Source organism: Lycorma delicatula, chromosome 1 (genome assembly GCF_047948215.1).
Source record: "Lycorma delicatula isolate Av1 chromosome 1, ASM4794821v1, whole genome shotgun sequence".
Classification (NCBI taxonomy): Eukaryota; Metazoa; Arthropoda; class Insecta; order Hemiptera; family Fulgoridae; genus Lycorma; species Lycorma delicatula.
Window position 1 is genome coordinate 189,404,490 of NC_134455.1, and position 141,899 is coordinate 189,546,388.

The following is a 141,899-nucleotide window of genomic DNA, read 5'->3' on the forward strand; positions in this document are numbered from 1 at the left end:
ACACACAACATATGAGTAGATATAGAAATTAATTAAATTTTTAAAAAGATCTCTGCTGCACACTGCATTGTTAATATTGGTACATTCATATTCTCATCTTCTAAATCCAGTTTGGGAAAGTTACCAAAACAATAAAATATTATTTAAGGGAAAAAAGAACAGATAAAATAGAAGCCGATCAAAGCAAATTAAAAGATCAAACTGTATATTTATAAACGATTAAAAAATGAAGGTAACTTAAAAAAAAAATGGACTTAAAATAAAAAAGTAATACTTTTCAAAATGTTTTCTGATTTTTTAAGTCAGTGCTGAAGTTAAAACAACTTTAGATTTTGCGAAAATTTGTACTGGCTGAATCAACAACCTAAAAGGACCAACAAATGGAGTTGTATCTTATTTATATAAATTACTTTTTTGTTTTGACAAGAAGAGGGTATTTAAAAAAATGTATTCTATGTAAATAATGAAAATTATTTTCATTTTGTTAACTATATTTATACAAAAAAACGTTTCATTCTGTTGAGGACAGATTTTGGGTGTCCTTTGTATATACAGAGTAGCCGGGAAGTCACCGTACCCCCAAAGTTAGAACTAAAAATTTGTAATGATTTATAAATGAAAAATGCATTATAATAATGAATTATTTTATTTATTCACTTGATGCGTAGTATTAATTTTAATGGTCTAGTGGGTCTGTGTATTCGCCCTCACGTTGCATGGACAATTCTATGCGTTGCAACGTCCTCTGTGACATACGACGGAGCACGTTGTTACGTTGTCTGGTGTTACGTTACGGAAGGCGCCCTCACAGCGTCACGCTATTCTTCATTTGTGGTGTAGCGACGTGCAGATACGTGTGCCTTGTTAATTCTACATATGAATTGTCTAGTGTGGTGAGATCAGGACTTCGTGGAGGTCATGATAACGGAGCTGGTGACTCTGGAGTACCGCGGCCAATCCAACGTCCTGGAAATTTTTCGTTCAGAAACGCACGGACTGATAGAACAAAATGTGCAGATGCTTCATCCTGCTACAACCATACTTATTCCATGAGGTCCTTCTCTTGAAGCTGTGGTGTTAAGCTTCCCGCCAACATCTCTAAATACGTTTGTTCATTCACTGGCCCGTCAAAAAATAAGGACGAAACAAATGACAAGCTGTCATTCCAACTCATATCGTGACATGCGATTGATTTCTTTCCAACTCTGTCGGGTAATAAAGATTTTCTTTCGCCCAAAATAACACAATTCTGGCACGCGAACTGCGATAGATTGTGCATTCGTCAGTAACAAGCACCTTTCCACGGTGCACTGGTTTTGCATTTTCGTCCGCTGTCTACGAAGTTCAGCTGACCATTTACGTGTTGATTTCATTGGGTATTGTTCAATGGAAACTGTAATAGCAGCACATGTTTCTAACTGCGTTAACTTTCATCCACTGAGCTGCCTATCTTTAACTCTACCTAATTCAAACGCACGTTTTTCCTAAGCCAACATTGTTGCTTTGTGTGGTGGCGACTTATTAAAGCGTTGCCGAAACGTATCACTAATTAGCTTTGTTGTTTGATTCGTATGTTGTCGTTGATGAACCCATATACTTGTCACTAATCGCTCCTCAACGATGTAACTACTCGTGTCAGCCATTTTAGCACAACTGTCTTTTACTCAGAGTGTGTAACGTCATAAAAAACTGTTGTCAACCGACCCCAACGAAAATACTGTATGTTCTAAACTCACACCCTAAATCATATTTTTCATTAACTAGGGATACAGTGAGCTTCCCAGCCACTCTGTACTTGAAAAACTCATTTTCCCAGTCTTTCAGTACCATCTTTTCTCCAGTTGCGTTAATTTAATTTTTTTACTCTTACCTTCATGTTATTTGTTTATTTACCATCACCATAACAATTTGACTCAAACCCATAGCAGTTTTATGGTTTTTTAATAGTTTTTATTTATATTAATGCTATGACTTTCTTTCATTACCAGAGGTTAGTTAGATTTGTTTAAAATAACTGAATAACCCTTTACTACTAGTTCACTATTTATTCAATCCCCTCTAGAATCAATGTCATGGCTTGCTATAACTGAAGTGGTAGAACAATTCAAATGAAATCATAGAGAGAAATGAACTAATTCCTTTTATGATTGTTGAACTTTCAGATAATATGTTGCTGGTAGACAACAAGGTTTGTAGGGAGGGAATCACTTAATTAATCATGTAAGTGATTGCTACTACTAAAACAAAGGGGTATTTAAAAAAGCAAAAGAGCAAATTGAGTATCCAAATTTACCTTCAGCACTAAGGCAATTTCTCATACCCAGGAATTACAGTGCCGATTGCACCTTTAAACTTGGACAACATATGTTTCCCAATGATTCTTATTTTTCATCAGGATCTGATTCACAACTTCCTGAGACCACTTGTAGTGACTCTACATTTTCCCAACCACCAGTGAGCCTCATTTAATAACTCAAAACAAATTAAATGATTTGCTATGTGACCTGGTTTTATCAAAACAAAAAGCAGAAATTCTTGATTCCAGAATTCAACAGTGTAACCTGTTAGATAAAAACACAGTTGTTTCACTTGGTTGTAAACAGAATATAACATTTTCAAGATTTTGTGAAATGGAAGGATCACTTTGTATGTGTTATGATATTAATGGTTTAATGAATGAACTTAATATGGAACATATACCTTCTGAGAGGTATATTTTTATAGATTCATCTAAATACAGCCTAAAAGCAGTCTTGCTTCATAATGGAAACAAAAAACCATCTATTCCTTAAGCTCATTCAGTGACAATGAAAGAAAACTATAATAACTTGGCTCTAAGTGAAGTTATATATGAATATATATAACTGTATCAGTGGGATATTTATGGAGATTTAAAATTGATAGGTATATTGATAGGGCTTCAAGGGGGTATTACAAAGTATTGCCTTTATGGGACAGTCGGGCAACACAATAACATTTCATCAAGAAAAATTGGCCTTATAGAACTTCTTTTGAACAAAGTACTTCAAATATAAAGTATGCTCCCCCCTGTTGATCCAAAAATGGTGCTTCTCCCGCCTCTCCATTATAGGCTTGGATTAATGAAAACCTTTGTTAAAGCTGTAGATAAAGAAGGTAGTGGATTCAAGTAATTAATAGAACAATTTTCCCAGTTACGTGATGCAAAACTAAAAGAAAGCATCTTTACTGAATCTCAAATAGAAAATTTTGAGTAGTACCCTTTTTAAAGAAAAATTAAATGACAAAGAATTGGCAGCTTGGAATTGTTTTGTAAGTACAGTGAAGAGATTTCTGGATATGAGAACTATAAAATGCTAATAGATGAACACTTAAAAGCCTATGAATTGTTAGGATGTCAGATTTCCTTTAAAATGCATTTTTACACTCTCATTTGAATTTTTCCAGAAACTTTAGGTACAGTAAGTGATAAACAAGGTACCAACCTTTATGTAACATTTTATATTTTTATTGCATATGGTCCCTAATAAAACATCTTTAATCAGATTTAACATGTATTAGATGTAAATATATTTTTTATTCGGTTTACGTTATACTGTAATAATATGTCTTATTCTGTTTTTAATCAAACTGAATAAGAACATGTTATTGTGAAGAATCCACTGTGAAGAACATGTCACAATTAAATATCTAGCCTGACAAGATCGTGTAACAAATGAACAAAACTTGTTGATAAAGACTACAGTCCAGGAATCAGAAATTAACTGCAATGATTCCAAATATTACATCAGACAATCTGGATGTGTATTCAACTGTAGATACCAAAAAAAAAAATAAACAAGCATAACATAAAACAATACAATCAGCTTTTGTAAATCAATGCACAGAAATTTGACTTATAAAGACAATATGTACACCTTTTCCACATAGCACATAAATCCCATGAATTCAATTTCCTTAAACAATAGATATTTATATACTAAAATGCAGTAAAATCAGAGACTAAACTCTGAACATTTTGATGACAGCAAAAATAAATAAAAATTAATTATTATACAATGCTATATATTTAGATGGGCATTAAAACTAATAAAGAAAAATCTAACTGAGAGAGAATTAATCAATGTAGTTAGCATACATTAACTCAGATTAAACATTTATTTTGACAAAACATTTATTTTGAAAGAGAAAAAATATCCATATAAATATGATTTCCAATAAGGAGATTCTTTATACTAGAATTGGCAACCTGGTCTATATAAACACTAAAAATAATTTTTTTAATCATTTCATCAAATATTCATAACATTTTGTTGCATGAATGGTTGTACTAAAATGTTTCATACCATACTTACGAGAGAGTGCAGTTATTTTAACATTACCTCTTATTTTTACACAAATATTTAAAACATTTTTCCACCTTACCGTACCCTTTTATCCCTTGTCAAATAAACACAGTTTCTTTATTATGCTGTAAGGCACATATGACTAAAAAGTAGCCAAATATAAGTCATATTTCTCTTTTTACAGAATTATTAGCAGAAATGCCTGCAGCACATTTTTGTAAAGAAATCATTTATCTAAAAAAAGCAAATTAATTTGAATAATAATTGTCATTTATTATTGCCTATGATGAAGAGGTAATAATATCTATCTTCCTTTCAGTCAGAGGTTCCAGGTTGAAGTCCTGCCAAAGAATAACATTTTTCACAAGCTACAAGATTAATTATTATTCTTCAGTAACAACTGTTATTGGGTGTCAGCCTGTTACTGTAAAAATAATTAAATAAGTAATTACATGTAACAGCACTGGGGAATAAAATTAGACTTTTTTGTCACAAGAAGGCTGATCCTAATAAAAACTTTCATATTAAATTCAAATATGTAAAACGTTTTTCTTTACCACCCACATTTCTTTTATTAAATACAGGTTTCATGTATGAAAGATATACGTGTATTTCAACATATAAAGCACTACTCATCTTATTTAAAATGTCATGGTCACTATTTTTCTTCTGTGTTTGACACGTGGAACATCCCTATTCAGTATCCAACAGTAATCTACAAGCATTATTGAACACTGATTTCTGATATCTTTTTCCATGGCAGTAATGTACTGGTGGAAATGTTGCTCATGTTCTTCACTGATGGCATCAAGATTATCTGCGAAGAAATCCATGGAGGTGTTCAAGGAATGAATTTGAAGGACATATATTATTTCCTTGTATAAAGTAAAGGATGTATTGCGATCGTGAAAAATTTTGGTTTTCAGATTTCAGTAGAATTATCTATTTTGACCATCCCTGAATTCATTTATATATCTCATATAACTCAAAAACAATTAGCTGTAGGATGTTGACATTTTGGATTTAGGACTGTTGTAACATGTAGTTGTGCACTTCCCCTTTTGATTGCAATCAACTGAACCAAAATATCCAAAAAACCCAAAATGCAAAAATAATTTGGATTTTGAACTTTTTCTTAACTGCAATAATAAGCCCTCATTGAGGGATGTTCAATGATATATCATATAGTACTTATTTTCATTGGTTCTAGAGTTATAGCCCAATAAAATTTTAATTAATGAATTATTTGGATCTTAGGGGAAAACACATCAGTTTGAATCGGACTTCATCTCCTTTTTTTTTAATTTTTTTTATTTTATTTAAATATATTGATTTATTGATAATCATTAACCTCTCGTCGTAAAAAAAAATTACAATGAATAATAATTCAAAAATAACAAAAAATAAATAAATATTTAAAAAAAATATCAGAAGTTTTTAATGAAATATTAATAAAATAAAATTTTACGTGCTTTTCATGTAAAAAAAAAAATGTGTTAATGTAATTTGATAGGCATACAAGTAAGTCATGTGTTGTCTACATCAGATTTTTAGGTAGATTTCATAAGAAAGCCACCTATTGTAACGGGTACCATCATTTGAATTCTGGAAAATTTCGACATATACCCCAGTTTCACATCCCCTAGACCCAAAAACCATCGTCAGTTCAAAAGTTTATATATATATATATATATATATATATATATATATATATTTCGTTTCCACTTTCTTGTGGACACGATAACTGGCACAATTTTGCATCAATCACTTTCAAATTGAACATAAAATATAACGACACAAAATCTCAGTTGAGTTCGTTAATAGGCCAAATCGAACTATGGGGCTGGAAATTGGGGCTCTTTTCCGAAAAAACAAAATTTTGCTATAAGTTTCTTATTAAGTAAAATATTGAATTTATTTAAACTTCCTACTATTCTTTGGGTAAGGACCTAAAACTTATCTAAGTAGAGTTTTTTGATATCACCAACCATTGGCCCAGGGGGTGGAAAAAATGGGGTTTTGAAGACAAAAAAAATCATACGTCCCTTAACAGGCACAGTATCGAATCAGTTTAAAGTGGTCTTTAGTCCCCTAAAAATTACCTAAAACTTTTGTCCGAAACAATTTTTGATATGACTAACCCTTATGGCAAGGGAAGGCCAAAATATTGCTGGAATTGTAAGAAGATGGGACTTGTCGTATACTAAACATATTAAACTTTTTTTCACATGCAACCATTGTCCTATTGAGCAAATTTGAAATTTTTCTTAACTTTAAGGTGGAAATCTTTTTTATTCCATACTTAACCAGTCTACCAAAGGGATTTTTCTATGATATAGAGATTAATATATAGAGACTCATATGTTTTTTTATGATTGTAACATCCCAAACTCAAGGTAATTTGGAGCATAACATTTTTTAATAACCCTTTTATCCCTTTAGATAAATACAAAAGTACAACATTTCTTTATTCAAGCATAAGTAACTCGTACTTGGCAATTCTTTTTTGATGAATTTACTCTTCTTGTTCTATTCACCCAAAAAACAACAAAATATATATATAGTCAAGTTGCAAACCTATTAACAATTCAGTGACTTGAATCGCAACATGTACTTATCATACTAACAATACTTATACTGATTTTTTCTTACAGGATTTAATATTTTTGTATTTTCCTTCATGTTAGTTGCAAAAGCTAATGACATGGAAGGAAATTTGCTTCTGTTATGCAAAAGGATGCCAGCAAAACTTGTTTTTAAAGAATCAATGAACACTCCATTCTGGTTCTTTTATGTATATGGCCAAGTAGACCCATCACACTAAATACTGTTGCAGTACACTAAATTATTTTCTTCAGAGAAGAAATCTTGAATGCTTCCTACTGGTTACAAAAGAAACACACATTAGTGTCATTCTGAAGGAGGTTCCAGCCTTTCAGCCTACAACCCAAAAGCTGCAGACTGTTTTTTTGAACACTTTCAAATCCCAAACAAGGAGGTTTAATTCTCCTTAAATCATCAGATGAAGTAATTCTTAGTGATTCTGTCAGATTTTTGACATATGTTTAAACAGATATGAGGGCCCCAGTTGTCATCTGGATATTCCACTTTACAGCCAAAATTTAATAACATTTTTTTAAGTAGTGAGTCAAACTTCAATGCTGATCTTTAAAACACAAAGTCAAACTCACACTTATAAAAGAAGTCATCCAGATAAGTTACAAATCCATTGGCATAGTTATTCTCTAACATAATATAGTCAAAAATGATGACTGTAAATCAATAAAAAAAAATTTTAAAACACTAAGTATGTACACAGCGAGTAGTTGAGCAACACTAATGGTATGTTTATGAAGTACCACTAAACAACTAAGCTGACTGCTGTCTAGCAACATGTTGTAATGTGTCAGTGAATGAATCATCGTTCATATGCAGATATTGCCTTCATAATGCTAAGTTTGCACCTTGCTCCCTGTACAAAATCATTTAAAATATTGTTTACCTACAATAATTATCATTAAAAAATAGCTAAAAAGTAATGTTTACAAATTGTTATTGTATAAAAACTATGTACAATAGAAAAGTACTGATAGCACTTTTGAGTTCAGCATAAAACATTACTTTAGAAATACAATAAATCTTTCATCTGCAAAAAACTGTTTTACCAATGTAATTTTCATTATGAATTACATTAATTATCAATTACATTATGTCTTATGATTTCAAAACTGTATAATGTGATTTGAACCAATTACACAGTTGTTACTTTAATAAGTTCCATCAGACTAATTTCATGATTTTGCTGAGAAATTGAACATTATGTAAAATTCTTATATAGTTATCTTAATGAAGATAATTGGTTAATTATACTGCCTATTGGAGCACTAATGATGCCTTATTGATAATTTGTTCATTTATTATTTTAATAGTTTTCTATTTAACAATTTGAATACATTTCATTTAGAACTATTATTTACTTGTGTTTTACTAAAGCAAATTATTTTACAGCAGTACTCTGAATATAAAATAATTTGCAAACACATATGTTTTGTCAATTGATACTTAATTTTTGATTCAACATGATTGCTAATGGTTGATTATTGACTTTTATTCTATTTTCTCTATCTTTTTTTTCTCTCAGTGTTACTTTCAATTTGGAATTGTTATGAAAATGATATATTTTAGGCTATCAATAACATGATACAAAATTTTCAATCTAGTTATAAAAAATTTCATAACACACAGACTGCTTTAACAAATATTCTGGATGATGTAAGAAGGGCAGGTGTGATAATGTTAGTTTTGATTTTAAATGGTCTTCAGTTCAATTTTAATATTTCTCTGGCCAAGCTTGTATACAACACAGATCAATTTTTTGTGGAAGAAAACATATGTTAAAGCTTCTGTTCTTACATTCTTCCTCTTTGGCTAATGTTTCCGAAGGAAGACTACGAAGATCTACATTTTCATCTCTGTTTTTTCTGTCATTATTTATTGACTCTATTGAAATCAGAAGTATATAGACCAAGTAAAACATATTTAATTTGCTGATGACTTCCAGATTCTCTACTTATTGATAATTTTTGTTTTGTATGTAACTTTTAATGCCATGAAGATTTACTTTTTTGTTACCACTCAAAAATAACTAGGCCTTATATAATTTATTTTTTGCTAGGTCAAGATACTTTATATCTATATATTATTTTTTTTATTTTTTAACTATATCTCTGTGAATACTGTGCACATACTATAGAAGCCTTTTTCCATATAAACGCATAGCTGCCTGCTATGAATGATGAGTCTTAGCATACCCTTCTATCTCTCTTTTCTATTATGATATGACCTCCCTCTTCATTACCTTCCAGCCATCAATTATAGTTTAATTTTGTTCAATTCATTTTCTGATGGCAAAATGAAAGCACTAATTTTTTTATCTTGTTATTCCAAATTATGAAAAAATCCACCAAAATTAAATATCACCTAACTGTTTTTCTCCAGAACTTAATAATCAGTCTTCTTGAAAAAAACAGGTTAATTAAAACACTATAATAAAGTTATAAATCACTTTTGAAATTACATTTCATTTTTCTAATGCGTACGTTGCAATCTGTTCAACTAGTGAACAATAAACAATCCTTCCATGGTCCAGTGAGATGAGGATGATATGATCATATGTAAATGAGTTGTAGACTTATACAGACTTGGGTCAATCATTCCTGACATGTGGTTAATTGAACACCAACCACCATAATACACACCAGTGTCCACCATTTAGTATTCAAATTTGTGTAAAAGCAACTAACATTTACTAGGATTTGAATTTCAGAACCTTTGACTTCGAAAATCAACTCTTTAACTACTGATTTACAAGTTAACCATTAGACCCGGTGGGTTTTACAAAAATATAGATTAATTTTTTTTTTATATGAGTAATAACTCCCTAATCTGGTCAATCAAATTCTTTATTTTTTTACATTTCACAATTTTGCAAGCTTTCTTTCTTTTGTCAATGATCTTAGAAGCTTTCTTGGAGAGGTTTTAAAATGATTGATTATGAATATATGATAATTTGGCTTTGTTGTACATTTATTTTTTATTGAGCAGGGTATGCTTTATCTTAATGTAATTGTTTTAAATAATGATATATAATTTTAATGCTTTTTTATTCATATTACATATTTTACCAATGTAAGTCCATTGGAATCTACTAGTGGCATTGTGAATAGACAGATAAATTTCAAATTTTTTTTAGCAATGTTTGAAAGAAATTAAAGTATAATTTAATACTACAATTATTATAAAATATTGTATTTATTGGATTAGTTTTTTCTTTCATTTATGTAAAAATTATATTCAAACCAATTTTGTATTTTATTAAAATTCGTAAAGATTAAAGTCATTATGCTTTTGGCAGATTCTTTACCAAAGATTTATCCCAATTTACACTAATAATATACAAACCAATTTTTTTTCTTTTTTACTTTTTTACTTTTTTCAATTGCTTTTTTCCCTCTGCATTACCACAAACATGATGACTAATGTGCACATGCTGCTTGTGTGTACTGGAAACACAATATGCCGTAATATACAATATGTCGTAAAATAATAGTGGGGGTTTTAGATGGTTATAGCTTTGGAACAAACCACTGTAGAAAGTTGAACTATATATTAAATGAAAGAAACACTTCAAGTTTCTTACCTGTTCAGTGGATTTTGAAGTGTGCTTCCTTAGTTACTCTGTAGACGTCAAGACCATATTCAGTTTCTTGTCATATGTGGCAGAGAACACCAGCATGATATAAGAAACAGCTTCAGTGATCCATTGTTTTAAATAGTTCAGATTTCAAACTTGAATGGCATACGCTTGTGTTTATACACAACTCCAAAAATAGAAATCCACTGGGGCAAGGTCTGGAGACCGTGAGGGCCAGGCAATCCACCCTTCTTGTCTGACCCATCACTGAGTAAACATTTCATTAAGAAAATTTTGCACAATTGCAGCAAAATCTGGAGGAGCTGTCTCTAACTAAAATAGGAATTAGAGTTCTTCGGTATTTGGGGCACTGCATACCACCCTTCTAAGATATCCAGGAAGATGTTCCCCGTTATTGTTTTCTCAGCAAAAAAGAAGGGGACAATAACTCTGTCTTGTCCAATAGTGCACTACACATTCACTTTTTCACCGTGATGCTGATGTTCAATAATGGCATGTGGAGTTTCAGTACCTCATATATGAACATTATGCTAATGCACTCATCCAGAATCATGAAATGTTGCTTCATCACTAAAAATGAACTTGTTTAAAAAATCATCTTCCTACTCTAAGCTATCCAGAATGTCTTCAGCAAAATTAAATTGTTTCACTTTGCCCTGTGAATAAAATTGTTGTAACACTGGAATTTTGTTCACATTTAAACACAACAGTCCTTTTTAAAATACTGTGAACATTTGATTTAGGAATGCCCAACTGTCTCGAACGATGTTGCTTGGATTTCTTCAGGCTTTGCAAGAAACTTGTCTTCACTGCTACAATCATTTCATCAAACACTGATGGGCATCCTGGACGTGTTTGCTTCAGTAGGCTACCTGTTTCTTTGAGTTGTTTGCCCCACTGTCGAATGTTATTTTCATGTGGGGAGGTTTTCATTGTACACACAACGGAATTCACAACTAACACTTGTAACTGACTCATATATAGCAAGCCATAACACACATTGAACCTTCCTCTGGATCACAAACATGACTAATGTGCATGTGCTGCTTGTGTGTACTGGAAACACAACGTGCATGTGGTAGCTTTTGCACACATAAACTTGGAGTATTTCATTTTCATTTAACATACAGTTCATCTCTTTACAATGCTTTGTTCTGAAGTTATAACCATTTAAAACCCCATTATTATTTTACAGACACGCTGTATTGTAAGTACTCATATCTTATCAGCTGCCTTTTAAAAATGGAACTGTCAAATTAATTATAATTAATACTTCACCAAAATATATTAAGTCACAAAAAAAAATTCTATTAAAAAACAGAAATATTCCAACATAAAAAATTGTTATCTCAGGTTCTGAAAATTCTTAAATCTTCTTTCAGTTGAAAATTTAAAAAAATTTAGATTCCAATACTTTCTTTTTTTTACCCTCTGGAACAACCAGAGGGTATTACTTCAGAGGATAAATGAAGATGAAATGTATGAATGTAAATGAAGTGTAGTCTTGTACAGTCATAGGTTGACCATTCCTGAGATGTGTGGTTAATTGAAACCCAACCAACAAAGAACACCAGTATCCATGATCTAGTATTCAAACCTGTATAAAAATAACCTTTACTAGGATTTGAAAATTAGAACTCTTGACTTTGAAGTCAGCTGATTTGCGATGACAAGTTTACCACTAGACTAGATCAACCTGGTGAGTAGATTCTAACTTTTTACTATTAAGAAATTTATATCACATCTAAAAATTTTCTATAATCCCTTGCTTGAGCAAAATTGAAATTAATCATACTGTGTTCTATAAATAATATTTTATACAAAGTTCTTTCATAGATAAGGAGATTACCCACCATACTGACCACCAGGTCAGTATTAAATTAATGTATGTGGTAGAATTTACGCTTCTGGTCAAGAAAATTATTTCAAGTTGTATTATAAAACTTTTAAAACAAATTTTTCAAAATATTATCAGTTGCAACCAGCAACATGTTAGGACTGGGGTTTTTTTTAAATTAAAAAGACATTTATTAAGAATATAGTCAAAAAGTGTGATATTTGAATTGTGTCTGTTCATTTTTTTGAAAATGAACATTATTACAGTGTGTTTTTATACATTTACATATTTCATAATGTTCAAATACGTTAAAATCTAATCCGTTTTGAGTATGTATGGAATATTAGCTTGTTATAATGTTGGTGGATTTCTGATTTGTGTCTTTGATGTGGTTAGCTAATGTAAACTCTATGATGATGTAGGTTTTTATGTGTCATTGTACCTTTATTTGAAACTGTCTCACTTTACCAATGTAGAACACTGTATAATTCAAACAGTTTAGGTTATGTATTCCAGGAGCATTGTGCATGTTTGATTATCATGTTCTATTGTTTTGTTTGCTTTGTTGTTGTTTTATCTATTATTTGCTTTCTTTTGAAGGCTATATAGTATCCAGATTTCTTACAATTTTTCAACTATTTTCTCTGAGTTTTTGTTTATGTCAGTTAATTTCATGTACTTTTTCTGTTTTTCTTCTCTTTTGTATACTTTGAGTACAAGTCTATCATTGAGTATGTTATATCCATTTATGTGAACTTGATATAATTTAGTGTTAAGATTTTCTGGTAACATGGATGAATTGAATAGTCTGTGGATTGTACATTTAAAAGTAGGTAGTTAAGTTGAATTCAGGTTGTTTGAAGCGTGTTTTTTTTGCATATCTTGAAAGAATGATTTTATTGTTTGTCTTTTGTGATGGTAAGGTCAAGAAAATTTATTTTCTTACGTCTCTGTACTCAGATATAAAATGTAATTTCCAGTATATTTAGTTAATGTATGATAATTGTTTACATTGTCTTGTTACTTTGGTACACTAAGACAGTGCCATCAATATATCTCTGCCAGTATATTATAACAATAGTATAATAACAAAGATGGACCACTGAATGTGAAAATAGGAGGAGAAAAGATTATGGAGGTAGAAGAATTTTGTTATTTGGGAAGTAGAATTACTAAAGATGGACGAAGCAGGAGCAATATAAAATGACGAATAGCACAAGCGAAACGAGCCTTCAGTAAGAAATATAATTTCTTTACATCAAAAATTAATTTAAATGTCAGGAAAAGATTTATGAAAGTATATGTTTGGAGTGTCGCTTTATATGGAAGTGAAACTTGGACAATCGGAGTATCTGAGAAGAAATGATTTGAAGCTTTTGAAATGTGGGGTGCTATAGGAGAATGTTAAAAATCAGATGGGTGGATAAAGTGACAAATGAAGAGGTATTGCGACAAATAGATGAAGAAAGAAGCATTTGGAAAAATATAGTTAAAAGAAGAGACAGACTTATAGGCGACATACTAAGGCATCCTGGAATAGTCGCTTTAATATTGGAAAGACAAGTAGAAGGAAAAAATTGTGTAGGCAGGCCACGTTTGGAATATGTAAAACAAATTGTTGGGGATGAAGGATGTAGAGGGTATACTGAAATGAAACAACTAGCACTAGATAGGGAATCTTGGAGAGCTGCATCAAACCAGTCAAATGACTGAAGACAAAAAAAAAAAAAAAGTATATTATTTTGTAATTATGTTTATTGTTGATGAGTATGTATTTATTCTATGCGATGTAGAGAGATTTTGGCTAGATGATGGAAAATTAGGCAATCAGAGGAAGACTATCAGGTTGTGTAGTATTTGTTCTGGAATATAAAGTAATACTGTTTGTACTAATGTTTAACATATGAATAGTTTTTGATATGTGTTTTTGTGGTACTTTGTTTTTAAGAATGTAAAATGTTTCTTTACTGGGTTCTTAGTGCACAGATTTGACATGTCAGATGAGGCCAATGTTAAGTTATTAGATATGTTGGTATTTTTTTTTTAGGTCTGTGCTGATTTTTACTTATGTGCCTGTATTCATGTTAATGTATTTTGTGATGACCTTCTTCATGTATCAAGAAAGTTTGTGGGCAGGAGTATTTAGGTAGGTCAAAAGAAAATTTATGATGGGATATATTGTGTTTGGGTACTTTTGTATGTTATTGAAGGGTAGGCCTGTATATAATGTTTTTTTTTTTATTAAACAAAATACATATTTAACGTCATTTTAAAATAAACTATAGCCAGTTGCCTGCATACTCTATCTTTCTATCTATCAATCTAGATAGAAAATACTATAAGAGGTTAAATATGTTCCACAAAGAAAGGTATGAAACATAAACACTCATAATAGAATGATATTACAAGGTAGAAAATAAAAAGGTTAGGCTTCATTAAAATAAAGGGACTGATTATAAGGTACCACTTTTCTAATGACTAATGTTATTAGTCAGAAATTGCAAAAAAAATTTTAACTTATCTTTCTTTGGTAATTCTTTTTATTTAAAATATTTGTGTTTAGTTATTTGACGAGAAAAATCACTGGTATCACTTACTTAGTCTTTTTTTTTTTTAATGAATGAAATTTTAAATATAGTCTTGACCGTACAGTTCTAAGTTTATCTAAAATTAACAAATGTAATTTTCCTTACCTTGATTGGATCATAATTCTGTTATTGTAACTCAGAATAATAATTCTGTTATTGTAACAGTTATTATCCTAATAACATAAATTATTTTTAACATTATTTTTTAAGTAAAATTTTTGTACAGAAATTGATTTAAGTATAGTTTGAAAAAAGTAAACTTATTTTTGTCCTGACTTATGTATGTATTGCTTAATAAGGTATTTGGTATAAAGTCAATTTCTCCTCCACTACGTTTTATTCATCTACAGGCTTAAGAATTTGGAATTTTTTCAGAATCTTTACTACATTTTATTGGAGGAATAAGTTGACAAAATATCAGATTTATCACAAGTCTCATATAAATATACATTATTCTACACACAGCTGCTGTTCTTTCCTCACATATTTTGTTGAAATAAAGCAGCAATCATCTATTTCTGTTTTCTAATCGTTCTGCTTCTTTTTTCATGAAATCATAGACATTACTGAAGCGCTCTAACCTATCCTATCTCTCTAGTTTCTCTAGCCTATACGGTAATATGGATTTGAGTTCTTTACTAAATAACTAAAATCCAAATTACTTAAAGTTACCAAGAGAATTACTATAGAGAATTTGAAATTGGGGGATGATAATAACTCACCAATTTATCCTATGTAAAAAATCATAAAGCAAACGAATGACACAAATAGTAACACATTATACATATCTGTGCACAAGCAAGTTAAACTAATAATTAAGATTTAGTGTATTGCTTTTACATTTGTTATAGTATGAGTGATGTATATATTCTGATTCTTAAATTAATGACTCATTTATAGAGTGTTTCATTGCTAACAAAAGTAAGGTATTGATATTTTTATGTATTTGATTCGCTTATTAAGTACTCCTTGAAAAATTACTTAAATTGGTTTTGAACTGTTCGTCTGTTAAATATTCAGTAGTAGATTTTATGATAAATGACTACTTTTGTCTACATTACCATTTCTCAACCTGGTGGCTGTGGTGATATGTAAGGGGATCATGAAATTAGACTAGAACACGTAAATAATAATGAAACCATTTTACAAGAAAAAATTCATTTATTATAAACTTCTTTTTTTTCTCTTTTTTTTTTGTTTAACCTCTGGAACCACAATTAGATATTGTTTCAGAAGATGAGATGGATGATTTGTAGCATGTGTGAAAATGCCAAATGCCATGCCTGATAGGGATTCAAACCCGGGACCTCCGGATGAAAGGCTGAGACGCTATCACTCGTGCCATGGAGGCCGGCATTATAAACATCTTACTTACATATAAGTAGACATGTAAAGAAAATACATTAATGAGATGATTGTGTTTGTTTTTAATTTAAAAGTTTCTCCATAAGTGGATCTATATTAGACAAAAGAAAATTGTTTTTAAGTGATAAAAGGTGATGCCTGTATTTTAGCACAACCATAGACAAAAACACTTTTCACAGAGATAAGATGTGACTAATGTTATTAGTCAGAAATTGCAAAAAAATTTTTAACTTATCTTTCTTTGGTAATTCTTTTTATTTAAAATATTTGTGTTTAAAATGTGTAGTACTAAATGTGTAGTACTAAAATGTGTAGTACTTCTGTGACTAAATTTCCATATTCACTTTGATGAGTAAGCCAAAACATATTTAAATCTTTAGGTGTTTGTTGTAGTTTTATGGCAGACATTTTGATGAGCTGGTTGTGAATCACAACTAGTAACTTAGCAGCTGCAACAATATTTTCACTAAATGGATTCAGTATCCATCTCTTTGAGAAATAATTTTTTATCTTCTGGTAAATACCCCGCCAACTGAATTTTTAGCTTCTTAATGTTAATTTAAATATTAACATATATAATACATATAAACACATGTAATAATTAACTTAAATCTTAACTTTTAGCTTCTTAAATTTAGCATCTTAATGCTATCCAAATTGTGGTGAATAATAATGACTTCTTCATCCAAATCTTTCTCAACATAATCAGAAGTGAAAGGAAACATATCAAAACTTTTGCTTTGAAGGTGAATAATCCAGATATCAAGCTTCTTAATGAAACAATGGATTTTACCTGTCATTAAAAAAAAATGTTTTTATCACATCCTTGTAAAATCCACTTTCAACTCATTAAAATGTGAAAATACATCAGCTATGTAAGGCGACAGCAACATTTACTCATTACTCTGTAAAAACATTGAGAATGGAGTTTGTTATCCTTGAAAAATATTGTTAATTTATTTTGCAATTCCAATAACACTTTCCCCCCTGTGATAACCATCTGACTTCTCTATAGAAAAGAAGAAATATTTTTCTTTTCGCCCATTTATCGCATAGTATAGCAAACAGCCTATTCTGTAATGGTCGACTTTAAATAAAATTAACCATTTTTACAACTTTACAAAGAATTTGAGATTTTCTGGCACAATTTTTGTGGCAAGAACATGTCTGTGAAGGAAGCAATATGTCCATTCTGCCCTTGGTATAAGACAATCTTTAATTTTTTGTAGAAATCCAGGTTCTTTTCTGTTACTGCCTTTGCACCATTACTATATACTGCAATACATTTTGTCCAATCTATGTTACACTTATTATTAGCCTCATAAAAAACATCAAAAAGACATTGTCCTTTGCATGACCAGGTATTGATTTGCAAAACAACATATTTTCTTTGATTGATCTGTCCCTATGGCATTCATATCTCACAAAACATAAGAAGTGAGAAATGTTTGCTACATCTGTTGATTCATCAAATTGATTACTAAATAATTCACTTGAACTCACTTGCTAAATTATCTGATCATGAACATCGGCAATCATGACATCAATTCGCATCAATACTGTGTCGTTAGAAAGCAGGATGTTTTTCAATTTTTTTACTTCTTCCAAACCTATTAAAACACTCAGCAAATCAATTGCTGTAAGCAATATGAGGTTTTCTGCAGTTGTATATTAGCTAGTCTTAATGTTGCAAGATCAGATGCTTCAAGTGTACTTTTATCAGTATGGCTTGATTTACAAATAGAAGCTTGATGATTTCTCAAAGTCTACAATTATCTTTCAAAAAATTCCAAGGGTTTGCTTTTTATGATCCAGATGTTTAGTTTCCTAGTGTCAAATTAATTTTAATGACTTCTTGCTTCATTGGAGAGGACTTGAAAGCAAACAAAGCACTGTGGCTTTCCATCCAATGAGGTAAAACCATAATTTAAATGACTGTCATTGTACAATCTTGTCTTTTTACCTATCAATTCACTGGATGTACATGGCTCACTTTGTTTTTTCACAAATTTATCCATTTCACATAAGAATCTGATTGAAAAAAATAAATAAACCATTTGACCACACACAAATTATTATTTTTAATGAAAATATACTTTTAAAATATTAAATAAAGGCACAAGACATACGCTTTGCATTCGGAACCAAACTGATGTTCTGCAATCCCTTATGCCTCTTTATGCTGCTGAGAGATTGATGTATTCAAATATATCATATACGTGTTCGAACATGACACCCTCACAGTGAATATTATGCAAGCAGACCAAATTACTAGGAGCATGTACACATCAATTCGGAACTTTTAAATTGCTCATATTTGTACTCTTCATACATGGATGTTTATACCCATTGCTATCAACACAGTTTTTATTTCTTTCTTTAAACACCCCAAGGCAATCGGTCCTCACTGTTAAGCAAAATACAGTCACCTCAGAGTGTCATGGCAGCAGTCTCTGTTCCCTCTAGATAGCTTCCTTCTGGGGCTCTCTCACTGGGGTCTCCCCAACTTCACTAGGACACACCGACTTCCTCTTCTGGATACCCCTTCTTCTGGAGGACCCATCCCGTCCTGACTCTAGCAGTTCCAGATGTGCAAAATGCACATCTGGAACTATCATCTGGAAGCTATCAATGCAGCTAAATAGCTTTCATTGGTTTGTGGTTGGGGGGGGGGGGTTCACGAAATATACATCATATAATTTTTTTTTAACTTTTTTGGGATCATAGAGCTAAAAAGGTAGAGAATAACTGGCCTAAATCATATCAATTACTTTTTGCTAAGAATCGAATAGAAATATATTGGTCATTAAAATTATAATTTCATTTAATTTGCAACAACAATTTCTGATGGTATGTAAATAGCAAAAGAGAATAATTCATAATTATATATTTCATGTACAGTAAATATCTAATGAAAAATCTTTAAGGTCTTTTTAAAAAAAGTGCTTTCGATAGCAGAAATGTTAGAATTTGTGGCAATAGGAAGAAATTTTTTATAAGAATATTTATTATAACCACATTTCCTCATTCTGATCAGTGGATTTTAATAAAATTATGAATAAATAATAAATTTTCCCTAAGAAATTATCTAATAAAGTAATTATGTCATGAATTAATTTAAAAAAAGAAATGAAAACCTTTAATTACATTAAGATTCTCATAACTTAAATTAATCCAAAATGAGGAATTTAATGAAAGTTTTTGTGAAAGTCTACAACAAACAGGAAATGATTTTACCCTATAAGTTGATTAAAACAAAATGTTTAAACATTTTATATTAAAAAAAGTACGTCTTTATTTAAAACAGAAAATAGTAAAAATCTATATTTAAAGAAATAACAACTATAGCACTAAAAAAATACTACAATAATTTACAACTTACTCATATAGGCTACAGTAGTATATGATAATATAACATCTTATAAATAAAACTCATTTAATACAGAACAAAACATTATTTACAAATATTTTACAAATTGTATTTTTATACAAATATCCACCAAATTAAATTTTTCTTCAGAACTATAATATGGGTAGTCTCAGAACTCAAGTGAATGAAATAAACTATATATGTTGTATTAGAGATTACCATGAACACAAAATAATGATTGTGCTTTATTTAAAATTAAAATTTTAACAAATTTCAATAATAATCCTTAGAAAGGAAAACTGATACGTACTAAAAATGGTAATTCTTATTGTAATAAAATAAGAAACCTGAAGAGAAAAAGCAACCACATCATTGATTTGGAATAAACAATTAAGTCGTGTTTTAGTTCTAAGTGCTCATAATATACTATTGCAGATGCTACTATTTCAGAAGTAATAGTACAAACATTTAGCAAAATATTTGGTTGCAGGATTTTATGAGCAGTAGTATCACTATAATAAAAAAAGGCTAGTTGCTAATAAAAAAATATTTCTTCACTTATTTTTTATAATTAATAATCTCAAGTTTAACAGTTTTCAATATAATTTTGATTGAATTGAACAAGTTGCCAAGATTAACTAAATTGTAAACTTTGATTTCTCCCTTCCTGAAGCCTAAGTTTTTTGTTTTTGTGTAAAAAATTATGACATATAATTTAATTTAAAATTTTTATGACACATAAATCTTCCTAGTACATAGTAACACTTCTTTATCAAAACTTATCAACATACATGAAAATCATTTACAAATAAAATAAAGTTATTGTTTGTTTATATTAATATATGTTTAGTAAAAATGTATTTATTTGTCATTTGTTTGTTTGTCATGTTGACCATTAAGGTATGTTTTCAAAAATGTTAACAAGTTCATTTTAAGTTAAGATCATATTCAGACTTAAGAGATATATTTTTTGAATTAGTAGATAACAATATAATTAATTTTAATAAATCTGTAGCACTATAAATCTTACACAAAAACTAACATGCTAACCAGTATGTTAAGACTGCTCATACAAGTCAGCCAAAAGATCTAGTATTTTATTATTAAGCACAGGTTAAAGTCTAACATTTTGCTCAGTAAACTTAAAATCTTTCAATTTTATACTGATCCTTCAGTATTATTATAAATTTTAATTTCTTTTTTTTGAACTCCTCAATTGTATTTTTTTATTGTTAACATAACAAGAAAAAATTAACAGCACTTACTGCCATAACCTACAGTCATTTTTTATGTCAGCAGCAATTCTGTTATTCATTTTTTACTGTTTACTGTTTAAATTTTATTAAAATCTGTGTAGGCACAAATATTAAAATCAGTTAAGGTAGAATTTGGTAGGGTTCCAACATGGGATGCTTAAAATCTTATTTCAGTACTTTGTATTGACTTTGTAATGAAGTTATTCATTGTGGATGTGTGTAAAGTGTATACTGAATATTTACTTAAAAGTAATTATCAGTAGAAACACTAAATTTATTTAGAAATAACTTTTATTGCAACTTGATTACATGACTACAGTTTTTAAACACAAATACTCATTACCACTAAATACTCACTGAAACCAACTTTTATAGCCTTTGCTCAACAATAAAAATTAGGCTTATTTGTTAATAACTGAATACTGCCTCCTCTCATTCCTTTTAGTTCTTATTGTTATACAAACTTAATATATTTTAATTTTTTTTATTGCTTATTATACTTAGTTTAAAGTAGAAAAACATTTAAATTAATAAGCAGAACTCCTTTTACTGAACATGAATCTCATTACACCAAAGAATCAACATCCAAGAATTACTACTGTGGAAGTTCGCTCATCCAGCCTTGACATATAATTATATAGAATAGTAGATGGTATATGTCTTAAGTTTTTATTCATTTGCTTAATAATTTTTATTAGTACAATAGGCTATGTTAAGTATCTAATTGTACTTGTGTGCTTCAAATTAAACTCTTGTGATTATTTCCATTTTTTTTTTCTAGCTCTTTTCAAAGATATTTAGTCATCTGATTTATATCTTGATTTAAAGAATATAAATTATGTTTTACAGTCCCATGGCCACAACTAGCATTACTTAGTTTACTACCAGCTTTCCAACAGTTGGTATGCATTAAAACCAGTAAATGTATTGCATTCAATATCACAGTGCCTAACAACATTAATGTAATAAACATACACAAAAACGAAATGGAGTTAGGCTTGCGGGGTCTTTGATCTTTCACAGGTAGGCAGTTAGTTTTAGCAGTTCCTAAGGGCTACATGGGGTAGTGTTGGGGGTACATAGGGTTAGTGTTACGGGTACATAGGGGTAGTGTTAGGTGTTCGATGTCTTCTAAGAAGGCAAATCTTGACTAGGGCAGAATTTACTGATATGAATGTCTTTCTAGGCATTTGCATCGATGTCATCTCATGAGGCCGACTGATGACTTGGAATGTGATCAGTTTGAGGGCAGAAGATGTCTTCCAATTAAGCCACTAATGGCTAGGAATGGAGGGAGTGATGTGGCAACCATACATGTCACGAAGCGGGTGTTCTTCTCCCTCAGGGGGAATTGAGATGAGACTGGTGCTTTATCCTACAATTATTTAAGCCTAAGTTTGTTTTGTCATTTTTATTTAATATGCATATTATGTACTTGTGCAGTTAGCTATGAGATTCTGAGCCCTGCTTTCTTGTCTGAAATGGTGATTTTCTCTGATGCACTAATTATAATATAGCTTATCTTTATCTTTCACTGCTTTAACTCTAATCATTTCTCTGAGATATGAGAATTAGGATTATAACTATTTTAACTGTTCAATGAAATAAGGCTTTGCAACTTATTCTACACATCAATGAGAGTGATTCTTCCAAGATAATCAGATCTACTACTTCTAAAACAATACCAGTTAGTGAACCCTTCGATCAAAGTACTTTGAAAACATGGAAACTTAAAAATCAAATTCACATTTACTATCAATATTAAGTAAACTGTGTACTTTTGCTTAATTTGAACTTCTGTCCCACAGCAATACTGCTTTAAGTAAGTGTCACGTCCTGTTTGGCCAGCTCAAATAATAAAAGATCTTTTTCTGGGATAGGTAGGAAAGCTGTAATAAATTAGAGTGAAAAATAAACAATTTTTGTTTTGTACTATTGTTGAAACAGACACTGCAGAACACTCAACCAACCTTCTATATATCTGCAATATAAGCCTTTGAACAGATCACCGTAACATTTAAATAATTTAAAAAAAGAATACTTTAAATAACTAAATGTCCCTTTGTTTTATGATAAAAATTGTCACAAATCTGGTTGAATCCCTTTAATTTATTTCCTGATAATTTTTAAGATAAAATTCACTGATGCTCTCTACTTTATTTTTCAAAGGTCAACTACAATTAAAAAATAAATCTAAAAATATATACGAGTACTCTTGAAGTATGTTATCTGGAAAATAGCAATTAAAAAAAAATATACATATCCCTCTAGCCATTAATCTGGTTGATGGATGATTGTTTACTAGAACAAGGTGAGTATTTTAATTCAATAGTGTAAATTTTTACATAGCTAATGCATCAATCATTATTTGTTACTATGTAATTCTGTCATTGATGTGACTAAGATGACAACAGCTGTTATTTCATGAAAAAATCTCACTATTTAAAGTTTATTTAACTTGTGTTCACTTTATTAAACAAAATATTATCTACTAACAGTTCTGCTAATGTTGTTCTCTTCTGGTGAGTTAACAGGCTCATACAGTTCATCCTGTATTAAGCTAGTATGTTTGGAGCTATTGCCTGCAGCTGCTGCTTCTATCTGTTGTATAATTTGTTGGATTCTCCCAGAAACAGGCACTGGTGACTGAACTATCTCTTCTTCTTGATCCCCTTGATCTCCTTGACCTGCCTCTCGTATTGTATCATATATACATTCAAGTTCTCCATTTTCTGTAGGTGCTAGATTGTAATAAAAATTCTCATCAAAATTTTCTTCTTTCTCTTTGGATAAAAGTGTCATTTCTTCTACATTTTTGTACAATCCCTTCTGCAAAAAGGAAAACCAGAATAGTATAATATTATAATTTTGTAATTTAATTAAGTGCTATAATGTTGTATACTATAAATATATTAGTCTATATACTTTTAAAAGATATACTTTAAGAAAAATGCATATTACTTAAAAATCTACACATGCCTTCTTGAAGAAAGGAATTACTACTATTTATTATAAATTATTAAATGATAGAAAAATTAATAAATTCATTTCAACTCTGTATCATATTCACATAATATAAAAATAAATATTTTATTATTCAAACAGGCTGATGTTCAGTTTTAATTACCCTAATTAAAATAACTATTATATATTATTTTAATGGGAATTTTTAAATATAACAGGCAAAAAAATAACATTAATGTCATGAGAGGGTTTATAAAATTCTACACAACAGTCATCAATCAATAGTGAAATTCTTCCATATAATAATTGATTTCAACTTTTCTTGGAATGACCATGTGGACTACACTCACAAAAAAGGTTAAAATCAAACTTTTTAGGAAAATATTAAAGTAATTTCTGATTGAAAAATGTTTTTACTCCACTGAATGTTTTTACTTTCCCTTCCTGATAATAAGTTAAAGATAAGTACAAGTAAGGTAGATATAGATTTAGGAATAGATTTATTTCAAGTTTTGATTCGCTCTACACTCAGTACTGAGTACTGGGATTGTATACAAAAAATAGTGGAAGTGTATATAAATGTATTGGTTGAATTGGTTTTAATTGAGATTCCTGTTTTGATGCTAACAGCAATACTTTTCATAAAATTCAGGCCCATTAAATATTGCATGGAATTCGGCAGCCCACTGTAGGTCCTACATTATTTTTAATTTATATAAATAATCTACTTGATCGACTGCAAAATTTTGGCTGTTGTTAATAATATATATCTCTCCTGGTAATGATTTACATGATCTTATAAAAAAAAAAGATTCAAACAATTTCTTGAATAATTACATAAAAATTGCCTTAATTATAGATACTAATAAGATAAAATGTTAAAATTTTATTAGGATTGACAGTAGGTTGGAAATAAAAATAAACAATAATAAAATCTAACTCACTTAATATATTCAATTTTATTAGGAATACTTGTAAATAATATGTTTTCATGATATTTTCGTCTGAGTAGAGAAAATTAATTTACTTGGTCAGATGTTTAAAATCTGACATTAGCTTGGAAGTGCTAAGTACAGAGTATTTCACAAATTTTCATTCTATAATTTTGTATAGTTTAATCTTTTTATTAATTCAAGCTGATCTTTAAATATCCAAATATCAAAAAAAAAAGATTACAAGAACTGTATAAAGATTTAAACCTATGCCATTCATGCATGGCATTTTTGAAAAAAATAATACCTCACAGTACCATATTTATAAAAAAAAACCACTGAAAAAAGTTAGCCAAAGATCAGAAAAGTTAGTCAAAGAATATAGGGAAACAAATTTAGCATTAACAGTCTACAGGTAAAATGTATGCCATAAGAGACCACTGTTTATTATTTATGTTAACCTAGAAAAAGGTTTTGATAATGAAAAATGGAACTTGCAACTGGAAATTACAAAATCCTAGATTTGGCATTAGATACATCAAAAGTATTTGAAATGTAATTTTGAAAGAGAATGAAAAAATTCCATGTGTGGCTAGAATGATATGCAATTGAATTTTTATAAAAGTAGATGAAAAAAGAATGCTTTTTTAATATTAGAAGAAGATAAGATCAGTTTATTCTTCTATTTATTTCTATGTTGTGGCTGCACTGCTTGACCACACTCATTAAATTGTCTGTCCAGTGTGAGGTTATTGTTCTTTGATCAATTTTCATGTTATAAGTGTTTTGTGAAAGTTTATTTCATTTTTTATTACAAAATCATATTTTCGTATTTTTGTTGTATGTGTCTTGAATATATAATAATGGACATAACTCCAGGAAAGAGTTCAAAAATTGTTCTCTTTCTGAGCATATCAGTACGATACATGACAAATAGCTTCTGAGTGTGGTGTTGGACTATGAACAGTGAATGCAATTTTAAAGCAATTTCAAGGAACTGGCTCCTTTTCATGGCAAAGGAAAGGCAAATTTGAATTTGAATTTAAATCAAGAATTAGCAGCCAGTGAAACAGATTTACATGTGCCAATTTCTTCCAAATGTACAGAAAGATCATCAGCCAGCTAAAAAGCAGCATTTAACACCAGCAATGTGCAAAAAAATGCTCTTGTGGGCCAAAGCGTATGCTGACTGGGTGAAAGAAGACTGGAAAAATGTTATGTTTTCTGACAAGTCATATTTTTATGTTCATGAGCTAAGGGTTCATGCATTAGAAAAGCATAAGATGAAAATACATCACTGGCTCATACACAACAATCAGCTAAACATCCCCAGGAAAAATCTTTTTGGGTTGTATCACATTTTAAGGCACTTGTTCATTTCTTCTGGTAGAAGGCTTGTTGAAAAGTGGTGGCTATATCAAGATTCTGAAGGAAAGGGTTGTGACATAACTTTGCGACAAGGCATCAGAGTGTTCCAACAAGATTTGGTGCTATACAATACTGAAAAAAAAAGTGGAAAAAAATCTGAAAAACAAAACGTTTAAGTGCTCCTGCGGCCAGGCACAACCCAGATTTAAACCCAATTGAACATTTTTGGGCAATAGCCAAAAAACGATTCTTAAAAATGAATTATTACACAAAAGTTGACCTCATTAAAGCAATATTATTGGTATGATTTCATAACGAAGAAACAAAAAACTGTGTAATACACTTGTTGAATTTACGCCAAATTGTGTAAGTGAAGTAATTAAGAATAAAGGAGGACAACTGCTAGATGTTCACAAATTGTACAGGTTTTTTCTATATAAAGATACTTTTTATTAAATATCATTTGTGTTGTGGATTAATTTACATGGTACTGCAATTCTTGAAAAAAATTAAAGAGGACGTAGAAGCAGATTCACATAGAGGAATCGACTCAAGAGACTGACTGACCCAGAACAAGGAAAGGTGGATATGGAAGAACACTGTCAGGCAATCTTTGGATTGAGTATTATGTATTCTTGTATACTCCTTCTACAAATGCACACAGTTTACAATGAAAAAGTTTCACACATTTACATAGTAAACAGTGAAAAAATAATATTTATGAAGAGTACAAAAGGAGTGGAGGAATTGGAAACTGTGTCTGCAGCACAGCTCTGTAATATTCTATAATACCCTTCCGCAATCATTAAAAATAATTTTGGATTATGGATTTTCTTTTAAAGAAAGCAAAGTAACAAGACTCTTCTAATACTTTTAATTAAATAGCACAGAATTTTTCCTTAATGAGGAGAAACCATGTCAATAAGGATTTTTATAGATGAGTTACATACAGGCAATAATTATTTATTTGGAAAATTTCATAACTAAGTATGGGGTATGTTCCAATGCGATTGTAAAGCATGCATGTTTCATATTTATCAAAATTATTTTTTAGGGAGGTGTGCTACAATTGAGTTTTTAAAACATTTTTACAGTCATGATGAGTGTATAAACATCAATAATTTAACAAGCCTTAGAAGTATAGTACAAATTGTAAATTTACAATCTATATCTGTAAATTGTAACAATTTAAGAAAACAAGTGAATTATCCACTATCCACAAACCTTGACATCACCCATTGTTTTAAGCCTTTTGAAATTCTACATGGGTTTGAAAACATATACATAGGCTTACATTTGTAGCCTATAAACAAACTTATTTTTGTAGTAATATTAAACTATATGTAATGTAATATGTAAACTAATCCAAGCTTGTTAACAGTTTCTAATATAAGCATCATCGGAACTAAAAATCAGCCTGATGATTACAAATGTATGTATTTTTTACTTGCGTGTGGTCATAAATTAAAATTTGAGTTAAAAAGATTATTCTCATTATCATGCTTCCTAAAATTAATGGATAAAAATAGTTAGTTAAATAAGATTAATTAAAAACGAGTATCATGTTGCTGTTCTTACTTTTATTCCCTTATTCCAAACAAATATCAGTAAATGTTAAGATTTTTTTCCTAAATTTATATATACATTTCACCTAAATTATCTTATAATCTAATAAAAAAAAAAATATATTTTGAAATAAAGAATTTATTTTTCCGTTTTTTAATGCTAAACAATCTTTTAATTTATAAAATTAAAACTTTTCTTGGTAAAGCTGTCTTCAAGTTATCAGTTATGAAAATAAAGTAAAATTTCTTGATCAGTGGCAAAATCCTGTATATTCCAAAACTCGTTTTAATTTTATTTGTTTATTCTTTAGGTAACTTAATGTTTTTGACACAAAAAATTAATTTTTTATTTTCAAATACATTCAGGATTTCTTAAAATTTATAATCACTCAAGACATCAACAAAAAAAAATTGGACGATACATTACCCGAGTAAAAAAATGTATGGAAATAGTAATAAAGCAAATAGTGGTATGTACAAATAATTGGATATATAGTGTACAAAATGATTAGATTCAGTCATTTACTGGACGATGATACTTTTTCCAATAACAGTCAAATTATATTCAAATAAATGAATTACCTCGTTTATTGGACATTGTTGATCATTGGAAATATAATAATAGAAATCATCAACATTCGAATTCATTATTTCATACTGTCCAGGTGATCGAGGGGTGACCGGCCGAATAACGCTATCCGGATGATCATACATCAATTCAGCAGGTAAAGACGGCAGCTGTCTATGAGCGGTTTGTTCTGTTTTCGTTGTGGTGGTGGTGATTGAGGTGGTAGTGTTACCGCTGTCTGGAACTTTGCCAGCTTGGCAGATGGTAGAGATCCATTGGTCCATCTCGGAGGCACACGAAGCGGTAAACTGAAATAAAAACAATAGTTGTTTATCATTAATCCGTATGTCATACATATATTTAAACATCTAAAAATAAAATAAAATTAATGTCCGTTAAATATGGGATTTTTATTTAGTTACGGTTAACTTTGTTGATTTATTTATAAAGAAACAAATGTAAATTTAAAAAACAAGATATGTATGAGATGTTATTAATTATTTCCTTCAGAAACAATGGACTGTTATCCAATTAATTAGTTAAATTTGTAATTTATTTTTAAACGATTTCATAAAACAAAGACGGTTCTCAATCGACCTGTTTTTACGTGTTAAACCACCTCCTATTTTTATGTGTTAAATCATCGAAATCGGTCTTTTTGTGAGGGAAGTTTCTCTAGTAGTCCTTTAGTGAGTTTTCTGAATATTTTACAAAAATGATATAACAAAAAAAATTATAATAAAAAAATTTTTATTTATTATAAGAGATAAGATTTTTTTCCTTTACCATCTTACCATCTGTGCTGAGTAATCAGCCACGACTAGCAACGGGAGGTTTTTAGGAAAGAAATACGGGCTGTCTAGAAGAAAATACTGTATAAAAGTTAAAATGTATTTTCATAACATGTCAAATGTTTTATAATGGTAATAAAAAATTACAAATATAATCGTCTTCTAACCCCGTTTACGATCATCGATCATGGTCTATACTTAATCCATAAATGCGGTTTAAAACTTACCATACGCTTACCAAACTTACACTACGCTACAGTTCCTCTAATACTGGAATGAAAACAGTCAAACGGTAAAGATTTGTAGCGAAGATTCCCAGAATCAGAAGCACTGCTCTCCAATCTTATCAGATGTAAAGGAAATTTGAAATTATGAATATGACTTTTCAGTTTTGAAACTATTAGAAATTTCTGTATTATGCATATAAAAAACTGATTTATTTATTATTTGTTCTTGTTTACGCTGTACCCGGAAAGAAATATAATGACGGACGATTAGTCAAAGAAAAAATACACGTAAAAACAATGTTATTGACTTACTACACTAAATTGCGAAAACCTCATTTATTTAAAAGTGTTATGTTGGTAATTTTTGTAGCACGAAGCGTTTGAAATTCCGACTGGCCTATTTGAAAATTTTGGAACTATTGACATTAGTTTCATTATAACGTAAAAATAGAGAGTGGTTTTATTTTACTTCCCGATCAATTTTCTGATATTTTTTGCAATTTAAAATCCTATTACTGAAACTTTTATTTAAAAAACAGAAGAAAGATTAAATAAAATTACCCCTTTTAACTACTTTTTAGCCGATATCAACAAAATCCCTTGTGAAAGCACAAAACAATTCTAGATAAGGAAGCTTGGACTATTAACTGTTTAATAATTTTTTCCTATTGTCTTTATCAAATTTGAACCTTTTCTGAGCAACAGTTATCCAGTTTTTAAGTAATTGAAATTTCAGTTAGGAATTCCTTTTTTTTTAATTGATAAAACTGGTATGATTAGGACACTTTTTCTTTTAACCTCCGGGACCACCGTTTTACATCAGAGGATGAGATGAATGACAATTTTTGTAGTGTGTGAAAATGCCATGCCTGACTAGGATTCGAACCCAGAAACTCCGGATGTAAGGCCGAGACGTTACCACTCGCGCCACGGAGGCCGGCGGTTAGGTATGACTTGGTATGATCAAACTTTGACATGAATTTTGTGGAATTCATGTCAAAGTGGTTGCGAAAGAAAAAAAGATTAAAAATTGAAAAATAGAGTTTTACCTGGTAGGTTTTTTTTCCTGGACAGAATATTTCGAAGCTACTATCTTTCTTTTGAGAATCTTTCAGTCCCACAGGTCGAGCTTGATAACCCTCAACATCCACTTCCAAAATCGGTTTAGAGTCTTTATCGCTACAATACACATAAAGAGTATGCCCGAGTAGTCCTACCCAATATTGTTTATAATGATCAAGAAAGAAGAACTTTTCTTTACGGCTAAGCAACCCGCATTTTGTGGCAGAATAACGTAGAGCTGAAGCACAAACAGTAAGAACTTCCGGTTGTGAGGTCGATAAACTGATGGTGGAATAACGCGGAGTCGAAGCGGAAACAGTGAGAACTTCCGGTTGCGAGGTCGGGGCACTCTTTGAAGAACAATTATTACTTGCCGAAGAACTGGCTTCGCTTAATGCGTCTGGTGAGTCTGAACCTGCCCTTTTGTTATTAGTCAGCGCTGCAGTCAAACTAGTTAAAGAATTTCTTATCGAGGCGGTTGCAGAATTGGAAAAGCTATGCCTTAATTCTTTTTGTGGTACCGGCAGCCTTTCGTCATTAACGTCTAACGAAGATGATGATGATCTAAATGCTTGTGCTATGTTACAATAAAGACTGCAACTGCTTCTAGCCGAAGAACTTCTGCTTCCTTTAATTTTATCACAGCAGTTGTCAATAGAACTTTTTGTTGAAGGAAACTCTTCATAGCACTCGTTCGTTTGAATTTTATCTCGTTCTATTTTCGAATCTGAAAAATACAATTGTCATACATTAAAAATATTTAATTTGTAAAAAAAATCGTTAAAAAACATTTATACATTTTTCACTCACTTATCCGAATATAATAATTACATTAACAATCAGAACTAAAATACAATAAATATAAAATATTATAATTAATATTAAGTTATAGAGCAACATTTGATCAGACATATATTTTTTCAATCGAGCTTAATTAATAATCGAAATAGCATATTATTTCAAAAGGAATGTTTACTATATTTTTATACGTATCATGTAAACAGTAAGCCAAAAACGGCTTTCCAAACATAACTTAAGCGGAAGAAATACGAAGTTCCGTAGAACATTTTTAGATACGATATACTCGTATATAAACTATTACAACGCGCAACACAAGATCAAAAAGAAACATAAGAATAAATGGAAAGAAAAAGTTGTGTGTAAATTAAAAAAATACATATTTTCATAAAAATAAGATAAACATAATGTTAATAATATGAATACAAACATGAAATTACAATGTTCAATTTTTGATAAGCAATATCAAAAACAATAACGACAAAAAATAATAATAGTAAAAAAATCCCTTCGGCACGCCGGAAGGCGGAGGTAGATTTCACTGGTGCTAACTAAGTGATAAAAAGATTTCCACCTTAAAGTTAAGAAAAACTTCAATTTACTGAATACGACAATGGTTGCATGTGAAAAAAGTTTCACTGTTTAGCATACGACAAGCCCCATCTTCTTACAATTCCAGCAAGATTTTGGTCATCCCTTGCCGTAAGGGTTGCTCATATCAAAACTTTTTTTAAAGAAAAGTTTTAGGCAATGTTTAGAGGATTAACGACAACTTTAAATCGATTCGATACTGTGCCTATTAAGAGAGGTATGTTTTTTTGTCTACGAAACCCCATTTTTTCCACCCCCTGGGCCAATAGTTGGTGATATAAAAAAGCTTTAATTAGAAAGGCTTTATGCTCTTATCCAATGACAGTAAGAACTTTAAACGAATTCGATATTTTACTTAATAGGAAAGCTATAGCGATATTTTGGTTTTTCAAAAAAGCTCTCCCGTTTCCACCCCGATGGTCCGATTTAGCCCATTAACGAACTCGACCGAGATTTTAGTCGGTATATTCTATGTATCACTTTGAACGTGATTGGCGCAAAATTACGGCAGTTATCGTGTCTACAAGAAAGTGAAATATTTATATATAAATGTATATATAAATTTTGAACTGACAATGGTTTTGGGTCTGGGAGATATGAATCGCGAAGATATTTCGAAATATTCCGGAAGTAGAATCATGGTACCCATTACAATAGGTAGCTTTCTTATGAAATCTACCTAATAAAGAACCAAAATTAATTAGTAGTAACACTTAAAAAAAAGGAATCAAACTTCCGAAAAGTGAAAATTAACCGAAATACTCTTTCCGAGTATAGAAAATTTAAATTTAAGGTTTCTAATACTGTACAGTGATATAGAATAGTACCATAAGCCTGATTTGTAATAAGTTTTGTATACATAATGGTAATTTAATTGTTTGCACAGTAACATTTTTATATTTCTATTCTTATTTGTTGAGTGGTTAGTAGAACAAAAATTTAAAATGGATATACTTAAAATATTTATGAAGAAAACGATAAACAGTAATGCTGTACGTTACGTATCATACCCTAATAATTACACTGATAACAATAATTTTTGTTTCCTAACATGCGATACATGATTTTAATCTGTTTTTTGATGCTGAAAACGAATATGAACTCAAATCTTTCTATCACCCTCCATCTTTGAAAGATTTTTTAATTTTAATTAAAGGATTTTTTCATTTTTAAATAAAATATAGGAGCTTCATATGTTTTCATTAGCATTTTAAGCTCTTATATTGATAGTATTTTGTTAGCTCATTTTTTATTATTTAACTTTGTTAACATAATTTGTAAATTATAAATAAACAATATTAGACAAAGAATTAAATCATATCATAGTCACATATTATACATCATATCTAATACTGAAGAGTGAGCCTTCATGGACAAGATTAATCATGTCTGTGCAGGTCAAAACATGTACCTGAAAACACAGCTGTGTTGTTTGTATTAAGCACTTGATTTAGAAATGAATTAATTTTGTTCAGTCTTATTGGTGTCTTAAGTTTGTTAACAGCACAGTATCATAATGCCTCGAAATTGCGTAAATGATGTGGATGCCTTTTGTTATGTATGTGGTGAGTTTACCGTAAAATCAAATAGTAAAAACATTACACCTTTAATTAAAAAAGTATATCATTTGTACTTTCAGTGTAAAATTGGTGATCAGGATAAGATGTGAGCTCCTCATATAGTATGCAATAATTGTTTTGTATATTTAATAGGATAGTTGAACCGGTACATGGAAGGCTTTGCCTCTTAGTGTACCTATGGCTTGGCGTGAACCAAAGGATAATGTAACCGATTGTTACTTTTGCTTAATAAGTGTGTCTGGAATTTCTAAAAAATCTAAACATGCTGTAAAATATCCTTCATTGTAATCTGCAATCAGGCATGTATCTCACAGTGAAATTATTCCAGTTCCACAGCTACCTGTGAATCTATGCTTTGAACGCAGCGATGAAGAATTAGGCAGTACTGAAAAAGACAACAATGATTTTGTTTTTTAATTATCTTTCAATAAGCCACATCTTATATCACAAGATGAATTAAATGACTTGGTTAGGGATTTAAATTTATCAAAAAAATCAAGCTGAACTGTTAGAATCAAGACTGCAAGGTTGGAATTTACTTAAAAAAAATACAAAAATTTCGGGCCTTCGAAGCCGACAAAAGAACTTTCTCAGTACTAATACAAATACTGATAAGCTTATGTCGCACTTAGGACAAGTTTATAAAACTGAGGACTGGCGAATTTTCATAAATTCGTCCAAGTATAGTTTAAAGAAGTGGTTCTACTACATAACGGTAACAAATATCCTTCGATATCAATCGCTTATGGTAATTATTTGAAAGAGACATACGATATGATGAAAGACGTTCTTGAAAAAATAACTTATAAAAAACATAGCTGGAACATATGTGGTGAATTGAAAGTTATAGCTATTTTGCTAGGCGTGCAGTTAGTAGGTACATGTACAGTTGGGTACATGTGTTTTCTTTGCAAATGGGACAGCCGAGCTAGGGATAAACATTATGTTACCAAAGAGTGGAAGAAACAAGACAAATTAACTCCAAATGGAAAAAATATTATTCATGAGCCCTTTGTTGAACCCAAAAGATATTTTTACCCCCTCTCCATATCAAGTTAGGACTAATAAAAAATTTTGTGAAAGCAATGGCGAAGGATAGTCCCGGATTTTTGTACATCAGGCAGAAATTTCCAAATGTAAGTGAAGGAAAAATTAAAGAAGGAATATTTGTTGGTCCTCAAATAAGAGAGTTGGTCAAAGATGATGTATTTAACTCAATGTTAAATAATGTAGAAAGTGCAGCTTGGGCTTCATTTAAAGATGTTTGCAAAACTTTTCTCGGTAAACAAAAATCCGGTAATTACCACGATATTGTTAATCAAATTCTTACTTCTACAGAGCTATGGGATGTAATATGTCTTTGAAAATACATTTCCTCCACTCACAACTGGATTTTTTCCCGGACAACCTAGGAGATGTAAGTGATGAACACGGTAAACGTTTCCACCAAGACATTTCGGTGATGGAAAGCCGCTATAAAGGGAAATGGAATACTAACATGCTAGCCGACATACTATTGGACATTAATTTGGGATGTGCCTGAGGCTATTTATAAACGAAAACCATCAGCGAAATCATTCTAACACGCTACGACAATGTAAAATTATAAATTTTACAAATTTTAACTATATTTTCCCTTAATTTTTTTTGAAGTGTAATTTATTTAAAACTAAGGGTGATAGAAATATTGTGTTTACAGATCTGTAATGTACGAAAAAAGCAATTCAAGAAATAGTATCACACTTAGAGAAGCATTAAAATTGTTTTTTTGTCTATCAGTGATTATCTGAAGTTAAAATAAAAATTAATGTATTGTGCACTAATTTTTAATAGTACTCAACATATTATCTTATAAAAATCAAACTAAGACCGTGCCGGATATTATGAAAAACAAAAACATAAAGAGTAAGGAAAAGTCATTGAAAAAATATAATAGAGCAAATAAGTCAAACTAAACAATCATAGTTTCTCTTTTGCTAGCCTTGAAGAAACCGTCCCTCCTCGCACATAAATCACAGCGACTAATGAAAGAAGGAAGACAGGAAAAGTGGATTGAATATTTCGAAAGTTAAGATGTGTATCCTTTCTAGTTAATCGATTATGTTAATTTCTTGATGATAGTTGAATCTAAACTTTAAGATAAGCTCCAAAAAATTCAAACTGTTATTGTTTTATTTAAGCGATTTAATTTATTTATAAATTTCCAAGTTAACGTGGATCGTTACTGAGGTATAAATGCAACTGAAAAGTTTACAATGTGCTGAAACAGTAACAGATTACAAAAAAAAAAACGACTGCAATTAATTATAGACTCGCAAGCTGAAACGGTGTTAATCCGCTGGGTATGTTATAACTATAGACACTTTTGTCTGAGTTGCCTGTTCGACAGAAGGAATACGTTCGAATACATAACGTACGAATACGTACATTCATTGAATAATCTTTGTATCCTATTTGCCGGAAAAAAAATAATACCTTTCACTTTTACATTTGACGAAAAATTTGAAAGATGAATAATAGCTGGTAATCAGTACCAACGTTTTACCTTAACACTAACCGCATAGTGGAATGTGAGAGAGATTAAATTTTGGATTTTTTTTCAATCGATTATGTCTTTGGAGGCTGAGGCTTGAACGTGGAGTTAATTGTTGCTTAATGTAAAAATCATCTTACAGCGTACACAACTATCATCGCCTTACGATCGTCTTTATATTTTAGGGTTCCATTATTCAGTAAATGAAATGTTCTCAAAGAATTTTAATCGCGGACTAAATGACAATTTAAAAATATGGTGGATGAGATCAGTTCAGTATATTTTAATGTTAATTTTCGGTTTCACAAATAATGCTTCAGTGCTAAAATTCTCTAAATGGTCTATTATAATCATACACAGAGTGAGCAACATACAACCGAACCCGTAATGAAACCGCTACCCAACACTATTTATGAAAGACTCTCACACAACTAGCGCGACTAGTGGATGTATATGTTACTACTAATTATTGCCGCCGTTTGTCAGGTGGTTACGTGTCAGTGCAGTATACGTTTTCTTGCAGTGCAGTTGTGTTTATGTAAAATGCCTTATCCAATCCAGGAAAGTATAGTTGAGGCCGTTGTTGATCGTTTGAAGAATCAAGTCAAGTATTCGTAGAAAAATTTCCGAATTCCTGTATCCCAGCGAAGAGTAGCATACACGATTTAGTTAAAAAATGGCGTACAACAGGTTCCGTTTCAAATGCAAATGAAGTAGGACACCTTCCGTTAGGAATTCACGTATTTCATGTCAGACGAGGCATGGTTTCATTAATCCGGCCATGTTAATTTGCAGAACACCAGATATTGGATGGCGAGGAATCTTCACGAGATATTCGAGCGTTCACTTCACGATGAGAAAATTGGTGTTTGGTGTGCCGTCGTATAGTGTGACCAGCATTTTTTGACCGGACCGTCAATACATAAGTTTACCTCACAATTTTCGAAGAATTCTTTGCGCAATTAACTGAATATGAAAAAGAATACAGCTTCTTCCAACAAGACGGAGCAACGTGTCACACATCAAACGTTTCACTGAATCGCGTTCATGAAGCTTTCACAAATGAACGAGCTGTCACCAGAGGACGGTGGCCTCCACGTTCCCCAGAGTCGTCTACTTGCGATTTTTTCCTTTGGGGCTACTTAAAGGAGAGAGTTTATGCATATAATCCCCACAATATCGATGAAAAGAAGGTGAACATTCAACGAGAAATCAACGTAACTGACAACAACGTTTTGCGCCAGACGACTCTCAATATGATCAGTGGAGCACAAAGGTGCATCGATACCCGGGTGGTAATTTTGAACATCTTTTGTAACAATAGGGTAAATAAATTCAACATTTAAATAATGTTTTATATTTTTCTTATTTAATTTATCGGTATCATTCATAAAATTTCTTTCCAACATAACCTATCGATTCTGCAGCGGTTACGTTATGGATTCGGTTTCATGTTGTTCTCCCTATATCTGTTATTACGTTATTTAAAGAGTACTAAGTAAATTAATTCATAAAAACTTATGACTTTTAAATTAAATTTTTTCCGGGAGTAGTGACTTTAAACGAGCAGTGATTTCCAGTAATTCTAATTTATAACTGAAAGTATAACAAAGTGGCTACATAAAAATTCTGGAGTAACCATTTATACTCGCAGATTACTTTTAAGATTTTTTTTTTGCCATGACTGAATAATTATCTAATACCTATCGTACTACGGAATATTAACCTGAACTAAGCATGATCATTAAAAAGCTGTTTTGCAAAATAATTCATGAGAATGTATTATTAGCGTTTCAGTCATATTGGAAAATCCTGTAATTCACAAAAGACATACATAATTTACAATAATATTATGAGTCAATATTTTGATAATTTTTATTTCATAAAAATTGTGTTTTCAGCTGTTTTATCGCAATTTATTTACAATTTTATCTCTTAAAATAATCAGTTCGACAGAATATATGTTGGGGAATTACGTTTTAAAGAATAAATTTTCATTCGTAAATATCCATTATCTTAAATGTAACATGATTTTTTTTAATGTAATTGCTTTATTCATTCAGAATAAGTGAACTTTTTACTCACTGCAAAGGTATTTACATCATAATTCTGATTTTTATTTCTAACATATTTTAAGTGAACATAACAAAAACGAAAATAATCCAAGTTGGAGAACAATTAAAATGGACAATGAAAGAAATTTTACATTTATGATAAGAAGTTGTAACATTTTAACAAATGAGAATGAAGCAGAATCAATAGCTTTTTAAATGAATAACTGTCACGTTCATAGTATTCAAAGCAACGTTACGAAATTTTGATGGAATCTGACTTCCAGTACATTGCTTGATATCAAAATAATTTTTAGATGCAAATAGGAACAACTTTACTAACTTACTAATGTATTTTTCATTTTCATTGTCCGACTAATTTATTAAAAACCAAATGTGATATAAAGTACAGCGTTTCTAAACACAATCAAGTTTTCTTAATTTTTTTATATGGAACGATACAATTTTTTAAAGCTAGTTTTAAAATAAAGAGTTGTATTTATATTATGTATCAAAACCTACTAACATATTTTTATCAAATGATTTCAAGAAAGAATATTCACTGCGAGATTTTTACTGATCAATTTTCGAGCTGTACAACTCAGGGATTTAAGATGTCTTAACATATTTCTCATTTGCATTCAGAATGATTTATTGAATCAGAAGATTTCTTCTTACACAAGCCTGCAAAATTTGGGTTGTGAGTGTTTTTTAACTTTTGATAATAATTGATTCCTAAGTATTGTTTAGCGTTGAATCCGAAAATAACCTTAAATTTTTTTCCATTACGTCAGGAGTGTTCTCAAATAGTAAAAATTTCAAAATTTATAAAAAATTTAAAAATTACGAAAATGTGGAACTATAAAATAGACATAAAACGTATTTTTTTTTTTTTTTTTTTTTTTTTAATAAATTAATATAATACATTCACTTTCTTGGCTTATAATATGTCTTATAGCAAAACACTTGAGTGGTCTGATGAGGGCGGGGGGAGTTTTGATTGAAGATGACGAGACGATGGGAGGTTGGCTCTCCATTGCTCGGTGAATGCATGAAGTCGACAGCTTGGCCGACAAGATGTAACATGTTTATTGGCAGCTACTCATGCACTGTGCAACTGCTATCAGTGCTCTTTTAACCATCAGCGTGCGGAAAATTGAGTTTTTTCCGACTTCCGTGATCAAACGCGTTTTTGTACGTGGAAAAGCTACTTTCAAGCCATAAGGCAAACTTTCCGTTTTCAAAATGGCTTCAAAAGGTTGCAAAAATTCTGCAGATTATTTTTGTTATATTTGTGTGAGTTTATGGTAAAAAGGCAAAAAAGAAATATAACAAGTTTCGTTTTGGGCACCTCACTACGTTTGCTATACATATATTGAAGGACTTAGACGGTGGTCAAAGAGTGAACAAGAAGCGTTCAGATTTTGAGTTTCAATGGTGTGGTGAGAGCCACGAAAACACATCAATGATTGTTACTTTTGTTAAACTGGTGTTTACAGATTAAAATTTAAGAATAAAAAAAGAGTTGTCGATCCAAATATGCCATCCGCTTTACGCTCGGTTCCTTATGGTCCAGAAGTACCAGTGCACAATTCCTTGAGAAAGTTTTCCTGAAATAGACGGTCCCACAAGTGATTTAATTGAAGATAACATCGAGGAGTACAAACCCGGAGATAGCTATGCACCAGAGCTTTATTCAGAGTCTGAACTAAATGATTTGGTTCGAAACTTACATGTGACCAAAGAAAATTCAGAATTGCTTGGTTCGAGGCTAAACGAGAATAACCTGCTAGCAGCTGGCACCTCATTTTCCTTGTCAGGTACAAAGAAAAGGATTTTCTTCCGTATTTTTTGAAAGAAGGAGAATTAATCTTCCGTACTGATGTACGTGAACGTTTGACTCGATTTAACATTCCGTACGAAACTACCGATTGGAGACTGTTCATAGATTTGTCCAAAAGAAGCTTCAAAGTTGTCCTTCTTCACAACGGGAATACGTATTCATCAATATCCGTCGGATATTCTGTACATTTAAAAGAGCGTTACGATAATTTGGAATTCGTTCTCGATAAAATTAAATACAACAATCAGAAGTGGATTACGTGCGGCGATCTCAAAATAATACCGATGCTCCTAGGACAGCAAGGAGAGTGGTCCAGACGCATCATCCTTATCTGGAAGAGGATTCCTTGTTTTTTGTGTAAATGGGATGACAGAGACAGAGAAAATCATTGGATAAGGATAGATTAGACAAAAAGAGCTCCATTAGAATCTGGAAACAAAAATGTGCTCTGAAAACCTCTCAGATCAGAAAAACGATCTTCCGCACATAACAAGTTAGGCTTGACGAAACAATTTGACAAAGCCTTACCAAAAGAAAGTAAATGTTTTATATACATCTGCGACAAATTTCCAGTCCTATCACCCTCCAGACTAAGTTTTACTGGTCCTAACATTAGAAAACTTCTCAAAGATGGTAATTTTGAGAAACAGTTGGAAGTTGCAGAAAAAGAAGCCTGGGGAGCCTTTAAAGACGTAGTAGCCAAGTTTCTGGGCAATAAGAAGGATCCAAACAGATCCTGCAGAAGTACAAAAATTTAGGCTGCTCTATGAGCTTGAAGGTTCTCTTCCTAAATACACATATGAACTATTTTCCTGTTTTCCTGAAAATCTAGTTGCCGTTAGTGAAGAGATGGATGAGAACCCATCTCTTCGCTAACATCAGAGATGTCATCAGGACATGAAAGAAATTGAAAGGAGATATCAAGGAAAATAGACTACTATGATAATGGTAAATTATTGCTGGATGTTACATCGAGATGAACCCTAAAGGGAATATAGATGGAAAATCCCGAAGCTAAGTACAAGCCGTCCAAAGAAACTTCGACACATGCAATAAAATTGTAAGTATTTTATATACTTCGTCATTATGGGTGGATGAAGAGGGGGAGTGGTTTCCGAAGGCATGACGAACCTTATAAAAATTAATCAAAAAAATAAAAATAAATTAATTTTAAAATTCACTGTAATAGAAATTACGCTTATTTTGTGGTAATTTTCATTAGGAATTATGGGGTCAATGACCCCCTCCACCATCCTCTTCAGACTACTCAACTGTTTAGCTATAAGAACAAATAGTATACGCCAAAAAAGTAAATATATCACATTAATTTATTACAAAAATAAAGTTTTATATCTATTTTATTGTATTACAATTTCGCAGTTTTTCAACTTTTAACAAAATTTTGAAATTTTCGATATGATGAAAAAAATGAAGGTTATTTTCGGAATCAACACTAAAAGATACGTAAGAATCAATTATCAAAAACTGAAAAACATAACCATCGCAGGCTTGTGTTATTTTCTAAAAGTTTGGTGGTACTGAAAATGTTTTCTTCTTCTATGACTGTTCATCGGTGAGCTGAACCTGTTTTTTTTTGCATCAAATAATAAACTACAATCAAAGTAGAAAATTTCATAGTTATTAAGGAAGCATGAAACCTAAGATTCAATTATCGTATCATTTTTAAGAACCTAATTATTTTGATACTTATTATAAAGTTTTATTCAGTTAAAAATAAGATTAACTATTATAATTTGTTAACAAAATGAACTGATTATGTAAGTAAAGAGATGGAAAGCTAGACAGTTAAAGAAGAGTGTTAATTTATCTTTATCCATTGTGAGAGTTAATTCTTTTCTTTCAACGACTGTTTCCTATAACCTCAAAAATATAAGAATTTTCCAACAAAGAGAGGTGCAACAAAAAAAGATAAAATAATATTGTAAACTAATCAAAAAGGGAAAGTTTAGTTATATTCGTCTAGTGGAACAAGTCGAAAAGAAGGGAAGGGATAACTGTTGGCCTTTTCAACTGTTCAATTCTACTATTCTCAGCTGTTCGAATAATTATTAATCTGTTGAGTACCCATCTGAAGGCGGGATGTTTGTGCTGAATAGGGTAGCTGGATGAGTTGTATATTTGAAAGTACTGGTAGTTTTTCCTTTATAGATTCTGAATGTATATTTTTTAAATACACTTATTTTCTGCAGAAGATATTTATGTTGATTCTATGTCTGCTTGGGTAGTTTTTCATTTATCAATTGTTCAATTATTTAGATTATATTTCAAAATATTTATCTTTTTGTGTATCAAGTGTTGCTACGTCCAAGTGTGAAGTAAAAGACAGTCGAATGTATTGTATATGTTTAGTAGTAGTGTATAAACTTATAATTTAAGGTCGTCTTTCTTTTGATTTATCTAATTTATCCTAGTTTTTCCGCTGTTCTTATTTGTGATTTAGAAGAACGATTCTTTCTTTAAAAAAAATGAAAATAGTAAATAATAAAGAAATTTTGGCTAATTGAATTGATTCATTAACTTATCAACAATAATAGTGTTGGAGTACGAAATTAAACCTATAAGTGTAATAAATTTATGTTTACGTTTCTTTTACTTATAGATGTGAGTATTTAACCAAAAAAATCTCGACATCTTGTGATGGTTAAAACCATTTGTGAAGGATCCTTTATAACCCACAAAAAGGTTTACAGTCAGCTCAGTGGTTTTCAACTTTTGTAGGGAAAAAATAAAAACTACAATGAAAATACAAAAAACTTAAAATACGGTGAAAGATGTAAAAAGTCGCAATAATATTAATAATAATAATTCGAGGCTCGGCTGATAAATTTTGCACATATTTGCGTAGCATGGGAATGAAAAGAGATATTGGAATGAAATAATAAATGAATAAAACTACAATACCTTAGCTACAAAATGCATTATTTATTTTTCAATATAATCCTCGTTTACATTGATATACTTTTTTTTCCCAACGTGTTACAAGTTTTATCATTCCGTCACTGAGAAATTCTGGCAGTCTTTCTCGGATCAAGTGGCAAAAGCTTCCTTCACCTCATCGTTGGTGATATAATGATTACGTTTGAGATCCCTCTTGAGATCAGGAAGAAGTGGAAATCACAAGGATCCAAATCCAGCGAGTATGACGGAGGCGAAATAGGCTGAAACTTCAGCTTGCGGAGAGCCATCAGAGAGTTTGCACGGTACCCATCGTGTACAGAATTTACGGTAACCCAATTGCTCGATAATGTGGCCTGCTTGTTCTTTAGATATGCCAGCGATGCGTTGCTGGGCGATTCACTGGTAACTTTGAAGAAAAGTGCACCTTTTTTGATGTTTTTCGTCACTTACAGAAACTGGTCGTCCGGTGCGAGGTGCGTCCTCAATTGTCGCTTTACCAACTTCACATTCGCGAAATTTCAACATCCGCCTATTCACGAGTATTACTGTCAACAGTTGAAAACAGTGGGATGTTGAAATTTTGGATTTGGGATTGTTTTAACATCTAGTTGAGCAGTTCCCCTTTTGATTGCAATCGACTTGACCAAAAATGTTCAAAAAAGCCCAAAATCGAAAACAACTGGATTTAGACTTTTTCGTAACTGCAGTAATAAATCCTCATTGAAAGCTTTTCAGCGGTATATCATAAGTGGTACTTATTTTCATTGGTTCCAGAGTTATAACCAAATAAAATTTTAATTAATGAAATATTTTCTTCTTACAAGGGAAAGGCAGATCGGTTCGAATTCAACTTCATTTCCTTTTTTTTCAACTTAATTCTTTTTTTTACTTTAAATATATTGATTTATTAATAATTAACCTGTGATTGTAAAAAAAAATTACAATAAACAATAGTTTAATAATAACAATTTAAAAAAAAATCAGAAGTTATTAGTGAAATAGAATTTTATGTACTTTTAGAAATGTGTATATGTAATTTAATAGGCGTACAAGGAAGTCATGTGGTGTCCACATCAGATTTTTCCCTTAAATTTCCAACAGATTAAACCCAAAAATATAAAAATAATCATTTAAGCATGGAATTTTTGTTGGATATAATTTAATTTATCTTAAATTAGAGAATCCGATTGAGGTAATCCTAGGAAAAATTAAATAGAAGAAAACATTTTAAATATTATCTGTAATTTTTACACATTAAAAAGATTTTATAACCATTTTTCTTTGTGTACAAAAAAAAATTCTTAGTTCAAACATAATAAATATTTTGCATACACTAAATATACCTAGACTATCTTACACGTGGACATGATTACAATAATAAAATCTAAGAACGTATGGTAGGACAGCGGGGAAAAAATATCTATACAATCAATGTCCTTGTACATTCAGAAAGGAAACTTTGATTATGATCTTGGCTGATATGCAGTCGAAAATAAATATTATACATGCGTTTTATAAAGGAATTATTTCTTAGAATCTTTTGACCGGAATTTAAATCCATAATTTTCTGGCATTATATGCTTCTGTGGGAAAAATATTTGGATTCTATCAATTTTAAAGTTCTTAACAAACAAACAAACAAACAAATCTGATCATCAGTACACGTGCTTTTTTAACCCTTCTTTTAATATTAAAGTTAAATTAGGTTCGGCCTGATAACCGTACCTAGTTTATATTATAAACATTCAAAGAAGAATGTTTAATTGTAAATTTGTCACGGATTACAATTAAGTATAGTTAATTTATTGTAAGTATATGTATATATAAACAACTGAAATTTGGAAACCACGTAGAAATTCAAATTGTCAGCGGAAATAATGGACAGAATGTCGGCTAGTTAAACTATGCAGAGGTATACTGAAGATGGAATTTTTAAAATTTTAATTCAAACACCCATTGAGATTCAGGAATTGTAACAGTCTGCCACTAAAAAGAGATAAATTCATTTAATATATTAAATAAATAAATACATACATTTATTATTAGGACTCATGTTAAGATAAGGAGGTGGAGAAATTTCTCTTGAATCCAGAAATCGAAGCAGTCTTAGTCTCTCTTTTTCGGCTGTGCATGATAGTTTCTCTTGAACCAAGATGTCTCTTAAAAACACTTTTACATCTGAAATAAATACAAAGATTTTAATAAGGAATAATTTTTTTTTCAAAGTTTTTAAAATATAAAACTGTTGTAATCATTCCATATATCTAAAATAATTAAAATTTTAAGATTCCAGAATGAACGATTTTCAAGTATTTCAAGCTCTTAAGAACATTAAATTAATGATCCAATTAAATCGTCTAATTTAATTTTCAAACTCCGTCCGTAAAAAAAAAAAAATATAATTTCTAATAAAATTCCAACTTTATTAAAATTAAAAAAATAAATATCATTTAAACTAAAAATATTTTCAAAACATCATCTTATAGACTTTCAATAAGACAGTGTTGCATGCAATAATCCGTGTAAATACTGGTGAATATAGTATTAATGGAATGGAATGGAATGCAAAGTTGGCAGGAGTTTATAGATTCTCCCTACGGATCGCAGAACCTGGACTGAGTCCCTTGACTCAAGCTGGATGATTCAATCGGGCGTGTTTTTAAAAGGTTTATTTTAAGTGACGGGTCTAATTTTTCAAGTTTTGTCTTATTTATTATTTAGTATTTTTAAGGACGGATTTAATTGCATTCCAATCCGTTGTTAAACCAGCGTTATCGAACCCATTTTATGGGCCGACCGCGGAAGGCTAGGCTTATGCAACCTGTCCTCCCGACGTAATTCCCCTTCAGACCGTCCACTGAAGTCCTTTCGGTGCTAACGCTTCATAGGCTAGCAGGAATACGCCACAACGGGGCACCTACTATATGGAGGAAGCAATGCGCCACCTTCTCCGGAGGAGTCGCAATTGCTGGTTTAAGTTAATTTACATGTAAGTTTTAAAGGAGGGGTTAGGTAGAAGTTCTATAGTATTAAAGATCAGTAGAATTAGTATCAATCGGACATAATTTTATGTCTGCTGTACAAACTATTTACCTGGCGTGAACATTTTTTTTTGGCGAAAAACATTTTTATGTTATCATCGCCCGGAAAACAAAAATATGGAATACAAATACAAAATAAAAAACATAATAAAACAAAAAAATCAAAATAAACTAAAATATTAAAAACAAAGACAAAATAAAAAACTTAAACTAAAGTGTTACACAAAAACATACAACTACTGTAAAAAAATGTAAAAAAAAAACACTATTAAAAAGTATATAAAATATCAACACCGCGGAGAAACAAAAACACCTGGTCCAAAACTTCTTTATTATTGCCCAGGATTTGACGATAATTTCTGGGCAATTTAAATTTGCGACGCAAGGCCGCATAACGTATGCATTCCACAAGAATGTGGCGAACAGTCAAGCGGCAGTTGCATCGTATGCATACTGGTGCGTTTACTGCTGACATCAGACACCCGTGAGTAGCTCTCGTATGTCCTATCCGCAATCGGCAGAGGACCAGTTTGAACATGATTGTACTAGCAGTTATATGGAGCTTCAACTCCGAGATAAATTATTAGTTTTTCGAAATAACGTAAAAATAATTGTAAAACTTTACAATAATGCAATATTGTACCGTAGGCCAAATTCGTAATTAACCAGCTACCACAGTATAATAATAAAAATTACAAGAAAGATTCATTATTGAATAATTACAGTGTAAAAATACGTAAATAGCATTTTATAGTTATTTACGAAACTTTTAAATATTTTTCTAGATTTTATTTTACGTAGGGATTAGTTTTGTAACAGTTGAAGATCCATAGTTTTTCTGTAACTCTTGAGATATATTTCTACCTTATCCAATCTTACATAAGAAGGAAATTCAGTCTTATAATAGGGTTGATGGGAAGTTATCTTTAAGAATATATCCCTAAAGTTTGAAAATGAAAATGAATTAATAAAACAGTTAGTGTTAAACGTTTTTGGGAATAGTTGTAATAAATATATATACAAATCGTCTACTGTTGATACTTATTAATAGAATAAACATTGAAATTGCAGTGAAATGAAATATGAAAAAGAAAACAGGAAATCTGTATTGAAAGATATTCTGCTACAGAAATATATGTATACTACGATCCTCTCCGCTAAGATCATTTTATAAACCCTCATTCTATTAATGTGCAATTCAGTTTTTCTTTTTCTTGAAAAGATCTGTAACAATACTTTTTTTCTAGTTTGTGAAGCACCTCGTCATTCCTAACTGCATCCACCACGTCACGATCAACATCCATTTTCCCGACCATTTTTCTAAAGCTAAAGTTTCTTTGCTGTCTTTCTATATAGTTCTTGGATCGGATTTATACGGTAGCACATTTTTAATTACATCTTGACATATAGGTCTTTGTTTTTACTGAATGTCATTTTAAAACTACACTTTCTCAATAAAAGTACTAATGCATTTCCATTGCCTCCAAATATTTTTAATTTTTCAGAACTCATTTTTCCATCATTTATCCTATATGATTTGTTTTCCTTTACTTTCAGTCCTCATTTTCTTATCATACTAACGCTTTATTTCACATTATTATTTAAGCCCACTAGCTTTTTCTACAAGTATTCCAATTATATTGCCATCAAAATTATATCACTGACAAATAACATATAGTAAATCGCACTTCTTCAAAAATTTAAGCTTCTGTTATGATCCCAATCTTTTTTAACACTTCAAAAAAGTCTACGTATTTAAAAAGTTGAAGTTAAATCGTTTCCTTGCTGGTTCCTTTTTCATTCGGAAACCAAAATCTCCAGTTAATTTGAGTGTTCATAATAGAAAAAATTGTACTGAAAAATCAACTATTTCAAGTGAATGTTGAACTATTTGAACTGAACAATTGTTAATCTGTTTTACAAATCTACAATTTCTGAATTAGCTTCCTGTTTTGAATATGTTCAACAAAAAACAGGAAACGCTAAAAGATTAAATACAAAAATTAATGTGTAATTATACTCGTATGGAAAAAGGAAGTTTTTGCGATAATTCTATTTCAACCAGAAAAATGATTGCATCAATAAAAATAGAAACATCGAAAAATGACAACATATTTTTTTAAATAGTTTTAGGAAATAAAAATCTTTAGTCGGATATATACCTTCAAGTACCTAAATTAGAAGCTTTAGTGAGTAATCAATTTCATTCCGATTACACCAGAAGAGAATGTGTATTGCGAAGTATGATTTATCTGTGTCTCTGATATTCATTAAACAGGTATTGATCGATTCGTCTGAAATGTGCAAGTTACACTACAAGCATAGCTGGTAAATTAACGAAATAGGGGACAGCATAGGCTATTTTTTTCAAAGTAATAAACCAAATATGATGAACAAAGTACAACAAGATTAGAGGATGGTTAATATTTTACGCATCCGATCGAACCCTATGAATAGTAGGTATAAAAATTTGCAACAGAGAGGAATATCCGTCAGTTTATTTTTTATTTTTTGGTTGAAATGATAATTACCGGATAAGTGGACAAAAGAAGTATTCAGAAGCATTCTGTGCAACAAATTGCAAAGATACTTTTAAGATTAATGCGATATTAAATGCATTTTCAACGCGTTGATAATACTGCTTCACTTCATTTAAACTTATTTCATTTGAAAGTGAGATACGACCCTCCAATTCTTTAATAAAAGTACACAGTTACACAATTGCTAAAATATTAATTTTTATTAACATCAAATATTTATACAATTATTAATTCAACAATTTTACCTAAAATATTAGGTCAGAGTAAAAGTTACTCTTTAAATAAATTGTTTACCAAATAACCCAATAATTAAAACTGATTCTTCTACACCGTATGGTCAAAATTAATATTTGTAACCAGTATACAGGAGAATAATTTAATTATTATTAATTTTTGTTTAGACGACACACCAGAAATCTGAAATACACATCAGAAATCTTGTGCATATTACGCACAAGTGAAAAAAAGTTCAACAATCACTAAATTGAATACAGTTAAAAAAATGTATTTTATTTTTCTGTCAAATAATTAAATAACATGATTCTTTTTAAAATAAATATACAATTTTTATAAGAATTTGCTAAGAAAATCTAAAAATAATAATAAAAATAATTCTAAAATACAATTTTCAATTAATATTAAATAATCAAATATTTCATTAAAACTATTACATATACACATATGTAATGTCTATTAAATTACATTTAAACGTTTTTAAAAGTACATACAATTTTATTTCACTAACAATTTTTTTCATTTTTTTTATTGTCATTATTATTATTATTATTTATTGTATTTTTTTTTTACAATCACGGGTTAATAATTATTAAATCAATACATTTAAATTAAAAAAAGAAAAGTTAAAAAAATAAATATAAAAAAGTTAAAAAACAAAAGGAAAGGAAGTCTGATTCGAACCGATGTGCCTCCTCTTTAGGATCCAAATTTTCATAAATTAAAATGTTAATTTTGATTGCAATCAAAAAGGGAGGTGCACAACTACATATTACAACAGTGCTAAATTCAAAATTTCAACATCCTGCGGCTAATCATTTTTGAGATACATAAATGCATATATGCCTACGTACAGATGTCATTAAACTAATCAAAATGGATTCAGGGAGGGTCAAAAAGGATATTTCCGTTGAAATATGAAAACCAAACTGTTTCGCATTCACAATACTTCGTACAAGGAAGTAAAGAAAATTTAAAAAAAGAAAAACGGAGATGAAATCTGAAGACCGAAATTTTTCGCGATTACAATACTTCCTTGTGCAAAGTTACTTCCTTTACTTCGTAAAAAAGGGAGAAGATTGTATTTATATTTCGTCATAAATGTAACAAAAAAAAATTGAATAATTAATTAAAAATTTAACAGTACTGAAAAAACTGTATTTTAATGAAAGTATTTTTCTTTTTTTAATTGTGTGATAATTTGTAGTCCTCCCTGACAATTTATAATGTCTGGGTAACAATTTATAAAAAAATTACGTATTTTTTTATAAGTGCGCGCGCGCACACACACACACACACACACATTTTAAGTTTCTAATAGACCCTCTGCAAAGAATATAAGTGATTTCACTAGGAAGATCTCATTTAAATTCCCAAGATTTTCTCATTTAATTGTAATAATCTGTAGTTTTATCGAATAGAAAAACAGCATAATTTTTTTTATAGTATCGAAAAATAAATAGTTCCACGATAAGTAAAGATTATTGAACTGTAAGGCCTCAAAACGAAGTGGTATACGAGCGTCTTAGGCTTGTAAAACTAGGGGATATTTACTTTTTTGTTTGTTTATTTACTTGAATGCATGGTTTCTAATACCTGCTTATTTGTGCAAAATATCATAAATAAAAACCTATTTATATGAGTTAAAAATAACAATTTTCACGCTTAAAAAGTTTTTTATTTCAAAACTGAAAACAATTAAAAACGAGTCGCCCACTTTAGTAACAGAAAATGTATACCGATAGAAATTATATTTAAGAAGGCTAGGTGTTAAGGCTTAAGGTGTTAAGTGTTTACAAACTACACGAAGAACATAGATGTATTTTATAGCAGAGAGTTTAACATGCATTCTTAGAAAATATAATTATAACAAAACCAAGCAGCATTTACATTAATCATTTAAATAAATCGTATTGGTTTTACAAAGCGATAATAGTTTTAAAAATATATATTGGTGTAAAAATACCAGGCCACAAAACATGCCACTAGTAGTAGTTAGTAGAACTAGAAGAATTTTTTTTGACAGTACAAGTATTACTGAACTCGTTTAACTTTCGAGGTCAAAGGACTAGTAACGTTAAGTTAATATGCTGGCCACATTGACACACCTAAATTTTCATTTATTAGTTATCAGCAATGAGATCTTTGTTAAAAATCGACTAAAGTTTAGTGTATTATGATGAGCGTCTAATAAGTTTCTATCAATAAATTCATTATAAGTCAGATCTGTGATAAAAATAGAATGAAATTTATTTAGTTCAAAACGTAGTTTACTTATTTTTTCAACTCTAAAGAATGAAATTATTTAAAATCGGTATTTTAATGTATTTTTAAATTATTTGAGGAATACTGAATAGATAAGTGTCCCTAACAACTGGTTATTCATTCATTGGCATCTAAAACTATATGATACGAATAATTCCTAACGTTATTAGAATAGAACTCATGGGCTAGGAAAAGAAGGTTTCGGGAGGTCAATAGGTGGCAAAATCAGTAGAAAATTGCGTGGTTTTTATTTTTTTAAATTAAGGAAAGAAACATTAAACAAAGACAAATTTACAAACCGACCCCTACATCAGCTTCTTTATTTCTTTTTTTTTCAGCATTCCATTAAATAACTCCATTAAAACGGTTCTAATAGGCTTTACGTATTAGGTTTCATTACAATAAGGACAAATACCGTATATGTTACACTTAACGCTCTTCTAACATAACATGTACTATTAATGTCTTCCTGTTTCCTTAACGCTAGCGGGTTTACTATTATTCAACAGCGTTACATTACACTTGGTGCAGTAAGTAAAGAATTGTTACCGTCGTAATGAGGTTACACTATGACAGGTATAACCCCTTAATCCACTTATTTTTAGTTCACGAATAAATTATAAGATGTTCCGTGCCGCTATGATTAACTTTAATAAAAAAAACGTCTTTTACACTTTCGACATTTCTATTAACTGAGATAAACTTTATGACTATCCAATATCACATCCAGTTTTTATAAAATTACTTACTTTACAAAAAAAAAAGAGGAAACGCGTCAGTTTTACCGAACGGAAATGCAACATGTCCGTTTTTTAAGTGGTTGTCTAACAACTTCTTAAAGAAATACAACTCTCCTAGAAACCAATAAATATATAAAACTGTAGGCTTATAAAGTAATTTACAAAGAAAATAGTTTAGTTAATTAAAAGTACTGATTATTAAAAATGTATAAAAGAAAACCAAGTTTCAGTAAACACGTAAACCCCGGGGTGCAATATTGTAATATTCACTACTGCAGTAGCTTGCGCATCCGTAAAAAAACAATTCATCAAGTGTTACTCTTATACAAAAACATGTTGACTGTCATTCGATGAGAGATAGAACATCTTATAATTTGTACAAGGTATTTCATAATTAAAAATTTTTAGTTACGAAATGAGAAGAGTTATGCGTTACAAAAAATCAATATTTTACTAAGGAACTGAATTAAAGTATTTTGTACCAAAAAAAAAGCCGGAAAAGAGTTGGATAAATTTCTCGGCTAAACCGGGAATTAAGTTATACAGTTACGAATATAAGGAATTACGTAAAAAAATAAGTCTACTCTGAGTAAAATTGTGATATACAAACCCATGACTAATTGTAACCAAAAGTAAATAACATAAATGTCTTTTATTCAGAAGTCATCTTATAAAATTTTATAAAAATCGGTTAATACAGTCTGAAGACATCACGAAAACGTTAACTAAAAAAATAAAAAATTACGATTTTTATCCTTCATCCCAGAATGAAATCCCATATAAATAACTAAAGTGAAATGTTAACAATGAAATCGGAACGGAATGGAACGCAAGGATAGCGGGAGATTTATGTATCTTCCTACTAATCGCAGAATCTGGACAAAAGTCCCTTGCTGCTCTATCTTTCATTTATCGGGTGGGTAATTATTTACTTAGTGATGGTTATATTTATTTTGTTTTATTTATGGACGGAATTATTTGCTGCGTTCCGATCTTTCAGAAAGAATTATTTGACCGGGGCTGACTTTGGGAGACTAGCCGCGTATGAGCTTCGTTCTCCCAGCGTGATTCCCCTTCAGTCCACATCCTTAAGTCGTTTCGGTGCTACAGCCTTCTGGCCTAGCGTGAATGCGCGTTTCGGAGACCACAATATTTGAAGGATGCAATGCGCTCCTTTTTCCGGAGGGAGTCGCATGTGCAGGCGGTGAAATAATTTAAGATTTAGGGAAGGAGGGTGGACGGTTGGTGAGATAAAGTTAGGAAACTTTCTCCACTCGAGCAGTCTTCATTACTGCATCTCGGCTGGATTCAGTAGGGTCGTATTCCAGTCCGTGGTAGAGGGCCGATCTTTATTCATCCTCCTTCTTTTCTTCTTTAGCCTTCCTTTCCGTAAACCGGCTATAAATAATTTACAAACGGTAAACCTTCAATTGTCCTGTGGCCCTGAACGGGGCCACAGGACACGGGGGAAAGTGCAAGCTTCTTCCGTCGATCGACTGCTGGGCTTTTTTCCACCACAATCTTCGCTATCCTTCGGCAGTCTTCTTCATCTTCTTAGATTAGAAGAATATGATTGATGGTTCTTATAACTAATAAAGCAATGTTTGCGAAGGGGGATGCGGCGATCGCCTTATTTAAATTATTTCATTTAGTAATAATTTTTCAACCCAAAAATCATTTTCTCATATTCTTCTAGGCGCATGTGCACCTAGGAAGGGTTTGGGGGAATCGCGAAGCCGAAAAAGGCGTCCTTCTAGGCTGTATCGCTTTTATCGGTCGGCATCAACTGTAACAGATCTTAAACAACACGTCCTTATACTAGAGGAGAGATACAAATATATCAACCCATAAAGTCACAGTGCGGTAAAAATACGACCGCCGCCGTCTATTGAAAAATTTCTGAAGGCCACGAATTCAGATTTTAAAAGGGCTGAAAAATGATTTCTGGAGGGAAACTGGCAAAAATGTTAACGATTTCCGGCTCTCTTTATGGTTCTCTATCCGATTAATTACGACGGTTCCATGAAATTAATTATTTTAAATTTTCAAAAATTACATGTTTGTAAATTTTTAAAGCCAAGGATTGAGTAGAGGATATCATATAATAAGTACAAAAATTTTAATCCAGAAATAACCGATAAAGGGGTTTCCCTCCAACTCTTTTTTACAGTTAGACGAAAATACCATCAGAAAATAACTATCTAAAGCGCATTAAATGGCGAAAAACATTTACCTACACTTCGAGTAAAATTTTGAGATACGGGACCATATATGGTCCCTTCTTACATATGTAATAAGGTAATCTTCTTACCTCTTGAGCGATTGTGGCCAAAATTAAATGGCATAAATGCTACGTATACAGAAATTATCGTTTCAAATTTCATCCAAATTGGTCCATCCAGACTAAAAATATCAAGAAAAAAATAGGGTGGACATACATACACATTCTTCTGGAAATTTTTAATGCTAAAATTCCGATTAGAGGCGATCATGAAACGTCAAAATCTGAACATCTCTGACAAACAAACTTTGATCTTATTGGCATACTCTTCCTTTTAAAGTAGATTGTATACCTATATAATATAACTAAAGAGCCGAGAAAGTAAAAGCATTGAGGAGAATTTTATTTCTTCAGAATAATTTTGAACTTCCGTCGTCCATCATCACAGTGATTTAACAGAAAATTTTATTTATTTAATGCAATCTTTATTATAACTTAGCGTCAAACTAGCGGTTGTAAACTAGCATCAAATAGGAACTATTTGTCACAAAAAAAAATTAAGGTGAGCTTACATCATTGTTTTATTATCATTCTACTAACTTCTTACTGCTAGAATATTCGAATAGGTCATACTCACACCCGTGCGTAAACTTTAAAAATGATTGGAAAACCAAATTATTGGGAATTGGATAATACAGTAGAAAACAAAATTGAACCTCTCATTGTACCTCTTAATACTGGCAGCACTATGGATTTCTCGCAATTAAATGACGAAAACTGAATTGAATTTATTATTTGTTTATTACAATAGAAATTTAATGTAAAATAGTGAACTTTTACTGTTAGTGGGCAATTGATAATTTCATAACTCTAAAAAAATTCAAGGCAACTACGTAACAATAAACGATTTTAATGACTAAAATATTCATGGGTTTTCAGAAGTGCCGAACAAGGTAAGAAATATTCTTAATTTATTTAAATTTAAAATATATGTATAATTTTTCTAAAATATAATAGTGCGTGGTTACTGAATATTAACGTCGTATAGTTTCTTTTATAAGCATCAGGATTTACAGATGATTGTGAATCGGTCGCCTGAACACACGTACACGCGGTCTATTTACTTGAACTCTACAAGCTAACTGAATTAGGTATAGATAATAAACAAGTTTTGAAACAACCGCATCGCATAGTTTTCTGTTAGTTTATCATAAATTCATTATCACTTATTCAATAGATTTACTAAGCGTGTAAAACCGTTATATTATAACAAGATGACTTTAAGGAAAACATATATAAACGGAGTTAATATTTATTGTTTGTAACATTAAATAATGCCGTAAGACAAATTGCCTAAAGATTATAAATGTAGGTGGAAATTGGGTTAATTTTATTTCCTGTTTCAATTATGTACGGCGTCAAAAGTGGAATATTATTCAGATTTTTAATATAACTTTTTTATGAAATTGAAATCTGAATAAACAGGGTAAATTTTAGATCTCATCTCTTTAAAACTTCGTCTATTATAGTTTATGAAAAAGTTAAAACTAATTCACTTTACGTGATAAACTGTAATTTTGTATTTTAAATCTGTAAATTAAATTACTCTTATTGAAGTATCATTTATATAATTATATACCCTTGTTTATTTTAAAATATTTATCTTGAAAATAAAAATGAAAAATATCTGGTTATTGTATTTTCTTTATGTTTTTAATTTAACATTTATTTTAAAAACCAAATAATTGCCTTTCAAAGAGTTCAGTAAAAACAAATGATTTAATATCAAACTGGGTCAAGCTTAAGTATTTAAAATAAACATAATGGAAGGAAGCAACTGAATAACAGTAATGTAATGTAATAAAAATACTAAAAATCTTGCTATGGAATGAATGGAACAAATATGTTTAACATTGAATGATAGATAACGATTAGGATTGTGAATCAGAATATGTTTTTTTAGATAATATTATGTCGTCAGTGAATTTTCTTTGATTTATATAATTCTTATACGTTTTGTTTATAAGCAAAAAAAATGTTATTGTAGAGCTGTATAAATAATATTAAAACTTTAGAGGAAATTAAGAAAAACATTAAATCAAATTAATGTTCGTTCATACTGTTTGTTAGATTCTAAAGCAAGTGTCTATTTTTGATATAAAAGTTAGTCGCCTGAAAGAACCCGGCATCTTTTAACCCTTTTCGCCACGTCCGCCTTATAATATAATTAATAAAAGCGAATGTAATAAAAATAATCTAATCGTTAATTTTCACTGAATGCGCTGTTTTCCAGATTTTTATGAGAACTAGTCTTGAAGATATCACGTTTTCATAACGAGTTTAAAAATGAAAAAGTATTAGTAACTTGAGTTGCGGCAGAAATGATCAAATTAAGTTTTGATGGAAACGATACCAAAATCAGAAGGCACATTTCCGCACATTTATTCAAAAACTCAGCCGCCCCAATATTAAATCGGATCGTTGACTGATTGCTGACGGTTAAACCTGAATATTAAATGCCGATTCGAATAGTTTATACTTTAAACCAGCATAACAATTATTTTGTTTTCAAGTTTACATGTCATTACTATCAATATCTATTGTTTTTTTAATATAATTCATTTCTGTAATACCGTTTATGACCATTTCAGAAAAATTAAAGGTTCAATAAACAATTTTACTCTGGAAAAAACAAACTCCATCTTTTAGAACCGACTGATAATATGAATCTATTTAATTACATTTTACTTTTCTTGTTCGATACTTATTTAAAATATAAAATCACAAAAATCTATACGAGAGTGGTCGAATGAGTGTGAGGTATCTTATCTGTGATCAGTGTGATCGTATACTGACACCGACGAGTTCTCAGGGAGAACAGCCCCACCGGTATGACCTGTTCCTGGATTGAAGTGGGAAAATCGGTCGGTGTGAAACAACACATTGACAGCACAAAGGTACAGTAAAAACTTTCTGTAAATTAGTAGCGCGAGAATCACTTGTAGCAGTTATAAAAAGCTTATTTTCGAAAGAAAAAGAAGTAAAACAAGGTTTATATAACACTGGTTTACAAAAACGGTTTTTCTGTTACGTGGATTCAATAAGGTATTTATTATAGTATTATTTTGCGCTGATTTCAAGTATCTAAAGAGTATGATACTATTTTACCTAATATATACTTTTGTTTAGTTTTCTCCTGTATTCAGCTTCTAGAATGTTCCTTTTCGATTTCCAGTAGTAATCGGCAAGCATATTCGAGCTCCATTTCCCCTGGTAACGTCTTTCCAACACAGACATATCCTGAAGAATGTGTTTACCGTGATCATCACTGTTAATTCGCCGAGATTAGGTGGAAGAAAGTCCAAATATGAATACAAAATGAGTATTTTAGCATCCCAGTTTTTGATCGTTCTCAAGAATACACTCACCAATTCAATAAAGTTCTCAGCTTCCTTTTTTCTAAGAAATGATTAAAAAATATTTTGAAATGATACCGTCTTCCGCTTTCTCAAATTCATTCAAAGTTCGATCCTTCGTTAGCTTATGTATCTGTGATCCAATAAATATTCCTTTGATTTTTGCCTCACTGAAATTGGAAAACTTGCTAGTAAGGTATAAGAAACGTTAGCAAAAACGTAGGCAACATTTTTCATCAAATCAATTTTTAATGTTTAATGGTGAAAGAAAAATACTCTTTTCTTTCAGGCTGAGTCCTCCTTCTTCTCTCTTCATCCAGCGTTTTTCAATATTATGGATTTTCTTATCTCTACTATCCCACTCACATAAGAAAAAAAAGTAATTAGTATAACCAAGCTACAGTTCTAATAAAATGGAAGTCACCTTTTAGTCTTCAGATATGTGCCAAGAATACTTTTCTTACTGCATCATCGCCACTAAAATTCGTATCGTCATACGACTCCACTTATCTTTTATTAAGCAACATGAATTGATTAGATAGTTTCACATTTACAATAAGAAGGAGAACGGCTTTTATACTTGTTTTAGAAATCTGTAAACAATCTCCATTCCATAGAATTTGATTCTGTTCTAGTAAATTCATAAAAAATTTAGTGCATACCTTGTAAGAAGAAAGCTTTGGAATTCATCCTGCCTAGTATCAAAAAACATATTTTACTGCCACTTTTGAGGAAGTTCCAATCTTGAGGAAGTTAAAGACCTTTAACCTTGAAGTCAGTCAATCCTGACTGCATTTTAGACAACTTAAGATCACGAACCAAATCATTAAATTTTTCTTGAGTAATTTTGTTAGGTTTAGTACCCTTACTTTGAAAATCTGAGTCCTCCTCTTCATTATTTCAAAATCACCCACCATAGATTTCTTCGACATTCTCTTTTAATTTCCATGTTTCTGACGGAACTAGAAAAGGTAACTCTCCACTGTGTGGCCTTATGGTTGAAGGAAGAATTGAATGGAACAAATTTTTTGAATTTATTTGGGATGCCTTCTATAATTACAATCTCTTGATTGGTTCTTAGGCTTTATCCATATTAGGAACAGCAAGAGCCATATGTCGCGGCTTCTGACTTAGTCAGCTGCTTAGTATAATTACATAAGATTACAGCAGATATGAGGGGCTTGTTCTGATCTTCTATTTTACACCCAAAATAATGTTTTATACGATTTTTTTAACCGAATGATTAATTCTTTTTTGAGATTTATAAGTTAATTCATCACACACGTAGTAAAAATTATTAGAATGATTTGTACAACCATGAGGCATTTTTATTTAAATGAATAACAATACAAAAAAAAATATATGAATGAACCACAGAAAAAACAATATATGTCTGAATCAGAAAAAATAGGAATAAAATAAAAGTCCAAATCCCGTTGGTGTTCGCATGAAAGTTAGACGAACTGATTGTCTGGTATAGATTATTCGATAGTAAAAATAGTGATTGAAATAATTAAATCAATTACAAGTATCATCAATAAAGGCTGTTGATTACATCAAGTTGCTCTGATAAATCTATTTTTCCTACAAAAAACAGATCATAGCAAACAATTGGTATCGATGTAACACCATATTAGTCACATGGTCACTCCTCCCAAATTATTCCACTCTCAACCGTTTATAAATATCTTCAGACACTTATATTTCATTATTAATACAAGAATAAACATTGACTCGAAACAAGTTTTTGCAAGTATTTAGTCTTTGTCTTTATAGAATATATTTAAGGTCATATTTGGATTTTGCATCAAAAATACATAAAAGTAAGGCAAAGTTGTCTGTGTAACAAAACTCTTGTAAAACAGTGATTAATTAATACAACTCGATTTAATTGCGAACTAAAACATTTTAATTTCAGTTTACTTTATTTAAAATTTAATTTAATATTCTTAAAACAAATTAAGCAGAATTATTACCATAGATATATGTTTACGTAAAAATATGTTTCAGTCTGGCCACTGATTATTTTTCCTGAGCGTAAGAATTTTGAAATTATTAATTTTTACACACTTCGAGGAATGTGAACGTGATCCAAAATAAAGATTTCTATCTATTTGGGCATTAACCAAGTAACAAGTATTTTTAATCGAGCTTTTAGAATCCTTCTAGAAAAATAAAAGTAAAAAAAAAAAAAATAATTACTGTTATATACAGAATTCCAATAAAAAAACCATAAATTTAGTTTAAAAACAGTATTTATATATATATATATATATACATTTTAATTACTTTTATATTTTATTCCTATTATAAAGTCTGGGCTAAAAATATTTTTTTATATTATTTTGTTAGTACTGTTTAGTTGTCAATTAATAATGTTTAAACAATTTAAATTTATCGTATTTTATTATTCCTGTGTTTTAATATCTACACTTTTTTTAAATATACACTTTATCTGCACGATCAACTGATAATGATGATTATTTAACAGTCAAAATAATCATCTAGGTTGACGGTTTTTGGAGTGAAATCTTGGTTCTCCAATTTATTTCTGTAACCGTTTAGTATAGCTTTTTATTTTGACCGAATAATTATTCTCAGTCATATAAATATTTTTTTTTATAATTCGTATAAATATAAAAATAATATTTAAATAAATTTGAAAATAAAAAAATAATTGAACTACATTTATCTGGTTATAATCCAAATACATATGCATCCAATCGTTCAACATAACGCTTATTTTTTAGCAACTCAGTATCTTTCGAAAAATTAAAAATATGAGCTTAAATTTAAAATTATGCAAAAAATATAGCTTACTTTCCGGCTTAATAAGATTAATATAAAATAATAATTTAAAGATATTTTTCTCTAACATTATTTCTTTACTTGCATGACTACTTATTAACTTCCGATCGGATGAGGAAATGTTTTACTCGTTAATAGTAAACAAATATTTAAATTGTTGTTTTTCAATATAGATTACGTACAAGTGTCTGTCAGGTTTTTTCTGACCGGCGTCCTTCACTCTCGTGTTTACTTTAGCTGGAAGGGATAAACGTAATACTGTCTACATGATCACGTGACGACATCGCTTTCACTACACATATTCGTTCACCTGTCGATACAGAACTCTCTACAATCAAGAATAAATGTAAACATTTTGTTGACAATCACAATATTATCAATTTTCACTTTCATGAAACGAATTAAGAAAAGATTCTATAATTGTATTTTTTCTGATTGCATTTATACAGTCGATCGGAAATTACGTTTCAATTAACTTTCACTTTCAACTTGATCTTTTTTGAACAATTAACTTGATCTTTGATAAAGCAGATATTACCGTAGTCAAAATTAATTTTACAATCTCATTACCCTTAAAAATTTTGAAGTTTGCTTTTTACAGTATTTGAAAGAAATACTGGTCTCAGGTAACGTAATTTTTATTTTAATGAAATCTGTTAATTTCTGGGTAAGTCATCGAAGAGTATTTTATTTATTAGGAATAATAAACTCAATTATTACGATTTTTTTATAAATCAGGTAATCAAAATAGACACACTCAACACAGCTGCAACTGTTGTTTGATTTCTTATGTTTGGTTTTCTTATTATGGTTTTTTTTTGGGGGATAACAATGAAAGTGTGTGCAATTTAATTCCTTAATTTTCTACCACTTATCACTGACAGAAGCAGTTTTTAAAGCCTCTTTAAGTAAATAATTAAAAAGAATAATAAAATAAATAATACGTTTTAAATGTATGCAGCTACTATACAAAAAAATTAAAACAAAAAATATATACATAGAACAGTGTAATGGAAAACCTTTAAAATAAAGATTTTTTTAGAATCTAATCAATTTTTTATGAGAAAATGATGAGCCTTCTAAAATCCCTACAAAATAATATAGAAGAAGAATGTGCACAATATAGTATATAATGTAATGTGAATGGGCACTTAATGTAAAAAATCGGATTTGGAAACCACATGACTTCCTTGTACGTCTGTTAAATTACATATACACATTTTTTTGTTGCACTACATTTAAACTTACTTCATTTGAAAGTGAGATACGTTCCTCCAATTCTTTAATAAAGTGAACAGTTACGCAATTGCTGAAATATTAGTTTTTAATAACATCAAATATTTATACAATTATTAATTCAACAATCTTACATGATACAAGAAAAAATCTCTTTCCCTCAAAATAGAGAAAAAATTCCTTTCTTACACGTGTTAGTAGAACAGAAAATATTAAAACCAAAGAAAGAATAAAAAGGAAGAAAATCTTGCAAATCAAAAAAAAAAATAAACAGGTAGAAAATGTTGCAAACAAAGAAATAATAAAAACATTAAGAGAAGATGATGAATATTAAGAGGAAGAAAATGTTAAAACCGGAGAAAGAATAAAAAGATAAAGAGAGGATGATGAATATAAAGATAGAGAAAATTTGAAACTAGTAAACGTGTACATAAATTAAGATCAGAAGAACTATATCAAACCAAAGAGAGATTAAATGATTGGCAATAAAAAAAAAAGATACTAAACGAAATGATAATCAACTCCGACTTAGGGAGAGTAATGTCCGACAATATCAGAGGAGTAATGATCTAAAAAATCATTTTTTGCAATTTATTAATTCGGGCATGTATGCCTCAGTGTATATGTTGTTCTTGTGAGAGTCTATTTTTCAGTCACTCTGTAGGTAACACTAATGTAGATAAAATTAAACAGAAATTCAAATCACTTCTGTTTTTTTTTTCAAATATATTTTGTTTATTGATATTACTTTATTATAATTTATTGTAAACATTTTTTTGTAATCACGGGTTAATAATTATGAATAAATCAATAATATATTTAAATTAAAATAACGAGTTAAAAAAAATAAATTAAAAAAAAAATGTTAAAAAAAAGGAGATAAGTCTGATTCGAGCCGATGTGCCTTCTCCTGTAAGATCTATTCATGTAATTTATTAATTCATTTTCATTAATTATTTCATTAATTCGCTATAATTCTAGAACCAATGAAAATAAGTACAACTTATGATATATTGTTGAAAAGCTGTCAACGAGGGTTTATTATGCAGCTAGGAAAAAGACCAAAATCTTTTGGGATTTTGGGCTTTTTTTGGACACTTTTGGTTCAGTCGATTACAACCAGAAAGGGAGCTGTACAACCAGATGTTACAACAGTCCTAAATCCAAATTGTCAATATCCTAAGGCTAATCGTTTTTGAGTTATGCGAGACACATACGGACGTACAGACGTCACGCCGAAACTAGTCAAACTAGATTCAGGGATGGTCAAAATGGATATAAATCTACATTCATTCATTACGCATCTCCATCATTTTATTTCGACTCCAAAATATTGTAGGTGAAAAATCGTGTTGCACTAACGATTCCAACAATGTCAAATTTATTGCAAATCCGGTCCTATGAAATAAAATTCTGTTTCATCGGCCTAGTTCTAAATTCTAACAATTAAATCTTTTATTCATGTAATATTTTTAAAATATGCAGCTAAACACACAATAATACTGTATTTAAAACATAACGATTACTAACAAAAATCTACAGTTTTAGAAGTTTTTAAAAATGTAACTATTTGGGTAAGATCGTAAAAATGGAAAATGTAATAACATGGTTTGTTTTGGAATTATTATTTTTATTAATTTACTGTTTAATGAGTACATAACCTTTTGTTTCAATTTTTAACCAACTAACTACTCGTTTGTTCAGATATTATTTGTTCCTCTCCGAAAAATATTGAACTATTAATACTACAGAAAAGTAAAGAATAAGTCTTATTAAATAATCAAATAAACCGGATGTATTTAGTAAACTTAAGTTTCGATAATAAAACATTTTCCGTAGCGTAGAGAAGGAATTATTTAGATTTCTGCAATAAAACCAACCGGGTTGGTCTAGTGGTGAACGCGTCTTCCCAAATCAGCTGATTTGGAAGTCGACAGTTCCAGCGTTCAAGTCCTAGTAAAGAAAGTTACTTTTATACGGATTTGAATACTAGATCGTGGATACCGGTGTTCTTTGGTGGTTGGGTTTCAATTAACCAAACATCTGAGGGAATGTTCGAACTGAGACTGTACAAGACTACACTTCATTTACACTCATACATATTATCCTCTGAAGTATTATTTGAACAGTAATTACCGGAGGCTAAACAGGAAAAAGGAAAAAGAGAGAGATTTCTGCAATAAAATGAAAAAAGGCCTACGTAAAAAATTCATTGCAAAGGATGCTAAATTTTACTATACTTTTAAGTACGCCTGTAATAACTCCTGTACTAGATTCTTTTTAAAATTTATTTCCATTTACAAAAAATGTGTTTTCTAAAAATTAAAACGATTTTTTTGTATTCAAAAACATTTTAGCAACCAAAAAAAGTCAAATATTTCTCTTTGAACGTTATAATGTTAATATGTTAAAGTTTCCATAATCTGTATATATATATATATATTTTTGGGGGGGGGGGGGTAAAATCCCTGAATTTTAAGTGAGAATTTAAGTTTACGTAAATCAATATAAACAAATTAATGATAAATAATGATACAAAGTCCACCAGAAATCAAAGTTCATTAGGTATTTTATGAAAACAAGAAAACATTATTGTACCTTATTCGTTTTACTTTAAATGCATTACGTGGCTTGTTAAGAGAAGTTTAAAAAACGTAATTTGACAAAATAACAGTTGTCACACTGGCCACGTACCAGTTAGTTTAGTCTTCTTCGACTTAATTGAATAAATTTATTCAGTTACCAAGTTCTCTATATTAAAGCCAATTTCTTAGCCTACATACGATACATGCATACAAACAAATCGTAACGTTCTCGTTTAAAATTAAAATAACAATCATTTTAAATATTATAAAAATTTTGAAATAATAAAAATTATTATTGAAAAATTTACTTTTTATCTAATTACTGATTTTTCCTAGTAATAATCAGAATTAAGGAATACGATTAAAGATAAATTACGGAATATTCGATTACAACATATTAAATGAAGTTTGTTGTTTGGATATTGTACACCGCATTGATTATGTATATAGGAATGAAGAAATTGATGATTTTAGTTATAAAATATTGAAGAAATATAGAAATATAGAAGAAAGCCGAGAGCAGGATATAGTTATTTAAAAAGAAATTCAACGAGCTTAATTTAGCAACGAACATTAATTAAATCCTAATGACGTTTACTAAGTAAGAATTGATTACATTCTTCGGAGTTAACAGCGCACTATATCTATTATCATTCTTTTAAATTAACGAATTGCAATTTTATGTAAAAAAACACAAAATCTTCAAAGTAATATCCGATGAAATATTGTACATCTTTAATTTGTCTACAGAAATATGAATGAACATTAAGCGGATGTGATTATTTAGATTACTTGCAGTGAATTTTGTCATCTCTTATTTATTTTCATGGTGTAAAAGATAACTAAACTAATGTATAAATAAATTCATTGACTTCTAACGGTCCTGGTTATTATTTTTTGATTCCAAAAATTATTTGCCTTCTTCAGGGGTATGTTTTGCATTTAATTAAAGAAATACAAATCCTAATATTTAAAAGAGCAGAATGGTCGATCATCTTTGTTATTTTAACTAACCGATCAAATGAGGTGCATAACGACTATAGTGAGAGAATCTATCATTAGCAAATGTAGAATATATGAACGATACGTGAGGGCTCTGAAAAAGGAAAAAAAACTGTTCAAACACGTAAACAGTTTATAAAGAAATTATCAAAACACTTTTAACAAACATCACTTTGTCATTCAGAGAGTTTTAAAAAACTTTCTCTTACTTTAATGCATTTTTTCTTTTTTATTCATTATCGTACCACACTCTACAATAATAGAAAGTCAGGTTTCCTAACAAGAAGAGAAGATTATATTACATTTGGAATAAAACATCTTAAGATGTATAACGGATTATAGCTATTGAATAATTTAGAGAATCTCTGGTACATTTATACTCCTACATATATATAAAACTTAAAATTAAGCTGTTATATATTTAAATTAATTTAAGTAATATCTGTTAAGGTAGTAGCATCTAAGTAATATCTAATTATTAATTAAGTAAGTGATATGTTACGTAAGTTATTTGTCTGTTAACAGTAAAAAACGAAGAAATATTTTAAGTGAACACAAGATTCATTAAACTTCATTAGGTAAAATTTAATTAAATTAATATATAAAATTACGTGATAAAATTGCACGTTACAGTAGTAGCGTGAAGGCCGTTATTCTTCCGTTAATGAAAAAGATGAAAAGTATTAAGCTTACAACTAACTACTTTATCATATTCTTTCTTTTCATGCATTTATTAGACGAAGTTATTACATACCTGTTAACTAATTGTAAATTTCAATTAATTACATATATTGCACTACAAAGCGGTTGTTTTGATTTAATAAAATGAAAAAGAATTTAGTTTGGGTTTTATATATAATCACTACAGAATTAAGAGAAGATTAAATTACATTTAAACACATCGTAAGATGTATAACGGATTATAGCTATTGATCAATTTAGAAAATTTCTCGCTATTAAGGTAATAGAATCAGAAATGACTTGCAGAGTAATGGAGGGTATATATGTTTTAATATTTAATTTCTAATATCAGAATAAAATCAGTAAAAAAGATATCAATTAAAAAATATAATTAATTAAAAATAAACGAGAAAACTAGTTAAATAACATTTATTTAATCATTGACGTCATTTTTAAAGGAAATAACTGGCTTCCTTTCGAACAAATGATAAAAAAAAGATACAACATTAACGACAAGAAATGAGATAGGCGTAAACTTGAAATAACAGTAATGTTCTGGAAATATTTTAATTTAAATAATTTTATGAATTGAAGACAAAACGTATTAGCAAATCCTTCATTTGGCACCCACATCAATATTTTGCGATTTAAAGAAAATAAAACTATTTTATACCTTTTTTACATTTTTAAATTTAATTTGTTTAGTTTTACTACACGGGTAAACCTACGGAGAATGCTATTAGCATGAAAACAAGTAAAATTCACAAGAAACACCAACGACAGAAACCTGCATATTGATGAAAATAAGAAAAAGAACGCAAAGAAAATACGTAAAGAGGATACTTCCGAGAGTGAGCTAAGGCTTTCTGGAATGGAGAGTATATGTTATAATATTTACTCTAAATTTTCCTACTAATTCTCTTAAATGTTAATGCAAAATTGCTTTTTAACATCAGAATAAAATCATTAATTTATCAAACACAATGCTAAACGCTGAATTAAGGGAATCTAACAAATATTTTCAAAACGTCAGTAATATAATGTAATTTACATTAAAAAACAATCGATCGATAAAGTTGTCTGGATAAACTTAAAACAAGGTTAGCAGAAAGACTTCCTCTATAGTAAAAAACTAGAATTATCGATATCGGATTACTTGGAAGAGAAAATGCGGTTAGAATTGAAAACCTCTTCTTTTTTCAAAGACTAATTAAATTAAAAATAAAATTTATTCAAATATATAAAATTACGTTTAAAGTCATTTTAAACGTAAAATGTTTTTAACTCCTTTTAAAAATTATTTCATAAAATCTAGTTCCCATTTCCAGGGCAAAGTTTATATCAAGGTAAAGTACCAAAATTCTGTGGTTTGATTTACGGCTGATATTTAATTTATAATTAATTATACAATTTTTTTTAATTTACTGAATGTAATCCATTTTTATCATTATTTACTTTTTATAATTATAATTTTTTATGCCCGTTTTTGGCATAATAGACTGATTAAAAATGCTTCATCATTGTTGTAAGTCTATGATTAAGTACAATCATCATTGTTATCCACTAATGCATTCTTTAAAAATGAAGAACTGGTCACTACTTTACATGGGATAAACTAGTGGACACGACGGCGTCACCTTCCCATTACCGTGTTACTGATCCTCCGAAAACCACTTTAAAGACTTCATCCCAAAATTTCTATCGAGTTGGAATATTTTTAATGTACATGTAAAAAAAGTAATATTTTAGTTAAGATTTCAATGAAAACCGAGACAAGAAGATAAAAAATAATAATTGAATTATTGTTTTTTAATTATATTACAAGTGTTGATCATTTTACGAATGTTGAGTTATCCAGAATTGCCATTTCAACGTTTCTATTAAATTAAAAACAAGTCAATGTTAAATGTTTATTTTCATGTTTCTGTTCATGTTAAGATACATTTAAAGAGGTTATCGTTGATGATGTTTCAGAAGTCAAAATTATAAACTAAGCCAGCGACTGGTTCGACGTATTCAGCATGTTTTATTTGGTTGAAATATAATTTGGTCGATAAAAGAAAATTAAAAATTTGATTACAAAAATAATTAATAAGGGCTGGAAAAACAGATTTTATGCATAAAAAAGCATTAAATCTACTTAAGCAACTGAAAATTTGGAAATAATCTTTTTATAAATCAGAATGCTTGTGTTTTTTTTTGTAAGCAATGGTTCTTCTAAAGCTTAGCAACCGATGGTCCGATTGGAGTAAACTTTTATCTATCATTATTTCTTTTTTAATTTTATAGACGGTTTTAAAAGATACTTACTTAGGCAACTTCAAATTACTGAATGAAAAGAGTAATTTAAACAGAGAGCATGTTTTACAGTGTCATCATCCTCCGTTAGTATTTTGAATCGTTGATTCAAAGTTTGAAATTGATATCTACATAGCTCTGGTAAGTAAAATTTAGAAAATAGACGATTCCATATTCGGATTTCCTTTATAAAAATCGCTTAAACTGTTCTCGAGGTATAAGCGATTTAATAAGAAATATATTTTGCAATAATATCACAAGGTAGACGAGGAACTTAATTTTCGCAGCGAGCGTTAAGAATTCTGAATATATGATTAATTTCTAAAAATTGGTAAAATGCGTTTCACTTATATATTACCTTCGTTTCGTACACAGCTAAAACCACAGTGTAGATCTATGCACCTATGGTTCAACGACTTTGTTTATTTTAATTTGTGACTTCTTCTTACATTTTGTGTTCGGGTAAAAAAATTACGTATTAATGGCATACACTGATGTTTGTAGAACAAAATTCGCTCTTATTTTTACAAACGACATTTATTCAATTTTAATTAGGTGCAGCGTTTACACAATTAAAATAATTGCAATATCTGCTATTTTATCACTAAAAGTTTACCTATCGGTCATCTCTCTTGAGTTAAAACATGTTATGACTTTGCGCAGTCAGGATGCGGACGATTTACCCTTCTTCTGATGAAATGTTTTTATAAGCAGTCCCAGGAATGGGGAAGCCAGAGGTGGATGTTTAGTGGGTAGTGCGCAGGTATACATACGTCCTTGGTTATACCTGGCGGAACCTGTTAGCGAGTCCGACACTGCTTAGGCGGCCGTAAATGGGGTTCCTCGACCTCTTTAAAAAGAAAAGGATGCAATTTAACAAAAATAAAATTTAATAAGCCAAAAAAACGTTAAGCTCATTTCTTTGTTTGCTAATAGATATTTTAATTTACACGCTTATGAAGTATTTTAACAAAAAAAATTCATCGGATGAAAATTAAATTTGAAACGCCCTTTCCAGGAAGTCTTTTTTTATTTCAAACGGGGAGAACAGGTGTATGTTCTATTGATGTTACTGATTTTGTAAACATTTTAAAAATATTTATTTATTTATAACTAATTAAGAATTTAATTTACTGAACAATTTCAATCGATGAAGATTAAATTAAGCAGAATATTAAACAATTTTTACAACAAATCTGTAAAATTTCAAAAGGGTTTCCTTCCTCATACTATAGAAGTTTTTTGTAATTTACTCGCTATGAATGAAACTTAGAAAAGAGTTCAGGGTATGCAATTTAAAATAAATAACATTTAAAAGAATTTTTTGGCAAAATATTTTATTTTCGAGTTTTGACTGATAGTTCCTTTCCGGTAAAAATTGGTTTCCTGAAATAAAGCGCTGATTCCGTTTGAATAAAATATTTCTGAGTTCCAGCTCATAATTATCATTTCGTGTACAAACACTATTCCCATATTCAAAAACGGTTAACTTATAGACCCATAATATTATTAGAAAATATGAGTGGCAAAATATATTTTTAATGCAGTCGTGTAAGACGTGTTTTATCAGATTAATGTATGCGTTCTATAAATTAGAAGCAAATATTATTATTACTATTATTTTTTTTTTTTTACTTAACGTTTAAATTGAAATTTATACACGTTATATTCAAAGAATACAAACACTTTCTACGTTTCAAAAATAAATGTTTAATCTAAAGAATCAATTAAGGGTTTATATTATAAGGAATAATATAAGGACGTTTACAAAGATCCACTTCTTCCATTTTCCTGAATAATCTGAAAGAAACCATTAAATAGACGAATAAAAAAAAAAATATATATGGAGCGGCTTAAAGAAAACTGTTAATTTTTAACTACTGATTAATCGGTAATCGGCAATTGCCAAATAAATCGTATTTTTGTGATGAAGGACTAGATGTAGGAAATAGAAATATACGTTTTGTTCAATATAATATCTGATGTAAATGTAAGAATATATTTTTTATATTCACTTTTTTCTCTAGCGTTCTGGTCTACTAGAAGGACTATAAAAATATTAATTGGAGGATTTTTGGGTTTCTTTTTTCGCTTTTGCCAGTAGACTTTCGTTTGTTCTGAGAAGTTATTTTTTCTTTCATCCGACCAGTGGGTTCCTCCTTGACGTTTTCTTCTTTCGCTTGCAAAGACTCTGATGTTGTGCAAGTGTTTTCTGCATTCTGGTCTGTTGTTGCATTATTCATTCGTGATGTGTTTATTTAGTAGTTCTTTCAATGTTTTGGTGAAGGTGTAGTTGGTTTTGGAGTCCATCATTTTGCATAGATTTGTTTCAGTCACCTTTTGTCTTTTACCCTTTTTATGTGTCGGAGGAATTTGAGTTTTTGTCGGATGATAGTTGAGTAAATAAATTCTATGTGTTCCTATATCTATTATGTGGGCCTTCTTCTGTTTTCAACAGCCCATATATTATGTGTATGAGTTATTGGTATTTTTTCTCCTTTTTTTATATCTTAAAGTAAGTTATAGAAATTATTTCACTACTGCCCAGAAGTTGAGACATTTTATATAATAAAACATATTCTTCGAAAGTAATTCTTGACAATTAAACCTCCATGTTCACAAAATTGTATCTTTTTATGAGAATCAAAGTTAAACTTTTTGAACTGACTTTTATTATCAAGTTAAACAAACTATCTCGAATCGGTTTCGAGATTGTGAAGCCAATGAATATTTCATACTGAAATTCAAACTGTATGAGTCATACCTTTTCAGAATTTCCAAATGTTTATTGTTAGATTATAACTGCTGTATGTCAGTGCTACCAACCTTTCTAATATTAAATAAAATAAATAATTAATATTTACAGCGTAAAAAAAATTGGTTGGCAACCTGTGGAATTCAAACTTTTCCGATCCAAGAGGAAGAGGGGAAAAAGAAAATTAATAAAAAATTCTAAGATGGCGGATTGCAACATTAGTGCTCCCTGTGGTAACAAGGGGGCACCACAGAGGCATCACTACTGCTATTGAAGCAGTATGCCAACCACTTTAGAGCATTTTTTGAGGTGGGAGTGCAATTTTTCAAATTTTTTTTACATTGTTATTTTTTAATTGTTAACAAGTGTGCTTAAGAAAAATATGACCTTAATTTGGCGAAATCTCGAGATACTAAGAGTGACCTTGTTCTACAGCCTTACCCCCTTTACCTTTAAGTTGAAAATTTAATGGCATCAATCCCCCATATATAGAAGTAATCTGACCAAATTTGGTCAAACTCGGTTCAGTAGTTCTGGAAGTATAAGGTGATTTAGAGGTCAAAACAGAACGAACGTGCACACACACACACACACACACACACACACACACACACACACACATACATACTAATATTAACATACGGAAAATTTCCGTCCGGTTTTTTAGGTTCTTTAGGTGTCAAAACATCAAGATCCGGTGTAAACCGCGTATTCCCAAATTGGATCGATTACAATACTTTCCCTTCTAGAACTATAGAGCTCTCTAGACGGGAAATTAAAATGTCTCAACTTCAAGCCAGTAGTGAAATTTCTATAACTAACTTTAAGATATAATGGTCAGACTATTTTACAGCCAATAGTATTTTAAATGATTTTTTTTTTAATTTTACTATCTTGGATTGCTATGAATGAGACGTTGCTGGAAAAAGGATAGATCTTTGATAGAAATTGTATCCGTTATTTCAAAGTAGATAATACAAAACTTCTAATACTAAATTTAAGCCCTCAATATTTTCAGGTAGGTTTGAATTCGTACTGTATGTTACCATTTGTACAATCGGAGCAAAAGTTATGATCTTTCATATCGAAGATCGGTTAATCTAAAACGAAATGGATTATTTTATCATAATCAGATGGCGTTATCTTGAGTTGGAACACGAGAACACAGGGTTGCTGCCTAAACTTCAAAGCGAACTAAGTACATTACATTTAAACATTTAATTTATCTTATAAACAAACCAAGTATAAAGGATTGGGAAGTCACACGTCAACATATTTCGTAAATAATCTTTACAAATATGAATTGGAAAATAGGACTTGATTTTGAGAAAAATAATTGTAATTAATTAGTGAGTTTTTAAAAATGTTGACGCAGTTTTAAATGGACAATATTTAAAAAAAAGGAATTAATTTCTTTCAGCCTAAATCTGAATCGTTCATCTATAAAAGAATAATAAAAATCCAACTTATTTTACTTTGAAAAGCAACAATATACCTGAAAGTAAAAGGGCGGATTCTTATTAAAATCTTCTTTTTTTTCATTAATGATTTTTGAATGAAAACGTTCACCTTAATAAATGTTTTTGTTTTACTGTACTAAAATCTTTCACATGCTCAAAAGTACAGCATTTAACTGAAATAATTATAGAATCTGACTGCTCATTAAGCATACAATATTCACATAGCAGATATTAAAATGAAATCAAAGTAACCTTCACATTGACCTTCAACCAAGTTTTTCATGTAAGTCTGCTTTTGTAATAAATTCTGTGTAGACCAACAATAACGTATATAAACAAATATAATATCTGTATATAATTATAATGTACGTGCAATGCAACATAATCGTACATACATTATTACAACTGAATCTATTTTTATAACTTATTAGAGTCGTATAAAAATTTTAACCGTTTACGCCAGACTTTTATCGTTCATTTGATTTTTAAATCTGAATGATAGATGATATGAATGTAAATAAATAAGTTAACAATAGTAACTATTATAGCTAATGTAGGAAACTATGCTCAAATATTACTTTTTAATAGTTTTAAAACATGAAGTGATAAATTTAAATAAGATGTCAAGAGGGCAATTTTAAAAAAAAAAAAACTTTATAAAAACTATAATTATGAATTATTAATAGCATAATATTCTTTGAGCAACTACAGTTCTGTATAAAGTAATGAAATATTATATATACTTTTCTTTAAAAGTACTTGCTGTATTGTATGCACTGCCAACACGTAGGCTATGGTTTCCTGTTAGTGTTTTACCATAGTATGGTATGCCAACAATTTCGACATCATCACAAAATGATCTTTCGCATGAAAAAGAAATGAATTCTGCAATCGGAAGGGGCGTGTTTTTATTTGTTTTTTTGCTTATAATATAAATTCCATAACCGAAAAAATAATATTATTTTATACCTACTGTGAATTACTATGAGTGAATGAGACTTATGATTTTCCGAAAATCTCTGGGATATCTACTGCGTCTTTATTTAGTTATAGTCTGTAGATAGCTTCAAAACTTCGTGAAGTTACAATTTATTTGTGAATGTGTTTGATAATAGATTAACTAGGGCAAGATATGATCCTAAGTAGAATTAAACAAAAGGTTATGGATGAGGAACAGAGGTGAAGTACTAACAAAGTAAATTTTAACTGGAATGGCAAAAAAGAAATCTTAGTATTTTCCTGATGTAGTATTTTCCTACATACTAAATACTATAAGAATAATATAATGTAATATTATATTATATATAATATAATAATACAAGAATATAATAGCTATATAAGAATAAATAACCAATGGGAAAGAATAACTTTTTTCATTTTTTTTCAGATATTATTTTACGTGTTACGTAACTATGAAAAAAATCTTTATTTGAAGTTCTAACTCTGAATGCTCTACTTTAGCTGATCATAACTCGCAAAATCCATCGTGAGAATGTTTCACGATGTTTTGTGACAATGTTTCAAGAACATTTTTCTTGAGATGGTCAAGAAAATAGATAGTGTTGGTCTGTTCATTTTCTTCGAACAAAGGTAAGCGATTAACCATCTGATACCATTATATAATTTTGGTATCTGTTAATGGTATAATAAATTTAATAATCGGCATTTATTTTATGTATAAATTGTTAAAACGCTGCATTAAAACTTTTGACCTCCTCAAAAACTCTGCACCTGTAATTATGACCTTTGCAATAACAGTTCATATTTCAGTATTTTTATTAAATTAAACAGAAAACAAACGAAAACTTTAATCGAGAAAGGAGATCAAAGTATGGAATTTTCGGGAATTTTTGCTTTGAGATACAAAAAACCCAAAAATCAGTAGGTCGATACTTCAACTTTGTTATCCTTTTTAGTAACTTCCTTTTTCCTCTAACATACAAATTGTACTTTTAAATTTTTTTAAGTGACTTCCTCTGACAAGTACATTTTCTTTTACTGATTCAGCAAGTAAAAATTCGTTAATGTTAAGTCAATAAGAAATCTGAAGATTATTTAAAGATATTTTTTCAAAGGAAAAGGATATAGAAAGCTATATTCATTTGAAATTAATTTAATTTTTATTTTTCATAATATTTTATTATTTAATGCAAATTCATACTAGTTAATTTCAACAGATCTAATATTCTGCATTTTCAACAAACCGTAATCTTTATACTTGAATGGAGACCGTAAATAGTGTTACTTCCTATTTAATGAAAAATATAAATGAATGTTTTAATATTAAAACTACAATATAAGATCTCTTTACTTATTAAAATATAACTTGTGTTAATAAAGAACGGTAAAATACTAAGGTTTACGTTTTATCTCGCCCTCTAACTAAAAATTATAACAAACTGTACAATGAAGATTTCTAGTACGATACTAATAATCCTGATATCTTAACTGATAGAAAAAGTGATTAAAATTAAAATGAGTGTATGGTAGTTTAAGCTACCATTTACGGTAGAAATACAATACGGTACGAAAATTACAACTCGCACCGATGACTGGAAAAATTAAATTTTAGCTACCAAAACGACAACGTTAAATATGTTAACGATCTCCGTACAACTCTACCCGGCAACTCTACTGTCTATTCATCCACTGATACAGTAATAAATACTGAACAAGCTGTTTATTACCCTATGGAATTTTTAAACTCTCTGGAACCCCCAGGAATGCCTACGCACAAGTTGACTTTAAAAAAAGGGTCCCCTATTATTATTTTACGTAACATCGACCCGCCCGAAGTATCTTCAAGCTTTACAGTAAAAGCTCTGAGATAAATAAAGCTGTTATCGGTATGCTATCTACTAACCCCCTTTTTTCCTCTTATATACACAAAAGAAACAAAAATATTTAAATAAAGCCTCCGTTCTGAACTCTGCGCAAAGCCAGAGCAACGCCGGGTAACAGAGCTAGTAAAATATTAAAGTATAACTTAATGTGTTTTCAGTAGGTAAAAATGAATATAATAATAGAACACTGTAAAATACTATTAAATTACGTGCTGAACGTTAACAAATTAAAAAATAAATTAAAAAATTGAGTTTCTGTACCTGAATTCAAGTCGGGTGTCTGTCTGTCTGTCTCTGTATGTGTGTTTCCCCCCTTCTATGTCTGTCTATCCTCTCTCTCTCTCTCTCTCTCTCTCTCTCTATATATATATATATATATATATATATATATATATATATATATATATATATATATATGTGTGTGTGTGTGTGTGTATGTATGTGTGAAATATATATTAAAAAATAAACGATATAATTAATTATTAAGCAAGTAAATATTATTTTTGACACTATAATACAAGTAAGATATTATCAAATAAATAATAGATGTATAAATATAGTTAAGTATTTTTAACATTGGGAATTGACGGTGACGGTTTCTTAAGAAATAAATTACTGCAATTTACGACAAAAACTGAATGTTTATAGATGATTTTGTACATTAATTTATTTCAATGTTTATTTTCAAATATCCGTCTGATTTTATACATATTTTTCTTAAAGAATTCTTATTATGAAACTGTTCACTACTGTCAAAAATTAATTTTTGTGCTATTACCGGAGATGACAGAAAATATTTTTTAAACCCTCTCAAAATAAACACCTAACGGCCTGAAATTTGACGAGGATAAAACTGAAGATAAGTTAAAGTTGCCTGACTTAATATTTTTTACCTGGTATATGTTATTTTAACATATTTTACAGAATAGTTTCGTCGAAATTTATTGCTTGGAATTATATATAGGAAAAATGATTGGTTAGAAAACGTGTTTTCCAAATTTAAATAATGCGTTTCTTAACAGATTTTAGTTTGGTAGGCCTACACCCAGTATTTTTTTCTGTTAGAAACAGAGTTATAACAGCTTAACTCAGATGTATTCCTTTGTTATCCCACAATATTTTTATTAAACAATATTCCTTTAATGGTGTCTGGCATTTCACGTATTATTTAGAGTATTTTTACTCTTCGCAAGAATATTGATACTCTGTAATACTTCTACTATTGTAGCAACAGTTAATGCAGCAGCTTTCGTAAATTAATTTTTTTCCCGTTCTCCTCCTTGAAATGGATCTTTTATATCGTAAAATATCTTTTTGCCGATAACTTGGAAATTTTTAATTAAAATTATCTAAATCTGACAAAACAAGATCAGTCATTAAGTGCAAATCAGTTAAATTAAAAAGTAATGAAAAAGTACTTTTGATGTTTTCTTTAAGTGTAAAAAAAAATTCATTAAGGAAATAAAACTGGGTAGGTAATCAGATAAGCAAAAACTGAATAAAATAGGCCACTCTCGATTTTTTACGTTATCTTAAGGCGAATTACTCAATGAAAAGTTGTACAGTTTAATTAATTAATTACCTGAAAAAATATTAACCACGAAATCGTACGATATCAAAGAAACATCAAACGTTACAACAAAAAACCACACAAATAGATAAGCACATATTCATAACTCGAGAACATCCTTGATTTAATACAATTTGAAAATTATTAGAAAAATCAGTCGAACGTTTTCTATCTATAATCTTGCACTTTTAATTAACACAACCATAAAACTATGTTTCAATTAATATGGGAAAATATGGAACTGCAAATAAAAGTTATTTTATTAAGCTAATTATTAATATTTATTAGGGTATTTTTAATGAATTTTAATTACTACTAATTAGGAAATTTATTTAGTTGGCGCTGAATTAATCAGGGTAAAAACACTGCGTATTTAACTAGCCACTTCTTAATGCAGGACACCGACATCCATTTACTGGACACAAGTCAGACAGTAAGTTTAACGACCTACTTAAGAAAAACACTAACCTAGTTGAATAAACTAATTCAAGAAATGTGAAAGCAACCAGTGAGATGTTATGCGATTATTCCCTCAATTGTAATGTTGTACTTATTTTAGCATAAAACAGTAATTTCCTACTCTTATTAAGTATTATGTTAATATCCCGCCATAAAGAAATGAATTTAACAACATTTTTCTACCAAATGGCCCTTCGCACATATGAGCTGTAAAGAAGGATGTCTCCAACACGACTTTTCACTTAATTTTAATAATAAAAACATGTAAAAAAACATGAAACATTAGAATACTCATTTTTCATTTATTATGTTTATTTATTATTACTTATATTTGTATTTTGTGTACGTATGGTATATTATTACTACCTTAAAAATCGCTGTAACACAAAACATAAGAATTTGTTCCATTTGGTATTAATATTTTACATAATTACAGAGTGATCTCCTCAACACGGTTTATATTTCAGTGTACCAAATTTTAAGCAAGATATTTTATTTTACTTTTTCCTTTTAAATTTGTAATTTAGAATTTCTTATTTTCTTGTAGATTTTAAATGTAGTACAGTTTATGAGAATATAAATTCTTTGAAAAACTGATTAAATATAACCCAAATAAAGTGTGAAGAAAAGATTAATATCATTGTTATTTATTTACTTTTCAATCAGTTTTTTAGAGCTATCTACTGCTGTCGTCATTAGTCATTAATAAAGTCTGAAGCATGTAGTAAAACTTCGCCCATTGTAGTTCAACTTCAGTGATCTATAATTCGGTTTAACTTCGATAATAATTTATTGAACATAACCTATACCACTGAATTTTCCCTACTTATACACTTCAACTTACAGATTCCTACTTCCTGAGAAATTCTAGCTATTACAGAACCACCAGGGTCTAAGGCTGCAGTTCACCGTCTAATCCAAGTCCAAGAAATTAATTCGATGTATTAATTTATTTTTTTACAGTTTTTTACAAAAATTGATAATAATATAATAGTAATATTACAAAAATTGTAATCATATCTTTTAATGTACATTTACAGTATATTATAGTAGTTCATTAACATTAACTAGTCATTTTAAGCACGCGCGCGCACACACACACACACACATATTTTATATATATATATAAAATCAAAAGGAGATTGATAAAAAAAACTTGTGTTAGAAGTTCATTTATTTATTCTTTTAAAATAAAATATTCGTACATTATAATGCATAAATAACAAAATATTTTCAGAATTAAGTCTCATTTTTTAACATTTCCTGCATGACTTAACCATTATGTAACATCTACAAATACGAGAGGAGTATTTGAATAAATTATTGCCTTTGTATTACCAAGGTTACGAATTCTGTAGCGTCTGACTACAAGAGATAAATTAAAAATTAAAAAACACGACTGCCAAAAAAAAAAAACATTGCTCATTAATATAGGATAATTAAAAAGCGTGGGGGTGACAGTTTTGTATATAGTATTTACACACAGTATAATCTTTTTTCCAAATTTTTAAAATTTATTTAAATATATATAGTCTATAACACTCCCGGTAACCTAAGGATTCCAACGCGGGGTCAGACACCAAATCGGTTCAGTCGTCGAGCCGCTACGGTGGAAAAAACATACATACATACACCCTAAATAAATTACACTTCTTTTTGGGGAGTGGTGTAAAAATACTGCATTTTTCATAATGTTTGCGTTACGTGCTATGTAAACGGTATATTTCATTCGTTACTCCGATTACTAATACGTAAATTTTTTTTTTCATTCAGTGAAAATTGTTTATCACAATAATGTAAATCTTATGCGATTGAATTAGTTCAATACTGTTAAAGAGCTGAACTAATGGAAAATTTGAGCTTAATAAAATAGAATTATTAATAAATTCTTCTATTATTGCTCACATACGAGTAGAGAAATATGATCGATTGCACTCAACATCTAACGACTAATAAAAATGAAATAAATTTTACACACCGCTAGAGTGTAAATATTCAGAAGATGATGACTGAAACAAAAATAATTGAACGAATAAATAGGAGAAGAAATAAATCGATGAGATTAAGGTGGGGGAAAGATTTTTCGAAGAAATATTATAATTTAAAGTTTCAAAAAGTATACATTACTGCTTAATGAATTATTTATTAGTAGCGTTTAAATCAGTATTTTCAATGAAAAATAATTTTAATAGCATTATAAATTCTTTATACGATCTTCCTTTGAGGTTAGTTATATTTTAATCAAACATATAAGCATAAACGACAAACACTGATCGAATCATGAATAATAACCAGTAAGAAAAATCAAAACGATAAAACAGGAAGAATGTGGGTTAACCAAAAAGATAAAAAGAAAACGTATTACATTTCCTGCTAAATAATGCCGTGCTTTTTATTAGTTTTGCTGTACATTATTCTTTTTGTAGATAAATAAGTTTCATTTACTCTGACTTTAATCCTAAAAATAAATAATAATATTTAAATTAAATGGTAGACTGTAAATTAAGGTAACTTTTATTAATAACTACTTCTTTAAAGCTATTTAAGAACAGTCGAAAGAAGCGAAGATGTTCATTGATAAGATATGTAAATATGGATTAAAAAAAATAATCATAAAAATGAGTAATCTTACTTAGCTCTCTGAAATATTGAAATTATATTAAGAGGAATAATCACGTCATTGAGGATTTTCGTTATTGGCCGTCAATCATCATGTCAATTGTATATTTGTATATTTTATATACATCAGTGTGTATTATTTATAAATAAGGACAAACGGTTAAAATCTTCATTCTGCACGATATTCATAATGTAGAACAGAGACAATACTGGATTTGGAGGTTACAGAAAAGAATACACACTGGCAATATTACAGACAGGTTATAATAAACTCAATTTCATATCTCCCGTGCCATCATGTTGGGGTCATTGAACTATAGTATTACTTTTCTCCTCCTTTCTTTGTGATTGGTTTTTATAGGTAAACTTTTCTTTCTTGTTAACAAAAGTAAACAAATATATATATACATATTTGTTTACTTTTAATGGCAGTTTTAAAATATTGTATTTTTTTAAACTTGATTAATTCTTTAATTAATTTAAAAATGAGATGTTTAATTTTGTATCACTTATTTTCCCTAATTTTCCAGCTTATTTTATTAAACCATTTTATATCATTGTACATTGGATCGATTTCAAAAGAGAGAGCCATCGTAAAAAACCGGTGGAATTTCTTTAGTTCATATCAAGATATTAGGGACGTGAGAGATTATTTTGGTAGCACTGAAAGGCTTCACTTGAAAAGTTTATGTAACAACCATTTTAACCGTTTATTGCATCGGTATTGATGCTAAGCTGTGTTTGTTTATTATGTCTGTTCATAGAAAAAGACAACGTATTTTGTGACATATCGAACTGAAGTCAATAATTTTATCTAGACGATTATTTAGATGTACTAAAAAAGGAAGCCACCGCATGAAAGCAACATAAGACGCCAATTCAATCGGTTAAAAAAGTAGGATAAATTTTCTAACAGAAATCGCTTGGAAGGCGAGTTTATCAACCGGATGAACTCGAAAATGTACATCGAATTTATTTTCAACAAGATGGCACACGTCCAAACAAATCAGTTCGTAAAACAGGTTCTGAATGAAAGATTTACAGATAGCTGGATTTCCAAAAAAAAACGTACATCCTGGCCTTCGAGAAGTCCAAATCTAACTCCTAATGATCTTTTCTTGTAAGGATATATTAAAAACATTGTTTCTGGAATACGAAAAAATCAGCCTGAATCAGTTAAAGGAAAAAATTTAGGAATCGATTATAACTATAACAGAATGTTTCATCGTGTGTGAGCAAAAACTTAATTTCGATTGGACATCTGCTGAATGACGAAGGAAGTGAATATTGAAACTTATTGATTATGTGATAAAATTATTTGTGGTGAAGAATTTGAAAGTAAAACAATATTAACTATTTTTTTTTAAATTTAATTTATGCCTTAAATCCAACCATTTTTTCATGATCAGTGAACTTCATATAATATATGTAAGTGAATGAATGAATTATTTTCTGTTGAAAAATTATTCCGTGATGTTACCAGAGTAAAAATTCAGCAATTCTAGTGTAAGAATATATAAATTAATTGAATACTGTTTTAGATTAAATTCAACCCTAAAGTATAAATAATTATACTTCCGTTTTAAAGATTTTATATTAAATAAATAAAAATTAATTTAAAACATAGAGCAGATAAAAATGTTCTCTCAATATGCTTCCTATAAAATATCTCATTGTTTCAACAATATCGTTGCAAAAAAAAGATGTATCTGTAATAACTACATACTCGTATGTTATAAGAATGTTTTGTTCATATCTTTAATTTAAAGTTCTGAAAACAATCTTATTTTAAATATATACCACTTCGCTACTGTATTTTACTTAATCATCCTGAAGAAGTAAAAATATGTAAGCTACATTTCCCATGATCTGAACATTTGATCATTGATCTGATCAATAAAACAAGAACAATTATTACGGTTTAGTTATAAGTAATATCATTTTTGCTCACGACATATTTATAACCTAGTATATTCGAGAATTATCTCACTGCATCCAGCCATTAGAAACCATCAAGTCAATTTGAACTGTTTTTTAACATTTCTTTTACACGGTAACCCACATTTCTCTTAACCCACAGAAGAAAGTGCTCCTGAGTTATTTAAGTTTACTATTATCTCCTGCAAATGTGAAATTATCTACCATCACTAACAAACCATTAAATGTTTTTGAGTAAAACACTAAAGCGTAAAGCAGTAATGAAAAACTAAGCCCACTTGTATTTTATTACCTTCTCTTCACAGTTTCAACAGCCTGAAATCGTTAATAAAATCTATAAACGTAAAATCAATAAAAAAATTTATGAATATTTAACACGGTTTGCTAACACTATTGCTTGCAATATATTGCTTACATTATTTGTCACAGTCTTTATTATGACTGCTGTATATCAAAGGTGTAAGGCATCAAACGTATGCTATTGAATGTTACTTTTTGTGAGAGAAAAATGTTCACCTGCCAACTTGTGATGAACAGAATGAAATTATAACTTGTATTAAAATAATTCCCAAACACCTTAGGTGATAATTGCATGCTCCACTGTCAAAAAAAAAAAAAAATAATAATATAATTTATAATTAAAGAACCCACTTACCAACAATTCTTTTACATATACGTTCAAGCGCTTCCAGAATAAAATTCATCATCAGCAAATTAAAAATGTATGTTATAATCTTAATAAAACTAAAACTTTTTCGTCATGTAAATTTGTTTATCTAACGTAATATAATATAATAGTGGTCGTCATATGTTAAAAATTATGTCGACTTAACGTCCTATCATTATAATAACGGTGGTGATATTCATAATGCCAAGACGTTAGGTCGACATAATTTTAAACATATAACGACCACTGTTATATTATATTACATTATTTAGGCAAATTTATATGCTGAAGAAGTTTTACTCTTATTAAGATTATAACATAAATTTTTAAGTTCCTGATGATGGAATTTTATTCTGAAAACGCTTGAACTTATATGTAAAAGAATTGTGGGTTCCTTAGTTATTAATTATATAATCATACCAATGGGCCATGTTTGATGAAATTATAATTACAAAGGTGATGTTTAGCAGAATAATTCAGAAATGTATTAAACTGCGAAACCCCCTCCCAAAAAAAAGTTAAATTTTGACTACAAAACCCCAAACCACGAAATGAAAATTCCATAACCACCAAATTTGGAAAAAATAAAAGAAATTATAAAATCTTTGAAAAATAATAAAGCTGCTGGTGAAGAAAACTTTCTAATGAAGAGTTTCTTTCGGAAACAGGAGAACGTTTTGAAAAAATTTTGTTGGAGGAAAGAATCTCTGCAGATTGGAGAACTGCAATTATCCATTTTCTTCACAAACAAAACTGATAAAAAAGATTTGAATAATTACAGAGAGATCTCTATCTTATCAGTAACATATAAAATTTTGTTTAAACTACTATGAAACAGATTAGAAATTCAAACTGATCCAAAATTAGATGAGTTTCAAGGAGGTATCAGAAGGGGTAGGTCATGTTCAGAACAGATTTTAAGTTTGAGATTAATCATTAAAAATCAGACGTTAAGATTAAAACCGATGTTCATAACATTTATTGATTTTAAAAAGCCTATGATTCTGTAGACAGGCAAACTCTTATTGATACGATGAAAGAATATAAGTCGATCAGAAAACCATGAATTTAATAATACTAACTCGTTATCAAAAATAAAATTTTTAGGTAAACTCAACGATCCTTTCGAAAGTAAAACAGGTCTGAGACAGGGTGATGACCACTTTTCCCTATACCTTTTAACCTAGTAGTAGGTAAAAAATGAAAACATTTTGGAATGTTAACAAAACTGCTTTTGGAATCGGGGCAGGGAAAGGAAAAATAAGAGTAAATTGTTTAGCTTTCGCAGATTATTTGGCTTTACTGACGAATTCAGAAAAAGAGACAATTCCTTTGTTGTGGATTTTAAAATAACTGCCAGAAAAGCTGGTTTACAGCTCTCCTTTTCTTAAAGAGAAATAATGACAAATTCTAAACAAAATAAGAAATATAAGCCAAATTTGGAATAATTAAATACACAGATAAATTTCAATACCTGGGCGGGATAATAACCTGAAATAGTTTGGATAAGAAGGCGTTTGAAAGTAGTAAAATAGTTTTTGGGAGACTTTTAACTAAAAATATCTATAAAAATAGATATTTATCCCTAAATGATAATACAGTATTATATAACACAGTATTAAACCAGTAATACAGTATTATAATAATCAGTATACATTATTATAATACAGTATTGAACGAGTAATCCTCTATGGGATGGAAATCGTTAATATAACAAATGTAGAATCACTTTTAAAAATTGAAAGGAACATTTTTAGAACGATCCATGGCTCAAGAAAAAAGGGATAAAGAATTAAGTAAAAGAGAAAATATAATAAAACTTTTGAAGACCTAGCAACCACAATCCGAAAGAGAAGATTAAATTTTGTAAGACATTACCAGTAACATAAAAAAATTTGTCTAAACTCCTATTAAACAGATTAGAAATTCAAATTAATCCAAAGTTAGGTGAGTTTCAAGGAGACTTCAAAAGAGGTAGGTCATCAGACAGATTTTAAGTTTGAAATAAATCATTAAAAACCAGATGTTAAGATCAAAACCGATGTTCATGACATTTGTTGATTTTTAAAAAGTCTATGATTCTGTAGACAGCAAATTCATTTGATACGATGAAAGAATATGAAGTCAATCAGAAAACTATGAAATTCAATAAAACTAACAGTACAAACGCATTATCAAAAATAAAATTTTTAGGCGAAATCAGCGATCCTCTCGAAATTTAGATTGTTCAATCTATCTGAATCGGATGAATTCAGATAATTGAACAAAAAGAACTTTTGATAGATTTTGGATACATAAAACTCCGTCCTCATACGCAAAACAAGTAAAGGAAGATCTAAATAAAGCAAATATAGAAGTAAAATATTGTCAAAATAGGAAAAAATTTCGAGAAAAAATCCGTATAATAGAGGTTCTTGTGAATGCAAAAAAGAAAAGAGAACAAATTTGCTGGACAGAAGACACAATGAAAGAGGGAAAATCAGAACAGAAGGAACTAAAATGATTTGCGCGATCCTCTGCAAGCCTGTTCGAAAAAAAAGGTGATTTATCTTTCTGGAACGTTCATAAAAATTTTTATATTGTGTTGTAAGAGTTATATGATTTTAAAAAAAGACCACCGAAAAAGAGTTAAAATTAAAATTTTAAAAACAGATATTTTGTTTTATAACATCGTTAAATTATTCAGTAAAACTTCAGTAGAATTTGATAATTTTAAAACTAATCAAGTTTTATTTTTTCTATTATTTCATAGATATTATGTTGAACAATTAAAAACCCCTAAAAGAAATCCTTGTCAGCGTAATTCTGTTTTGTTTCACAACTTTTTTCTCAAATCTGACATCTACACTCCCTCCCTCAAAAAACCCATTAGTTGTATTTCCTTTTCTCCATGCTACTAGCTGTATAAAAAACAGTATTTTCTAATTCTATATCCACAAGAAAATGAGTATAAGAATTATGTTTGGCTCACAAAAGAAAATAAACAAATTTAAATGATATAATTAATTTTGGAAAATAATTTTTCCTAAAAAAAATTATCAACAAACAAAACTAAATCCGTACTTTTCTGCATTATTCTACTGAGAATTCGCTTAGGTAATTACAAGTGAGTCATTTATACTCATTTTAGAAAAAAAACCAGACAATACGACTTTTAAACCTTTTTTCTAGTGTATATCAGTTTGAAGATTCACAACATCGATAAATCTGTTTTAATAAATTAGGAGATTTGTTAAAATAAGAAATTTAAATTTTAACTTCGTAAAATTTCAGGTCGTTATTTCAGCTCTTGGCAAACCTTTAAAAAGAATCTCTCTCGTTCCCAGGTATCGTATGAAAATTCGCAGTAAAAAACAACTTCCGACAAAAATCCAAAAATGCAGTCATTTGTATAATTACGATTATTTTATCATGAGACTGAAAAATATTACTTTAAATATTTTTGTAGAAATTGTTTATGAATGGTTTCTAAGGTTTATTTATGAGTAGGAAAGAATGAGCACACAACTTTACAAGGTTAACATGGAGATAAAATCCTCTTAAAATAAGCTAGTACGATTTATAAACAATCTACAATATTTTCATCACTGAGTAGCTATTAAAAATGCAAGAATACATCGTGGTGTTTGTATATAAATGACAATTAGATGAACGTTTTAGAGGATTAACTTGCTTTTAACAGTCGGAATTTATACATTTTTGAATTTTCATAAAAAAAGCAAACATTTTTTGTTTTGTTTTACCGTAGAAATAATATTACCTCGTATAATAATGGATGAAACAAGTTAAATTATTTATTTTAGTAAGGACAGAAGTCCACATTTTATCATATGTTACCTTCAATTTTTTTTTTTTTGGAATTGTTTTAAAAAGTAACACAGTTTGGAAATAGGATGGACAAAAGGGCGTAAAATAGTCTTTTCTGAGTTTATTAAATATAAAAATATTTTTTTTTTTTGTTTAAATAATTTATGAATAAAATAATTTAGTAAAGAATGTCTTTAATTTTCATAATTTCAGTTCTTTTTTTACAAAATCTCAACAATTCAAACTCAGATCTCTCTACTGTGTTTGACTGCAATTGAATTTGCGGCTTTCTCAAGGAGTTCGCTATCGGAAGTTGGCCATAGCGGATTTTGTACACGACTTCCTAATGTATCTGACGGGGATGTAATTATCTCTCGAAAACAAACATAGTTACTACAGACTAATTTAATTATTTTGATTATACCTGTTACATGCTGATGACATGAAGAACCACGTTGTACTTACAAACTAGAAATACATGGTTTAAATAGTTTATTAGTTTCATTATAACAAATTCATTACACTCAGTATATAATTAATTCAACTGATAAAAGTGATCTTTTTTTAAGGCTTTATTAGGAATTTGAAAATAACAATTGTAGGACGAGTCGGTCGTTGATCTTCCAGTTTTTTTTTTTTTTTACAAAAAATATTATTTTTTTTTTACAAAAATTTATATGTAATACATATAAATATGTAAATATATGTAAAAAATAAATATCTAAATATGTAAAACATATTTAGAATATGTTTAGAATAAACATATTCTAAAGTTTTTAAAATTATGGTGATTGAACACAAGCCAGTTTTTCCGAAATCATATTCATTCATAACTTCGTTTTACAGGAATTTTAACCCGTTAGAAAAAAAAAAAAAAATTCTTCTAGGCGTTTTTAAATTTCTTATAAATTTTTTCTTACTGCATTGAAATTTAATTCGGAATGTTTGAACTCTAATAACAGATTTCTTAAGGTGAAATTTAATCAATAATAAATAAAACAAAGATATAAAAACATCATAATTATCTAATCTAAAATACTAATAAAGTACAATTACTCGCTTAATTGAATCTACGAATGAAGGTCGGAAGCAGAAAGCCGTGAACGGTATTCAATCGCGGCTTTCTGTCTCACTTATTCACATATCATAAATCGATAAAACGAGAAAAAATTGTAGTTTGATCGATAGGAATGAGTTAGAAACAATAAACATGGAATCCCATTTCTTTGGAAAATTGATAATCTGTCGTAATGACGTAATAAATTTTTATTTTTTACGAAATGATAGTCTAACAAGGACACACTGTCAACAATTAATATATAAATGATTTGCTACAACTTTAATGAGAGAACCAACTATCAAAAAGGTGTTGTGGTTATGATTCATATCCTATATATCACGTTAAAAAAATGCTTATTATTTCTTCAATGACGACAGATGAATCTATTATTTCTATTAAGAAGATAATAATAAAACATAAAAATATCAATCAATGCATTTATAGAAAAAAGAAGATTAACCGACAGTACAGATATAACTTTTACCATTGATGAAACAGTATTAACAACACCTCATTAAAATCCGAACCTAATATAATCTTAGTACAAATCGAATTACATTTTTAGAATTTGGAGTCATTTTATCACAGATAAAATAAAAGATAAATTAAGGACGGTCAATTTCCTTGAATTTCAATTAATCGTGATGAACTGAACTAAATAACAAGAATTTTTTTAAGGATTACCTTACAAAAAATTCTGTTTGTAACCGTAAAATATCATGAGGCTTTAATGAGAGTATAATTTTTTTTTCTAAAAAATAAAAGAGATCTTGAATAAAGACAAATAAAAGGATATGCAATCACAAAAAAATAGTTCAGGCCAGTTAATTGTAAAAAACAAGAGATAAATATTAAGAATTAAAAAACACGACTACCAAAAAAAAACATTGATAACAAACATTGCTTTTTAATATAGGGTAATTAAAGCGCGTCCGGCTGACAACTTTGTGTATAGTATAACCTTTTTTCAATTTTTTAAAATTTATTTAAACATATATATATATATATATATATATATATATATATATAGCTGATGACACTCCCAGTAATGTAAGATTCCAACACGGGGTCATACAAAGAGAAGTAATACCAATCAGGCTAATCAGTAACAGAGTTGAAATTTTTTAATTTTTTTTATATAGCCTATGACACTTACGGTAACGTAAGAATTCCAACGCGGGGTCATACAACTAAATCGGTTCAGCCGTTGAGCTGACATACATACACCCTAAATACTTTACACTCCTTTTTTGGGAGTCGTGTAATAAAGAAGACAATAAATAGGAATCGATTCAGTCATTATTTATAAATTTGTGGAAAAAAATTGTATTACTGTGTTGTCTCGTTTACAGCTTTATTATGAAGCTTGGGGAGAACTTGTAGTAATCCAGTCGTTAGTGGCTTTTGAAATGCTAATGACCTTTCAAAATCTCAACAAATTCAAAATACTTGTAGTTTATATATACTTTTATTATTATTATTATTATTAATATTATTAAAAATTCAAACAAGGTTCTGTATGCATTTTAACGAGAAAAATGAGATGAATTAAACCATAGGTGAAAAAATTCCATACTTTTGTCGGGAATCAAATCCAAAATCAAATGATCTGGAATCCAGTATGCTAACCACTACACCGACTGGTTTTTTGAGTGGTTTGTCTCGTGTTTCACTACTGTGAACTGTGTGTTAGGTCTGGTGAATAAAAATAAGTTTACTATGTACTTGCTGTTTCCCACGAACAGACTGGAAAAAAATGAGAATAAAAAATAAGTATTTACTGATTTTAGAGAATGTACTTTACTTCCGGCAGTACTTATAGTCAAAACCAACAACTACTTGTAATGATAGTGGATACTGAAAATATAGAGTACTTACAATTACGAGAATAAAACAAATAAATTTCTCACTGTATTTTCCAGTAGATAATTTTTCATTTTTCAGTCTTATTGTACTACATTACAATTCATTAATGAAAGAGAATGCCAGCTTTTATGAATATTCGTGGACAAAAGGTATACTGAGAACTCTAGGAACTTAGTCTTGCTAAAGAAAAACAATTATTTCATTTTAAAAAACCAAAGTTATTGATTATAAAGCAAAATGTAACAAAGAAGAGCCGGTGTCTTGAGTTCTTAATTAAAAGTTTTAAGCAGATGTAAATGCTAAAAACTTCGGGGATGATAGAAAAACTGTTGGCAAGATTTTTAATTATGCGCTAAAAATAAAAAAGTTAATGAATTAACCGCAGAGTAGATACAATTAATAAAAGTCGTGACAAAATTAATGAAGCCAAAGAAAATTGGTTGTCACGTTTCAAAATTCTTTTACGTTTATAACTCTGTTAATTGTCTATACCTGCTCTATTGTCTGCAACTCTAGAATTATTATACGTTAACTTTCTTCAGTCTCAATATAATTGTTTTTCTCTCTTTTCGAAGAGTTGCTACCCGTTTCAGGAGAGTTGATAGCGATAGGTAGATCTTTGAATGTAGCAACAGCGGTTTTAGAGGTAATGACAATAATAATTAATGATAAATGATGAAACCATTTATTACGGCAGAAATGATTTCTGATGATCCTTTACTGATATTTCGCTGTCAATAATTAAAAACTGTTAAAGATTAAACATTTTTGAATACAGATTAAACCGTTAGTGTAATGAAATTTATTAAGTCTTAGTATGAAAAATTCGAGTAATTCATTCAGGTTTTCATATAGTTCGAGAGAAGTTTGAATTGTTCAAATCATGAACATCAGCTACTAGAAACATGATATTTTTACAACCGTGAGTTATTTAGAGTAAATAAAATATTGTTACTTATTTTAATACAATTTAAATTGTATTCACTACAAGGTGAATGATTACTAATTTCCATTGGTTGTTTTTATTTTTATTTCAGAGAGATAAAAAATAAAATTAATATAATAAATAGCTATTGTGAAAGATTTTAGATACTAAACTACCTAAAATATTCTGAGAAAGCATTTCATGATTTCGTACGTTTATGAGAAAGTTTGTAAATAATATATAACAGTTATTCTCTGGAAAGTTATAAAATTTTTCTGCATACCGTGTTAATAAGATGAAATTAAAAACTATAAAAAATAAAATTAATAATAAAAAAAGAAAAGATTATTAAAAATCATAAAATTATTACAGAATATCAGCGCACAGATTCAAATTAATGGTGTTATTTATTCATTTTTTTACGTAACTCTTTTGTTACATTTGCATAGAAATCATATTTTGTTATTTTGAATGACTGAAGTCCATCGTTCAAAAATGTATAAAATTACTTATAACATGCTCATGTATAGTATTTAAATTTCACAACCGGAAGGAAAATAACATGCAATGTTACAACATAACTATTACATGCACACTTTCACTGATAATCTGCCAATCAAAATAATACTTTCATTTCTATTTTTTTTTTTTTTTTGCTACCTAGTAAAAGAATTCTTAAAACTGTAGAATTTTTCTCATAAAAAGAGAAGGGTAAAAAATAATATTGAAATAACATATTTAAAAAATATTTAAAAGCAATAGGAAAGTAGTAATAGAAATAGGCGTGTAAAATATCACGTCGACGAAATAAAAAAAATTATATTCTGAATATACTTGTATATTAAAAAAACCAAATTTATCTCATACAGGTTAATTTCTAAACTTTCATCTCAGTCAAAAACGTAGTTGTTTATACGATACAGAATTATTACTATAAAAATCTGAATATTTTTCAACGATACTAGGTAAAGATTTTATACGTAAATTAAATAGTTTTTTGAACATCCATTCTTCTTCGACTATCTCAACCGTTACACGAAATTAAGCTCATACAGAGAAGATTTAATCTTTTTGAAGATGGAATGGAAAAGTTAATTTTATAAAAACCATTGAATAACGTGAACAGTATATATTTAAATTTAAAGTAATTTTATAAAAAGTATCACAATCTTACTAGGGACTTTCCAATTTTTTTAATTTTGAACAATTTTAATAGAGAGATTTATATCAAATTAATCAGCGGAAAAAGTAAATATAAATTTTACATTGTTATTAATTTATAAACTTTCATGGCAAAACCAATACGGAGGTAAAATTTATCTAAGTAAAAAATAATAATAGTACTTTTTTTAGATTTAAACACTATATATTGAAATAAGTAAAATAATTCACCAAAAATGGGTATTCTCCAAAAATTACGTTTGAAAGTTATTTAATTTATTTGTCAATCTAACCAAGGTCACTAAAGAACTATAACCGTTAATTTAGCAGTTTAGATCTAATTTTTATTACTTTGAAAAAGAGATAAAACAATAAAGAAACAAAAAAAATACTTATGAAAACTTAATGTCAAATGAACAATCAAGAATAAGTTCACCATCCTACAAGAAACGTATGACAATTAAGAACACGTGTACAAAGGACAAAAAGCATCCCTGGAAAAATTAAACCGGTACATCTGTCCGATATTAGACGTAGTATACCGAGCGATAATTAAAACCGAATTCATACTGGGCAAACGACACATAAATTGAGATAAAAGAAGTCACATAAATTGAGACAACTGAAGTATACTATAAAGATATATAAAAGAAGTCAAATATTAAATTTACATTGAAAAAAAAATTCTTAGAAAAGTAAGTCTAGTAACAGTAGTTAAGACATAAAGTTACTTAACTAAAAAGTTAAGTTGACTTAAATAAAGTTACTTAACTAAAGTTAAGTTACTTTTATATAAAATTAACTAGTTTATACATAACACATTGCACATAAAATATGTTAAAATTCAATAAAAAGTTGAAAAGATATCTTAAAAACAACAAAATACAGTTGTTTTCAAAAATATTAATTAAACTAAAATAATAACGCGGAAAAGAGTAAGAAAACTGTTAATATAATGAATGAGTGAAAAAAAGGAACCGATCTTTATTAAATAGATTGTCGAACAATTCTCAAGTGCGCCAGTTCTACTAGAGTTATGAGTATTAGAAAAAACAAAATTGCCGATAATAGATATTATTTCAAAATTAAGAAACAGTAGAAAAGTTTGAAATACCAAGTGGGAGTATCAATTAAAACTTCCCGAAAAAGATGATTTGGTTTTATATATATATAAAACCAAAGTTTTAATATTGTTCTCCCTTCGCTCGGTAGGCACCTTATTATTGGTTTTTCGTATGTTTAACTGATCTTATAATGCTGTGCTTACTGGTACATTTTTTCAATGCTAAAGAAACCTAAAACCCATATTTTTAACAAGAACGGACTATTTCAGAGCTAATGCTTTGGGTCAGTAACACTGTATCCCAACGTAACCTAAAAATCCACATTTTTAATCATAATTTCAATACCAGTGAATCTATTTTTATATTATTTGTACCAAATTACTTGTCATTTAAAGGGCCTTCATATGATCTGCCACAAGCTGCATCGTCTCATTTAAAAAAAATAGTTTTGAACCCTTGAAAATTTAGAAAACATTTTAAGAGCGAAATGTGCTGAAAATTTAAAAAATAATTTTCACAGTTTTAATCCACAGATTATGATTATTTTAAACGGTTTAATAAATAATATCACGTAATTTTACAGTTGTTTTTGTTGGACTGAAATTTAAAAAAGTACTATCCCAACTGAATTAATGAAATTAAATATTACTATTGCCATTGAAGATTTTTGAGTTATGGTAGGTGAGGCGGAGAGAGTGGGTTCCATCACTTTGAATATAATTTTAATGAAATTCCCCCGAGAATGGTGTACATGCCTACTAACAAAAATACGATGGACTGATAGCTGTTGAATAATAAATGTGGTAACTTTTTAAATGATCACCCGGTATATAAAATATGATTACGAAACAAAATTACCATGCAGATGTAACATCCAACAACAAAATTGTTACAAATTCTAACTAAACAAATGTCGTATGAGTTAATTAATTACAAAAAAGAAGAAGCAGTTTATGTGTAATATTCGTTCAGATATTTGCATTTTTATTTAAACATTAAAATAGTTAAAAACCTTTTTTTACTTCAACAGAGGAGCAAGATGTACTCCAATAATTAGATTTAAACAGCCTTCCTTGTAATTGATATGTAACTCGCTTAAATACTAAGTATTTCAGAAACATTACAAAGAAATGTAGTATAAGCAACTAATTAATTAGTTTTTTACCTTCATTAAATGTAATAAGAGTATAGTCGAGTGATTAGTGATTTTCAAAGAAGGGGTACTGAGGAAATGAAAATTTTGAATCATAACTTTTAGTTTACCCAGTAAAAGTAGAACAAAAATATGTCGGTCTAAGGGATGATTTTATTATTACAAAATGCAGAAGAATTTCTAAAATAAAAGTTATTTTTTTTATAAAAAAAAAATAATTTAAAAGTTGTTACTTAGAAATTGATTTGGGAAACGGCCTTATTATTCCACATTCCTTTAAAAACCATAGTGTGTGATAAAGTGCTGAAACAAGACCCCTTTTTTAAATATTCATTTTTAATTAAAATAAAACTAATTAAATCTTTACATTAGAATATTAAGTGAAATGATGTCAAGATAAATTTAAATACGTTAAAATTACGAATAATTTCATATTACTATTTATATATATGAATCATTACGTTAATTTATCAGTACTGCAGTTTAAGAAAATTTATTTAGTTCGTTTGAATCACATTTTTATTTATGTTACATTTTAAAATCTTAACAAACACAGTTACATCTCGCCAAGGCTCGTTTTTAAGAAATGATGCCGTATATACAATGGCCCACAGGGTGAAGTCCTCGGCTAAGATAGAACTAGAGATGTTACGCGACGCCCTCAGTGGGCGACCACTTAACCCTCATAAAAGGTCAGTTAGCTTTAACAGCCTGCCAACAAAGTTATATCTTGATATTTTATTTTTAACTTCTTTCCATTAATAACGAAATTCTTATAATTTTTTCTCTTTTCCAAAAGAAACTTATTCAGCTTTTTTTTTTAATAACTGTATCATATAAGCCAAATAATATATGTTTAATTAGCGAGTTTAATCCGCTATTTAAATAAATTCAATTAACAGAATTGTATAAATCTAATAGATGTAATTTTTAATCGACATTTACAGGAGAGATATACTACGCTGTTATTACATGTAAATAATCTATCAAATAAGTTAAAAAACTGATGATAAAATCTAGACGTCTGTTTTTAAATTATTATAATTAATAATAGTGACTAAAAATCTACGCCACCACTTATAAATTATTTACAGGTGTACAAATTACTAATTTATTTTTAATATTATTTTTTTTCTTTATACAAATGAGTATTTTTAATGAAACAAAGAAAACAATATTTACATATGATTTAGTTACGTCGTTGATTATTACAACATAACAGAAGTGTTATTTTAATTATAATAACTACGGAAATTGTTTTCAGTATTTGCTGACAACACATAAATAAAATATTTAATTCTTTAACTAACAAATAATGCTTTAGAATAAACTACATTTTTTTCAGTAGAATATCCCGTAAAAAATATATATGAATAAATTAAAATAGTAATCGTATATGTTTTTTACATAGCCTATACCAAATGCGGAAATTTCGTTGTTCACTTGCAATCTAAAAAAAAATTGTTGATTAATATAATATAATAATTTTTGTTTGTTAATAACTCTCGCTTAAATAATTAAATACCTTGATTATTATAATATGAAATGATGAAAATATATATTGACTAACATCTAACATTTTTTTAAAAGTGTACAACAAAGGGCTCTTTTCTAAATGATAAATCACAACTTTGAAATTAAATAAGTCGTCAGTAGAATAAAAATGAAAGTTAGTCGATTATTTGGGTTATAATCTTATATAAGTATGTCGACGAACGAACAATTCGTTATTGAATTCAATATGTATGTGTGAACAATTTTGTCTCGGATTTTGATTTTGATTTCAAGTTCGGATTAAGCATCACTAGAGGAATACAAAGCGTACGAATAACCGCGTTCTACCATTGGGTTCATCTCAAAATGGCTACCAAATTAAATTTTGTAATAATCATTATGCAATAACGGTGTAAGCTATCAACTTGAATCAAACGCATTAATGTAAAGTTTAATAAAATGCATAGATATCCATTTTGTAAATAAAGTGTAACAGTTCAAAATGGCTACCAAATTAAATTTTGTAATAATCATTATGCAATAACGGTGTAAGCTATCAACTTGAATCAAACGCATTAATGTAAAGTTTAATAAAATGCATAGATATCCATTTTGTAAATAAAGTGTAACAGTTCAAAATGGCTACCAAATTAAATTTTGTAATAATCATTATGCAATAACGGTGTAAGCTATTAAGTTGAATCAAACGCATTAATGTAAAGTTTAATAAAATGCATAGATATCCATTTTGTAAATAAAGTGTAACAGTTTAAAATGGCAGAAAAATTAACTTTTTAATAATTGAAAAATTGCCATAAAACCGCCAAACACGAGATAGATAGATTTTTTTATCTAACTTAACGTATGTGTAAGTTAGTGATAATAACTTGGTTAAAAATTAATAATTGAGAGAATAATAATAAAAAATTCGTTCGGGAAAGTCTTACTATACATTTCATTGACTGTTTTTTCAACTTTTTTTTTTGTTCTAAAATCGTTTATTTAGAACGGGCCAGTATATCACACAACGGTTGTTGTTTTTTAATCTAAATATTTTTTGTTTATGAAGAATTTTTTTTTTTTTTTACGTATGGTAAGAATTTTTCCACTTAATCGATTTCCATTTTTAAGTAATTAAAATATAGCACCAGTCAAATATCTGACAGTTTTCGATTATTTTATGATCAGACATCGAAAAAAATTCATTTAGTAATGTTAACCTAATTAATTAAAAAAAGAAGTTTGATTACAACTAATAAGATGGTGTTTGTAAACAATATTTATTTTATTTGTTGACATTAATATTTATTGCAATTCCTTATCACATCACTATCAACGAAAGAATGAATTTTATGACCTACTCCCTTTAATACAATTTTAAATTATTCATAACGAGATAAGAGTTTTACAAACACAATAACATCATCTTCAAAAAATACTTAGATAAAAAACTCATAAGAAATCTGAAGAAAACTCGTGCACCAAGACAAAAAGTAAAATAATAATTCTGACTTTAGAAATCGGTCAACAAAACATCTAAAATGTAACCCGTATTTATTTTTTTTTAAACTACCAATAAATAACTTTTAATAATTCTGGTTATATGTATCACAGTCATCAAATAAAAGGTAATCGATAAGAATAAAATTTACAATGATATTAAAAAGAAAGTATTAAATTCGTTGCGAAAACGTTTAACTGATGGTTTATTTAAGTATCGTACGATTCCGACAAAATAAGCCGTCTTTTCATTAAGGAATCTATTCGTATAGATAAAAATAATGCCTTTTCAAAAATTATAACTCTGTTTATTAATAGACGTGAAATCGAGCATAACCTTGAGAACCTGTTTCTAAATTTATTAAAACATAAATAATTGTTTCATATTGCCGTCTTAGCACTAGGTTCTAAAACATGTAACTCTTAACAAACTATTGTTTATACTCTCAAAATTTAATTGGATAGAAATAACAGAATGAGAATTTTTTTCGTTTAATGTTAAAACAATTTATCGTAAGGAATTAATTACATGTATAATCCTTCTCTTGGATTACAGGAGTATATATATATATATATATAAATTTGTCAGATTATTATAATCATCCCTTAAGAGGGTTAATCTGTGTTTAAAAATGCAAGAGAAGGATTCAAAACTGAATAAAAAAAATCTACTGGCTAAAAAAAAAAAAAAAAAAAATTGGGTTATAATTGTTTTTAACAAACTTTCTTAATTTTGAAAATATCTGATTGTTAAAGCAAATAATAAAAAATCTTTTTTAAAATAACGTAAAATATTATTAAAAAATATATATATAAATAAATATATTTATATTATTATTATTTTTTTAAACATAATGTTTCATTATTATAATATAAAAATATATGATATAAAATGAATTAACAAAAACAGAAATAAAAATGTTAACTTTTCACATTTGTATGAAGTTTTCGAAAATAGATTCATATTCATCACTTTATCTTTATTATTAAACAATCTGTTTTAAAATAAATTGCAAAAATACATTTTTCTAATTTATTCAAAGAGAATAAATTTATAACAAAAACTGTTCTAACGTGATACAAGCCACTTAATATTTATGATAACATAACAGCTTAACTAAAACTGTGAATGTACCGCTAAAAACGTTCTCGCGCTAATGTAAGATATAAAAAAATTATCTTTTTTATCTTTTCTTTGGTAGATTCACTTGATACAAAACATATTTATATATAATTACACAATTATAGTGGCAAAAGACTTTAATTAAAATCATTACTATTTTTACGAGTAATATGTTATTTCATTACTATAAGCTGATCAAAAACTTAAATAAAATAATAACCAATCGTTGGAAGTGAACGTTATAAAAGCTGTTTTCGATCTTCAGTGGTTATACAAAGTGATTCACGTAGTGTTACTGGCGTTTTCCGAGCTCATTCTACTAGAAAACTAATAAAAAAGTCATATAAACATGCGTTCGGAAAAGCTCCGTTAGCGAGTTAAGTATAGAAAAAGATTTCGCCCTGATTCCTGGGCAAGAAGTGAAATAAAACCATATTGAAATTCTAGGAACCCAAATTAAGGGGTAAACTTATGGTTTTTGACCTGACAAATTGTATACAAGTTTCAGAACCATATCTCCAGTAGTTTTCATAATATCCGACGTAAAACAGGAAAAAAACTGTATTACGTCGGATATTATGAAAACTATTGGAGATATAGTTCTGGAACTTGTTTTATTAATTTTTTTTTTCAGGTAAAAAACCATAGGAAACCATCAGTTATCAGTTTTCCATTAATTTAGGTTCCTAGAATTTCAGTATGGTTTAATTTCACTTTTTGCCCAGGAATCAGGGTGAAATGTTTGTACGAACTTTTTTCATTATTTTTGATAGCAGAATGAGCTTAGAATGCGCTGATAACACTACTTGAATCACTCTATATTTTATTCAATATATTATGAATTTTATACGTAGTATTATCATCATCCATATCGATAAATGCATTCATCAATTTCATTTTTAATAATATTACATAGTTGTTTAATCCATTACAGGAAATTAATCATACGATTGTAACACATTCTGAAATTATAAATTTATTTATTTATTCGATCATTAATTTGTTTGTCTAAACTCAGTTTGTACCATATTATTATTTTTATTGTTTCTGTTATTGTTACTGATAATTATAGTTACAAAATATAAAAAAAATAGTTCACACACCGTATATCTATACAGTATCTGTATACAGTACTGTATCTATACAGTAAATAAATAAAGTGAGATTTAATATTAAACATTTACTGTAGAAAATATTGGTTTCACCTTCTCGGCATTGGTCTAGATGGAAAATTTACAGAACAGAGTATTTTACACTATGTCATAATTTTGGTTGGAAATTTCTACACGGAAGGGGGTAGCCAGGGATAGAGGTTTAGTCGGTAGTGCGCAGGAATACATACGCCCTATAACTGGCGGAACTTGTTAGCGAGCCCGACACTATTTAGGCGCCCACAAATGGGGTCCCTCAACGTCTAAAAAAATAGCATAGTTACAAATGAACGGAAAATGAGGATCCTTAAGGAGTTTTTTTTATGTATTTTAAGGCACCATCCCAATCCCCGTAGGGGGAAGACACCACCTTGTGACGATTCCGGTCGCCACATCACCCTCCTCCACGTTCCAAGTCCTGATGGGCTTTAACGGAAGTTCTCTTTTGACCCTCTAACTGATTACATCTCACAGTCATCAGCCAAGCCTCAGTTGATTGTAAGGCACCAGTGAACAATGGACAATTTTTGATAACTATTTTCAGTTCCGTTAGTAATCAGTGCGTTGAGCCGATGCAGCAAATGTTATTTCTTAGCACGTACCTGTAATGTCTATTTCTCAATCCGAATTGTGTCTCCAAACTACTGTATTTGTTTTGTCCGTCCACCTTCTGTTGTTTTAGATCCGGAAATGATGTCCTAAGCACGAATAAACATTAATTTTAAAAATACTGTTGATTAGTAGTATCTAAATCGATGTTTGTTATAATGTAATTAACTAAACCGAAATTAGGCCTGTACTACTCTGATTTAAAAGTGTTTTAATAAATATAAGTCACTATCTTTTTTTATATGGTCTTGGCCTTCATTGGAACAATTCTTGTCAACGTTGGGAAGATCATTTCTGGGAATTTTTTTTCGTTGTCCAATCATTTACCTATTATTTTAATAAATTTTAAACTCTGGTTTATTGTATCTGCAGAACTACCTCACTAGCTATGCGAAATTGAGAAAATTGGCCTGAAATTGAGAAATTGGACACCCTAGCTATGCGTCCACATCAATATGGTAATTCTACTGAGGAATGTCACAGAACATATTCATTCTAGAGGATTTAACAATAACGTTTATGAACTGATAAGGTACGAATAAACTTCTTACAAGATATACGCTGAATTCTTTTCATTTGTGTTTTGATTTAAACGTCAAAATCTTCAATAAATGTAATTAACCTTAAACATATGTAATTTATTAACTTTTTAGGCATTTAATATGTTAACATGATAGTAAGTTTGGAACCTGAATATCAGTTAAATATCTTTTACAAACTGTACGCTAAAGGTTTTTCATGACTTTATGCACTCATATGTATGTACACGTTCGCTCGCATGGGCGTGCGCGCGCGCACACACACACTCGTGCGATGGGGAGAGAAATGGAGAAAGAGAAAGAGCCCCATTTAGTATTAATTAAGCCCCTTTGCTTATATTAATTAAAAGTATTTGTTGTTAGTAACTATCAAATGGCACAATCTTAGACAAACATTTACTGTGAATTACTTCGTGTTTATTTGCTTAACAAACAACATACAAATAAAGTAAATGTGGTACCTCATTTAAAAAAAAATCGTTCAAAGAGAAACATTATTAAAAAAATTCTATTATCTCAAGGTCATTTTTAACCCACTGCCACCAATCTAAGAGTATTTTTTAATGCTGAGAATAACGGAATTGAATATAAATGAATGACATAATTCTGATTTCTCTAACAAGAATGAATGAAACTATTATAGAGTACTGTTCACCCAAAATTAACATGACATCGAGGGATAGTAATTTACAGATACATATATTTATGAATCTTATTCAATATTATTATGAATTTTATACGTAGTATTATCATTACAATTTTGTTCATTTGATAAATATATTCGTTAATTTCGTTATATGAAATTAAAATAATTGCACGGTTTGAGACAAAAAATTCCTTTTATCTTTCAAGTGAGTTTAACGAGTCGAAAAGATCTAATTTAATTACATGAAGTTATGATAAAGAGTTTAAGGGTACACTACGTTTGTTAATTAAAATTGGCAAAATTCTTAATGAATTTATAAATAGTCAAATAATAAATCACTTTCTTAAGTCGTGTAGTTACAATGGAAACTCAGAACGATTTCAAAGACTGAGATATGAAAACGACATTCACCTTAAAGTAAATTTATAAAAGATCTGATGTGGACACCACATAACTTCCTTGTACGCCTATTAAATTACATATACACAATTTTTTATAATGAAAAGTACATAAAATTTTACTTCATTAATAACTTCTGATATTTTTTCATATTCTTTTTTTTATTGTTATTATTGAATTATTATTTATTGTAAATTTTTTTTTACAATCTGAGGTTAAAAATCATTAATAAATCGATGTATTTAAATTTAAAAAAAAAGATGAAGTCTGATTCCATCTGATGTGCTTTCTTCTTGTAAGATCCAAATATTTCATTAATTAAACTTTTATTTGGCTATAACTCTGGAACCAATGAAAATAAGTACCACTTGTAATATGTTATGAAAAGCTCTCAATGAGGAATTATTACTGCAGTTAAGAAAAAGTCCAAAATCTAAAAAGAATTTGGATTTTGGGCTTTTTTGGTCACTTTTTATTCATCGATTGGAATAAAAAAGGGAGGTGCACAACTAGATGTTACAACAGTCCTAAATGTAAAATTTCAACATCCTACGGCTAATCGTTTTTTAGTTATGCAAGATAAATACATACATACGTACGTACAGACGTCACGCCGAAACTAGTCAAAGTGGATTCAGGGATGATCAAAATGGATACTCCGATGAAATTTGAAAACCAAAATTTTTCCTTTACCTCGCACAAGGAAGTAAAAATTAAAAAAAAATTATAATAGTTTTATATTTGTCACTTTACTTCGCTCTTATTTAAATTCAAACGCCCACGCATGTAAATGTTAATTAGAGGAATGTAATGCGGGGAAAACCAGAATAAACTGTTTCTTTGTTTTCTACAGTAGTATCTTATTTTCAACAATATTAAAAAAAAATTAATTAAGTTAAAGTAATATTAATATGAATATATTAAAGAAAATAATCAAATTATGATGCAAACGAAATTATATGGTGATCTACATTAAATTCTTTGTTTCAGTTTAAAAACGCTGCATCATTTAAACATTAAGAACAATTTTTAACACTAAACTTATATTCAATCGATAAGGAAAAAAGAGATTTGTTCAGAATAGGAAATAGAAAAGGGTAGGGGAGAAATGGATAGGAAGATTATGTATGCTCTTCTGTAAATCATTATGAATAGACAAAAATATTTTGTTAGCGATAGTCAAGCTGAATATTCTGAAAGCTGATTTGAAAATCAAAATATAGTAACTCAATTTTCTTCCGCTAATGAGTGCAATTCATTACTTACATTAAATTATTAGTTAAGTAGGTAAGGAGGACTGAATCTGATTTTAGATTAAAATCAAATAAAATTTAATTAGAAATTAGCAAATGCCGTGTTACGTGGGTGCAGCAGATGAATTCACTTTTAGAAATGTTTCTATGTAGTAACGACAATAAATATGGCAATGAATTGGGAACTGCATATTGTTATTTATAACAGAAATACATTTCCCCTACATGATGTCATGCGTAAAGTGTTTATTTAATGAATATTCCTTCAATTATTGTGTTTTTTAATTAAATTTAAAGTTCGTAATAACGCCATTCGATTTTCTACTTTCTATTAAAATAAGTTTGATGAAAATATTTTATATCACATGGAATTTTTATTCCTATTTGATTTGATCTGATACGAATAATTATTGGTAATAACAATTTTTATTTTCTTACTTTTTCTTTATTCAGGATAGAATTTTCATGTGGAAATTAGACTGTGTAGATGTGTCATTCGTAGGGCATTGCTAGCTTGCCCAATAAAGCTAAATAAGCAATCTTTGTAAAAGTAATCATTTTACTTTTGTTGTTTTCATAGTTTTTTTATCTTAATTATATATCTGTATTCTGTATCTTAAATCGTTTTCAATAATTACTGTGACTAACAATGCTCCAAAATTTTTATTCAAAGATATTATGAGCAAAAAGATTGATTATAAAAAATAGAATAACAGTTGAGGTTTTTTTCAAAAGCTTAGTTTGTTTTTTAAGTTATGAAGATCTTATTCACCCTCAAAATTAATTGAATTAAGAAAAAAAAAAGTGAATATAGTTTTTGTTGGACAATCAAGTACGCAAGCGCGCGTTCAATGTGGAGGATTTCAAGATAAGGTTGTAGAGAACATAACTTAAGATACGAACTTAAGTACACGATATTCTATACACGATGTATAGAAGTTTGATTTTAAGAAAGGTTTTTTAAAACAAAAATTATTATGACAACTAACGTTTTATCTCATTTAAATAAAAAAAGATTAAATCAAAAACCTTTTGACTCAAATACTCTAATATATTAACACATACCTAACCAAAAATCTGATGTGGATATCACATAACTTCCTTACACGCCTATTAAATTGCAAATACACATTTTTTCTTTAAAATGAAAGTACATAAAATTTTATTTCATTAATAACTTCTGATATTTTTTCATATTTTATTTTTATTGTTATTTTTGAATGATTATTCATTGTAATTTTTTTTACAATCAGAGGTTAATAATTATTAATAAATTAATATATTTAAATTAAAAAAACAGTTCAAAAAAAGGAGATGGAGTCACATTTGATCCGGTGTGTCTTCTTGTAAGATCCAAATATTTCATTGATTAAAATCTTATTTGGCTATAACTCTGGGACCAATGAAAATAAGTACCATTTATGATACATCGTTGAAAAGCTCTCAGTGAGGGCTTATTGCTGCAGTTACGAAAAAATCCAAAATCCTTTCTTTTTTTTTGTTGGATTTTGGGATTTTTTGGATACTTTTGATTCATCGATTGGAATAAAAAAGGGAGATGCACAACTAAATGTTACAACAGTCCTAAATCCAAAATTTCAACATTTTACGGCTAATCGTTTTTGAGTTATGCGAGATAATTACATACGACGTACGTACAGAAGTCACGCCGAAACTAGTCAAAATGGATTCAGGGATGGTCAAACTGTATATTTCCGTTGAAATCTGAAAACCGAAATTTTTCGCAAACACAATACTTCCTTTACTTCGTACAAGGAAGTAAAAAGAAAACACGAATATATGCAAACTATAAAAGAAAAAAAAATATATATATATATATATTTCACAGCAATATAGTAAATTTCTAACGTAAATTTTTTCACCACCCTTCTGTTCGTAAAATAAGAAAAAGTAATCTTTTTTATATGCACTATTAATATAAACTACAATTTATTAACTTTAACAAATTCAAAGTTATCGCCAAGGATGGTAAATGTATTAGAAGGAGGCTAAGTTAGTTGAAGGGAGTAGAAGTGTGAGTATTATGTTTAATAATAATGAAGCTTTCTCCGCTTGGAAATAGATCTTGTAACAAACGATAATTAGTTATGATGTTACCCCTAAGGGAATAATATTATATTAAATAATACAACAATCCCTGTATAAACATGACCTCTTTCACTCTGATTTTAAATTATTCACACTTCCACTCCCTTCAACCATCTTAACCTTCTTCTAATACGTTTACTATCATTAGCGATAGTTTTTTAATTTGTTAAAGTTAATAGATTATAGTTTTATATTAATAGTGCATAATAAAAAAATATTAGTTTTTCTTATTTTAAGAACAGAAAGCTGGTGAAAAAATTTACATTGGAAATTTTAAATCGCTAATCATCGTTAAAATTAATCATTGAGATGGTCCATCTATTACTGTGTTGCTCTCGTTATTTTCAATCATTATTAGGGGTTTCTTCCAATTTTTTGCAAATAAAAAATACAAAAATTAAAATTATTTTCACTAATGTAAAAACATATCCAGTACATTACTTTTCCATCTGTTAAATCTTTCTCTCCTCCTCTATGAATCATGAGACCTTGCCGTTGGTGAGGGGGCTTGAGTGCTCAGGGATACAGAGTAGCTGGACCGAAGGTGCAACCATATCGGAGAGGTATCTGTTGAGAGCCAGACTAAGGAATGATTCCTGAAAGAGGGCAGCAGCTCTTTCAGTAGTTGTTAGGGGTGTGAGTCACAATGACTTAAACGGCCATATCAACATTACTCAGTCCTCTGAGTACTGCGCAGCTGAAAGCAATGGAAAACTACAGTTGCTTCTTTTCCAAGAAAATTTGGCTCTCTGTATTTTCATATAGCAATGATGGAGGCGCCTTCCTTGGTAAAATATTCCGGAGGTAAACTAGTCCCCCGTTCAGATCTCCGGGTGGGGACTACTAAGGAAGGGGTCACCAGAAAATTAAAAAATAACATTCTACGAGTCGGAGTGTGGAATGTTAGAAGCTTAAAAAAGGTTGGTAGGCTAGAAAATTTAAAAAGGGAAATGAATAGGATAAATGTGGACGTAGTAGGAATTAGTGAGGTTCGGTGGGAAGAGGAAGGCGACTTTTGGTCAGGTGATTTTAGAGTAATTAACTCAGCTTCAAATAATGGGCAGGCAGAAGTAGATTTCATAATGAACAAGAAGATAGGGAAGAGAGTAGAGTATTTCAAAACACATAGCGATAGAATCATTGTAATAAGGATAAAATCAAAACCTAAACCGACAACGATTGTTAACGTCTATATGCCTACAAGCGCCCATGATGATGATGAGGTAGAGTGTGTATACGAAGAGATTGATGAAGCAATTAAACACGTAAAAGGAGATGAAAATTTAATAATAGTTGGAGATTGGAATGCAAGCATTAGAAAAGGCAAGGAAGGAAATATAGTGGGTGAATACGGGCTGGGCAAAAGGAATGAAAGAGGGGACCGACTTATAGAGTTTTGCACGAAGTATAATTTAGTAATTGCCAACACCCAATTTAAAAATCATAATAGAAGAATATACACTTGGAAAAAGCGAGGCGATACTGCAAGGTATCAGATAGATTATATCATGGTTAAGCAAAGATTTAGAAATCAACTCGTTGACTGCAAAACTTACCCTGGAGCAGACATTGATAGCGACCATAATTTGGTGATAATGAAATGTATATTGGGGTTTAAAAACCTGAAGAAAAGGTGTCAGATGAATCGGTGGAATTTAGAGAAGCTTGAGGAAGAGGAGGTAAATAACATTTTTGAGGAGGACATCGCAAGAGGTCTGAGTAAAAGAGATAAGGTAGAAAATGTAGAAGAAGAATGGGAGAATGTTAAAAAGGAAATTCTTAAATCAGCAGAAGCAAACTTAGGCGGAATAAAGAGAACTGGTAGAAAACCTTGGGTTTCAGACGATATATTGCAGCTGATGGATGAACGTAGAAAATATAAGAATGCTAGTGATGAAGAAAGTAAAAGGAACTATCGGCAATTAAGAAATGCTATAAACAGGAAGTGCAAACTGCCGAAAGAAGAGTGGATTAAAGAAAAGTGTTCAGAAGTGGAAAGAGAAATGAACATTGGTAAAATAGACGGAGCATACAGGAAAGTTAAGGAAAATTTTGGGGTACATAAATTAAAATCTAATAATGTTTTAAACAAAGATGGTACACCAATATATAATACGAAAGGTAAAGTCGATAGATGGGTGGAATATATTGAAGAGTTATATGGAGGAAATGAATTAGAAAATGGTGTTATAGAGGAAGAAGAGGAAGTTGAGGAGGATGAAATGGAAGAAGCAATACTGAGATCTGAATTTAAGAGAGCATTAAAAGATTTAAATGGCAGAAAGGCTCCTGGAATAGACGGAATACCTATAGAATTACTGCGCAGTGCAGGTGAGGAAGTGATTGATAGATTATACAAACTGGTGTGTAATATTTATGAAAAAGGGGAATTTCCGTCAGACTTCAAAAAAAGTGTTATAGTCATGATACCAAAGAAAGGAGGGGCAGATAAATGTGAAGAATACAGAACAATTAGTTTAACTAGTCATGCATCAAAAATCTTAACTAGAATTCTATACAGAAGAATTGAGAGGAGAGTGAAAGAAGTGTTAGGAGAAGACCAATTTGGTTTCAGGAAAAGTATAGGGACAAGGGAAGCAATTTTAGGCCTCAGATTAATAGTAGAAGGAAGATTAAAGAAAAACAAACCAACATACTTGGCGTTTATAGACCTAGAAAAGGCATTCGATAACGTAGACTGGAATAAAATGTTCAGCATTTTAAAAAAATTAGGGTTCAAATACAGAGATAGAAGAACAATTGCTAACATGTACAGGAACCAAACAGCAACAGTAACAATTGAAGAACATAAGAAAGAAGCCGTAATAAGAAAGGGAGTCCGACAAGGATGTTCCCTATCTCTGTTACTTTTTAATCTTTACATGGAACTAGCAGTTAATGATGTTAAAGAACAATTTAGATTCAGAGTAACAGTACACGGTGAAAAGATAAAGATGCTACGATTTGCTGATGATATAGTAATTCTAGCCGAGAGTAAAAAGGATTTAGAAGAAACAATGAACGGCATAGATGAAGTCCTACGCAAGAACTATCGCATGAAAATAAATAAGAACAAAACAAAAGTAATGAAATGTAGTAGAAATAACAAAGATGGACCACTGAATGTGAAAATAGGAGGAGAAAAGATTATGGAGGTAGAAGAATTTTGTTATTTGGGAAGTAGTATTACTAAAGATGGACGAAGCAGGAGCGATATAAAATGCCGAATAGCACAAGCTAAACGAGCCTTCAGTAAGAAATATAATTTGTTTACATCAAAAATTAATTTAAATGTCGGGAAAAGATTTTTGAAAGTGTATGTTTGGAGTGTCGCTTTATATGGAAGTGAAACTTGGACAATCCGAGTATCTGAGAAGAAAAGATTAGAAGCTTTTCAAATGTGGTGCTATAGGAGAATGTTAAAAATCAGATGGGTGGATAAAGTGACAAATGGAGAGGTATTGTGGCAAATAGATGAAGAAAGAAGCATTTGGAAAAATATAGTTAAAAGAAGAGACAGACTTATAGGTCACATACTAAGGCATCCTTGAATAGTTGCTTTGATATTGGAAGGACAGGTAGAAGGAAAAAATTGTGTAGGCAGACTACGTTTGGAATATGTAAAACAAATTGTTAGGGATGTAGGATGTAGAGGGTATACTGAAATGAAACGACTAGCACTAGATAGGAAATCTTGGAGAGCTGCATCAAACCAGTCAAATGACTGAAGACAAAAACAAAAAAAATCTTTCTATTAATTAGTCATTAGTAGGTTTTTATTTCATCAAGATAGCATAAAATTACAACTGTATCTGGTTACAACTTTTTGATTTCTAATAATCCTCTGTAAAAAAATTATATTATTTCTTAATTATAAAAAAAAGTATATAATTATTTCTTTAACAGAACAGTATATTCTTTAAGTATAAATATATTTTTCTTTACAGAGTAATATTAGAAATAAAAAAATTGTAACAAGATATGGTTGTAATTTTATGCTATATTGATGGAAAAAAGAGTATTAATGACTGATTAATAGAAAGATTTAACAGATGAAAAAGTTATTTACTGGCAAAAGTATTACATTACTGAAAGTAATTTTAAGAAAATTAATTGTACTAATACAGATTTTCTATTACAATAAAATTACCTAGAATCAGGATTTACCTGCTTATTGAAAGAATAATGTTTTTTAAATGTTTTTTAAACATTTTTTTTTCATCTCAACATACATTTTAGTTCATTAAAATCCGTAAATAGAGAACGGAAGGAAGAAAGCAATTATTTCTATTCTATTCGCCGTGAATAGATTTTATAGCTAAACCGAAAATCAATACCAAAAAATATATGGTAATATATTAAACAGATTAAAAATAAGTAATAAATACCACAAATTTTCAATCTGCATTATTATTATTTTTTTATGCATTCAATTTATATGAAATATTTTCGTTAATTATTCATTACTTCTATTTCAAATTTCTTTTGAAATTTACTTATTTCTACCAACTTTCACGGACATTTTCTTCTAATATGAATAGAAGTAGGCCCAATTAAGAAAAAAATGCATTCAATCCTACGAGTTTCCTCTTATCAAATAGTAAGAAATGTATTTGTTTTAATGAATCTATAATCCAATATATGTAGATTGTTCAAGCTTAACTTATTCATAAATCTAATTATTGTAGAAAAGCTACCTATCAAAACAACCGGTTTGTTATGTGTGAACTACTTTTCAATCTACTTATTCAATTTACCAGTAAGCCTAAATCGGTTTACTTAATTGAGTAATCAACTTTTAAATTGCATTGCAGTATATCGTATATTATTACATAGAAATGTAATGTAGAAATGAATCTTACCGATAATAAGTCCGTGAAATTTCATGCGAAATTCCTGATTTACCAGTTAATTTAGCAAACGTGAGAGTAATCCCATAGTGAAGGTTATTTTCAACCCCTACCATTCTCTTTTCTCAAATTTTTCTTTTTCAATTTCTGTCTTGCTCTTATAAAAAAAAGTGTTACAATCTGTGATTGTTTCAATTATTGAAACTTTCAGTTAAGTAACAACGACTGTCTAATAAAACAATTACATAAAATTTTACTTTTTATTTAATGATTTGTAGATTAACGTAAATAAAATAAATTTGTCTTATTATTTGAAATGAAAGAAAATCTAGTTTTAATTAACGAAAGCATACTTGTGTAAAGCGATATAAATTCAGTGTCGTAGGTTTGCATTCCCACCTTTAAACCGTTGTAAAGTCATCACTGTACAAGAATTAAAATTTCTTGTCGATTGAAAGGGAAATTATAATTGTTAACCTTCGCCTTAGAAAGGAGAAAGTATATATTAAAAAAAATAGAAACGAGGATTATCTTTATTTTTTATCTGTGATTCGTTAATTCTAAGGATCACTACAGTGCAGTAATCAATATTATATATTGATACTAGTGCTGCTCAATAGTATAATAGCAATAATTAATGAGGAAATCTCTCATGAAATGAATAGATCATAATTTGATGTTTAAGACTGATCTAAAATCAAACTACGCTTAATTAATAACAGAAAAATTAATATTCTGATAATAATCTTACAAAAACATACAAAACGAATACGTTTTCAAAAGTGAAATGAAGAAATAAAATAATAAATATACGAACACAAGGAGTACCTGTATCGTAAAATCATTAACATTTTTCAAAAGATTTCCGATGTAATTGAATAATTTTATTGCGAGTTACATTATTAATAGATTACACAAATTATATGAGTGCATTTCTATATTTGTACTACAATGCAACATAAACGAATATATATAAAGCAGTTATGATACAGCTGTTACCCTAGTACAGACACCGATCAGAGATACTCTGACATTAATGACATTCACCATGCAGCCAAACCCCGTGTTGAAAAGATCTAAGGTATAACTTACAGAGCTAAATATCTCTTCGATTTCAGTAGGTTTGGCATATTGATATGGAAGAATAAATGAATTAAGTATTTATTTATAGATCTTTTAACGCATATTAAACTGTAAAATTAAATTAGGGCACTGGATAAATTTATAATATTAATGGTGATTTAAAAATCAATAAAAAATTATAAAGTTCTGTTAACATATAATGCACGGATTTGAGATGATGTATAAATAAACTAAAAACGTATAATGAATTTTTTAAAACCGTTTAGAAATTAAATCAATAGAACAAATGACACTCGTATGTACGTTGACTACAACGTTCTATCAGGACGTATATTATATAAATTAAGAGATAACTAAATTAGTCAAATTCTGTCAACTAAATATAGACAGTTTTTTCTGAGTATTTCTTCTCAAAACAAGCTTAGTTCAATTGCACCTGTGTAGTCAGTCTTGACCTGTCTCAGGTAAACCAGTCCTGAAATAGTGCTGTAAAATGAACCGTTGTGAACGAAGCATACCGGAGTAATCGAGATTCTAATTAATAATTCTACACCGTCATGTAATTTCATACAGGTACCTGCAGCGTCACAGAATGATTTTCATATTCTTTAATTCGAGATCTCGCTAAATACTTACTCAGATGAGAGCTTAAAATAACAACAATAATTATTATTATATTTGTAATTAGAAATAATTAAATTGCAAGTAGATACCGGCACAATATAATACACTTTGGGCCTAGATAAATTTTATTTCATACACATTTAAAATAATACGACTCGCATATACACAAAATTACCTGCATTGTACGCCTGTTAATCAATTCGAGTTAAAAAAAATTGAAAAATTTTATTAAAGCAGTATCATACGATATGTTTATAGTTAGCATTCCAGAGTTTCGTTAATATGTTCATTAATGGTATCTCAATTGTTACAAAAGTCTTAAAAGGTAATAAACCTAAAATTTCTACCGTTTGTAAAGGTTATAAGATTAGTAACCAGTTCCATTCTCTTCAAGGAATAACGTTTTTCTTACGCATGCTGGTACTATTTATTAAAAAACCTACTTGAGAACAGAGTTATGTCTTGAATAAAATTTATTTACTGATCTTTAAACTTTATCTCATTCAAGAATAGGCTACGTCTTATTTTTTACCAGACCAGCTGGTTTACAATTGAGTTTGATAATTCTTTTTAAAATAAAGTCGTTCTTCGTGCAGGAACCAGAATATTAACAGATTGCTTTTCTAAGGATTTAATAAGTCTGAATGTTATTTTAGGCTACAAGCACCTTCCTCCATTAATTTCAAATATGGATATAGTTTTTCAATCTTAGTAACCGCAATATATGCCTTAGTTCCAGCCAGAATTCTAGCATCGTAGGAATCACATGAAAAAGACATTGAAAAAGTTCTGGGTTATGAAACAGCTGCGCACAGTGACAATTTTACAAGTTTTGATATTTATGACAATTTCGCACACATTTGAGCGTACACATATGAGTAAAGTTTGACCTGTAAACTGCTAAATATAAATTAGATTAAAAAAAAAAAACAAAAAGCAAAAAAGAAACTAAAAATAATCACTGTAATACCTTGTAAGACTGCTAAATAAGGCTGACCTATAAACCATTTAAATCCTCAATATGCCTGCTAAAGAACACTGACTAGGCCTACTGGGTTGTTTTGTTTTGTGAAACTATCATAGTAGGCAAATCAGCTGTAATTACACTTGCTTCGTAAAACATCGGTTGAGAAAAACGTGATAAAGCTGGCTGACGACCAAAGTTTCCATTTATTGGCAGGTCAGGTGGACTGAATCGTCCGATGGTCGTTACAAGCATGGTATTTTTCCCGATGTAAGAAGTATACAGGTAGTTTGGTAGATTTCCGCCAATCGGCGTACTACATAGTTTCTTTCTAGACATAGTGCTTTTCAAGATAGGCTGGCCAGATTTGATTTGATTAATTCAGGTTTGTATCCGTAGTATAGGGCCATTGACGATGTGTGCCATGTCTTATATGTCTACCCCCAGGTTCGAAGCTGAACGTACTAAAGTAGCTAGAAAGCTTGCGAGGATCAATTCTGGTTTTGATCTGCAAATTAATTGGAAAACTGAAAGGGGATGGAACATAGTTGCTGGTTTCCTTACATTCTTAGCCCAGCGGGGAGATGGCTGAGGGGATCTGATGCTGTTATAGATGTATAGATAGAATAACGAGCCGTGTGGCTAGGAACCAGCCTGGGTGCTTACTTCGTCAAGATAGGCGTTTTGGCATCGAGCCCCGGTTAGCCGAGATATTTGCTATTAGAATGAGAATGGATGCGTGGAGAACTCTGTGATGGAGCTGCGGTGTGGGAGAATGTAGGCATTGAGCTTGCTCCCAAAAGCAAAGAGCAGAGAGATATAGGTTATGTTTTCATTAGGGGTTATTAAATTTGTGAATTTGTTTCTTAAATTTTTAAGTAAATCAAGAGGACTCTGAGTAAATTGAATTGTAGGACAAAACTGTCATTGTTGCGATCAACACTTGTTTTGTTGGTATGAGGATAGTATTTTTGGTATTTAAATGACTGATATAAGTGCACACATTAATGTTCTGAATGCATAGTCTAATTGAAGTTAGATACAGGAAAAGGTTTTGTGTGAAACATTCGATGTTAGAGGAAAGCACGGGGATGGCGCTTCCGCGAATCGATTAAATTGATAGTTGAGGGTTGTAAGTTATGGTAGGTGATCGTGGTTGGAACAGGCCATACGAAGGCTATAGTAAGTTGTGTAAATACACTGATGTATGTCTGCCAGGGCATTTGCATCGCTGGCATCCTGACAGAAGCCAAACTGATGACTGTACTGTGTTATCAGGTTTATTGGGTCTAAAAGACGACCTCCGGTAAAGGCCATCAAGGTTAGAAACTGAGGTGGTGTTGTGGCAAATGGGATCGTCACAAGGCGGATGTTTTCCTCTATGGAAGTTACGATGTTCGCGATTGTCGATAATTAGCTGCGAAATAATAAAACTGTATTTCTGTGGAAATCAACATTGCAGTATGGTTTGCTGCAATACGCCCCTCTAGACAACTGTTTGTAGAATTTCATTAAGTTCTTGTATGCAATTTAAAGGAAGTTTAAACAATCACGAAGAATTGACGTATCATTGGTAATGATGTAACCGAAATAAACTAACTGTTTAAATCTTTAAAAGCTGCGAGTCTAACGTGTGAAATATAAGTATTACATTTATTTTCGTTTTTCCTCAGTCTAGAATCTAGATGGTATTCTTGATAATGGCTTCTAAAATCCCATTTTGACTTGTTTCGTACATTGACGCGTATATTTATATATGAACATTGTGTATATGTACATAACCGCTTATATATTACTGCTTATTTTAATAAAGGCTTTGTTTACAATGGTACCTTGCTTTAAAATAAATTTTTCTTCCTATTTGTATTTAAGTACAATTTTAACACACGCTTAGTAATTTTACTGTACTTCCTTGGACTTTTTATACTTAGGTTATTACTTTTTATAACTCTTTTAGTGTCTGCTTCGTGTAATCGAGTGATAATAAATTTACTGCTCATCTATTCTCCCGTTTATAAAAAATTGTTCGGTTAAGTTGCACAGTAATTTATTGTTTATAATATACGAGGTCTGTTCAGAAAATAACCGAACTTTATTTTTTTAATCTTTATTAATTTTATAGATTTTTGGTCCTTGTGGCCTTCATAGTACCCCCCTTCTCTATTCATACACTCTTCCCAACGGTGTTCCCACTTCGCAAAACAGTTCTGGATAGCTTCATTTGAAATGGCCTTTAAAACCATAACGAATTTACTTTAACGTCATCAATAGTCTCAGAACGGCGTCATTTCATCACTGAATTTTATTTCAGAAATAAGAAAAAGTCGCAAAGAGCCAGGTCTGGAGAGTTTTGAGGCTGAGGGGGGACAGTCATCTGATTTTTGGCACAATACTGAAGAATTGACAAAGCTGAGTGTGCAGGCGCATTGTCGTGATGAAGGAACCATGCGTTGTTTCGCCACAACTGCGGTCCCTTTTTTGTGGATTTTTTCACGTAACCGTTGTAAAGCGCCTTGATAGTACTCACGATTCACTGTTTCACCTTGAGACAAGAATTCAAAATGCACAATTCCATTAAAATGGAAAAAACAGAAAGCATCACTTGGACGTTGGATCGAGATGAACGTGCTTTCTTGGGACGTGGAGATCCTTTGCCAATCCATTGTGGTGATTGAACTTTTATCTCGATGTTGTAGCCGTAAATCCAGCTTTGTCTCCCGTTATGATCCTTTACATGAATATCTCATCGTCATCGGCTTGTTCAAGAAGTTGCTGACAAACGTCGACTCGATATTCTTTCTGCTGCTCATCATCAAATGAGGAACAAACTTTGCTGCAACTCGATGAATGTTCAATTTTTCAGTCAAAATGTCACGATCCAATGATCCAATCAACATGGTAACCTTTTCTATAAGATTTCTAATAGTCAATCGGCGATTTGCACGCACCAGATCGTTGACGTTCTGAAGGTGGGTGTCATCAATTGAAGTCGAAGGCCCTCCTGGTCGAGAGTCATCTTTGATTGACTGACGATCACTTTTAAATCGTGAAAACCATTCGCAACACTGCGTATAATCCAGAGCATCAACTCCGTAAGCTTGTTTCTAAAGTTGAAAGTCTCTGTAAAAGTTTTCCTCACTTTCACGCAAATTTTTACATTGAATAGTTGCTCCCTAAAATCGCAGATTACAAAAATCGCTAGTAATACTTTAACACGTTGCACTCAAATAATAATAACACAGAAACTAAACAAGATATCAACAATCCAAGAACATATGGTTACAGAGGAGGTAATGCGGAACACATTGCTGCAAACCGCACGTCACTAAATATCTCCGTTGGCGCGTAATTTAAGATCGATAATTTTCTGAACCGAACTTGTGTATTCTGCCCAAATCAAGCGCGCAAAATGTATCTAATTCTTTTTTTATTGTTTTGATGATTAATTCACCTTATATCTGGAAGCTTGTGCATGGAAATCTGAAATGGAAATTTTTTAGCGTTTGAAAAATACCGTGCGTGACCGGGATTCGAACTCGGGTATACAAAATTCTTTTGGATTCGTACAAAATAGGATTAACTCGGTGATCGTTACGGATAAAATAGAGTATAATTATAATAATATTAGGTACGATTAAACAGTAATTCATTAATAACGAATAAATAAATAACAATAAAGAAAAAAGGTAAGTCCAAAAACTTTCCTTGTTTTGCTTCTTCGGTTATTTAATAACTTAACTTAATTTAATTAAGTAATCGGCTAGATCTATTAATGTTGTATTAAATCTGAAATTATTTTGGATTGACGTAATAGTTAAATTGATTTGAAAATAAAAGTAAATTAATTAAATTCTTTGAAACTCGTAATTAAATCGACTGGTGTGTCTCACAAGCAAATTTTGGCATGTACTCATGACTTCCTTTCACAGTGACTCAGTATTGCAAATTTACTACATGTAGAGAGCTTTATTATAGATGTAGATGTGAATTGAATATAAATAAGCTTAATACATAGATATTGTAAATGGTATTTGTGCAAAAATTTCTGCTGTACTACCCAGCAGATGTGTGAATACAAACACTACACAGGTGGTTAGTGAGTGAGAGTGTGAGTGATTGTGAGAGAGGAAGAGTGCGCGCTGAGAGTAAATCTACAGTGCGCGCACACTGTAGTTTAATGAAAATCCATAATCGGTCCTACTCTATACTTACAAATGTAAATGCGGAATAAATATATATATATATATGTGCATACGTGTATACGTATTTTGGTATTTGGTATTTAGTTAGATACGATAACAAATTTTAAACAAATTGAGTTTTTTATACTTTAAGAAATACGTGAACAATGAACAGCAACTTCATTCAAAAATATATGCTTACTAATATATATTTTCCACATAGTGTGTATTTGCCAGAATATTTTTTGTCGGTAATCGTTTCTTTAATTACAACCTTAAAAACATTAAAATAATAAAATTATATTGCTAAATAAAATGGAATAAGTACTTAATTTAATTATTATTATTATTTTTTTTTAATGAAAGATATATTAAAATATGAAGAATCTCAGCCAGACGACCAAAAAATAGCTATTTTAGGAAAATTATAGTGTCTAATAATACATGATTGATGAATAGGTTAAATTAATTTATTTATAAGTTTATTTCTTATACAATACGATAATAATTTTACTTTAATTGATTTGGATGCTGATGATGAATGGCCATAAAATAAATAAATGATTCAATAAATAGATAAATTTTAATTTTTAAGTACATATTTTATATATATATATATATATATATATATATATATATATATATATATATATATATATATATGTGTGTGTGTGTGTGTGTGTGTGTGTGTGTGTGTGTGTGTGTTGACATTTTAATTAAATGTTAAATTGTATTTAAATAGACAACTATGGATATAATCAAAATATTTAAAAGTAATTTCATATTTAACATAAATTACTTAAGAATATCATGAAGGTTTTTTTTAACACTAAAGAAAATAATTGAGCTCAAGTTCTGATTAGCAGTTTGTAACCAAATAATGTTCATTTATCAACGTTATTAAGAAAATAACACACTAAATATTTTTAAATAAACTTTAAATCAGTTCAAACCAAAAAAAAAGAAATACCTGCAAGGGATTCCGATTGCATTTTCCCGTCGGCACACACATACGCTCGTACGCAAAATTTGACGCGACAACTTCAACACTGACAGAAAGTGAGTTCGAACTGGACACGCTGAACCCCGCCACAGCACAGCGTGAATCTTCTTTCATACAAAAGTGAATACCACGAAACCTAGTGTATAAAAGGAAAACTAATTTTATATTGCTCTAGTGACAGCACGAATACTGTATAATTATAACTGTTGCCTACCTTTAAATATCAGCGGATGTACTGTACGTACAATAGGCTTAAAACGATTGTGTACAGATTTTATAAAACTTTATTTTCCTTGTATACTGCAAACTGATAAGTTAAATAAATTTCTTTAAAATATAAAAAGCCATAAAAAATTTTTTTTTTTATTATAAATAGTGTTTATAATATAATTTAAATTACCACATATTACAACAACATATTTATACTTTTTGTCTCATTAAATTCAATTTGTTTATCCTTTACTTCTCTCTTAATTGTAGTTTGTGCATATACATGGTACTCTATTTTTTTTTTTAAATTTTAAATCAATTAATTTTGTAAATTTATATTTGTCTAATATTTAAAAGGATGTATAATTTACCAGTATTGCTAGTTAAGAAAATTCAATTATTTTGCTTGGTTCAATCCTGGCATCAGTCTGGTAGAATTACACATATTACTTTATCTTCATATATTAATATTTAAATGTAAGTGGCATGATCAAGAACATAATTGTAAAACAAAAATGAGATAATATTTGTCATGAAAATCATAGGATTTCTACCTGAATTTATTAGAAATGCTTTTCATTTCCATGATATCACACGTAACATCTGTATCTATTTAATACTTCTTGAACAATAATAAAAAGAAAATCAATCACTTGATGTAAACAAACTATCTAATAATATTTTATTCCTATTAAAGGCAGTTACTTTTATACGGATTTAAATACTAGATTGTGGATACAGGTGTGTTTGGTGGGTGGGTTTCAATTAACCACATGTCAATTTACCACCATGTCTCATGATTTCAATTAACTATAATGCAGTCTCAGTTGAGACTGCATTGTGGTAATACCATATGGTGGTTCTGGAAGCTAAACAGAAAAAGAAAGAGAATAATACTTTATTGCAAAATTGTTATTTAAATATTATTAGTAAAAATTTTTAGTATCATTTTAAATTAATTTAAAAACTATTACGTTCTAATGCAGATTATTACTTTTCCAAGAAAATAAGAATAAGTAAATAAGAGAATGATTAAATTATAAACTGACACTTATGTATTCAAAGTACTAACTAAATTTACAGAAGAAAAGATTAGAAAACCAAGACATCAAATCTTCAGACAGAAAATACTTCAAAAGAAGTATTTTCCCAGGTTGTAGCAAGACAACCTGCACCATTCAACTTTTGTTATAAAAAAATGTTAATGAATGTGATAGAGTGGAAGATTGAGATGACTTAAGACAAGAATAAAGCTATATCCAGGTAATAAAATTACAAAGGAAGATTAAAAAAAAACGAAAAAACTCTTCTTATGTTATCAAAACCTTTCTTACAAAAAAATCTGCCATTCAAAATTATCTAAACAGGTACCAATAACAAACAAATCTGATCTTTTAAGAGAAAACACTAAAATTCAATGACTGTACTTCTTAATTCAAACTTATAGGTCATTGCAAACATGCTGTTAAGTTTTATGACAACATGTAGTAGTTTAACCGATTTAATTTATAAAAAAAATTTAAAACACTATGTGTATTACAAAAAGAGTACAAAGTTAAGCTCAACATAGCAAAATATATTTAAAAAAGAGCTCAAATAATAAGTTGTAAATAAATTGAATGTATTATTAAAAAGAAAGCAATTTATTTATTTCAATATTGTTTTAATACAATTATTCTTCTTATTTCCTATACTTATTACTTCCATATTCTGAACACACAGTTTACAAAAACATTGTTATTTTTTATATTCTAAACCTTTATAGATATCAGTCTACTCACAATCTACTTGAAACCAAGTTGTAATTATTAAATTGTCATATTTAAAAAAAAAGAAAGACTTTTAGTAGGGGAATTACATTATTACCAGTAAGTTTCAATTTTGGGTGGGTTTTTAATTTTTAGTTGAAAATCTCAGTCCTCATCTGAAACAAGATTCAAAACACTACTGTAATAGGTAGCAATCCTATTAGCTGTTAGAATATTATCCATAAACATGAATTTTTTTTCATTTTAGTTCCACTGTAGTATATATATGTGTCATTTATGGGTTTTTTATTTTTTCAGGAAATTCAGTTTAATAGTCAGAACAGATGAAGCTCTAAGAATGTATAATCAAAACAGCTAAATGCTGAATAATTTTAAAAACTGAAGATCTTTATTGAAAACTCAAAAGTTTTCATTGTGATGAAATTTTTGGTTTTCCTTAAAATCAAAATTATTTGAGCCTGAGAGAATAAATTAAAACTTCAGATAATAAACTATCAGTGTTTTGTGAAATCTTTCAGACATAGTAGTTCAGCCTATTTTTAATCACAAGAGAACAGAATTGTAAACAACATACAGTTTTGTCCAGTGGCAACTCGCGTACAGGCGCTGTGGAACTGCAGCACTCCCTATTTCTACTTTATATTATTGATTTAATATAATGAGTCCTTTTTTCTTTAATTCTTTCTTTATACTTGTAAAATATATAATCCTTAAGCTTAATGTCAGTAACCATTCCACAGTTTATGAAAAAGATACAAAAATCTTTATATGTTAACTGTGCGCTTCACAGTTCCAGTGATGTGGTGTTTGGTTGTTGTGCACATGTGCACATAGAAAGCTGCACACTAGGCTGCAAGGGAGAGAGAGCACTGTTGCTTCTGGAGTGCTGACCCTGTCGCTGGTGGAAGGTAGTTGTTTTTTTTTACTCCACGTGTACTATGCTTGAAAACCATATTCTTGAGTGTGATAATGTGTAAAATTAAATTATTATCCTGCTTCCAGCTATTCTATTTGATTCATTTTTTTTCAAAACAAGAATGGATTTCATTTTTAAATGAATAGATCATGCTTGAGCTGTAACAATTTAGGTTAAAGTAAGTAAAAAATGTTTGATTTTGTTCTTTAAGGATTTTATCAAATTTCTGAATAAATTTTCTTTTTATACGAGTACATGTTTGTTTCCTTTTACACAATTTTAAAACAAAGGCTAAAAATTTTTTGGAGCAGCACCCCTACTAATTTTAGCTAAGAGCCACCACTGGTTTTGTCACACATAACAAGATAATTATAAAATTTATTTGGTAAATTTTCCATTTTTATTGAAGCATAGTTAAAATATATATGTATTTTATTTAATTTTTTATAATTCTTTTCAAATGATATGAAATTATTTATTAGCAAAAGTATGATATCTTATGAGATAATATATCTTATTAGAAAAAAGGAAGGAAAACATATTTTTTAACTAACTTGTAACTTGAAACATCAGTTTGTGATTTATCAATGTCTGTAATTGACTTAATCAGCTTTTAAAACTGAAACTGTGCATAACTAATTACAATAGCAACATGTCTAAAATGTTACCACTTCATTTTACTATTGTAATACATAAAAATGCCATTTCATTTTAATTAAAAATGTTAATTAAACTTCTTTTTGTATTTATGAATGTTCAGTATTTACTAAAAAGAATAGTAACTTACAAGAAAAAATATCAATATCCTTCTGTACCAAGCCAAACATCAGAACTGTTTTGGTTTTATTGTCCGTTTTTGTTAAGTACTGAATCAGCATACACGATTAAGGCTATGGAAGCCTTATAATGATTCCATAGCTATGTTCAATAAATTACCAAACCATTCAAAATATCTCTCCACTTTTTTATCTAAAATGCAATTAAAATATTCTCTTTTACAGAAATAATACTACTTTGTTCATGAATTTCAAAATAAAAAAAAATCTTAAAATTAAAAAAACCTAAATTTTCTGCATTCATTACGTGCTAAAATAAGTTTCATTAACATCTTCTGAATTGTATACACATATATGACTATGTATACACATACTCATACATAAGCATATGTGTATAAATAGTGTACATACAAACATGGTAATTATATTTACATTAATCTATTTTTAATCATATAAGTTTCACATTTATCTACAGCTCGTGAAACTTAATCATTCATTATGATTGATTCAGGAAATCAATTGTTTGCTTCTGAAGGTAGCTATGCTGTTGCAGTTTGCTTGGCTTAAAGAAATACATTATCCAAAGTAATAATTAATTAAATAATTGATTTAAAAATTGTACCTACTTTGTGTTCAGTAGAGTCTGAAAATTTTCAGTTTTGATGTTGCCTATAAAATTACAGTAACCAAGGTTTGATTTCATCACAAATTCTATTAACACTGCTGAATATCATCCATCAGCAGTTGATTTTTTCGGTATTTATTAATAAGGATTTACCTCAAGTATCAGTATTTTCTAGAATAAAAACTCAATAATAGAATTAATAAAAAAATATATATACAAACAAAGAAAAAGAGATAAGAAATTAAACTGATAACAAAATTTTGCTTTAAAATTTATAAAACTGGCAGGTGAGGGGGAGACAATAAAACCAAATTTTTCACTTCATTTATATTTTTAACTAATAACCTTTTCTTTTAATTCTGCTTTATAAAAATATTTTTTACTAGTGCTTTATTAACTTTTAATAAAACATTTTCACATAAATGGAAGTAAGTATATATACATATTATCTTGTCACATAATTTTTTTTCTGATTTTCTAGTTCTGTTTCATTTCAAGAGGAAAGGAAATAGCCTCTATTTCATAAATATTGGGTTTTTATGCCTTGCCAGTATTGCCTAGGTTTAATATTATTGCTGATAGTATTATAGATAAGAATCAAAATAGTATTCTGGCAAATAATTTAACAACATACAAATAACAGAAGTTCTGTTTCTAGTATATTTAGCTTATTGGATATTTCAAACATTTCATCAATATTGGTGAAATGAAAATCAATTTAGCTATGATTTCATTAGTTTATTTCTTTAAGAAATGCTTCAGAACCATTTTAAAAAAATGCTTGATATAATATGTTCCTGATAATATATATATAATATATACTGTTTCAAGGCATTGGCAATGGGACATTTGCCAAGGGCGCTTGGAACGTGAAGCAAATCTTTCTTATTACAATAAATACAATATAAACAATACATTTATTAAAGGTTTTGTTCAAAACTTAGACTTAAAAACAGTCATATTTTGACCATTAATTTGCAATGCATTTTATTTTGTGCTAAAAAAAATTTGGCATTACATGGAACCAATGATAATATTAATGAAGAAAATTTTGTGCTGATTCCCATATTAAACATCATAACTATTTATCATCGAAAATTCAAAATGAACTTATAAATCTTTTAGTTTCAGAGTATGCAGAAAAATAATTAAAAAAAATTCAGCAGGCTAAATATTATAATTTTAGATAGCACTCCAGATATTTCACACAAAGATCAACTAACAGAAATTATATGATACGTTAAGTATTCCAGTGGAAAATACACAGGTGGAAGAACGATTTTATAAACATGACAAAAAACTGGAGAAGGAATTGCAACTAAAGTAAGAAAAAAACTGATCAAAGATGGGTTACTAATCAAAATATTCATGGCCTGGACTATGAAATGAAATATCTTTTAATCAGGAAAGGCTTAATTTCATCATCAATAGAAGAAAAAGGAAATCTATTACACTAGATTTGTCTATTTCTGTACCCAGAAATAGAAAATAATAAGTTCATACATGAACTGAAATACAAATAAAAAATTTATTAGAAAATAAAGATCTGAGCACGATTTATCATATGGATATTTTGACTATGAATGGTATTTAGAAAAATCATATTCAATTATTAGCTATATGCATATTTCTGACAGTTCCAGCGTCAATATAAGAAGTTTTTGCAAATTAAGAATAATAAAAATTTATTTGAGATGTACAAGTAATTAAGATCATATGTCAGATTTAAGCCTTTTGTCAATATTGTATAAATTAGTGAGCGATGTTAAATTGGACAATATCATTAATGATTTTGATAATTCAAAGGTGAGAAAAATAAAACTATAGATGCATTTTTTTAATTAAATTTTAAGTATGAAGAGTTAAATTAGTACCACAAATAAATGTTATATTTTATTGCGACTTTGTTTTATATTTTGTTATTTTAAAAAAGCTTAATTTTGTACAATTTAATTTTATTGTAATAAATAAAATCTCTTAATAAAATTATTTCTTTATGTTTTTGCCATTTTCCTATTTAAAATAGACATAACGAGCGTCATGTTTGCTATTTGCCAAGGGCACAAAATTATCGTTACGGCAATGTAAATATATATACCACTGTTCTCTATATAACTGGATAGGTGATCCTTACGGCGTAAAATACAATTAAGTGTTCAATATTGAAGCATACTACAGCGCCGCTAGAGAATCATACTCGCGCCGGCCTCCGTGGTACGAGTGGTAGCGTTTCGGCCTTTCATCCGGAGGTCCCGGATTCGAATCCCGGTCAGCCATGGCATTTTCATACGCTACAAAGATTGTCGTTATTTCATCCTCTAAAGTAATACGTAACGGTGGTCCCGTAGATTAAAAAAAAAGAAATAACACTTCAGCGCTGCAGAATGAGATCCTGGTAACTAAATAAAAACCATTGCATGCTTGCTCGACTAAAATGTAATGGTAGGGATGTTTATTTTACTCAAGTCAGATAACCAAAAGAACGGTCATTTTCGCAACACAAGCAGAAATTTACGGGCAGTTGTAGAAAATTTCAATTTTTTTTTTTTAAGTAACTAAGTAGCTAATATTTATATAGAGCTAATACGAACAATTTTCTAATGTGAGCAACCAAAATATAATAAAAGAGTTCAATTTTTCAAACCAATTTCTCGCAGCATATTTTGAACCAATTACACAAAATAACTTTCAAGTTTTCAGCATAGTTTATATACTATATATATATATATATATATATATATATATATATATAATATTTTCTATTATTTATGAATAACAACTTATTATGAATTCACTATAATTACGCAAGTTTTACAGTTCTTACATTGTTATAGCCTCGAATCTTACGTTGTACTGACTAAGAAAGATACATTGTTCAATTTCGTACCTTTATTTTAAAAAAAACACACTTCCGCATTATTTTTACTCACAAATTTACAAGTATTCACAATCACAATCATTTGTTTTTTAATGCAATAAAAATAGATCACTTTATTCAAAATTCAAAATCAGATCGATTTAAAATTCAAAATCTATTGCATCGATTTAAATTTAAAACGTGGTTTTATCCCTACCCTTACAATTACTTCTGCACATGCGCCGTTTCATTTTATTTAGTTCTTCCGATTCTACTACTCATTTAGTGGCGCTAGTTTGTGCGGAAAATTTTACGAATTCCAATACATGGAATCCCCTATCCAGTTATATAGATAAGTGATATATATATATATATATATATATATATATTAATCCAAACAAAGGGAATTTTTCATCTGTTGTACGGAATTTTCATTCTGTGACAGACTGATTGCTGTTTGGTGTTTCAGGTTATGGTTTTAGTTCATATACGAACAGAATTAATGGTTTTTGTGCTTTTGTAATTCATTGTCATTTAGTTTTTGGTGACTTTGTGAGTTTCTGCTATAAGTTTGTTATTCGTTTCTAGTTAATACAGTGCATATAAACCCACGAAAGCAGTCAAAAATTGTTGCTCTGTTCCAACACACACAATTGACTTAGATAGTTTGCCAGTTAGTGTAGTGTGGGGGTAAGGTACTGTAAATGAAATCGGGAAAAGGTTTATTGAAGCAGGTTCCGCCTCTCCAAAGAGGAAAGCAAAATGTGTACAGAAAAAGAAAACCGCGCTTCACAGGATCGATTAATAATAGGAAAAAGCAAAATTAATCCATGATTGTCAGCTGTTGACCTTAATAGGGACTTGAGAGCCAGTGGGACTAATGTTTCTGATATGACAGTTCGTAGAAGATTGTTGGCAGTGAAAGATTTTTCAGAAACGTAAAAAGAAACTGACACAGGTTATGAAGACAAAAAGACTTTAATGGGCAAAGGAACATAAAGAATGGACTATTGAGATGTGAAAAAAGTTATTTTTTCAGACAAGACACAATTCTATATCCAACGGAAGAGAGTAGCCTACATTCGTAAGTCAGCAAACTACTATGCCAGAACACCTGCAACAAGCTCCCAAACACCCAGCCAAAAAGATGTTTTGGGAATGTTTTATACATGAAGGGTCAGGAGCACTTATGACAGTGGATGGAATGATGAAATCGAACCAATTCATTAACATATGTCAAAGAAAAATAGTCTCACTTATGCATAAGAATCCAGTAGTCATTTTTCTACACCTTGCACTATGTCACACATCAAAGAAAACAAGATTCTTCAAAAACCAAAAAAATATTTGAGTGGTCTCATGTCCTGGAAACTCCCCTGACCTGAATCCCATTGAAAATTTATGGGCCATATTAAAAAGAAGACTTGCAAAAATGAATTGTAGCACAAAAACCTTATGAATTCAATGATATAAGTTTGGTTTTGAGATAAAGAAATCAAAAATCATTGTCCTATCTTAGTGAAATCAATGCCCAAGAGGATTAATAAGATAATCAAAAACAAAGGAGAACACATAAACTATAACTATTAAATCTGAGTAAGTTTGACTATTAAACATTTTTTCTTTTATATTTTCTGTTAAAAATACTGTTTGGATTAATTTGTTTGCCACACACACAAACACACACACACACACACATATATATATATATATATAAAACAATTATTAAAAAAAATCATAATTTTTACTATGCGTAAACACACACACACAAACATAGTATTGCAATAAATTTTCATTTTTACAAGTAAAATTAAGATTTTAGTTATCAATTTTTTTCACATTCTCCTAAGGATGAGGTAATCTGTTTAATGAATTTTTTCATTTAATAGCAAGAAGAGTTCCTTAATTTATTGCTTTATACAATCTGACCCTATTTTATATGAGTGTGACACATGGAGTAAGTGCACAAACATTCATTGCTGAGTGCACACCCATTCCCTTTGATCTCAGAATAAGGTCCAATTATTTTCTTTGTTTCTGATGTTTGACATATATTAAATAGTGTTTTATGTAAATTTACTTAGTGTTGTCATAAAATCGCATGTCACTTCTCAGAAAAAAATTCAAGATTGTTTTTCTTTTGGAGCATAACAATAAGATACAATTAGATATTTTTTGAGTGCTATGCAACAGAAATTCTGTAAATGATATTTAAATGGTTCAAATGAACTGGTACCTATTCACTTTAAAGAAAGGACAAATGTGACCACAGAAAACTGGTCCATAACAGAATTGGCTATTACTGAACAAAAATAAAAAAGACTGAGGATTTAAATTGAGAGTTAGGGTCAGTTGGATAAAATTTGGTAACTTAAATAAAATTAATCTGCAAATGTGGGCTAAAGCACATGCAAACTTGCCCTGAGAAAACTGGAAAAACTTTATATGCGACTCAAAACTACTGAAAGAGCAAACAATAAAAAATAACATGTCTGTGAAAGACAGGCCAAATGGGTACTAGTTAACAGTTGTTATAAATAAGTTTAGACCATCATTTTAAATATGAAATTTTCTACATGTATGTATTAAATTTATAAAATTTAAAAAAAACATTGTTTTGAAAAACGTCCTTACAAGGATTATGCCCTTTTTTTATCTACCACCTCATTTGAGAAGCTAAGTTCATTGGTTTCAGTACATGGTACATTGAAGAGTAAAAAATTCAGCTAAATTGTAGGCGTAGATTGTAAATAACTCCAAAAATTGGTCTCAGGTAACTGAGTGTTTCAACATCATAACTTCATGGTATACTGCCAAAAAAGTAGATAATGTTTAAAAGAACTTAAAATTTAAGTACTACAGTGGCCAGGAAACTTCCCTAGTATTAATATTCAATTGAAAATTTGTAGCCATTTTCTGGAAAAGAATGGAATAAATAAACTGCCACAAATGGTGACCTCCTTAAATCAATAATACAGGTATGGTTTCATGATAAAGATTCTGTTAAAAAACTGAAAAAGATTTTGATGTGGAAAACTGAACAAACTTTTTAAATGAATGTATTTCAAATAATTTTTATAAACTAATTAAAATTAAATAAGATACTAGTTACAAATTCTGCAGATATAATATTTGTACAATTAAAATTGTATTTTTTCATATAACTTTGGTTATATTGCTAACTGGTAATTACCATTGTAAATCATTCATGGTACAAAATAAATATTCTCAGAAAAAAATCCAGAACATATATTTCCTTTTCTTAGTTGTGGTATTGTTTTTTAATTTCTTCTTTACTTGATCACTATTTGTTTTCTTTTTACAATCTTCAAAATTCTTCTTACTGGTTTTCTTTAGTTGTCCAGTTCTGTGTTAGGTAAATCTGTTAGTTATCATGTAATTATCATGTATTTACAAATAATTATTGTGGGTCAACATTGAATATATGATAAATTTCAGTTCAAAAATGTTTATCATAATTTTCAAAATGACAATAAATAATTGTTCAAATGGAAGCCAATTTTAAGTTATGTTTTATGTAAAGTGGTGAGTTAACAATGGAATACAATTTTTGAAAACAACCAAATTTTATGTGTTTGTATAAAATTTGGTTGTTTTATATATTTAATATTTTTACTTCCTTGTACGAAGTAAAGTATTGTGATCGCGAAATATTTCAGTTATAAAATTTCAACGGAAATATCCATTTTGACTAGTTTCGGCGTGACGTCTGTACGCACGTACGTACGTATATGTCGCAGATAAGTATATCTCGCATAACTCAAAAACGATTAGCCGTAGGATGTTGAAATTTTTGAGTTAGGTTCGTGGTAACATCTAGTTGTGCATCTCCCCTTTTGAATGCAATCAACTGCACCAAAAGTGTCCAAAAAACCCAAAATCCAAAAACATTGAATTTTGGACTTTTTCGTAACTGCAGAAATAAGCCCTCATTGAGAGCTTTTCAATGATTTATCATAAGTGGTACTTATTTTCATTAGTTCTAGAGTTATAACCAAATAAAGTTTTAATTAACGAAATATTTTGATCTTACAAGGGGAAGGCACTAGGTTCGAATCCGACTTCATCTCCTTTTCTTTTTTTAAAATTAAATATATATAATTTATAACTTCAGACTGAAAAAAAAATTACAGTAAATAATAATAATAAAAAAATATATATATGAAAAAATATCAGAAGTTATTAATGAAATGGAATTTTATGTACTTTTCATTTTTTTAAAAATATTTATATGTAATTTAATAGGCCTACAAGGAAGTAATGTGGTGTCCACATCAGATTTTTTTTTTTTTGTAATTTATTATATTCAGATTGCAGCATCTACATGACTGATGTTAGCTTTTATGTGCAGAATTTGAATGTTTTGTTCTGTAGTTTTGTATTAATTTAAACTCATTCATGTATGTTTGTGAACTATTAATAAATTTATCTTGTTGATTTGTGCTAATAGTATTTTACATTTAAATTGTCCTATATATAATCTAGTAAGAAGCCATTACAAAAAAAAATTAGATTCCATTTTTAAATGGGATAAGTTTATTGGTGGGAAATGTTAGGTGAGTTACTTCTGCTACGCTGGGTTGTGGTAAATTATTTCTGTTCATTTTTGTTTTGTGGTTCTGAATTGGGAATTTTTTTTATTTTGCGATGTATTCAAAAAAGAAAACTTTTAAATCTTGGTATATGATAAATTTAAACAAAGCTAATTATCACTTCATTTATATGTATAATTGGTTTATTATAAATTAGAAGTGACAGAGCATTATATATTATTAATTGTACATGCATGAAAGTTTCAGTATTAATTAAATACTTTAATGTGAATGATTTTATTTATCACAAATCATAAATATTAAAAAAAAATTTGTATCTCTGCTTCGATCTGCTTTGTATCTCTGTTTCTATCACTTCCTCACCTGCTTTGTGCAGTAATTCTGCAGGTATCCCATCTATCCCAGGAGCCTTTCTCTCATTTAAATCCTTTAATGCTCTTTTAAATTCAGATCTCATATTGTATCTCTCTTTTCATCCTCTTCGACTTCCTCTTCTTCCTCTATAACACCAGTTTCTAATTCATTTCCTCCATACAACTCTTCAATATATTCCACCCACCTATCAACCTTTTCTTTTGTATTATAAGTCGGTGTATCATCTTTATTTAACCTATTATTAGATTTTAACTTATGTACCACAAAATTCACCTTAACTTTCCTGTATGCTTCGTCTATTTTACCAATGATCATTTTTTTCCACTTCTGAACATTTCTCTTTAATCCACTCTTCTTTCACTAATCTGCACTTCCTGTTTATAGTATTTCTTAATTGTTGATAGGTCCTTTTACCTTCATCACTAGCATTCTTATACTTTCTACACTCGTCCATTAGCTGCAATATATATCCTCTGATATCCAAGGTTTCATATCTCTTTGTTTCACCTAAGTTAGCTTCTCTTGATTTAAGAGTTTCCTTTTTAACATTCTCCAATTCTTCTTCTATATTTTCACCCTTTCTTTTTTACTCAGACCCCTTGCGATGCCCTCAAAAGTCTTCTTTACCTCCTCTTCCTCAAGCTTTTCTAAATTCCACTGAATCATCTGACACTTTTTCTTCAGGTTTTAAACTCCAATCTACATTTCACTATTAAATTATTGTCACTATCAATGTCTGCTTGCTCCTGGGTAGCTTTGCAGTGCACAAGTTCATTTCTAAATCTTTGCTTAACCATGATATAATCTATCTGATACCTTGCAGTATCACTAGCAAGCGATGCACTTTCCGCGGCTGATGAGCTGGATTCTATCTCTAATGCAGTGCTGGGTCCAGCTGAAATAGATGCTCTCACCGAAGCTGTTCTTTGAGCTTTTGGAGGCTCCATTGTTGTAGTTTTTATATCATCTGTGTCTGGTGCTTTTTCAATAATGACTTGCACCTCCATTTCGGTAGACTCAGATTTTCTTGTCACAATTTCCTTAGGCTTGTGATTAGACGACGGAGTGAACTTTTCCTTCTTTCCAGACAAATCAAGATTTTTATTTATTTCTTAGTGGTGGTGTTATGATCGCAGGTTTTGCTAGTTTTTTATGCTGTGCTGGTACGTTTCTTTTATCAACGACGTCAGTCCGGGATTGAGCCGTCTCATGTTTTGATAGTTCTGTGCGATGAGTCGACTCTATCTTTGCATCAATGATTTTTTCTATCATTGTTGCAAGACTTGGTGCCATTGTATTAACCAACTGCTCCACGTTAATTTTTGATGAAGGAGGGGCAGCAGCTGCTTCACCATAAGTGGTCGATGGTCGAGGTGTTCGTTGACTAACAATTTTCTTCGCTTCAGGATAACTAACCTTTTGAAGCGTTTTGACTTCCTGAATGGCTGTTTCCGTTTTATATACTAGGCAGTTCCTTGATCGACAATTATGGTGCCCTTTATAATTAATACAGATTGGAGGGTCTTTACATAGATCACCCTCATTTATCTTCATTTCACATATGCAAATTTCCTGCGCTTCACATCTAGCTGCAGTGTGTCCGAAACGTTGACACTTGAAACGTCACATAAGCTGCGGAATAAATGCATGACCATCAAGCCGATGTATGCCAGCACGCACCTTTGCAGGAAGGGTGGGCCTATTAAATGTCAATACATGCGAGGCCGAAGGAAGAACTTCACCATTTCTTCTCATTGTTAGTCTGCGACAATGAATCACTTCTTGACTCGACATTTCCTGTACTATTTCTTCTTCTGTACAGTTTAGAAGATCGCGGCAAACAACAACTCCTCTGGATGTAGTAAGGGTGCTATGCGGTTGCACTGATACCGCAAATTCACCGATCTTCTTCAATGCCTGGACTTTTTGACTTTGACTGTCGTTGATAGTTTCAACGAGCAATCCATTAAAAGTCTTCCAGATTTCCTTAACAGGACCACCAGCACAATTAGCTATTTGTGCTAAATAGCTAATTGTGCTATTTAGCACAATCTCAAAATTTAGCAAAAAACTCATGTTAGTCAAAAGAATGGACTAACCTTTTGAAAGTTTCCATTCTCCTTTGTAATAATTACAAATCTTGGCTTAAGTACATTATATCCAAATAAACTTTTCCGTAAGTCTTTACTGATTCTGTCAGCATCTTTCTTGATTTTGTCACACTCTTTACTCTTTTTCCTATTCGCTTGTGGTGAATCGGAGGTTTCTAAACGAGGGTGTTTACGTGCACCCTCTGGCACATTTGATTGTTCAAGGATATTCATGTGGGTTTATCCCTTCTGTAGCAAGGCTAGCCGCCGGGGTATACCCCCACTCCAGGTACTACTAACCTTGGAGGTCCAATCTGGTACTCCGGTGGAACCGGCATATGTCCTGGCAGAGAGCGGACGCGCAATCTCTCCACTAACTCCAGGCTCCTACTCACCGAAGCTTTCAGAGCTCTCATGCACCGATATACATGGACACCATTGTTACATGCTTGCCATCGCAGGGGGCATGTGGACAATGGAAGGGTCTCCGTTCCACCTGCAATAACATTGACCTTGGTCGCCACATCGCCAGCTCTACAAATGGTATGAATCCATTTCCAAATCATTTGTTTGTCCATATCCTGCAGGTGGCTGAAAAATCCAGTCCGTCTGGTAACCTGAAGTTGGAAACAGGTCAAAAGTAAAAAAGCATAACCGAGGAATTTGCTCGGAACCCCGTTAGCCAGATATAAGTACTGTACGTAAGTACAGTTGTTACCGCCCTGGACGTGGAACGTAGATGTTGTGTTCCGGACATGGGGATTACCTATCTCAGGGCATTATTATTATTCATTGCTATTTATTATTGTGTAACTGATGATATTTTTAAGATATTGTTTGATTTAATACATTTTGTTATTATGATTTCATGTTAAAATTGTAATCTCATGTTATGATTTAATCTGTTAATTTATTGTTACAAGCTAGATACATATCAATGTAACTATTACATTATGTTGAAATTGTTCTACACATTAAACGGTTTATAGATGCTATTAACTACATACGTGTACAAACACATATTACATGCATGTATACATACATACTTACAATGCAAACATACACATACATACAACATAGGTATAGTACATTAAGCAGGCATAGATACACTATCCTGGTGTACATTAAGCAGGTATAGATTCAGTTATCTAACACACCGGGTTGGTATAGTGGTGAACGCATCTTCCAAAATCAGCTGACTTGGAAGTTGAGAGTTCCAGCATTCAAGTCCTAGTAAAGGCAGTTAATTTTAAATGGCTTTGAATACTAGATCGTGGATACTGTTGTTTCTTGGTAGTTGGGTTAAATTACCATACATCTCAGGAATGGTTGAACTGAGACTGTACAAGACTACTCTTCATTTACACTCATACATATCATCCTCATACATCCTCTGAAGTAATACCTGAATGGTAATTCCTGGAGGCTAAACAGGAAAAAGGAAAGATCCATTTACTTGATATACTAGAAAGATGCTTGAAAATATTAATGCAAATAAGTCAAACCAGCAAGACATCTCAAGACATAATTTTTACTGAAACTTTTTGAAAATTGAAAAGGGCATATGGAGATGATGGTTTGCCACGACCCCAACTTTTTAAGTGGTTTTTAAAGCATTTTCAGATGGCCGGGAATCAGTTGCGGATGATCCATGCTCTGAAAGACGGTTAACATCAAAAAGTGACGACAGTGTTGAGTGAATCAGAGACTTGATACAGTACAACCTGTAATTCTGTCAGAATGATTTCAGAAAAATTGAATTTGAACCATACCACAGTCCACCAAATTTTGACAAATGAATTGGACATGAAAAAATTTGTTCAAAATTGGTTCAAAAAACCTCACTGTTAAACAGAAAAACAACAGGTGGAGGTATGCCGTGATCTTCAAGGATGAATTGAAACTGATCCTGATTTTTAAAAAAAAATGTTATTACTAGTGATAAATCTTGGATATTTGAGTACAACCCAGAAACAAAATGCCAGAGCCAAGAGTGGCACACTTCAAACTCACCACGTCCCAAAAAAGCAAAAATGAGCAAATCAAAAATCAAAACCGTACTAATTTGTTTTTTCTATAGTAATTGCATTCTCCATAAGGAGTTTTTGCCTACAGGGCAGACTATAAAACAATATGTTTACCGACAAATTCTTTAAAGACTGCGGAAAAGAGTTGCCTGCATGAGACAAGCCATCAAAGACAACTGGATCCTGCATCATGACAATGCACCTTGTCATACTGCACTCTCAATTAATGAGGTTTTGGCAAAGAGAAACATTCCTGTAGTTCCTCAACTACCTTATTAACCTAACTTGAGTCCCTGCAACGTTTTCCTGTTCCCGAATGTAAAAAAACACCTCAAAGGACACCATTTTGGAACAGCAGAAAACATAAAAAAAAGAAATTTAACCGACCATCTGAAGAATATTCTGGTTTCTGAGTTCCAACACTGCTATGAAGAGTGGGAAAACCGTTTGAAGCGTTGCGTGGGTTTCCAAGGGAACTATTTTGAAGATCCATGTGTAATTTAGAGTCCATATATAATTGGATTGTAAATAAAAAGTTTTTCTGAACCAGTCTCATTACTTTATTTACACACCTCATAGACAGGTTAAATGAACACAATTGAAAGTTTGGTAAAACATTAAAAAAATTAACATTACGGAACTTCACAAAATTTAAACTTTCACTTTATCTCCTTTTTCCCTATTACCTTTTTCCCTTCTTCTCTTTTTACCTATTTCGCTTTTTCTTTTTCCATATTTCTTTTCCCCTGTTCTTTTTTCCCTACTTCCCTTTTCTTCACTTTCTCTTTCTCCCATGTAAATCGGTCCAGTAGTTTTTTAATCTATAGTGGACACACATACTAACATTACCTTTTATATATATAGAAGAAAAGAGTCTGTATTTTTTTTTTTTTTGTAAATATCTCGACCCCCAGCGCCACCTAGTAGGTCCATTTTTTCAAAAATATTTCTTTTCAAGTAACTAATATGTAGTCTGAATATGATTCAAATCGGACCATAAATACAATTTAAAAATATCTCGACCCCCAGCGCCACCTAGCGGGTCCAAACTAATTCAAATACCTTCGTGGGCATACACAGAACAACTCACCAAAGTTTCATCGCAATCAGATGAATGGTATTGGAATGCATATGGAACAAACAACATCCATTTTTAAGATAAGATTTACTGTATTGTGTATGTATTGTTGTAGATATATCTACAATAGTACATACACAATATACATACATCTCTATGCAATGTACATATTATGTATAGTAGATATACTGAAGACATGTGATAAATTTATATGAACACATTTTTTGTTTATGTATTTCTACATCAAATTGTAATTATTATTACTGATGATCTTATAATCTAATATCATATTAATTAAGACAAAATAATAAAGGGTTATCAATGTTTTTATTTCAGATAGTATTTGTAAATGTTGAACATGGAGATTATTCAAATAAAACTTCAAGATATAATTTGATAGCAATTTTTTGGGAACCAGTAAGTACTGTGAGAAATTTAATTCTTGAATGTCTTGCACTTAGTTTCTCCAGAAATACAGTCTTAACTGCAGAGTGCTTTACAATGGCAATAGTACGTCTTTGCTTAGTGTATTAGTAAATTTTATAATCTTTAATAATGGTAATTAGTTTTATCTTTTATACACTTGGATGTATACAAAATGTATCATGAACTTCTCCTGGGACTTTGATATATTCTGTATATGTAGTAACTTTTGTGTATCTAATATTTGTAAATATTTAATTTACATTAATTAATTAAAAAAAGAAAGTTATTTAGTGTTACCTTTAAATTTATTCATTTAAGTTCATTGAAAAGTAAAACATTTTTAATCTAAATGTTGTTTCATGATTAATTTGGGTAGTAAATTTTCAATTAATTATTTAATTGAAAATAAATAACTAGCATTGTTAGTGATAGTAGAAATGATATTGATACATTTCATTCAGTGTACTCACCAACACATCTTATTGTCTTCCTAGTAACAATTCTTAGCTTTTTTTCATCCATTACATCTGTAAACAGTGTCTTTTAGATATTTTCATTAAAGGAAGTCTGGACTAGTAAGATCAGTAGGGCTTGGCGTCCATGTAGCCATAAGAAATTATTTTTTTTACTGAAAGACTTGTGCAACATTTTCATTGTGAGTCAGTTGCTACTGACTCACAACTTATTGTCTTGCTGACAATAAGCATCATTGTCTAGTGAAATTATTAATCAACCTATCCTCTTGTAGGAAGGCAATGAAATTATGCATAGTTTTATGGTAGGATTCCGTATTTAGATTGTTTTGTAAAAAAAAAGGAGCCTAATATATGTTCTCATTCTATTGTTACCTTAAATTGCGTAACTTGTGCCTGTTTTTTTAAGATGTTGGAAAATTGAATAATATCATATGGGTTTAGAGAATCCCATATTCAACTATTTTGACTGTTAACTAGAGTGGAACCTATAACAACCTAATAGAAACTGAACCCCACACATATAGGATTAACCAAACCATTAATATTGTTACACAGAACATAGTACAGTAGTTATGGTTTCAGGATACTAAAAAGTATGAAACAGATATTAAATTTGACAAAAATAACATAAACAGAAAACATTTAAAAATTGTTTACAAGCAAATAAAAATTTAAAAATAGTTGAGAAAGTTTCTGCAGTAATCATACATATGGATCATCAATAAACTATGCAACTTTCTTTAAGGTATTTTGACCCCCTCACCCCTCACCATCTCTAAATGATTTTGTAAAACCAAAGACGTGTATTATATTAGAGGTGCGGCAAATATATATTATATTATTTATATATATATATATATTTACTTATTTATGTATATAAAAATATACATAATTATTTATTTATACATATTTTATGTATATTTATGTTATGTATATATATATATATATATATTATGTATTTAATGTAGGACCCCTATAATTCGTCACCTTTGGGACCGAGGAAGTGATGAAATAACAAAAAATGATTTTTTATTACCGGATAGTGTAACAAAAGTTGGGTTACATAAAAATTAACGCTGTATTGGCCTAACCGCACTGATCTCTATATAACTGAATAGGGGATCGTATGTATTGGAATTGGTAAAATTTTCCGCACAAACTAGCGCCACTAAACGAGTAATAGAACCGGTAGAACTAAATAAAATGAAACGGCGCATGTACAAAGGTAAGTGAAGAGTAGGGATAAAACACCGCACTATCATGATTATAGTCGCGCAAGCGTACAATGGTTCTGTTTAGTTCCCAGCATCTCATTCTGCGACGCTGGGTATGCTTCAATCTTAATAGTATTTTACGTTATAGGATCCCCAATCCAGTTATATAAAGATCACTGCCTACCCGTTATCACCCGCATCCCATTACTAAACGTGTCATAAAAAGACTGAAAACTGATGAAATTTAACTACAGTATTCTACTGAACATTTAGTATTTTATTATACAGCAACACGTAGTATACTTATAAGTAAACCATTCACTGACATAGTTTTTTACAAAAATTACGTATATACTGTACTGTAGTTAAAAAAATCACTACACATGCAACACTATAGTACGTTAATCAAAGACTAATACACAGTAACTACAGAACATTGTAGGCCATGTTTTGTTATTTAAGCACTTCTATCTTTCTTTCTTTTTCCTGTTTAGCCTCCGGTAACAACCGAATAGATAATTCTTCAGAGGATGAATGAGGATGATATGTATGAGTGTAAATGCACTTCTATCTGTAAAACCTATAACCTACACCTAAAAGGTACTGTATTTAAATTTATGTTTACATGCTTATACTTCATTTTACTTTCTAAAGAAATCTGTAATTTTTCTTTGCACTTTTACGTCCTTTCTTTTTCTAATACGAATTGACGAGTTGTCGCATAGCAATTAACTTCGCCACCTGTGCTTCTTATTGATCGGAATACCATTCGATGCATTTTGTCAGCATCTCCACGACTTCTTTGTAGCTCATTTTACTCACTGAATTATCATCAAATTCTTCATCTTCGGCACCTTCCTTTAAATTTTCTTTATATTTAATATGATTAAAATTTTTTTCATCGTTTAATATTTCGTAGCCTAAATCTGTGTTATCTAATTTTACCCATTCTTCTATCTCATCATCTGTAACATCATTTAAACCAGAAATGCTGTCACAAATTTCTTTCAATTTCAAATTTTTGTCTGCATTTTCTTCTTCAGTTTCTGATTCTGGTAGCTGGTCAGGCCACAGTTTATTCCAGCTCAACTTGGTCTTTTCGGGATGTCTTGCCAAGCGTCAACAATATTATATATTCCATACTTAATGGTGTACTGTTTCCAAAAATCTTCTACCTGTAATTTTAGCAGAAAATTAAATTTTGCATTAATCATTTTTTATAACGTCATTTCATACTTATTTTGACCCCTTGTTCCATAGGCTGGAATAAATACGGCGATTATTTTGCCATCTAGTACTTCCAATTTGTCGACCGGATGGGAAGAAGCGTTATCCATCACAAGTAACGCCTTTTCTGGCAAATTATTTTCTCTAAGATGTCACTGGACGTCAGGCACAAAACAGTCGTAAAACCACTGGCTAAAAATTTCTTGCGTCATTCAAAACTCCGCTGCGAAAAATATTTCACCAGTAAAAAGTCTCTCGGGTATTTTGACTTGCCAATAACAGCTAGAGGAAGTTGATGACAACAACTTAAGTTAGAACATAGAAGAATGGAGATCCGTTCTTTCCTTACATTTTATCCATCCCCAGAGTCTCGGAAGAAAATGCTAAGGTTTTCTTTGGAAGCGCCTTCCAGGACAATCCCGTTTCATGGCAGTTATACACCTGCGCACGACTTAAATTAAGACTTTTTAATTTTTGAACTAAATTTATCACAACAGTCAGATATAACCTGACTGTCAGCGCCTAATAATTCGCCCTCAATTGCAAGCTGAGAGAATTCCGTGCCTTGCTTTAAATCTATTTAGCCAACTCTGGCTGGCTTTAAAATCTGGATAGCTATTTAATTATTCATTCATTTGAAGAGCTGCCTCAATAATTAATAAGCCACTTAAAAGGTAGGCCTTGACTACGACGCTATGTGAACCAAATGTACACTGCCTCGTCAAGTTCAACATTTTCTGCTGTTTTCATTTTCTTTCTGGTTGTTACACCACCGTTAGTAACTTCCATTTTACTCATAAATACTTCTGTTTTATCAGGCATTTTTTTTAATATCGTTTACGTAAAAGGATTTCCGAACTCCTGTGATAGTTTAACGGCACTTTCATCCTTACGCAGACGTTGAAAAATCTCAAACTTTTTCGTCAATTCTAAACTTTTATAACTTCCACGTTTGCTAGACATTCTTGCTCTGTAAGTATACAGTAAGAGGTACGACATTAGTACAAACAACTGACTCATACGACGCAAACTTCATTACTGTAATGAATTTCAGAAACTGAAGGAAATTACATAAAACAGTATGTTTGATAATAGTATTAGTGTAAACACTAATTAGATAATAGTGCCCAAATGAAAATGTTTATATGAATAAAAGATATGTAAAGTAATTTTATCAGTTCTTTTCTCACGCAATTACTGTAATTTATACATAATGTACAATATGTTCATGTAAAAACATCGGTCGCAATTAAGATAATTTTTATGCTGTAGGCCTAAACAGATACAGCACTTTTTATTAGTAATTACAAATTTAATTTACTTTTGTGTATCAGTATTGTACTACTAAAATAAAAATTATTAATTTGCCAGAAAGGTGATGAATTATTGAATGAGATAAATTAACGGGTGACGAATTATATCGGGGTCCTATTGTATTTGTATTTATATATATATATATATATATATATATATATATATATATATATTTATTATATTATTACTATTTGTTATATTAGGATATATTATATCAGTGGTTAGGCTCCCCAATTACTTTGGAAACAATTTATTTTACTCAAGTTTAAAGAAAGCATTACAAATATATTTACTTGGTAGTTGCATGTAAGATAAATGCAGCTCTGAATTGATGGTCTAACAGAGTTTGCTGGTAGATTCCTAAGTAGATAAGGTGAAGAGGACAACCAGTAAAGTTGGATTAAAGAAACAAAGCCAACAGAGATCACAAGGATGCTTGTATATTCACTTTGACGTATGTTTAATACACCTGAAAATTATGCATTAAAAAAAAGATTTATTCAATTTGCAATTGGAATAGCTTAACTAGAATTATTATCTTACTTTTAATTGGTGCGTAACCCACTATAACTTACCTACTCTTCTCACTATCATTTACATCAAAATTTCTCATCATTCCCCCTACTATTAACCCATCAAAGTTTTTCCTTTACCATCTTGAAGTTGGTTACGAACAACTCCTACGCAGGAATTAGCAAAGAAAGACAAATGAAAAGAATTTTAAATATAAAGAAAAATTGATTGAAAAATTAATATAAAATTTGTATAAAGTTTAAATAAGAAAGTAATGGAGAACCACATACATCACCTTTCACTTTCTCCAGTAAGCCTGGTATGTGAAATTTGTATTCTTGAGGGCAGTGGGCAAAGCCATTTTAAAAAGTGATTTGTGTCATATTAGGCTATCTATTAACCCATCGGGTTGGTCCTGTGGTGAACTCATCATCGCAAATTAGCAGATTTCAAAGTCGAGAGTTTTAAGCTTCAAATCCTAGTAAAGGTCTCCTAGGCATCCTAGTAAACTTTTATACGGATATTAATACTAGATAGTGGATACCGGTTTTCTTAGGTGGTTGGGTTGCAATTAACCGCACATCTCAGGAATGGTCGACCTGACACTGTACAAGACTTCATTTGCATTCATACATATCATCCTCTGAAGCAATACCTTACGGTGGTTCCGGAGGCAAAATAGAAGAAGAGAGGGCATCTATTACCATTTCATAACAATACTTAACACACCTGCCAAGAATAAAAACTGCAGATATAATATTTTATCTGTCAAGTTCATCATTCTCACAGATGGAATTATGATTTACCTCAGGTACTTTGTAAAATTTATGACTATAAAAAATCTGATGTGGACACCCCATGACTTCTTTGTACACCTATCAAATTACATATACACATTTTTTTCTGCAGTTCATTTAAACTTATTTAATTTGAAAGTGATCTCCAATTCTTTGATAAAGTGAACAGTCACACAATTTGTGATATATTAGTTTTTATTATCATCCAATATTTATACAATTATTAATCCAACAATCTTTTATGAAATATTAGAATAGAGTAAAAGTCCCGTTATTACTCGTATTACTAGATCAGTATTATTCGTATCTTCCTGAGTTGCTGATCGACAAAAGTTTCAGATTTCTGGTGTGTCGTATAAATAGAAGTTAATAATAATTAAACTCATCCGTTTAGTGAACTACTGTATACTATTTATAAATGTTAATTTCGATCTTACGATGGAAAATATTCAGTTTATTATTGGATTATTTGGTGATAATTAAAAATTAAAAAAAAAAAAAACAATCATACAGGAAAAAGAAAGATAATATGAAGAAATATATCTCAAAAAACGACAAGAAGATGAATACGAAGAGGAAGAAAATGCTAAGAACAAACAAAAAAATTAAGAGAAAATGATAAATATAAAGAGGAAGAAAATTTGAAAACTAGAGAATATGTACACAAATTAAGATCAGAAAAATTATATCAAACCAAAGAGCGATTAAATGATTGACAATAAAAACAAACAAAATGATGATAAACTCCGACCGGGAGAATATTGTCCGACAATATCAGAAAAGTAATGAACTAAAAGATAATAATTTTTGCAATTTATTAAAGATCGGACATGTATGCCTCAGTGTACGAGGTGTGTGAGAAAAGTAATGAGAAGTCGACTTTTTACTTACCAAAGTTTTTATTTTTTTTAAACAACAATTTTATCCCCTTTAAAGAAGTTCCCTTGGGCAGCTATACATCGGCGGAGTCGTTGTTCCCACTCCTGGTAGCAGCGCTGAAAGGCTTCAACTGGTAGGTCACAGTCTTTTGAATGTTCTCCAGAGTTCCAAAATGACATCCTTTTCAGATATGTTTCAATTTCGGGAAAAGGAAAAGTCTCAAGGACTCAAATCAGATGAATAGGGAGGTCGAGGAACCGTAGGAATGCGTTTTGAGGTCAAAAATTGCCTGATGGAAATGACCGTATGACACGGGGCATTGTCATGATGAAGCATCCACTTGTCTGCAATGTCTGGTCTCGCATGAATCACTCTTTTCCTGAGCCTTTCAAGGACACATTTGTAAAACACTTGGTTAACAGTTTGTCCTGGAGGAACAAATTCTTTATGCACGATACCCCTACTGTCAAAAAAAGCATATCAGCATGGTTTTGATCTTCGATTTGCTCATTCGACATTTTTTCGGTCGAGGAGATGACGGAGTGTGCTACTCTTCGCTTTGCCGCTTTGTTTCAGGATCGTACTCAAATATCCAGGATTCATCACCTGTGATCACACGATTGAACAAGTCTTTGGAATTGCCAATCCTCTCAAAAAGATCAACGCACACGTTTCTTCGATTGTCCTTCTGTTCGGTTGTGAGGTTTTTCGGCACCAATTTCGCACAAACCTTTCGTATGTCTAAATCGTCTTTCAAAATTTGATGTACGGTGAAAGTTTTTAAATTTAACTGTTCACTCATCATCCTTATTGTTAAATGACGGTCTGATCTCACAAGAACCCTCACACGCTCAACGTTTTCGTCAGATTTTGAACTTGAAGGTCTCCCTGAGCGAGGTTGATCTTCAATGTGTTCTAGGCCTTCCAAAAATGATTTTGTGCCAGCGGAAAACTTGTGCTCTTGATAAGCAATGTTCCCCGTAGGCCTGTTTCAACTTTTCAAAGTTCACACTTGCGGATTCCCCATTGTGTGTATATATATATATATATATATATATATATATATA

The 141,899-nt window shown here is 29.8% G+C and overlaps 1 protein-coding gene across 1 annotated transcript; it reads right to left on the minus strand.

Moving 5' to 3' along the window:
- Positions 1-19,609: 19,609 nt before the first annotated feature.
- LOC142326326 (uncharacterized) lies at positions 19,610-116,812 on the minus strand. The gene is made up of 5 exons (XM_075368742.1): positions 116,657-116,812; positions 44,782-44,925; positions 30,420-31,159; positions 28,367-28,660; positions 19,610-23,784 (listed from the first exon to the last, which is right to left on the minus strand). The coding sequence occupies exons 1-5, from the start codon at positions 116,676-116,678 to the stop codon at positions 23,440-23,442; spliced, it is 1,545 nt and encodes a 514-aa protein (XP_075224857.1). The 5' UTR covers positions 116,679-116,812; the 3' UTR covers positions 19,610-23,439.
- Between the last annotated feature and the right edge of the window lie 25,087 nt (positions 116,813-141,899).

Coding starts and splice junctions, on each gene's coding strand:
- LOC142326326 (XM_075368742.1), bottom strand. CDS start 116,678: ATGCAATCGGAATCCCTTGCAG. Junction 44,926..116,656: donor GCAATCGGAATCCCTTGCAG/GTATTTCTTTTT, acceptor TATTTATTTCAG/ATGTAAAAGTGTTTTTAAGA. Junction 31,160..44,781: donor CATGAGTCCTAATAATAAAT/GTATGTATTTAT, acceptor TGTATTTTTCAG/ATTCGAAAATAGAACGAGAT.